This window comes from Ptychodera flava, chromosome 11 (assembly GCF_041260155.1).
Source record: "Ptychodera flava strain L36383 chromosome 11, AS_Pfla_20210202, whole genome shotgun sequence".
Lineage (NCBI taxonomy): Eukaryota > Metazoa > Hemichordata > Enteropneusta > Ptychoderidae > Ptychodera > Ptychodera flava.
In genome coordinates this window covers 15,711,845-15,856,023 of record NC_091938.1, presented here as the reverse complement: position 1 = coordinate 15,856,023, position 144,179 = coordinate 15,711,845, and the positions used below count along the sequence as shown (strand labels likewise).

At 38.8% G+C, this 144,179-nt stretch overlaps 6 protein-coding genes and 1 long non-coding RNA gene across 7 annotated transcripts; all 7 read right to left on the bottom strand.

Moving 5' to 3' along the window:
* Positions 1-2,978: 2,978 nt before the first annotated feature.
* LOC139143627 (3'-5' exoribonuclease HELZ2-like) lies at positions 2,979-19,444 on the bottom strand. The gene is made up of 15 exons (XM_070714117.1): positions 18,943-19,444; positions 17,550-18,218; positions 16,997-17,396; positions 16,582-16,875; positions 15,884-15,991; positions 15,177-15,252; positions 10,697-14,807; positions 10,306-10,391; positions 9,096-9,233; positions 8,781-8,912; positions 7,577-8,166; positions 6,547-6,768; positions 5,618-5,774; positions 4,865-5,032; positions 2,979-4,323 (listed from the first exon to the last, which is right to left on the bottom strand). Exons 1-15 carry the CDS (start codon positions 18,993-18,995, stop codon positions 4,211-4,213), a joined length of 7,317 nt encoding a protein of 2,438 aa, XP_070570218.1. The 5' UTR covers positions 18,996-19,444; the 3' UTR covers positions 2,979-4,210.
* On the bottom strand, positions 19,383-20,909 carry LOC139144380 (zinc finger CCCH domain-containing protein 7A-like). Its single transcript, XM_070715082.1, has 4 exons — positions 20,599-20,909; positions 20,051-20,243; positions 19,598-19,714; positions 19,383-19,406 (listed from the first exon to the last, which is right to left on the bottom strand). The coding sequence occupies exons 1-4, from the start codon at positions 20,907-20,909 to the stop codon at positions 19,383-19,385; spliced, it is 645 nt and encodes a 214-aa protein (XP_070571183.1).
* A 346-nt stretch (positions 20,910-21,255) lies between these two features.
* LOC139144379 (zinc finger CCCH domain-containing protein 7B-like) lies at positions 21,256-33,148 on the bottom strand. The gene is made up of 10 exons (XM_070715081.1): positions 33,080-33,148; positions 31,458-31,664; positions 30,949-30,991; positions 28,948-29,069; positions 28,627-28,731; positions 27,466-27,867; positions 26,773-26,860; positions 26,105-26,233; positions 23,504-23,607; positions 21,256-22,812 (listed from the first exon to the last, which is right to left on the bottom strand). Exons 1-10 carry the CDS (start codon positions 33,146-33,148, stop codon positions 21,256-21,258), a joined length of 2,826 nt encoding a protein of 941 aa, XP_070571182.1.
* A 2,355-nt stretch (positions 33,149-35,503) lies between these two features.
* Positions 35,504-36,887, bottom strand: LOC139143628 (uncharacterized). Its single transcript, XR_011554645.1, has 3 exons — positions 36,833-36,887; positions 35,715-35,748; positions 35,504-35,591 (listed from the first exon to the last, which is right to left on the bottom strand). It is a non-coding gene; the product is annotated as an uncharacterized lncRNA (long non-coding RNA).
* A 16,278-nt stretch (positions 36,888-53,165) lies between these two features.
* On the bottom strand, positions 53,166-61,207 carry LOC139143626 (3'-5' exoribonuclease HELZ2-like). The gene is made up of 9 exons (XM_070714116.1): positions 59,094-61,207; positions 58,749-58,834; positions 58,423-58,560; positions 57,500-57,631; positions 56,020-56,609; positions 55,548-55,769; positions 54,983-55,139; positions 53,937-54,104; positions 53,166-53,619 (listed from the first exon to the last, which is right to left on the bottom strand). Exons 1-9 carry the CDS (start codon positions 61,205-61,207, stop codon positions 53,507-53,509), a joined length of 3,720 nt encoding a protein of 1,239 aa, XP_070570217.1. The 3' UTR covers positions 53,166-53,506.
* Positions 61,208-63,026: 1,819 nt separating this feature from the next.
* LOC139143625 (3'-5' exoribonuclease HELZ2-like) lies at positions 63,027-94,968 on the bottom strand. Its single transcript, XM_070714115.1, has 26 exons — positions 94,847-94,968; positions 86,400-86,633; positions 84,028-84,239; positions 83,110-83,143; positions 79,135-79,341; positions 78,327-78,369; positions 78,031-78,152; positions 77,592-77,684; positions 76,605-77,015; positions 76,428-76,494; positions 75,690-75,809; positions 74,635-74,801; positions 74,415-74,493; positions 73,614-73,771; positions 73,386-73,464; positions 71,983-73,086; positions 71,390-71,708; positions 70,065-70,254; positions 68,928-69,050; positions 67,946-68,448; positions 66,825-67,493; positions 66,142-66,541; positions 65,100-65,393; positions 64,334-64,441; positions 63,852-63,927; positions 63,027-63,286 (listed from the first exon to the last, which is right to left on the bottom strand). Exons 3-26 carry the CDS (start codon positions 84,117-84,119, stop codon positions 63,027-63,029), a joined length of 5,718 nt encoding a protein of 1,905 aa, XP_070570216.1. The 5' UTR covers positions 84,120-84,239; positions 86,400-86,633; positions 94,847-94,968.
* Positions 94,969-96,803: 1,835 nt separating this feature from the next.
* On the bottom strand, positions 96,804-136,080 carry LOC139143624 (3'-5' exoribonuclease HELZ2-like). Its single transcript, XM_070714114.1, has 31 exons — positions 135,962-136,080; positions 131,611-131,752; positions 131,035-131,071; positions 129,135-129,341; positions 128,117-128,159; positions 127,454-127,578; positions 126,629-126,718; positions 124,077-124,490; positions 123,880-123,955; positions 123,380-123,502; positions 122,923-123,095; positions 122,468-122,534; positions 120,487-122,157; positions 119,050-119,365; positions 118,511-118,706; positions 117,991-118,113; positions 116,760-117,262; positions 115,886-116,551; positions 111,866-112,265; positions 110,654-110,947; positions 109,641-109,748; positions 108,808-108,883; positions 104,366-108,494; positions 103,274-103,359; positions 102,999-103,142; positions 101,214-101,348; positions 100,265-100,854; positions 99,828-100,049; positions 99,096-99,252; positions 98,670-98,837; positions 96,804-97,957 (listed from the first exon to the last, which is right to left on the bottom strand). Exons 2-31 carry the CDS (start codon positions 131,682-131,684, stop codon positions 97,830-97,832), a joined length of 11,541 nt encoding a protein of 3,846 aa, XP_070570215.1. The 5' UTR covers positions 131,685-131,752; positions 135,962-136,080; the 3' UTR covers positions 96,804-97,829.
* Positions 136,081-144,179: the final 8,099 nt, after the last annotated feature.

Sequence of the window (144,179 nt, the reverse complement as noted above, 5' to 3'; positions counted from 1 at the left end):
TTTCAGTCACAAAATACACTCACTCTTTCAATGTCATAATTGAAAACTCCCTGCCTTAACTCTACATGTTTGATGTCACTGTATAGGAAAGCTCATTGAATCTAAAGATTTCCCATTATTTGAAATTACATTGACAACTGTAACAAATTTAAACTGTTTTCCATGATAAGAAAATGATAAATACAATGTTTTCCCTTTGTTGCAAATTTTGAAGTTCTAACCATGCAGAATGGAGAAATTTGAGGCCTGCGTTTTTACAGTTTGTCCCTTCTATCATGATGCCTGAAGTCTCAAAGTGATTTTGTATAAAAGAAAAGTTTACATAACTTATGCGAAATTGCCTCAACATTGTCACGTAAGTAACATATCTGTTCTTTTGTTTACTACGATTTTTTTCATCTCTGCATTCGTTGAAAATACAGAGTTGAGGAAATATTTGTGTGCAGCTGGCCGGCGGGGCAATTGGAGACAGAAAACGTAAGAATAAATGTGTACGTCGTAAGTGGCGCTGTTCATTAAAAAATTGCACCAATGCGATGATCGTTCAACACTGCTTTTTTGAAAACAACCAACATTATTGCCATAGTATAAAGCGCACAATAGACAGTACAGAAGTCTGTGATGCTTGTTTTCGAATTCGCTCATGGAGGTAAAAAACACTGTTTGTCAGTAGAATTACTCGGTCTGCTGGTGGTTTGTAACGTAAAATCAGTATTTACTGAAGAATAAATGCAAACACAGGCGCTCATTAGCTGGGTAGTCTGCTATAAAGATCGATTTTCGGCTTGATATACCGATCCCGTAGTCGATATGCCCGCCACTGCAACCTAAATACTCAGTATTACGACAGATCGAGCCGAATATCAATCTATACCCGGCTAATGAGCGCCTGTGAATGCAAACCGTGACTAGGTACCGTAGGCCCAAAAGACACAAAGTTGCCACCAATAAGTATGTCGCTGATCTTTGAGACAAAGGTGATTTACATTTGATCAATTTTCCTTGAACTTCAAGCAAGATTTTATAGTAATTGCCTTTAAATTCGTAATTAGGCTTGTGCAGTACGATTGCTTGCTCTTTCGTTGCACACAATTTTCGAAGTTCGACTCTATACTAGTAACTGTACTTGTGGACGCATTGCGAGAAATGTCGGCGAGCGCGAGCAAGCGTTTTTACTTCAAAGTATGCAGATCGCCATACATAATTCAACGGATTCACTTGAGATGATTGTGAGGCTAATACAAATCAGTGTAAACCTTCTCATTTTTTATACTTTGAAATACTTTTTTTCACCGGCGGTTCGCACTGAAGTGAGAGTACCACAGTAGTAGTGTGCACTGTCACAAAAAAGTCCGCAATCATGCGTTTCCCTTTTCTACGAAAAAATGATGCATTTGTGTTCGTGATGTATGTTTTGAGAACTCACGAAATATAGATACCCTTTCAAAACCCTGCTCGTAAAAGATGGCAAAACAACATCGTGGCATCTTCTAAGGCTGGTAAAAGAGGACGTCTTTTTATGTCCGTCATGAGGATCTGGTCAGCCTCGCTTTCTTTCAGACGTTGGGAATAGGTGTTGTTACCTGGCCACCCAGGCAATGTCATCGCAACAAAATGAAATTTTAGGATGAAGGGAAAACAGGTTGATCCTCCGTCAGCTTTGAAATCACGTTCGTCTCTGGAGATGCCAGTATGTAGTTGGAAGGACTGCATCACTGCTATGGTGATTTCAGGACTTGTGAAAATATCATGATAGGTCGATTCTCAAGTACGCTTTTGCCCGTGAAATCACACGGGTTTGTATCTCATTCTCTTACCGTCATTCTGTGGCGTTTCTTTATATTATTTTCTATATTTGTGTTTTTTTTAGCCCACTTTTTAGCCCACAAGATCCAACTGTAGACATAGTAATAAAACCAGGTCCTGGAATTTTTCCCTGCAGCGGTAATTCTGACACATAGTAAGATGGCAATGATAAGTTCACTGTCCAAAACTGTACAGTACATACCACGTGATCCTAAATATATTGATGTTGTCTGTCGTGTTTTGCGCAATCTCATTTTTGTATTTAATTTCTCAACCGAGCGTAACATAACGTATGTTTTTTTTAAAGCAAGCGAGGATAGAGAAAAGCTTTTCGGCCCAATTTGCGAATTTTTTAATGATCCTTTCCGTGTCCAATGCGTTGCTACACTTTAGATCGCTTTTAGTTATTTAGCAGAAAGCCTCCATGCCGGTTGATATTTACGCTGATGTAACTCTGCTGCTATAAGGGAAAAATATATAGTTTGTGCTCTGTACTGTAGTTTCACCTGTTCAGGACACACTTGTACCAAAATCGGGACTTAACCCACATCTCCCCAATGCCGTAGTCTTTATTTGGCCGACCCACAGTTCATTGGAAGGACTTGCGCATCCGTTTAACAAATTCTTAGATAGGTCTGACAATCGCACAGAAACGAACCAAAATCAGACACAACCAACCTGGCGAGACAACTGCGGACAGCCCCTCACTATTACCAGGCTCAATCATTGCTGTTTCTTTGTCGCAGTGCAGTGTTGATCGCTGTGACGCACCTCGAAACTTATAAGCTTTTAAAGACTCACACCTCCTCAAACTTTTTTCGTGGCGACTCTAAACCTTGCAAAATCAAGAATCAAAGTCAGAAGTCATCGTGCAAAATTTGGAACCAGAGAAACAAACAACTAGTACCTTAACTTTGCTGACGCATGAAATTCAAAATGGCCGTCATCGCTGTGGTCGATGTGTTAACTTATCGGGGACATACATTTCGATTTTCACAAAAATACGCCGGTGAAAACTTCGTTTACTTCATGAGGTCCAAAATGAACCCACATGAGCGGAAAACCAGAAAAGTATTGTAAAAATTTGAAAGTCTGAACATGTCCCCGAGGCGCGCATTCTACCTTAACCATATGATAAGTTTCTCCATCAACAAACGACATAACACATCCCGTTTCAACTGACGCCTTAAAGTTGCTGTTTGTATTGCGTGTTTAAAGTGATCCATCAAACAAAGACAAAAGCGAGATAGTTTCATGCATCTGGGATACAATTGTATTTGATAATAACGATCGTCAAAATTTATAAATTTCTCACGATGTTAAAAAGGTATAAAGTTTCGATAACAGTATAAAGTTTTGCATGATTTCTGAGATTACATGGAACAATATGACAAAAATCTCGGTTAACATGGGATTTAAAATTGTAAGCTCATGGCCGTAAGTAAAAAAGTACATACATGAGACATAAAGAGACATTGATCCACAGTGTCAATATAACGTGTATGACATTTTCCTACAAATACAAAAATCGAAAATTTTCTTCTTATAATTTTCTAACTTTCTGGCGTGGTAATTCCACTTTGGTCATAATTACAATAAAAACATCAATGCGCACTTCTTCGTGTGTCGCTTCTGTGAGTTGAAAACTACGTTTTTTTCTGGCCCGCTATATTGTCAACTTGATCAACTACTCATCCCCTTTCCCGTAAGTAGTGTAATTATGGTCATAATCTCGGAGATCAAAATAGAATCGATATCTGAAATCTTGAAAGGTTCGCATTGTAAGACATCAAAATGATAGTAAAAATGTGGTGATGTTGTTGGAATGTTTACCCACAGTCCCTCCACAGTGTGTGGAGGTACTGTGGTTTACCATACTATATTTGATATGTGCATACTTGATATCGTGTTTTCATTGACCTTGTTATCAACTGCCTAGAACAAACATGTAGAAATATATGACGTACGCCTTCTGAACACTATTAAAATACTTAAAACGTACAAGGGTAAGCTGCCAATTCTATTGATGTGACAAAACTTCAAAAACTTGAGAAATCAGCAATTTCAAAATAGAAAATATCGCGAGAATAAGTTGTTAACGATAACAGAACCTCTATATTCTGAAAATTTATATCATGATTGTAATATAAAGTCGCTACAAACAGGTAAGCAAAGCAATTGCATTCTTTTCAAGTACATAGACTGTAATCTTCTAAACTCTACTACTTTTAGCTTTTGTTTCCTAGCAGAATGGTTTTGGCCCATGATATTGTTTGCGTAAATATGCCTTGACTCAATCGGGATAATATTAACATTGTAAGTCAGCCTGGGCGCCCGAAGGTGTATGGAAAAAACGTCGCCCGACAACGCCGTTGAGTGAACAGCTTTTTGTCATAGTGACACCCTATCGCATTGGCAACTGTAAAAAGTCCTTGGCTTGGACGAGGCAGCGGTCTTGCTCGTACTTTCGAAGCAGGTTTTTCCACATGCCATGCGTTCCCAGCAACTCCCTGTTTCCTGTAGGCAAAATTTGGACAATATTATTATGAAACTATTCACAACGAATCACACAAACAAAGAAATAACAAATAAACTCATTAATCGTCTATATCTAGTCAAGCTTATACCCAAGCGCTGAAAAATTAGAAGGAATGCTTTTTGGATATTTTCTAATCGTGTGTTAGCCTAATATAATCGGCTGATCAAGTCAAATGTAAGACGACTCAACGTACAGAATGTAGCAGGAAGGTCGAATTTCATTGTATCATACACAAACATGGGTACATCTTGTAGTCTACAGCTTGTGCAATGCATATGCTCCAATTAACAGGAGGTATTTGAAGGCATAAACTTCAACAGATTGTCAAGTTAGTGGTATATGCTGCTGCGTTGATATCGATCGTGGGCTGAACGCGATGGCCCACGGCTAGGCCGGCCAGTAAATGCTTCCGAGAAAAAGCCAAGCGACTGGGATCAGTCAGACTTTTCTATAAAGTTCCTCTAAAACCATGTACCACATCGTGACTGTTCGAACCTTGAACATTCACTGGTTGCTTACCTACTATGATCAAACCACGTTTAGCTCTGGTTATCGCTACGTTTATCTGATGTTCATCAGTGATGAACCCCAGGTTGCTACGCAACCATCCCTGTGACGGCTTCTCTTCGATCTCCACCTTCGGCAGTGACCTCACAGTTGAGAAGATGACGTAGTCCCACTCACTTCCTGATGTAGTCATCGCATTTGAAGAAACAGAGAAAAGAACATCCCATGAAGATAGTATGACAACATCGCTCACAATTTTCAGGCTTTGAAAGGATTACTGGATTCAAGGCATAAATCCTGTCAGGTCACAGCATATTTGTCAAACTTGAAGAGTTCGAACTCACTGCGTTAATGTGTACATGAACTTCGATTAATCCTGCTGTAAAAATTATTCAACGGCATATTTTTTATAATGGGATCATAAAAAGCAGAAAAATGTATGACTCTCTGCTGTCTGAGATAGAGATCGACTTTTTTGGGGATTAGATTACAGAGAGCTGGTTTTTTCTGTCTTGTGTTTCCTTTGAAACTGTCCACGCTTTACTAACAAAATTTGGTTTAGTACCGTTTTAAACATCTGTTGAACCAATTACTTTTAATGAAAAATCCAACGATAATAAGCCTTTACAACGGCGATGAAATCACCCCCCTCCCCCGAACCGAGTGACAGAAAGCGCCGATATCCGCCATGCCAGGCAAAGAGATCGTGTAATGTTCCATGCATATGTTGACAGATCAAACGGATCCAGTTTTATCCCGTCTTACCTTGACTTACGATGACAGTATTAACTGCTATATTTGCATGACCTTTGGCCTCCAACCTCTTGGTTATTTCTGAACACTGCGCTCTATACTGAGAGAGGATGATGATGGATGCTGGGTTCACAAAGTGACGGACCACTAATGTTATAGCCATTCGCACCTGGAAGAAATACGATTTTGTCTGATGAAGAGTGCTCAAAACATGGAAGTCGGATTTCTGAATAAAATTTCAAGTGATCGTGCAATATGAAGCTTTACAATTAAATTATGGTATCTTTCGAAGGTTCTTAAAATGTGTAGGAGCGATTCAAATGACGCTTTATAGTGGGATAATCGAAATGATTTCATGGGACAGACTATTTTCTGTAGATTTTAACCTTCTGAGAATATTTTTGAGACTTAACAAACGTTCGTGGTATAAATGTCTGTTATCATATTATATGACCATGGAGGAAGGAAACTACGACATTTTATGCTAGGAAATAAATAAAAACTTTTGCATGTCATTAAACCTTCAAAATTCAGATCTGTTGTAGCGAACTCATTCCAATCTTTTAATTCACCGTCTACTACTTTCTGTTGAGGACTTTGCGCTACAATACAAATGGGAGTGATTCTGGTGAGTGAGAAGGTGACGGATTCTCTCGTATTAAAACTGTATGTGATATCTAATATTGACACTCCCCTTTGGTAACCTCAATTGTGATCTTTCAAACTGACTGTCTCTTCACGACAAGCATTTGCTGTGAATCAAATCTATAAAACACAGTGACGCAAGTACTATCAACGTGTTCTAAAAATACGCATGGTGTTCTGTATTCAACCCTGTCTTCGCAAAAGTTTGGCGAAACCCTGCTGTATTGTATGGAACAGTTGGATCTCTACACAATGAAATAGGGTGGGAGGGTTAAAGCACACAGTCTTGAACTCACGACTTGCTCAACTTCATCCAAATTGCTCCTAGACTGTTCACTTCCTTCCGATGTCGACACTGTTAACCGTTCTTCAGTACCAACGATGTGGCAGAACACAGTAGGGTTCTGCTCTCCACCGGGCCAAATGTTGAGACCACGTGGTCGATGAAGCACTTGAGCGGCAGTCTCGAGCTTACCATCATAGAAATGCTCAGACGGGAACCGACAAATCCCCGGATGCTGTGGATGAAGGATGGAGGTGAATGAAAACATAACTAGTGTTTGAGTATCCTCCTAAGATAAGTTGAAGTGACGATTCAGAATTTCATAACACTGCCGACTTACTATTGTCTCTTGTTTACACAAAGATGATTACGAAGATCGAACTTGACAAAATTGGTACGTACATTTGCTCATCGCTCCATTAGGCCTACCAGTCAAATGTATATTGAATGAAAATTATCTCAAAACTGTAAGTTTTATGCCTTACTATCCTGGGTGCAACAGTTTACATCAGGCACTGACAGGAGAAAATCGCGAAAAATTCAATACTTTGGGTTAAAATTATGGTAGTCAGTTTCGAAGGCCAATCTTCACAAAGTTATACACGTTTGTTTTATCATTTTCATTGAGCCATTACCGCCTCTGTGTAAATGACGGGGTTTGCATATCGAACTCCTTGTTGGTTAGCAAGATTTGATATTTTCTTGCCGGAGTGCCACGATATCTTAGAACTCAGAGGAAACTCTGATGAATTAAACCTTTGTCTGTCCAATATGGTAACAATCTCATCTTTTTGCCCTCAGGAACGACAGAATTTCAACCCTTTGACTACTGTATTTTTCCCACCAAAATTTCAATGCAACATTTCATCAATTTTTATGAACTTTTCTGTAATTTTTTCTGATAATTTTGGACCACATGAACACAGCATTTCATTGGCCACAGTTTGTTATCAAAATTTTGGCAAAAACCCAACAAAAGTTGACTGAGGTACATTTTATAAAGGGGACAAAATTGACTTTAGTGCTCAAAGGCTTAATCTTACCATTCTGTATTGCATTGTTAGCATCATTGCTTTCTTCTCATATCTTTCCAGCACCGATATCTCCATGCCTAACTTTTTCGACATCTCTTCTGTCACTATTGGACGCAGCTGTTTGTGGTCGCCGATCAGGACAACTTGCTTCGGCTCGGTCGTCACCAGGGGCACGATCGTTTCTGGTTCGGTGCACATACCACACTCATCGATGATGCACTGTTGTATTCGAGTACCCTCGGCTATTCGTCGGGCACCAGCAGTAACACAGGTGCACAAGATGACATCGCTCTGTTGTAGTACGATCTTCTCTGCTTCCTTGACAAGGCCGCGGTAGTTCATTTCGTCTTCGCGATTATACGAATATCCTGGATCCCGGAAAATCTTGTCGAAATTCTTTATCTGTTGATGGAAGGGGTTGGTTGACTGCCGTATCAGGAAGTGCAGAGCTACATCTTTATGCTCCTCTGACATGGTGACTTCACCACCCCTGGATCTCAACGGATATTCCGGCATGCCTGGAACTGGGAAATACTGCCGTTCGATGCTCTCGCTGTAAACTCTTACAATCTTTATGTGAGCAATCTTCTTTAAATATGCTGAAACAACAAGACAAAAACTGTCACTATGTAAACAAACCGTCTGCAATATTCTTTCACCGGTCCACCCCTAATTCCCTGTAAATAGGTTCAAAATCATCATTGATAACGAGTGACTTGGGCCAAACCACAGTGGTGAAAGGCCAGCTTACCTCAGACTGCACCTCGGCAACTGTTAAAAGAATGATGGACAGCCCTGCCGGGCATGACGTTCGCCCGTTTTAAGGTAAATTGCGCCTCGAAAGTGAATGAATTAAACTTTTGCTCAAACTTTTTCCGAATGAAATTTTCAACCGTTTACTTGTCTATTCAACAAATAAACATCGGGGGTCACTGTGCAAAGTTGGGAACTAGAGAAACAAATAATTGAACATTTTGCAATATTTGACATTCAAAATGGCCGCCATTCCTGTGTTAACTGTATAGGGGAAATATATTTTGGATTTTCGAAAAACTAAGCCGGTAAAATTTTTTTTGCTCCAAGAGCTTTAAAATGAGCCCCCACAAGTGGTACATCAGAAACGAATTGCAGAAATTGAGAGTCAGACTATCTGTCCCCGAGGCGCGTTCTACCATAACAATTTATTAAACTCAACAACTTTGGCTGTACTTACCAGTAACCACGTCAACTGACTTGTTAGATGGACCACAATACATGACTTGTCTATGGTCGAATAGACGTACTTGTCCATTCAAATACACAAACCAATTTGCTATGTGTACGCCAGTGACTGTCTTGCCAGTACCTGAAAATTGAAAAGATAAAGAAATAACGATGCACATACAACTCACTTACTGACTTTGGCAAACAAATAAGAGAAATGGGACGGGAATGGGAGGTGAAGGGACAGACAGACAGACAGACAGACAGACAGACAGACAGACAGACAAAAAGAAAGAAAGAAAGAAAGAAAGACGACTTGAAATACCTGGTGGTCCTTGAATAAGTGTAAATGGTTTGAATAGCGCTGTTTTCACGGCTTGATCTTGGACGGGGTTCAGCTTGTAGAATGGTCGGCGAGGTGATTTAATCTCGGTATCACTGACTGTCAGGGCGATTTTGCTGTCTGAAAAACAATAAATATGCTGAATAATTAATCTAGGCTTAAATATGTAGGGTTTGAACGTCAATGACCGACATGTTTTAATAGCAGCACACATACAAGACATGAAAAAGGAAACAGACGAAATATGACGGAATGATATAGGAACCCCCGGATACCCTTATAACTAAGGAATCAAAACGCTTTGTAAAAGCAGGGACGATCTTGGGTCCAAGTACAATTTGTGGGCAAACGAACTTGCCTGAGCCAAAATCCCAATATGCAGACACTGTAAACAGGTTCTTTGAAGGCTATATGAGATTTGTCCTATGAGTTTATATACACATTTATTTGTCCATATGCAAACTGTTATGATCGAATGCCGCCTGGTTGAGAAGATTGCTTCACTCGAAAAACAAGGTATGTGGTATTACATTTATGTTCGTATCGTGAAATACAAAAGCTTATCATTCCTCTGCTTTGGTTATGTATCATACTAAAGGGCTGATGAAATGACCTTTCCACCCTATTATACCAATTATATTTGTATTGGAATAATATTTGTGGGAGGTATTCATAATGGCATTTGTGACGAAAACATCCGAGCAAAGCCATTTGTGATGATACTTCAGATCGATCGTCTTTGCCGCCAGAGCTAGCATCAGGTAAGACATCGCTGGTGGAAGTGGACCAAAACAGCAGGAGGTTGTGGATCTTATTCATATTCAAAGTAGCAAGAACGGATCATAAACAAGACTGAAATGGTTCCCATCAGAACAAGCTCATAATGCCATACAAATGTAACCCATGTTTCATTGTCATTATCAGGAGAGGTGTAACATGCATTATTTATATACATACTGAAGGGCCCATGAATTGGTCTTACACTAAAACATTAAGATCATTCCCAGTCACCCTTGAACACAATATCTTCATTTTAACAGTCATTAATAGCGCGTTTGCAGATTGTTCTTCTGTTTGCCCCGACACAATTTGTGTGGAGCCTACTTGGAAGAAGGGTTGTTTCTTTATGCTCCATTTTTATAAACAATACGTGCAAATACTGTCAATTTGTAAAACAGTAATGCTTCCTTACCATCCATACTTATCTTTCGCCCAAGGCAGATGTCTTGGATAAACTTCGATGCGTTTTTTAACCTTTCCATTGCCTCTTTCACTCGCCTGAAGGAAAGTAGATTAAGAATTGAATTTAGAAGTTTTACGTTAAATTATAATGGACTGAGTAAATAAAATGTATCATATATTTACCAACTTTCTAGAGATTATAAGCTCATTGGCGGCATTTGAGTCTTGGCGATATATATCCTTTGAATGAAAATAAAAGGCGTTGCTGTTTCACATCCATCAAGGTGATCCGTGTCTTAAATTCAGAAGAGAAAATGGCGTATTTTCCCGATCAAACGATGTGGATGATTGACCTGGAGTATTGGGAAAAGTAATCGCAATAAACGGAGCAGCTGACCTACCTGTCAGGCATAGTTTGTGGAATCCACTCAATTGTACATGGCAGCAGTTTGCTCGGTCTTTGATGAAGAAGTCGATCAGGAAACTGAGTTCTGGTCTGGTTTATTAGAATGTGAACTTCCACGAAATCGTCATATCTTTCTGCGGCAGTAGTAACGCAATGACTGACCCAGCAGAAACCATTTGGCCTATCGGACACTTCATCACTACTCTTTTTGTAGGTTTGGTCGCTGTCGGTCATCCTATACCTGACACATACAAAGTCATAGTGCTTGTTCATGCTTTTATTTTCAATTCTTGCACCATTGAATTTAATATGCCTGTTCATACAAAATTCAGTTGGCAAGCGGAATAATCCCTCATAGGTATCATCACGGTCATCACATTTTGACCACTGGATTCCCACTGTGTGAATTGTAACGTTTTCACCAGCTGTAACAGCACTGTGGGCAGCACTCATTGCGATCAGCTTTCTCCATATTCTCTGATATTCAGTGATACTACGCTTATTTCTCAAGATCGCAGTTCTTTCGTTTGCAACCTCTGCAAAGCAGTGAATAGGGTCACCGCGATGCTCAATACAGACATCCAGCTTGGGTGTTAGATTGAACAGTTGAACATAGGGAGTTAATGTTCCTTTCTTGATCTTGGTAGATAACTGCACTTCGACAACCTCACCACAAGCATAAGTACGTTCGTACTGACAGAAGTGCTTGCTATCACCAAGGTTATCTGGACCAATACCTTCTGAGGTGACTTCCGTACAGTAAGTAAGTTGGTTACCAAATCCAAGAGGGAACCCAGTCATTGGGTTGTTGAGTATAATACTGATCCTGTGCAATACTGTACGGAGGTTTGGTCGCTTATTGTTAATAAGGCATGCCATCATTTCCTGCCACAGACTGCCAGGAACATGTTTGACAAACCTATCTGGTGGAAGGACAGCTGTCGCAATACGCCTTACAGGAGGGAGACCCATTTGAACATCTTCATCTGCTCTTCGCTCATAGATTCGTGCCTTCCATTTCAATGTCACGGGAGTGTTTTCTTCATCAATATTTGGTTGCTCACATGGCTGGAGAGTATTGAACTTTACTACACGCTGGGAAGAAGGAATGTGTATGTTGTATTCTGGTACTTGTAGGTGAATGTCTCCATCTGATGTTGAATCAATGAAAGCTAGTGAGCGTACTGGTTTCTCTTTCAATGTCGTTGCAATATGCAATGCCATCATTGCTCTTTCAAACTCCTTTGCAAAGAGAGCCTGTTGGTTACAGTTTTTACAAATTTCTGTGATGTTGGTTTCACTGTACGGCGGAGCCTGTTCAGTCAAGTATGCGATCACAAGTCTGTGAACAACGATATCGATATAACGTCTTATTGGCGATGTAAAATGGGTATATTCGCTCACATTCAGCGAGAAATGTGACCTCTCTTCACTTATGTTCTTGGACGAAGTATAGATAGACCGTTCCTGGATTTTCCTGTAATCACTGGACATTACAGCCAACTGCGGATGATTCTGGTCATCAAGAATTATTTTCTTGAGTTCGGCTAAATCGTCAACCTGAACGGCACCCACCACCTGTTCCCATACTGTATTCAATACGTCCACATCAGCCCCAAGGCCAGGTTTGAAATACTCTTGCAACTGAAGTAAATCAGATTTTGTGGCTATGTCAAGGCTGTTTGAAATTTGATGGCCATGCTTTTTCTTCCATTCAGCCAACTTTTCATCTCGTGGGGGTTTCTGTCTTCGCAGAGGTGTACAGTGTGGAAAGACTTCAACCAGCAGACTGGCTACCTGCATATTGGCCTGCAACATTAGTTCTTCAACCATGGAATGTGCTTGTGGTGATGTCGCAACATCATGGTTTTCATAGTTGCAACAAAATCGTCCATCACCAAGACGTTGTGCTTGCAGTTTACATGTCAACCCGTGCAGGATATCTATACTTTCCTTAATGCTGTCGGTTATGGCCATTGTACCTTGGTCACCATTTATGGCTTTTTCTGCATCTTCATATGACAATTTCGACCTTGATCTAATGATCGAGCGGCAGATGTTTTGGTCACTTATTTCAGCATCTTCTGTCATTGTGAGGAAAAGAGTAAGGGCTAGTCTATCTTTTCCAGGAATCAGGCTACATAGCTTGGTACTCAGCTGTGGTGGAAGCATATGGATTGGGTTCTGTTTCCATGGATAATGAGACGTTGCTCTTCGGAAGGCCTCCTTGTCCAACTCACTGGAGGGGTGCACGAAGAATGAAACATCAGCTATGTGGATACCTACTCTGTATTTATTGTGACTTAGGCGCTCAACGCTTAATGCATCATCGAGATCTGTAGATTCTGCGGGGTCTACTGTAAACACATCCAAGTGCTGTAGGTTTTTTCGATTCTGATACTCAGATGAAGGAATTGACCACTTGTCAGGGTACATCCTTGCAAGCTCTCGTTTTGTTGCTGTCTTGTACGTTGCTTTGACACCATACTCTGATTTAAGTATTGCAGTACCAGTAGCTAGGGTATCTCCATATGGAAGGACATCAATTACAACACATATCGGATAACGATACTGAGGATGCCAACGAAGGAACCTGACGAGAAACACTTTATTTGGCCGATCTTTATTGGTAACTTTCTCATGGCGTTTAATCTTCAAATCCCCTCCCTTCGTCATTGTGCAGATTGGTATTATATTTGGGGATCGCGACTTTGTATCATCACGAGGCTGAATCCATATCATCTTTGGAAGATTTCTGTTAATGGGTGACATAAGATTAGGAGAGTGTTCGTCAATAATGCACGCAATTTTCTGTAGCCTTGGGTCAACAGCTCTTTCTAAAATACCTACTACAGTGCCATAGGTCTTTTCTTTCCTCTCATCACCATCTGGGAAGTCACTTGCGCAATTAAGAATTTCAACAACCACTTCATCATTATTAAGCGCCCTTCCTCGTTTTAGTTTGGTCGTAATTTCTATCTCTTGATCTTCAGTTTCATCTAAAGTGACTGCATAAGTTCTAGTTGGGTCTACATAGAGTTTACATCTCTTGTAGACCTGCGGCTCTGACGAGATCTTCTCCTTAAGGTCTTCTGGACTATATTCCTTGATCAGTGTAGTTTCATCTGTTTCAAGTGTTTCATTTTCATATGGATTCCACACATAATCATCAGAATCTGAGTCATAATCTTCGTCATGGTCAGCACCAATTCTTCTCTGTTGACGTGATGTTATTCTATTGCCTGATTTAAAATTGTGTCTGTAGGACATCCCTTCTCTGTTTCTAATGGTTGTGTTTCTTTCCGCAGGCGCCACTTCTTCATCACTATCAGCTACATCTTCAAAAGCTCGTCCCTCACTGTACTTTCTTCTAGTTTCATCCAACTGTCTAGCTAACTCTTGTAGTATTTCATCAATATCTAGGGACTCCAATACATCTTCTTCATCATCGGACTCCCATTCGTCATAACTTCCCTCGTTATCATTAAATAATCTCCTTTCTGCATCAGTGACTGTTGTTTGCTGTCTATTTTTAAGCTTATTATCTTCTGGGCCTTGGGTGGCTTTGGTTTCCCTTCGTTTTTCATCACTCCTCCAGGGTGAGGAACACCTGGAATGTCGTTCTTGGTTGTGTGAGACATGAGATGGTGGCAAAGAAACAGGGTCTGTAACTTTACTGACTTGAGAGTACAATGCTTTAACGGCACCGTTTTTTGTGGTTCCATTTTTTCCTTCAGAATGTTCTGCTGGCTGTGATTTAACCTTCTTCAAGGGAATAAACTCAGCAGCTTGTGGGTTTAGTTGTCTATGTTCTGAAAGTACCTGCTGTTCAATACTCTCGATAGTCAGTGTATCAGGATGAATGCTCTGGTTTTTTTCACACTCTGATATGAAGCTTCGCCAGTTATTTGAGCACTTCCCAATTGCACACAGGGCGATAGGATCCCCAACTACTGCAACCAATGACTGTGCACGGGTTAGAGCTGTATTCAGCAATTTCTTATCTGACAGAAATCCAAGATTTAAACTTTCTACATCAGACTCACCAGTGTCCACAGCTTTAGAAGTTCGAACAGTGCTAATGTATACAGCACGAAATTCCTTGCCTGTCATGAAAAATGAACCAAAGGAACAGACATATTGAATATTTAAAGTAAGTGCAGTATTTACTGATTTACCATTGAAAGTAAAATAGTATGCAGAACAATATATAATGAAAATTTAGATAAGGTCAATATCGCCTCTATAAATTTAGCCAACCTGAAGAAATGATGATATATCATTATCATGTTCATGTATTCAAATGAGTTAACTTTTTCTGAATTACTACGTTTAAACCAAGGGCATGATCAAGCTCATAAATCCATATCAGTCAATGAGATAACGTGAGTTAGTTCAAGGAAATGCACACTTTAACCAATACAAGACATAACTGAATCTAAGGATTTTGCTATTCATTGCATAGTTATATTTACCTTGAACATTCAAGACATGTTCAACAGATATTTTTCCGAGACCTCTTTGACGAAGACTACTTCGAATTTGCTGAACCTAAAGTAAAACATACAATATATTAAACCACTTTGACGCTTTTGAACTGGCATGTACCAACATGTCTGTAAGAATTAATTACCTTTAGAAACATCTGTAAAGGCAAATGACAATTTTATACCTTTTGAAGCCAAGCTGGAATCCGATGGCTACCATACCAAGGTAATACAACACATCCCGTTTCTTTATAACTTAAATTTTGCTCTCTAGGTTTCATTATACCACATTGCATTCTATGAATTTCCCCACAGGATCGTTTATTACAAAGAAAAATGAAGAATATACTTTCAGGATCTACATCTTTGTTTGCTGTTATTAATTTTGAATGTATTTGCAGTCTAAAGAAACCATTGCTCACTAGAAGGACACAAGTATTTCCTACGAAAAGCACAAGTTCAAAGCTTAACTTGAACAAAGACATTCCCAGTGTACATGATGTATTCATAGTGATATTAGTGACATGTACCAAAATATGTGATATTCATGTGTCCTAAACACTAAAGTTTACTTTTACTAGAGGTTAAATTTGAAGTAGCCCCCCTACTGTGAACATTAAATTAGGGGCAATGCTAATGCCACTATTTAATACCGATGACATGTGTTTGAAGACGATTTTGCTTTTTGTGCTTACCTGTGAGGAATATGGGGAAATTACACCTATAGTGCTAAGATCTTTTTTGCCCCACTCCTTTGGCCAATTACGACACAATGACTCAATTCTATGTGCAAGCTCCAGAACCTAAACAATTAAAAAGATACTGAATGTAAGAACACGAAACTTTGTTACAAAAATAAGACACAATAACATTTTACAATTGAATACTAAGTATGGTAGCTATGACAGATACATGCTTACAAAATGGTCATACACACGAATATCGACCTAAAGTCACTTTCATTGATGGTGATATCAGATGTTGTAGAGTGGTGAGTCAAGTTGTAATACTGAGCACACCCTCCTCTGAATATGATTAGTTACCACAGATACATATGTACAACAAGCAATACCTTTATTTTTAGATCGTTTCCTGTATAAAAACAAGAATCTGTTGACTAGTTACCTTTACCTTTACCTTCTAAGATCATTTCTTGGATGAGCAAGAGTCATCAGCGATATGTTTTTTCATTCAATATAATAGTCACAATTGCATTATAGTAAACCAAAAAATAGGTAAAATCTCTCCATTCATGATTTTTGACCCATTATATTATGGAGTTTTGACACATAAGACATTTCATTTTTTTCAATTTCTCAATGTCATCGACACACCCTATCTTATTCCTTGCGATGAAATACGGTCACAAATAATGAAGTATGTAGGCTATTACCTCTGCAGTGTTGTAATAAGATGTTCCAATGATCCGTTCCTCCCCACTGGCACTGTAAAATGCTAATGGGTAAATCTCTGGGTGGCGCTTCTGAGGTGGATCTGATGATGCAATCAATGCCTTGCCATAGAACAGCAGGGATATAAACTTCAAAATGTTTTCCTGACACCTGTAATTTTCATCCAGCATGATTCGGAATGGCTGACTCGATGAACCTTCTTTGATGTACGCCTTAAATAGTCGTGTGAGCAGTGACTGGTCAAACTTAAGTTTCCGGGCATGATCTGAATGCACCTATTTGAGTTAAGATGTGCAATAAGGCAATAATATGAGTTTGGTATTGCACCATTGGAAAGGACACATAAAGCATTGAAGCGAGTTGCCTGAGATCACCTGAACAAACTTTAATACTCACCTCTGGACTCATTTGCTGATGATCTCCTGCCAGAACGACCTTGGTATTCAGACGAGCCAGTGTTATTGGCATGATAGCCTCAGTTTCAAGTGCCTGGCCGGCCTCATCGATGAAAATGTGAGTGAAATGACCTTCCAATCCAATCCTCTGCAATACGACAGAGGTTGTCAGAGTGGTCACGATGACAGAATACTCCTTCACCTCCTGCACATCCTCTGCATTTGGCATGCGTACTTGTCGAATCCCAGCTTTAACCTCTTGATGGGGACAATACTTAGCAACCACTTCTTGTATTGTTTCGAAGCGACGATTTCCAGCATAGATACGGAGTGGTTTAATTTGCTCACATCCTTCTCTCACCATTCTGTCAAAGTATTCTGTTATATATAAATCTGCAGCACTGTGATTAAAACAGATAAATAATATCTTTATAATTTTTCTAGAAGTAGTTGGCGTCATTCATTGAAACAAAAAATAGCAACTTCCAGCGGGATGTACTATGTCTCAAAGTCTTTAATGACATATGGTATACCTAGGTGCAAGTTCTTCTTACCTATTTGATATGGTGCACAGTAATACCTTTGCATCAGGCTGTTTTGTAACCAGCTGTTTGATCGACATCGCCATAGTGTATGTTTTACCAGTTCCAAATGGTCCATAAATTATTAATGGTTTCTTTATATCTCCATTCTTTCCAGTTATAGATGTAACTGCCTTTAGTTGGTTGCTGTTCATCTTCAGTCCCGGGACCTTCTTCAGTTTTTGCTTTATTTCTTCCTCCATACGTCGAAAGTGAGGGAAAATGCACTGCAATTTCTCTTCAGTAAGCAGATCAACTGCATAGTGTTGACGACAGAATGGTAGACGATTTATGCGAAACTGGATCTCTACTTCAATCTCCTTCTGATCATGAAGCCCTAAGGCTTCACAGAACTGCTTGCTCAGTTGTATGAAGACGGTATGTTTGTCGATGCCAGTGAAATCCTCATTACTGACGACTTTAGCTTCGTACACGACCTCAGCTGCAGAGTTACACGGCTTTACAAGTACTGTATTGACACTTCTGAGGAGGATTCTACCAGCTGCATAGTCATCAGAGAGTTCTTGGTTAAGTTCGACCTCACCATACAGTTCACCATTTGGAGCATAAAGTGTGGTCGTTCCTTTTGTGGAATCCGGAGAGATCGATTTCAAACCTTTTATAACTGTTTTACAATTCATCCTACAATTATAAACAGAAGATATAGGTCATAGGAAGCAGTACGTCTGTGACTATATATTCATTGTTCTTCTGTGACTATATATTCATTGTTCTTCTGTGACTATATATTCATTGTTCTTCTGTGACTATATATTCATTGTTCTTCGTATTTAGTAATATGTTAGAGTATGCTTTTCCTAAATGGGTTGTTGGAAATGGTCCTGATAAGGATAAGCAGCATCCAAAAATACATCATTATACAAGATCCAAACCCTAACAACATACTTGTTTAACAGGCAAGCTTTTTTTTGGATTGGATATCCCTCAGTGATTCTGGCGCCGACATTCATACTTAGCGAGTTGCTGACATTGATCAAACATTCAAATTATATTATAATACCACCACATCTAGTCGTGTAAAAAGGTTTTATGCATCTTCGCTTCCCAGAGGATCACTGAAACACACACTTAAATTACTAAGTCAGCAAAAACCATCATGTTCAAATATGACTTTCCGAGAAAAGTCAGCAGGAAGTATGTCTATGTACCTATATGCGTTTGTGGGCTTTTGAGGCTTTTACAAATAAGTCATGCTGGAATGTGGTGCCAAAGTGCTTTTCGTCTGGTTGATAGGATAGCAGCTAATATATCTCATCGAGGAAATTAACCGTCACAACTTCATTCATCAGCTTATATTTAGCTATCCAAGACATAGTTTCAATGCAAACGCTAGCATGCAACTTACATCTCGAGGATTTTTAGTTGTGATAACTCCTCCATGTTTAACAGACGGTGCATCTGATGTTTATAGTTGTTTCTGTTGAGTTCATACTCTCGAACTTGTATAGTTTGTTCCTTAAATGTGGAAGGGTCCTTGTACTTTTCTAAGAGCTCGGTATCAAACTCAGGGCGCTCAGAAACATCAAAGGGTATGATAGTACTGTTTGTACGATTCCACGCCTTAACATCAGTTTGGTGTTGTAAGTGGCGGACTGCTTCTAAGGCCTCAGGACTGCCCACATGAACAGTCAACTTCTTCACCAGAACAGGTTCAGCTCCGAAATCGAACACCACCCATTGGTGGAAACTTCCAAATATCTGGGACTCGAATGTTATAGGTACTTCATACTTGTAATACTCTGTTACAATTTTACTACAGAGGCGATTTGGACCTTGTTCTTGCCATCAAGCAGATGAAAATGTTGACGGCTGAAATCATATAGCAGTCCCACACGAACAAGTTGCATCTGTATATATAAGAAATACAAAAGTCAGTTTACTTGTTTTATGTTCCCTATTATTTTAAACTTATTATCAAAATCGCAGGGATCGCAAAGGTAGGTTCACAAGCCACAGTTTGTGACATGTAATAAAAACAAGTAAAAGTTAGAGAAACTTACAGTGTCTGATGATAGCTTGAATCGCCACTGCTGGATAGTTTTGTTATCATCTTTCTCCAATGGTATTACCAAGTCTGAATCACATTGGATGTCCACATGTTCAAGATTTTCACTCAACTTCAAATAAAGGAAGAAGGTGGATGAGCAGAGTTGAGATATTACAAGGTATGAAACAGGTACCCACGATGTTTGCAATGCTCCCAATATTTTGGGAACATCTTCAGAATGTATTGATAAACATGACTACTAGCCCTTTGTTTAAACTGTTAGGCCTAGATAATGGGTTTTCACGGTAGATATTTAGTAACTGTTGGACTCACAAAATTTGCAAAGTCATTCATATTGCTATAACATTTAGATGTAATTTAATCGAAAACAATGTATCTCATAGGCAATTAGTAAAGTAGACTTAGAATAAATTGCTCAGCTGTTCCTAAGGACAGCCATACATACCACTCTCTCGCCCGATCTTTGGTTACTGTACTTTTCTATTAGTGTATCCATAAAGGAAAAGAGATGTCTTTCCTTTGCCAAGTTCCTTTTCAATCTACGATACTCTGCTCTCTCTTTCCACTCATCTAATTCATCCTGACTGTGAGCATCTGTACATTCACCGTATGGGCAGGCGTTTGGCTGCTTTGATTCTCTGATAATGAAACAGGCACCACAAATATATAGAATGGAAGGGTGGTTCATGATGTGTGGGCAAAGGGGTGTATGTTCTATCATATTACAATTTTTGTGTTAAACAGACTACGTTGGTACAGTGACACTCAAATATTGAAGTTTCATTGTTATGATTCATGCTGCCTATTGATGTGTTCTTTGTGTGGTTCGGGGGTTTGGTGGTTTGTCACACAGTGCTGAGCCATGATGGTGTTGATAGAGGGTTTGATTTCTAGCGATTGCTCTAGATTGGATGTTACTTCGTTTGTGGGTAAAGGTAGACTGTGATTCACAGATGTAACATCGAAAGTTGGTAACAGATATTTGCCACTCACCTTGCACACATTTTGAGATTGTCTTCATGTACATTCCATGGTGGTGGTCTGTGATTCCAATCATGCTCCCTATCCTTGTCTGACATCACCTTCATCTGATGGCTCATTGAAGTGAAGTGCTGCTGCAGCTGAATCCTTGAATTGCAACGCTTGTTGCAGTAGTCGCAGTAGAATTCATTGCGCTTGAAACGTGCCAAGTCTAGGGGAGTCGTAATTGGTGTGTCACCACTTTGAGGTGGCTTAGGTTTCGAAAGATCGATTGAATCCCTTCTAACAGGTTTCTGTTTCAGGATTTTAGCCAAGCCCTCCATAGTACATACTAAATAAAGAAAATGTTCTTGTTTAACTGTACGAAAGCATGCAGTATAAGTTTGCAATGATAAAACACCAACTACCTTTCACAAGTATATAAAAATAAAAAAAAATAAATTCAAACACTGTTCTTTAAAGCGAGCTTGTGGGGTACAGTAATCGTGTTTGAAGTGAGTGAATTTGTAAAGTGCATTTGAATTACACAGGATTGCTTTGCACAGATTGTTACTAAATTTCAATGACCTCAGGGTTTTCTTAGAGTGTTAAAGGTGTTCAACAAATATTATCAGTTTGGCGAGCTGCAATTGAAAGACATCAAGTTTGCCCTGAAAAGGTTGAGCAATATCACTGCGGGATGTCTATGGTGTCACAGGTAATTCTCATAAATGAAATTGTACCTTTGTTCTTCAATTGCCATTTCCAAAGTTCCATCTCTTCCTGGGAGTGTGGGTTTGCACAGTCTCTCCCCATCAGTTCCCTGTAATGGTCTTTCCCTCTTTGTGAGTGTTTGCAAATTTGAAACAAAGTCTGGTTTCTTTCGACGATGAATCGTGGAATGCTGTTGACGGGCACCCAGCGCTTTGTTCTCTCAGAAAAAATTATGATTTCTTGATTGTCTCCCTTCCATTCGTGTGAACCTCTGGCGCACTTTCCACTTTGCTGACGGTGTTCCTCAACGGGCTGTCTTGTTCGAGTCCAGCACGCTTTGCAGACTACCTGCAACTTAAATGGCAACTGAGGTGCCATCAGTTCTTGGGCTTTTGGTTTGAGTTCTTTGTCTGTTATGGTTATCTTCCGTGTAATGACTGGTTGAGAAGCATGATATGTTGAAGCGGCCACAATCTGGTTTCTTGTTGTGCTTGTGACGGCCTCAAATTCCCACACTGATTTTTCTGCTGCAGAGTGGGGAAAAGTGCATCTCTCACGAAACTGTGGTATGGTCCTGTGATATGAGTGAATGCACAATGCAAAACGTGTGCGAGTAGCAACTTGGGCAGGAACTTGTGCAATTCTGAAAAAAGTAAGATCATGGCCTTCTTGTCGTACATGCATCATCATTTCGTTAGATTTCCATGGGTGTTTATCATTGGCGCTGCAAAACTGTGATAAGTCACCCATGGATTTGATGCAAATCCTAGAAGACTTCATAAAGCAATCCTTACAGCACATGACGAACTGGCCCCCGCATTCTTCCAGAAGCCTTTTGAGCTGTTCAGGTGTTGCTGGTGGTTTGTTGTGTGAGGGCACTGGGGACTGAGAACGGTGCATTGTAGTAGCATGGATTTGCAAGTGAGGCGTTGCCGGTCTAGGTGTTGTCAGTTCTGGACCTGTCACTGGCTTTGGTGATGGAGCTCTGCGTGATGTATCGTGCAGCAACATCTGTGGCTGAACAGTAGGATGTGATGGCATTTGACTGACATTTTTGACGCCGTCTCCACCAACGCTCTGACGTGTTCTGTAGCCCGGTAGCTTCTTTAAGTATGCCATTAGGCTTTGTCTGTCAACTTTCTGTTTTCGCTCCAATGTCCAGAATTCAATTTCCTCTTCGCTATGGCAAAAGTAACAAAGGTCCTCTCGCACTCCACACTTTTCTTCATGTTCGAATTCGTTGCAAAGCCAATACTTGCCCTGGTATTTCTTATTTGTACGAGGTCTGATCTTCTTCCAACAGAACACCCTTGACGCTTTCCTTGTGCACAGTAATGTGTCGGCCCAACAGGTGTGTTCAAGATTTGAATTCAGTTTGTAACTTTCTTGGCCGAACTGACCAGGTGTCTGTGTGTAGCATTGTTGACATACAAGGGCAAAGTCATGGGTCTCCAGCATCTCACGAAGGTCAACTGTTGGTGGTACTGTAATGTTTGGTGGAACAGGGGGGTTTAAAGCTTCCGCTGCGGGTTTCTGCGACGATACAGAGTATTGTTGAACGGGTTTGGAATGGTTGTATAAAGTTACTGAGTTTTCAAACTTAGCTGTTGCAGTAACAGCTGTTGAGAGATAGCACAGAAAAATATTCAACCATGAGCTATGAGGAAAATAAGCACAACCACACCAACTGGAACAAAAGTCAAAGTGCTACTTAATAAACAGGGTTCGAAGTGTTAGCGTTCAGGGCAGTAGGAGAGGCTGCCGCTTTACCCAATAAATGTAAATACACGACAAATTCATGACATATGTTCCAAGCTTGTGCAGCATGTGATCAGAAAACATAGAAAAACATCAAAAGATGAGAATGAGTTAAACTTGTTTTCAGAAATGCCCGTGTAAAACCTAATTACCTTTACTTTGTACCATATGAAAGTTATCCAAACCTGTCTTCGATTCAATCTGTTTCTGGAGTGTCTTCTTTGATTGCTGAAAGAAGAATTAAAGTAAAAGTTCTAAATTGGCCCATCGAAACTTTCATAAGACATTGGTTCCTGTAAGACAGAGGTTGTTTTACTGACTGTTCTATTAATAACGGATCATTCAACAAAGGTAAATTACTTGTACGTTTTGTACTCCCTACGAAGTTTGATACTATTTGCGCGTTAAAATTATTTTAAGCAAGAGAAATGAAAATTTTGTGAAGTGATTTTATCAATAATGGTACCTTTAATCTGAGCTCATCTGGCTCTGAGAGTTGCACTGGCGTATGGAAACGCTTTTCACACTCTGCCCCAATGATATGTTGTTGTGATGAAGCAGATGAGGTAACTGCACTCAGACACAAGTATGTCACTCAATATAACAGCTTCTGTCTGACAAGAGCTATTGTAGTATTTTCATATACTATGCTGACAGGTTTATGAGCTGTGCATGAAATATTTGCGTTATCAAATCATTGTAACAAGCTCAGTACAGCCTAACCTTTTTCGCTTGAACAGTAGTCCATGGTAAAGAGTTAACCGGACTCTGAGGCACCTTGGACTTCTCAGGAAGATGGCAAGTTTGGTTGTCCGTTGAGACGTCCTCACGTTCGTCCTCATCATCGTCTGATAAACCATTTGCGATTGAATCTGTGCCAGAGAAATATTTTAATATCATTTGCAAGTCGGTCGAAAGTAAACGGAGTTCGAAGGGAATGAGCAAGTGAAATGTACGGTGGAAGTTGAATAATACTCCTTTAACACCAGCAAACGAAGTGTCACCAGTAATGATGAAGAATAACTGACAAGATATTTATGTGTCTATGGTAAGATAAGTATCGTTAAAAAGGTCTCTAAAGATTAACAGAATGAGATGGAATGTCGAAATTGAATTAAACAGATAAAATAAATGCAAAAGAATGAGGGAACAGTTTTATGAGAGAAGAAACGTTTTTGACTGAGATTCCGTCTTGTGTAGGGTTTGTACTCAACACGTTTGAAGACTGGAAGTGGGTACACATGACGAATCTTTCAGTCAAAGAAGCTTCCAAATTAGGGGGACTTACATATTTTGTTACTCTTTATAATGAAAAAGTATACAAGCCTGTAGCAGCGAGTATCATATGTGTGTGCCTACAACTCGACCTATATATATGTGTTCGGAATACCTTGAACAGGTAAAACCTCTGCTGACCCGACCTTTCAAATCAGTAACGTAGTGGCGTCATTGAAAGTCTGTCTTGGGACATGAAATCTAGAGTTCATAGACTCTTTATCGTAAGTCGATTGTAGCTGCTTGTGAGGATTTTTCTTTACCATAACCACTTTGGTTAACGTTTATTTTTTCTCTTTAATCAGTGTATGCATGAAATGTATTCTGAACCATTAGATATTAACTGGCTGAAGCGGTTACCCAGTACCACATTCACAAAGGATCCAAGTGTTACCGGTGTCTGTAAAGGGACAGGTGCTGCGTAACTGTTGATATACTGTAAACCACTGTATCTTTTTCTTTGCAAACTTGACCTACTGCATAGACAACATTGACAAGCGTGATTTACCTTTACAATGCTGCTTGAACGTTTGCTAGGTTTCGCTATTGCTCATGACTGAATTTACCATAATAATTAATGCACTAAGGGAGCATTCGGTTTTTACAGGAAGGGGGTCGGTGGAAATCAGGTGGGATTGACTTTTACGAAACCGTTTTTAGGGGAGTCAAATTTTACAATCAATGATTGGAAGGGGGAGTCAAATTTTACAAAGGTTTGTATGGAGTTATGGAAAAAAATGACTTTGGAATTTCACCGAAATGTTGCTTGGTCCTCCATACATAATCTATGAGTAGTCTATGAGAAGCTATGAATAATTTCTTTTAAATACAAAACTAGCTAAATCTGTGTATTTATGTACTCTTGATTATTGATATTAGTGTACTTGATTAGACTAGGGCGATTACAAGTTCATGTGTGTGCAAAAAATTTGATTTTGGAATTTCACCAAAAATGTTGATTCTCTATACATTGTGGTATGTTAGGAAACTTTGAATATTTTTTTAAAATACAAAACTAGCTATTAAAATCAGTGCTTTAAAAAGTTTGACAATTGATGTAAATATACGTGACGAGAATATTATATTTGAAAGAGCAGATCTGAAAAACCAATATGATATTGGAATTTCACCCAGTGATTATTTGTATTAAAGTTCGAAAAATATTCTTTGAAAGTTTGAAGGTCAAATGGGAAATTATAATTCAATTAAGATATTATTGATACGGACTGTGACATCTGGGGGAGGGTCGCTGTTTTTTGTGCATGAAAATTCAAGGGAAGGGTAACTCTTTTTCTTGCAAACACTTTTGAAGGGCTTAATTTTTCAGCCCAGGGCAATAGATGCGAAGGGTTATAAATGAATCAAATCTGATGATTTTTTTTTGCGGGGGTTGGGGGGGGGGGTCACATTTTACAATTGATGAATTTCGGGGGTCAAATTTTAGAAGTTTGATTTGGTGAGGGGGGTCGCTTTTTACATTTCATTTGTGGCTCAAATTCCACCGACCCCCCTTCCCCGTAAAAAACGAATGCTCCCTAATCGAACGTGTATTTGCATACAAACAGCAAACAAAGCGAGTGAAGCAATAATGTTTGACCTCGTGACATGTTTGTGAGTCAATTTCAGACAGAAAGTCCTTGCACTTTGTCACATGAGATATCAACATGCATATTCAGCTGCTGTCCCTTTGACACCTTGTAAATATTTAACCCCATGGTGTGATTGAAAAAAAGGTAACGTGCGTGGCAAGGGAAGAGATAGAAGAGTGATGGACATCATGGTGATATCTTGCCTTGAAGAGTGGCAGTGGTTGTGTCACTGTCGTAGTTACCGTCGGCAGTTGAGTCTCTTTCAATCACCACCTCTCCTTTCTCGGACTCATCCCGCGGCCCGGAAACCATACTCTGGTCATTTGGGTCACCTTAAAGGTTGTATTGTTAATTCTTTGTAAGCAAATGCATTGCATTGAAAAAAGTCAAGGAATATTTTAATTTTGACTTTTTTTAATTTTGTTACTCTCTGCGTTTCATTGCTCCTTGAGTACGCTACTGTTGTGGGACTAATTATTTTCGTGCAGTGGCTCCATTTGAAGCATATCGAAGACAGCCTTTTCTTTACACCATCGATTAAGGCAGGATGCGCCTCAGGGACAGCTATCCGGACTCACAAACCTTTACAACTCTTTTCTGATCTATAACTTGTGGGGATTCATTTTAATGAATTTTATTTTTATTTTGAAAGAGAATGGTTGAAATATTCTTTGAGGGAAGTGTGAGCAAAAGTTTAAGTCTTTCACTTTCGAGGAGCATACTACCTTAAACTCCGGATTTCTACCAGTTTTGGCCGAGAGAAGATATGAGTAGGTTAACAAACGCATTGCATAACAAGTCAAACAGACAAGTTGTTTGCTAGTTCAAGAAATAATGCAACCAAGAGAAATATCAATGTCACGAGACTTACGATCGTCGAAATCCGACGCTGCTTTTGACTTTTTCTTCTTCTTTTTCTTCTTTTTGGCCTTCTTCTTTTTCCCTTTCGTTTCCGTTTCCTTGAAAAAAATTGGTGAGGAGAATAGAAAACAAACCGTTGAGGAAACGTTTTACTATACTAATCACTATTAAGTAGCCGCAGCGCCTACGTGTCGAAATATCTTCCCTTGATTTCCATATTCTCTTAAGCATGTCCAGGCTTACCGCTATCGACATGTGGGGCAGTGTGTGCTTATAACCGTGTTCTTTTTTGCAGAAATGTTAGCCTGCCTCAAAATTAAAGTATTTCCATACCATGTGTCCTTATTACTGCACTTCTTACATAAGTGAACGTTCCTTTTCTTCGACATAACTCTGAAATCGTTGATAGTCGGTAAAGTCTCCTCATTTGTCAATTTATACCTTAAGTCATTTTAAAATGCCCTCCTCATAATTTCATAAGCAAAGAAATACGGATGAATGAATGGATGGATGTGATTATGTGGGTTGGGTTGGTGTTCACCTCTCGTGCGAAGATGGAAGGAATGTGGGTTCGGGTATGGAGGACTTGCGCCGAAGACTTCACGATGTCGGCCTGTGAACAAATTGACATCAAAGAACTCTGACTACTCTTTGTAACTCATTCATGTGCTTCATTTAGGCTGCCTTGTGAGGGTATGCTAACCTGTGTATCAGGACCGTTTGTTCCTGAAGCTAGCCACGTCTTGTTCTCTTCCTCTTCATAATCGCCTGGTCCCAATGTTGCCTCAGCAAACCCTGAGTCTCCCCTCGCTGAGTCGCTGATGTCGCTGTAGAACCTGTACCTCGGTTCCCCTAAACCCGGCCCGCTGTTTCGCAACGGCACGCCGCCGCTTGAGGTCTTTGCTGACCCCGACTCACTTCCCCTGGCATTTGGCGACCCCGTACGTTTTCCATGATGCATCGGGTCTTGCGCGGCAGGCGGTATAGGGGAGACCGCAGGAGGATGAGGTGGCAGTAATCCAAGGCGCATCATCATGTACAAATTCTTCATTAACTCAATGTCATCGTGATCATAAACTTCAGCATTCTCCTCCGGATTTTCAGGCTATGTATGAAAAGCAATACAGTCATGAAGAGCTGTATGTGTATTATGCAAATATGTAATAGTTCAACCAAAGTGAAATACTTATCCAATGAATTAACATAATAGATGTAATATGGGAGGTTATGAATGGTTATCATGCTATCTTCCCGTGAGACATTTCCAGTTAAACAATAGGACCAAGAAATTATCTTTCAGTTGATTCCTTATCTAAAACTAAAAAAATATAACGCATATAAGCATATAGACATGTATATTCCTATCTGTATTTTCCGAGATTCTGCATACAAAGTCTCTATATGTTATGTCATATGCCATTGGTCTTTATAATTTGATTTTACTGTGCCCTTGGAAAACCCTGTCGATGTTTATGTCAAAACTGTGTGATTTGGTGGAACGGTACTCTATCAGAGTTATCGGAGTTTGAATTTTACTTTTTCTTTATACCAGAATTTATTACAGTAGATTTTGTCCAGGAGCGACAAAATGTCAACTTGAAACAAGTACCGGGCAAGAGTCAAGTCATTGCGCATAAGCCGAGACTTTGTTGTCGCCATCCTAATATCAGCTGAACGATCAAATTCATCATTGTGATGATTTATACTCGCAGAGAGCAGAGCCTAGTAATAGATCATCGACTAGTACTAATTCTAACTTGTCATTTCATCGTGAATCCTTGCCTACGTTGACTTCTATCAAAGCAAAACTAGGCCATCTATCATATGTATGATGTATGCAAAGATATAAACATATTCTCCTCACCATTGGCGCCTCTACCAGAGCTCGAGTGCGATGCTCCAAATATTGCAGGGTTTGTTCATCGATAATGGCTCGAATTTCATTTTCCAACTGGATTACTTTAGAGTCCTGATGCAAACGAAACAAAAAGGCAAAGAAGTATACATGTGGTAATGCTAAATCCTTGACATGAATATAAACTATTTCTAGAACGACGCATCTCTTCCATTTGTCGTTTTATCATAGTCTAAATCTCTCTCATGGATTTTAGTATAATTTTTCTGGTGGATACCTGATAACGAAAAGGTCAACTAGTGACGTTTTCTGGTGGTTCACAATACTTACATTTCGAATTAATTTTAACTGCTGTATAGCTCTCCAAGCTTCATCGACTCGTCCCAGTTTCTTCAACGCCTTCACTTTTCTAAACATAGCCTTCTCATTTTTGGGGTTCATATTGTTGAGTACTGAAAAGATAACAACTTACTGTATGAATTTCAATCAGGATTTCGACCAGGGTACTCTACTGATACATGCTTGATTTACATCACTGATCACATTAAACACCAAATAGACCAGGGTAAACGAACAGGGATGGTGCTTATCGACCTTCAGAAGGCATTTGATACCGTGGATCATACGATCTTATTAGATAAGCTTAAAGCGTTAGGCCTGAGTCACAAAGCTGTTCGTTGGTCCAGTTCTTATCTGACTGGCAGACAGCAAGTGGTCAACGTAAATAATCATATGTCATCATTTAATCAGATTAATTGTGGGATGCCTCAAGGATCGATACTGGGTCAGATTCTGTTTTCAATATATGTTAATGACATGTGTTCTGCTGTAAATTGTAAACTTCTTTTGCATGCTGATGACTCAGCACTGATGGTCCCTGACAAGGATATTGGTAAAATACAAAACGAACTAAGCTTAGAATTGCAAAGTTTGAATGAATGGTTAGTGGATAACAAATTGACCTTACATCTTGGTAAAACTGAGTCAATTCTTTTGGCTCGAATCATTTCTTAAAAGAACAGTCTCAGCTGGAAATAGTCTGTAACGATACCAATGTCATTGCCAAGGACATCGTTAATTATTTGGGTGCCGATCTGGATCAAACACTATCAGGAGAGAGTATGACCACACAAATAATTCAGAAGGCAAACATTCGTCTTAAGTTTTTGTTTCGCAAACGTCACTTTTTGGACAGAAAAACACGTAATACTTCTTGCCAACAGTCTCATTAATTGTCTTTTTGATTATGCCTGTGCCTACTGGTATCAAGGTTTGAAGGTTGTCAGTAAACATAGACTACAAACAACACAAAATAAAATAATAAGGTTTGTTCTAAATATGCACCCCAGGGAACATATTGGGCCAGCTCACTTTGAAAAACTTGGGTGGCTTTGTGTAGAGCAAAGAGTGTCGTATCTGAAACTGAATCTCATGCATAAAATAATAAGGGGTCAAGCTCCATCCTACCTAGCGTCAAATTTTATTACCAGACAGAATGTACACAATTATAATACACGTTCTGGCAATAACTCAGTTTTATCCCAGGAGGAGCTAAATTATTTCAAACAAGTTTTCAGTACTCAGCTTCGCAGTTATGGAATTGCCTTCCACGTAGTATAAGGAATATTGATTCCAATTACAATTTTAAAAAAAAGTTAAAACGTCATTTGCAAGATTCTTATGTCGAACGTGTCAGGAGAGATTTCATTTAATCTTTGGTGTGATTTTCAGAGGGATTTAGTCCGTTTAACTTTGTTTTGGAAGAGCTTGTTTTACTCTTTGTTGTCGGATTTCTCACGTTGTACTTTTTCCATTTTTTTGTTAGTCTTTTGTTAATATGGACCACAGTGGAAGTAAGTCTTTCGACTTTTCTGTGTAATCCACGAACAATTTTGTTCATATTGTGGTGTTTTATGTATCATTTTGTGCAAATAAATAAAAAATAAAAATAAAAAAAAATAAAAAACATTGTTGAGGCGTTCACTTCACTGCCACGTGCACACACCCAACCAAACCACGGACTTACACCTAAATCCGATCAAAGCCTTACGATGACAGGGAGAGTGAATCATAATCATGCTCGCTTCGTGCTTCTGCTCGCATATCTATTATTTTGACTCTCTCTCTCTCTCTCTCTCTCTCTCTCTCTCTCTCTCTCTCTCTCTCTCTCTCTCAGATGTGACATCGTATGGTGATCACTCACGAAGGGGAGCAAAATGTCCTATAGAAATGTACAAATTTTGAGAATAATTCAGAGGACTTCTGGGTCACCGCTTTGGGTAATTAAAACACACATGAAATGCATTTTGTATTGTATTGTATTGTGCTTACTGTTCTCACAGTCGATTAGTGCCTGCTCGACGCCGTCTTCCTCCTTTGTGGAGAGAAAATGTTTAATAAAGATTATTTCTAACCCAGACCTATCGTAATGTGAGTCTGAAATGGAAGTTTGGACATATTCTCGATTGTAATGCAGCTTGTTCTACCATGGAATGTGGATATCATGACTGGCGCCAGGTAGATTTGTCCATTTACGACAGAGACACCCGAGTTAGGATCGATTCAAATCAAACAATATATAGGTAGCACCCGTGTTACAAGTCAATTAGAGTGTAGTTCAAGTGCGAGCTGACAACCTTAGTTTTAATAAATGGGGGCTATTGTCAAATGAAAATATTGTGAATTAGTGATTCATTTATCTTGACACAAATTGATCACACGAAATATTGTTAGAAATTAAATGGTTGTATTCCCTGCCACCAGTAGGGCATAAGCATAGAATATATTGGAAATTGACCGAGTAGCATTGTAAAAGTATCACGGTGGCAACTTCTGCTTACCCCAATGCGAAGAAGGCATTCAGCTCGGTTACACAGCACGATTTCTTCCAAGGCAACATCCTCGAACATCTTCTCCATTGTCACCAAGTTCATAATACTTAAAGCTTCGTTGTAGCACAGACATGCTTTCGTTATTTCCTTCTCCACGAATAGTTCATTACCCTCGGCCTTGAGGTCGAGTTGAAGTTTATGAAGAATTTCCTGGAGCTATATCGAAACAATGGAAAAGTGAAACTTAATTATTTAAAATGTGTAGGGTTTTCGTTGTCAGTGAAAACAGTTATGATAGGCTGCTACTGGACTGACACCGATTATGTCATCGGCTATCTGCGCAAGATCACTCCGGCTGGCCAGCAATCATGAATGCCGTGACATGTAATATGCGCTGCACGTCACAACAACGTTATCGCGTTACAAGACTGTGAGCAAGGCTTACATGCGCATTTAACAACCGACAAACTGTAATTTTCTGAGAAAGAAGTTTAAAATAAGAATTCTGTAAAACAAACCAACCGGAAAAAATGTCGAAGGGGGCTTTTTATTACAAAAATGTAGTGAGCAAGCTACGCGGTTTTCCCTTGGCCCTTGAGACAAACTCTGTATAAGTACCTGAAAACACTTGCGTGTGCAAACATCATAACTATTAGAATATGAAAAACGAAACCAGCTATACGGTTCCGTGGTTGCTTCACTTGTGTAGGATCGCTTGAAAAAAGTGCGTCACCTTACTGCGTTGCCATCGAACAGTCATCAAAATTGTTTTTGAAGCATGGAATAATACCCTTGGTGAGCAATTGTAATCTTTCGCCAGAAAAAAAACAAACAGAAAGAGACCCAACTTGCAATTTTTCTGGTCGTTGATTCCGACAAAAGCAGCAAAAATCATTATTGCAAAGATTACATTGCGTTAAATAAAGAAAGTATGTTTTGGTGAGGATCGTTGGAATAGTCCATCAGCGCTAGTCTATTGTCACGGTCATAGCACATCGTCCGCTCGCATACATCCGTTACTTTGACTACAGCCTCGCACTAATTCAGGGAGCATCCAGCTGTTCGGACAAGAGACCTTGGCAAGCGAAGATGGGCCATAGCCATAAACTCAAGGATATCAACCAAGACGGGACTTAAAAAGAAATAAAGAAAACAATAATGATCTCGAACTAATATGTTTTTGAAAGATCCTGATCCTGTATCCAAACTTTTCCAAATAAACTCCAGTTTGTGTATGTCGCACGGGAAAAGCGTGCACCTAAAATGAAGTTGGAAACATCATAATTTCTCGATTGATACATCGTGCCCTTCGACATAACAATATCGCAACTAGCTAAAATACAAACTTTATGTAAGTTAACAAACTGGATTCTTTTGGCTTGAATCGCGCTAAAGGTCAGAATTCTTCTTCTGTTTGTTCTCAGACAACTACAGTTGCAGGGTTGTCACTAGCCTACCGGCCGCGGGACACATCCGGCCACGTTGTCCGCGGAGGATTTGTGTCCTGAACTCACCCCGCGCACCATTTAACTAATAGAGGGGCTGCAAATTGTTGAAAATATGTTGCAATTTTATGTACTATTTGAAAATTATAAATCATGATCACAATTTTTAAAAAAAATGATAACTACCGAGCTCATATCACTGAAGAAGTGCTTTATACAGTGGTCTTTGATTTGTTTTTCAATGTTCACCGTCATCTTTGATCCGCATTGAATCATAGATGAAAGGATCTCATAAACGTATCAATAGGTACGTCGCTAGGAACCCAACGACGGAAGTAAACAAGGCTGCACGTTTATTACCCTGAATGTAATACGTATCCGGAAAATGAAAGTGTTAGGATTTTGCTCAAACTTTACTGGATGGAACTTTAACCTACTCTCTTTAATAATACCCAAGAAAAATATCAACGGTTATACTGCAAAATTCTCGGACAGGGAAATCAAACAACCTGATTAAGAGACACTTGAAAATCAAAATGGCGCCCTTTCTCGGTGTTAACACTGAGAGGAAACCGGTTTTTTTATTATCAAAACGAATCAATACAGGTTGTAGGTAAATGAAGAACTGTAAAACTATGGGACGGTCAGGACCATGGAGCTTGTTGCAAGACCCCCCATGTTAAAGTGAAGACAGTGGCTATTGTCCCATTATTGTGAAATTTAACTATCAACATTTCAAACTTTAGTATGCAGTCAGTACAGACAAGAACGATTTTTCCTTTCTTCAAACTGTTCAAAATGACCGTTACATTTCAGATTAATATTTTCACAATGAATTGTTGAAAGTTTCCAGAGAGAGTTACATGAAGAGCTTTTGAACTGGCTTTATCGCGTGGCTTGCATTACCTTAAAAAATGCATAAATGAAGCAGAACAACACAAGGAACTTCGTATCATTTCAGCAAAGTCATTTTTCACAGTATGTTCTCGCCCATTTTCTGCATTTTCTACCCGGATTCTCCACCGATGATGTAGAAATCATTGGTTGAAAGGAATTATAATATGCTTTTGGTGAAATACGCCAAGCGAGGTGATTATTTCCCGCCAAATATGCTAATTTCACCCCAGAGGTCTTATATCTGCAACCAAATACCCTCGCTTGCCGTTTATAACCTCTAATTCTCTAATTCACATGAAGTGAACTTATTTCATTTGTTTATGTCTTGTACAAAGTGCGTCTCTTCTTGCTACCCTTTTCCGAGAAAAGGAGAAGTTGACTCTTGATCTTGCAGTTCGACAAAGTCAGAGGGAAATTTCGCAACAAGGACAAAAAATGACATGTTTCTAGTCATCGTCAGTATCACTTTTAGACCGGGCGTCGCTCCCTTTCCTTACCATGATGTGTTCAACAAAATCGTTAGCTTAGTATTCCAACAGACAGATGAACTAAACGATCAGGCTATTAAGGCCGCCTCAGTAATATTAATAGGATATATGTGCGGAGATGGCTTCTCTTCATACCCACATATTGAATCTGATGCTAAGAGTGAAAAACAAATAATTATTGCGGTAATCTCACACCGAGGTGAATATAGCGAAAGAGAAAGAAGAAAGAAAATCGCATCGCTTTTGCCAAGCGTCATCGACCAGAAAAGTCTCCTCTTATCGCCTAAGAGCCTTGGTCTTCTCTGTTCTCATAAAGAAACCGGTTTAAACCCGATCCGGAAAGAACGAAGGGATGTCTCAATGGACGCAGTAAACCCGCGCCCTGTGGCGATGTTCGTGTTGATACTGTTGGATTGTATTCTTGCCAAGATAAGAGGCAGCAAAATGGCAAGGACGTAAACATAACACAATAGGTTTCGGTGACGTCAATATTGCGAACCAATAATCTGCCAGCTTTGAAATGGGCGGGGGCCTATTTCTCGCAATTCACTTGTGTGTTTGATCGTGCCAAGGTCCCTGCGAAGACGTCATGATTCCAAGTCGGTTGACCAGAGCTCTTCAGAACATACAATACACAATTAATTTTACGCAAATTTCCGAGAAATCTCGCACAAAGACAGAATGGACAGACTTGTCGGTAGAATATTTAAAAGTGTGCGATCACGATACTTTACAGAAATGCAATATACCGTATACGCAGTTTATATATAAGGATTAAATTACCTAAGCTTCACAGGCATGCGGAATTTAGTCACACTGCTAATCTGTTGCACTTTTGCTCATATTAACTTAGGTCAGTATTTCGATTTCAAGTCTTCTATATAAACCATGAACAGTTGTGTTGAGAAGAAGTTTCACAGATTTATATATCACTCAAGCTTTGTGAGTCTTAGATGGACGACTGTTGTTAAAGCAGACATCCAAAAATTCGGTCGATGTCGTGAACATTTTACGAGCTGGAGAATAACTAAGAACTGTTTGATTTATGCTGCTACTTGACATAAGTAAATAGGTTTCTCACGAAAGAGATTACGATGGTCTAGCCAGATGAACTGGTACATAAAATTTCCTGTCTACAGTGGTACATGTATGAGTTCGTCCAAAAACATCGGACTGGTCGCCTCTATATAACGCCATGAGACCGTAAGGGCTGTGTGTGGAGGGACTGTAGTTATGCATAATAATCGATAGCAGTACTTCGGGAGCAAGATGCAAGTCACTTTTGACCCCCTGATCTGTTACTGTGACATTCCCTACTATGTAATAAAAGAAAAAGGCTATTTGTGGCAGTAGCTATGTGATGTTCACATATGTGCAAAGTCGAAACAATGTAACCAGTTATGACATGAATTTTTGTCGTAATATCAGCCTCCTACCTGATCTTTTGGAACCGCCTTTCGTTTGGATGAGCTGAAATAAAAAAATCAATGATTTAATGAAGAAATAATGCTGTAAAGGAGGAATAGGGGTACTTTACTGTCAAGTTCAATCACAGTCGAGGAGTACTCCTTGCCGGTGGTTTTGCGTAATGAGCAGAGTCTTACACGACAATAAATTGTAAAGAAGTCGCAACACAGAAAATTTAATTTGCATATAGTGTATCCGGAATACACCATAAACATACTCTTTTAGCGTGTTAGCTCATTTGCATATAGAATGTCTGAAGACCCTAGAGGTCAAAGCACTTTTTTAGTACATAAACGTACTTGAATATTGTATATGTGCTAGACACCAGAAGTTAGACCACTCCAACGGCATTTTAGCATACTGATCTGTCTGGTAGCCACTACAAGTTAGAACACTCTGACAGCATTTTGACATTTGGCAAAATCAAAATGCTGACCAACGTTTTTGACATTTCAAAAAGCAAAAATTCACAAACATTTTTCTGTTTCCCAGTCAACTCGACTCAAAATATACTCGAATGCAATTCAAATCGCCCCAAATTTGACTGAGCCAAATGCCAAATCGCACCGATTTCAAGTTTTAATTCTAAACAAAGAGATTGACATCAAAGGTAGCCAAGTAACCACCGGGTGCATACCGACTAATCTACCTAGCTCTGAATCTCGTATAATTTCCTTGCAGTTATATTTTGCATCCTATAATTCGTGAATTTGAGAGATTGGCCTTACCAGATGGACCTGGTCAGAACTTCGGTGCCATACGTTCGTACATTCTAGACTATGTACAGGCCCTCAGCTCACCCAAAGCCTCGTACCCACCACACGCCACCATCGCAAAAAACAAATCAGCCATAGATTGCAATAAAGCGTATAATTTGAAGTTTTATTGAAATTGGTTGCATGAAACCCTATATCGCTGTTCGGCCGAATTGGCTTTGGTCGATTTATAATTAAAACCACAGTGTTGCCACCAAAATATGACCAAAACGACAGCGAATAGGTACTTTTGATATATTTCTCTATTGTACTGCTTTATATAGATCATCTGATACTTCTTGATTACCAGAGTAAATGAAATGAACACTCACTTTGCGAATTTCAACGTTTCGGTGATTCGTTTCTGTCGAGTATATCGAGTTTCCCCTGGTGGAGGCCATTTGACTGCTCCAGTCTTGGTGGCAGGAGGGGACGGGTACGTGTCCATTTCCGATCTTCTGTCTCATATACACTGGGGGAAAAGTGATATAGACATGTTAAGGAACAAAACGTATTGTGAAATTTCAATCTGGCAAATCGCATTGGAAACTCGCTAGGCTAAATAACAGACGCTGCATGTTTCCTGTCTTAAAACATACCCTTCAGGAAAAGGTGGGAAGCAAGACCTTACTCAACCATAACAGAGCGCGAATTTTTTTTCCCTGTAAGCTTAGTGCAATTCGCAGAGGTCACTTTGGATTGCATGTCATTTGTGATTGCATGTCTTCTATCTCATGGAGTTTGCGTTTGAGGACAGGGCCGGTTTGAACTAACGTAGGTTGGGTTCCTGAAAATACTGAATGCTTGGCTTCACCAACATTTTTGCATACCGGTGTAGCCGTTTCGAACACCTTCCTAATGTTCTCATCGCCGCATGTAGGAGTGTCAAACTTTTACATGCTATAGGCCCTCTATTCATGTGTGTTTAATTGAATACTAAATTGTTCGCACGTGGTCATTCTGATATATTGTGTCCTTGGGTCATTACAGGAAACAGGAAACAATCAGTTTCTCCTAGTTTACTAATTTACACTATTGCGTCATATTCTGGCTCTTTCAGTTTCAGCCATGAAGGTTTACTCACAAAAAGAGTGTTAAGGTAGTCCGCGCCTCGAAAGTGAAAGAGTTGTAAACTTTTGCTCAAACTTTCTTTAAGGGATCTTTCAACCATTCTCTTTCAAAATTAAGAATAAAAATCGGGGGTCACCGTGCAAATTTTGGTACTAGGGGAACAAATAACTCAAATTTACCGATATTTGAAATTCAAAATGGCCGCCATCCTTGTGTTAACTCTATGGAAAAAAAACAATTTTCGAATTTTGAAAAACTAAGCCCGTGAAAAGTTTTCTTACACCAAGAGCTTTAAAAATGAACCCCCAAATGGTATCTCAGAAAAGAATTTAAAAGTTTGAGAGACCAAATTTGTGTCCCCGAGGCGCGTTCTACCTTATTATAAAGTCACAGCATTACTCTCCCACGCTGACGTTCTAGTTTCACACAAACTCTGCTTATAGGGCAGAAGCAGTAACCTTCAATTATTGTTTTCAGTATTTTTGTTTTGTATATCAATAACAAGTTCTCGTTGTACTCGCCAAAGCATGTTGAAATATTCACTATTTTGTTTGCCAACACGGCGTCTATATGTGTAAAATGCACTTTTATTTGAATTCTAGTCCTGATCAGAATTCACTTTTTAATAGCATCAATGCAGTCTACACACGTACAGGTTGAGTTGACAAGCTGAATACTGTGTATCTCAACATGCTTTGGGGTATGGACATAAAAACGAACAAAATTAGATGAAAAACCACGGTGATCAAAAGCTACAGTGTTGGGCCTTTAACCTAAAGTTCAACATTCAATATCCCTAACAAAGGGTAACACCAGGGCCATAATGAAGTTCGCTGACTGTAACAAATGCGTCATTATTAATAATCCGATCATCGATAGAATAATTGGTCTGTATCAAACATTTCGATGGACAGCAAATTTTGCGTTGACAGTACGTGCGATTTTCTTCTTTACCTAGACCATCTACGTGGAAATTCAACAAAATAGTGTGCAAAAAATCCCAAGTCTTTTAAGATTATTACTGTATCATGATGTTCATAACTTTCACATTTCGGAAACTTTGCATTTGTGTTTCTTTAAATTGGCCACCGTTGTGGTTATTATACTCGCCATAGTAACGGATATTACAGTAGATATAAATTAGAATCCTTTTTCTATACCTTCGTTTCACTAACTGAAGACACCAACAATAAAACAATTTAAAATAGTCAGAAGACGAAAACGTATTTTGGGAAAAAAGCTCGTCCCTGATTAGTGCATTCGTGTATTGTCTTTATTCTTTCTACTCGTCACAGAATGACAAGAACGATACATCCAATCACGGTTCCTCCATGGTGGAGGGACTGTAATCCAACACACTTCTGTGCCATGAGGAGTAAAACTTCAGTTTCCGTGTTACGGACTAGAGTGCAGGCTTTGTACAAGGTCCATTATGCGGAACGACAGACCCTTGTGTCGATGGTGGAACAAAGGACAGCAGCTACAACACTAAGGGTACTTCACGAAAGAAACTTCCGTTTGATTTTTCGACGGTTCTTTGTGGTGGGACCGAGATTTTTCCCTATCTGCTCTGGGCGAAACAATGCTAGCTATCTGTAATGGAGGAATATTTTTTTGGATCAAGACAGGATCATCAATTTATGTGACATACTTGCGTAATCGCACACTTATCAACCTTATGCGTGTTCGGCGGGATAAAATCTTGCGGCGGCCCTTGGCATGATCTATAACGACAACATAAATAATGGCGGTAACGGAAAACATTTTCGAGTATTTCAGAGACAGTTGTCTGCAGACCTCACGAGATATTAAGAAAACTACTTCAAGAGTAAAAGAAATATATTACCGGTTTTGTTCTAGACCACGTTTCCGCATGTGTCTGTCAGTGCCACATGTTTAGCTTTAGGAGCTAAGTCAGCGGATGTATTCATTCGACTGCACGATTTATTTGCAGAAAGACATTTACGCACGAGTTGTGCATCTCAAAAGTACAGCTTGCCAATGACAAGGTTCGGTGCAAAAGGTCAACAACCAGCAATATGTCGACGACAACCGTGTCTCATGCCAATTATTCAACATATAAAAGCATACTCCATAAATTAATGAAGTGTCGGAACAGACAGCACTGTGCTGCTAGGAGTTTCAAGGTAAACGAAAGTCTCGCTTTATAGGGGTTTCCTTCTTGGGATACACAACGGTCGCTTGTGGTTCGATACCACTGTCATTACTTATTCATGTTATCCGGTTGAGTGTATTGGCTTTGAAGGTCAATGAATGGGTCAAATTTTCACTCATATTGTGTGTGACATATATATAACACGCATACGGGCGAGTACAATTGCAATACAAAACCGTATATTAAACCAGCATCGGGTCTATAGGTATGACATCATTGAGTGGAAACACATTTGAACTGTTGACTTGGCTGTGACAACGTAACTACCACAGGCATTCGACTGAATGCAAGCAAATCGTCACTGATGCAACCAGTGAGAATTTTTCTTACTGGTTGCATCAGTGACGGTTTGCTTGCATTGAGTCGAATGCCTGTGGTAACTACCGTGCTGAGTAAGTCTTTGCACTGTTGATAATATTCTGTCGACTTAACTTGTTCTGATATGTTAGCGATCGCTCCGTATCCGTAGACTACAATTGATTTGCATCTTTGTATATTAATCATTTCAAGATAGATTTTTCATCCAATCAGCAGTCCATGAACTCACTGTTGCAGTTTTCGAACGAGCCTATTATCCGAACTAAAGATGACATGACCATCGATTATAGGCTGTTTACCTCCGACAAACCACTTTTTAGAAATCATGGAACTGCATGAGAAATTACGTATACTACTGCCTCGTTCTGTGGTTTTCGTGTGGTTGACGCTGTGCAGGACGCTGCAGGTTCCAATAGCAAATTCTCGTCTATACCAACGCAATGCTGACGTTATCAACAAGTCACATAGGGAAGCAGATTTCGTGATTTTTTAGAAAACAAACCGTAATTTAAGGCCAAATAAAAATTATCGTGCATATCAAGCAACCCGACCCACCCAAGAAAACCCCAACGAGCCTTAGCCTTTTCTTTTCACATTTCAAAACAATCTGATTAAGTTTTCCAAATTGTACTTTATTTTATGGGCCTCAGCCAACAAAAATAAAAAGAATAAAAGAATTTTTTCCTCTAAGCCACCAACCTAATTTTCGGAGTCATGTTACAGGAAACACACATGACCATCCAGTTAAATTGCAAAAGTATTCTACCACTTAGTCTTCGATCGTCGTGCGAGTAGGATACCAGAGATCAATCAGAGTAGTTGTTTGTGGATGACATAAGAATCTTTATTTCTTTTACAACGATACTTACAGAAAAGCCCGCTCATGATAAAAGACTGCTATACTCTCTCAGCTGACGAAACAAAACTCAAGATTTACCGATATTTAAAATTGTATTTGTTTCTTATACTTATGTATTCGATTTAACCATTATCATAACTGAAGGTGAAACTTAAACCATACAACTCTAAAAATAATTAGCGGGAAATAATTTAAATATCTTAATAAATTATAGTATTCTTTAAGGTAGAACGCGCCTCGGGGACACAAATTTGAACTGTCAGACTTTTACAATTACTTTCTGATATACAACTTGTGGGGGTTCATTTTAAAGCTCTTGGTGTAAGAAAACTTTTCACTCGCTTTTTTTTCGAAATTAGAAAATTTCGAAAAATTGGACTTGAAATACAAAGATTGGCGGCAAAATCTCTTACGCGACTACTGCAGTCACTAATAACACTGGCGAACTGGCGAGACTGTCATATCTCCGGAGTAAAACGACGACCCCCTTCGTGGAAATTATAGAGGTAGTATAATAGGATTTCATTGGGAAAAGTGAAAGTAAAAAGACCTGACTTATGACCAAAACGTGGACACAGATGAAGCCAGAAAAATAGAAATTCCGTTAACATACCGTAAAGCAGCAGTCTTCAATCCCTAGTTCTCGCACTAGTGGTCGTTGACACTGACTGTTTATGTGATTTTAGTCCTTTGTTCTCGTTAGAAAATTGTGTACATTTTGTCAATTTGCTAGCTGATAAAAAACCCTGCCCCTTTAAGGAAATAGGGTAAGTCTGTCGGGATGTCCTTACAATTATTGGGATACAAATACAAATCGGCAACATTTGGCGAGATCATTCGTGAATTGTGGCAATGCGGGTTGGATTTTCACTAGGGTAGGTCAGGTTACAGGAAATGCGTATTTTTTTTTTCATTTTGCCTGAATCAATAACAGAAAGGTTCATCTGAACTGACCTTTTAACCATTAAAATGAAAACTCAAAAAGGCGCGAGAGTTTCAAGTATATATCTTATAGCAACAGAACGGAAACGGAAAAAACCCACAAACCATAGCGTGGAAAACTTGGCAACACTGTTCAAATGGAAACGTTTGAAAACATTTACGTCACGGCCATGATTTGCCGAGACTACAAGGATCGTAGTTCACGAGATTGCAAAATTTGGCTCATTTTAGTGTGACCAAGGTCAATGTAGCAGTTCTTTTCGTCTTTCAAACATTTCAAGCACAATTGCTGCCTTTGCGGAACGTGGGACACTGTCACGGTGGAGAGCCGTTGAGTTTACCGGGAAGAGCTGAAATACTTCATTCTCGGAATTTACTAAACATTACTTGGTTTTCTCGGAAGATGAGCACTATTTCTTAAGAATCTCAAAACGGTCAGTGAGCGAGTAAGTCACACAATAACTGAGTGTTCGAAAGAATAGATAAATATGTGGAAAACGAGAAAGTAGGACCAGTATTAGCGGCAAAAAAACAAGTGTCCGCCAACTTCACTTTCACTTTGTAGATGTTACCATGTTCATGTTACGCAATAGAATACATTTGTCATGAAAAATATTTAACGACTGTTTCGATTCAACAACGTACGCTTCCAGTCGCTTGATGTCGTACAGTTATGGAAACAATTGTTGTTGTGATTCCCAGATACCCGTCCACGTGTGTTGCTGTATTTGCAACCTTTGATGGAGAAGAGAAAATATCGATTTCTTAATTTTGTACCAAATATTTTGTCGAAGATGAATTTGGCTGGCACAATACTGTCTTCGTGATGAGAAATAAATGCATTCCTTTTTTGAAGAACGCACTAGCAATTTTAAATGTGACGTCATAAAACTCATCCTCCGTGACAACAGAAAAATGTGCAAATACAGACAACAGTTTGTATTTGTATTGCCACCGTAATCGACCTCATCTGGCAATATTCTCATTATTATTTTGACATGGTCGTCATTTAGGCCCTGACTCTAGGCGGCTAATTACGTCTAAAGAAAAACAGTCCCACACGTGTTGATATAGCGCAATGACAAGTTTTTGTTAATTTTCATGGACACCTCCCACACAAGGTGAACAGCCTCTGGTAACATACATGTCACCCATAAATAATGGATGCTATACGTTTAAAACTTTAGATAAAACTCTGATAATTTAGAATTTCGCTGATATAGCTACAACGAAATAAAACATTCGATGATTGAAAGTTGTCATATATCTTGCATGTGCATGTGTATACAAACTGGTATTTGCACAACATAAAATAAACGTTGAAAGCAGTCACGCTCCACCCGCATTTTATTTCAGTGGAAAATACGGAGGTTTCTCCTGTCGATAGAGTTACGGAACGGAAACATGACAACCTACATGATGAAATAACCGTGAAAATAAAATAAGACGACATTGCAGATTTACAAATGATGTGTGACTGATACCGAAGAGAACAAACTAGACGAGTCAGTCGAGGCAATGGCATTTTGGTTCTATATAACACAGGTATATGATTTCGTAATTACTTCCTACGCAAAGCCCGTTAATCAGCATATACACAGTCTGCCTATGACTGTCGTTTGTTGTTTCGGCCAGTGAAGCATGGCAAACGGTTGATTCGAAAACAGCACTGATGGGCTCAGAAACTAGATTTCACTTCTTGTCATCGCCGGCATCACCGTCGAGAACAGCTCGCCATTTCTGTACTTTCCTTTCTATTTGTGTTCAACAAAATCTTCACCATAGTATCACAGATGAACTGATGATACACAATTCAAGCGATTTATCATAATCATATAAACAAAACGAAAGATTCTAGATTGTAGAATGCGCCTCGAGGACATATTTTGAATCTCAAGCTTTTACAATACTTTTGTTTTTGTCCTACCACTTAATAACGATTAATCTTGAAACTCGTGGACTAAAGAAAGTTTTCATCAGCCTGTTTTTGTGAAGATCGAAAATCCAGTTTTTGCCCGTAGAGTTAACATAGGAATGGCGGCCATTTTGATTTTCAGGAGTTGGTAAATATTGGGTAATTTTTTCTCTAGAAAAAACTTTGCAGGGTGCCCTCCGACTGTTGTTCTTGATTTTGACGGGGAATGAGGTGTTTCCTTACTGAAAGTCTAAGCACAGGGCGTTGTCTACATGTCCGTCCCCAGGGGTGGGTAGGTGTTTCGTTGTATCGCTAATAAAGATATATTCTACCAACCTTTGGTGTTTCGGTCTTAACTTAGCACTGCCCTTGACAATCTTGCGTATACGTTTTATCAACATGCTGCGTCTATTATCTGATGAGTTTGAGTGCCTAATTAGCCAAGTAATCAAGGGTAAATTACTAATCTGTGGACGCTCTCACAGATTATCACCGGATTAAATTTGACAAAGTCAACAACGAACCCACCAGCAAGGGTCAGTTATACCTTGCTGGTGCGTTCGTTGTTGACTTTGTCAAATTTAATCCGGTGATAATCTGGTGAGAGCGTCCACAGATTAGTAATTTACCCTTGATTACTTTGGCTAATTAGGCACTCAAATCATCAGATAATAGACGCAGCATGTTGATAAAACGTATACGCAAGATTGTCAAGGGCAGTGCTAAGTTAAGACTGAAACACCAAGGTTGGTAGAATATATCTTTATTAGCGATACAACGAAACACCTACCCACCCCTGGGGACGGACATGTAGACAACGCCCTGTGTCTAAGCAAAGTTCAAGTCTTGAAATTTAACGGCGCGTTGGGCTGCTTTCTGAATTCTTTTCACGTCAATAAGATGTTGAAATGCAAACCAAAATAATTTTCAATCAGTGAAACAAAAACATGTTTGTAACCCCATACCGCGAGGTGGTCAGAAAAACAAGAACATTATTTTATAAAACAGGAAATCTCATCACCGTATTTCATTTGCATAGTATCAATGACCAGATCCGAAACACTGCATCCTTTGTTTCTTGGCCAAGCTTACTCGGTCAATAAATACACTGAACATGAGACATTTCACAATATCCTGCATATCGACCAAGAAATACACTTATAAGTTTCTACTTGTATTACATGTAAAGATGCCAGAGAAAAAAATATCAAAAGGTGACTTGTATTAGCCCATTTATTGTATTTTGATCGATAAACTTCCCACTACTTTCATTTTGTAACTTCACTGTGACCCCATAGTTCGCGCCTTGCATTTGAAAAACAATCTAATGCTGAAGCTTTCCTCGGGCAAACTTTAAACCATTCTCCTTCACAATAAAAAAGTGGGGGTCAAGGTGCAAGTTTAGGTACGATATTTACCTATATTTGAAATTCAAAATGGCCACCACTCCTGTGTTATCTCAATTATGGGGGGGGGGGGGAACACAATTCCCAATTTTCACAAAACTAAGCCGGCAAAAAACTTCATTTACTCCATAAGCTTCAAAATGAAGTACGCCATTGCCAAAAATATTGTAAATGTTTGAGAGTCCAAACATATGCCAACGAGTTGCATTCTACTTGAATAGACAGCCAACCATGCGTTATGTTGTTCCTTTTTAAGATGTTAAATTGGGATTAGGTATGATGTGCAAATGTGCAATGTATGAATTAGTAATATTTTGGTTCTTTCAAATACAAGTTTTTTTATTCTTGTGACATTCACTCTGCCAATCTACGGCACCAGTTCATTGACCAAAAATGTTGATATAGAAAATTGCAAAAAAGCTCAGTATAAATTTTCTTATCGTGTGTATGGTTAAGAACATATACAATTTCCATTTTTTCTCTCTCAAGACTAGTAAAATTTAGTCTATTGTATTAAGACATTTTCTGGTCAACTTCGCTAGCTTCAATCTAGAAGTAAATGGGACGAATGGAGACTCAAGGCCTATAGTTCTTATGCAAATCTGGCTTGATATATTCACGTCTCATAATTTGGGTGTACACATAAAGAAACAACATCAGTAGACGATGTCATTAAATTCTTCAAATATCTTCGGTATCTAAAAAGTGCAATGTTGGTGACTTTGTGAAGGTAAACCACAGTCCCTCCGAGGACAGACTGTGCGCAGCATCTTCAGCTGTATGTTTACTATGAAGTTCTGCATCTAGTAGTATGGGTATCCATGGCGAAGAATCGATCAAACTACAAGGACACGTGGTTTTTAGCTTTAAACATCTTTATCCGATTTCATTTATATCAGAATGACATGCCACAATGTTTTGGTATTACATGATTCGGGTCACAATACATTTTAGTCATTTTCTCCCAGGACTGTGCCAATCTTAACACTGTTATGTGTTAAAAAGCTCATTAATGAGTTTTCCGTTTGTTTTCATAATCAAGAGGTTTCAACAAGAACAAAACGCATGAACACAAGGTTGCTGTCATGGTAACCGTTACATCTACAGTACGCGTGCGCAATCAATAGTGAAAGGATATACCGTATAGCTCACTTAAAATCAACAGTTAACACACAACTATATCGCCTCTTCGATCGACTTCAAGTCATAAAATGAAAGAAATAAACATCTTGCTGTGTCAACATTTCAGTTTGGCCCATTTCTCTGACATACTATCAGCTTTGTTGTCTTCGCTTTTTAATTTTGTTATCTCAAATGTCCGACACTGTTGTCTGTCCTACTTCCTTATTTAAAGGTCACGTGGTAATGGACTTGTTTCCAGCGCCCAATTTCCCCTTTCCCCTCAGCCCTTATCCTTAGCCTTAGGACCGTTTGCTCATAAAGCTGTACAGCTGGAATTGAGGTATCTTTCTCCACACGGTTTGCACAACATGACTTGCCGCACCATTGTTCGAATGACGACATTTCTAATAACGCACATTGCAAACCGTTGTTGTGACGTGGCCGGCTTTGTGGACGTGATGTTTGTGTTGCCAAATTGAATTGGGGAATAAATAACTCGTGGAGCATTGAAGTCAGCTAAAGTTAGCGATGATCTCCATGTACAAGTATCGTAAAGTTTACACAGCTGATAAGCCCGACATGCCATATAAGGACAGCAGGGGAAGCCCCTTCCGCGCCATAGAAATCGACAACAGTCAGTTCACAGTGTTGAAGTGGCTGTTTTTTGTGCAATTGGAACGCGCTTGAGAATATTTTGAGCGATTATAACAATCAAGTACTTCTCTTGGGACATTATTTTTTCAGTGAGACAAGTAAGATGGCTGTCAGTGCGTGTTAATAGAATATTTGTTTACATTACGGAAAATGGGACGCCTCCACGTTTGACATCAGCATTGCTGCCAATAGGTTGGCTGATATGTGAATATATATCCTTATTACGGTGAACAATCATGATAGACCTTGTACTGTGCATACATCTGATATACTTACCTTTTACATTGTCCAATTCCAGAATTTGTCAGTTTCGTTTTTAACGGCACACAGGGCATCACAGGAAGCCCGGCCCGAGTTGTGTTGACTGCGCAAGTGTGTGACTCATCAGCAGGCAGACTAGACTGAATAAAGAGTGACCTTGTTGTGACATTATATTCATGAGGCCACGTGACGTTCAAACGGGGCAATCCCCTGTTCCAAGGTACACCATGCAGCAAATCGAGCGCTTACACGACTACGGTCCGCCATGAAGTGCGCGATTATTCTGCGAATTTCTTACTAGTCTGTCCAAGGTCGCCAGAATACATTAAAATCGGGCACCGGATTGGGGTCTGTATATTGAGTAACGTGTTTGTGTCGCTGCTTCAACCTGCAGGTGAATACCACAGTCACCTGTGGTTTATTCCGCTCTATGTCTATGCGCCCCATAGACGTGTGTACATATGCCTCTTCCCAGGCATATGTGCACACGTCTATGGGGCGCATAGACGCAACGCGGAATAGACCACAGGTGACTGTGGTGAATACCCCGGGCGAATACACTTAAAGGGATATAATCGTCAGAACTGCGCCTGTGCGAGTTTCTTGTTTACAAACAATGTATTCCGTGCACGATATCAAGATGCACCTCATCATCATAGCTGCAACATTTAAATTATACGATGATAGATTATGACAGACATGTTTTAACTGTCATCAATCACCATTGTGCCTTGGATACATTGTTGCCATGGGTCGTATGGGTCCCATACGACCTTTGAGCGCAGTTCCGACGACTATATCCCTTTATATTTTTTCAGGCTATCCAATGATGCGATGTTGAAAAGTTGTGATCTCAAAAGTGTTTTTACCCGTGAATGTGCCGTTCTTTCGTTTATGATTAAAATTTGCAGGGGAAGTAGGAGCTTTTCGAAAATGTCCTACAATCTGTGCTCTACAAGTGGATAAAAACATTCCCTATCTCCCACTAGGTTTCTCTCTCCCAGTTCCACACCAGAAAACCGCTCTGTTTCGAATTCCATGCCTCTGGCAAGGGAGTATAATCATTATACCTGCTCGACAGGAGATGACATGCGAACATTCTATTATATAAACAGTTCTACCGGCTGGCCCAGATAAAGGTCGTTATGACATCATTTATGTACTTTACTAATAAGCAATTACGTTATCATGTTTCATTATTATATACTGTTTAAGGTCATAAGTGTATTGTTATAATTTGTCCGTTGTCGTAAACTGTACATTTTGTAACGGGTTATATTGGTGAAACCTGGTTGCTTCTATCGTTTACATGTAATACTTTTAGGACACCTATGGCTTTGTTGACAAACAGAACATGTTACGTTATTACGATTTTTGATCGACTAGGTTACTATGTTCAAAATGACAATGAGGAGCTTCTAAATGCCATTAGATACAAGGAATGTAATTAAAAATTTTACCTGGTACTGTACAATACTATCAGTGCAGAATATGGCGACCGGCTGTATTTGCCTTGCAAAATAATACGAATTACAATATATGGTCAAGGGCAATATTCTACAACTACTGTCCTTCACCCGAGCCAATTATGAAAATGCTACAGTCCCACATCTTATCCTGCACTGCAAATGTTGTGCTTGACCTAATTACGTACAGTGCATGTTCCGCCACCCGAATAAGTTTTCTGTTCGTCTGTCTCAGTCTGTCCTTCGCTTTCATTCTTTGTCCTCCCGTTTAGTTTTCGCTAATTTTATCACATTGCAGAATTGTGTTGTACATTGGAAGAAACCGTCAGGGAACCAGTATACTGGACTGAACATTGAACAACCACAGACTTGGGAATATTACTTAGTGGCCTATTTTCATTAACGAGGTTTGTGCAGCATATGGTTTCATCAGCACTGATGCAGCTGGGCGCAACTTGCCTTGGAGGGTGCGAAGGTCGGTATCCATACGCCACGTTCGGCTCTCAAACTAGCAGGTGTTGAGTCAAAATCAACATGACGTTTTATCGTAAGCATAATTAATCAGCACAAGGATGGTCTTGGTGAACGCAAGGCCGTTTCCCGGCCAGATGTTTTTCGGTAACTGCCTCGCTGTAACACATCCACGTTGTTACAGATGTTGCGGACAGCAATTACGTCATTTATAAACACCTGTGAAGGTGTAATCTCATAATTGCTCACCCCTGATCTTGTGTGCAGCAACGACAGCGATGCTTGTCTCGCCTGTAGAAAGCTAAATGAAATCAATAATTACTAATAGTTTTATCTCTATGGACAGTCGTAAATAAACTTTAACTTTGGGTTAAAATTTCTAATTCTGCAGAAACAAAAAAATCACCGGCTCTGGTATAGAAGGTTATGATCGGCTTCATTAAAGGGGTAGACAACCGATTTGCGTAATTGAAACAAGTCTGATATTTTATACATGCAAATATGCTATTCGCACAAAATTAAAATCTGGAGGGGAAATACCCGTTCGTAACTGCCTTTACCCTGAAATTTCAAAACAGTTCCCCTCCCGCCCATTAGTTTCCTCCTCTCTTAACTAGGAAATCTCCCCTCCTCCACTTCTGACCGTACACATCTCTACTTCAATCCCAGCCCATCACAACCTTTTCCCTTCCCAATTCATTGCAACCTCTTCAAAGTGACCGAATAGTAATCTAAGTTGTCATGTTTTCTGCTAAGCGAAAGAAGAGTATTTTCTCGCCCGCTTTTAAGGGGAAAACTGCCAGCCCGCCGCTCGCCACCCACTGATACGGAAAAATTGCCGATCCGACTATTGTTAAATCGATTGCAAAATAGCTTTGTTTTGCTCAAAAGCATTTTTTGGCTGTCCCTGTCGCCATATCTTATTAGATATTTACTGATATTTGTTATCATCTTTCAGGCTATTTACACTTTATATGGGAGCGAAAAGTCACCAATACTTCAAATTCATATATAGGTGGTACACTACGTTTGATTTGTATTTGCAGTGACCTTTACCCCTTATCTTATCACACCGAGAGGGTGAGATACAAAGTACTCAAACAGAGTTAGATTGGACTGATGACATCACGAACAAACTTTGGATCAAACTCTGGCACGTCCATTATAGTGTTCATAGATTTCAATCCTGATTTTTCAACAAGAGGCCAAGTACGCCCAGCGGCAGTCGACACAGAATGTTGATGCGGTCAAGAAATAACGCCCTCAGTGTTTACTGGACATCATGTTTTCGTGACACCAAGAACACGATGAAAGATGAACTTAGTCATACACGACAAATACAGGAAATAAGGAAACTCTTGTAAGGTTAGTTATTTGCAAACTAATTCTTTTAAAGGTTAAAGGTAAGAAAATCATCAATGGAGTGACTTTGAAGATAGAATTCGACGACAGATATTCGAACTGTAACATTTTATATAAATCGATTATTTTATGCCAGTGTGTCAAAAAGTTTTGAATGTCTACTTTTTGCGGGAAACCCGAAAGGTTCGTTACGAAAACTTTAATGTCCTTTTTAGAACTAAAGCAGGGTTGAGAGCCTATTTTAAAGGGAAAGAGCCGTCGGTACTGCGCCTGAGCAAGTTTCTTGTTCACAACAGTGTACTTTGTGCCCGATATCTAGATGCACCTCATCATCATAGCTGCAACATTTAAACTATACTATGTAGATTATGACAGACATGTTTTGACTTTCATCAATCACCACCGTACCTTGGATACAGTGTCTACATTAGTTGTATGGGTCCCATACGACCTTTGGCCGCAGTTCCGACGACTATATCCCTTTAAATTTCAAATGTAATTTCTTCCGAAAATCTCAAACTTTTTCCAGTAACGTAACGCTTGAATGTTATTCTGCTAATGGCAAAGTTTGACATTTTCTTGCGGACATTTGAGCAAAAGTGTAAACTTTCTGTTTCGGGTGCGTATTGTTTGAGAATGACCCTGCTTGAGTTATTTAAAGTCAACACATGGTGTGATCTATCATGTGCAACTGTCCGTCACCTGTTAGAAATGACACACTCACAAATTAATTAATTATAATGAAATTTAATGAACAAAATATAAATTCCGATATCCCTTACAATATGTAATTATTGACAATAATTATCATGCCATATACACTTCGTAAATAACCTGGAATAAAATGAATCATATAAAAAAACACCTGTCAAAGGTGTGGAATATTGCAAAGCCAAGTAGGGCAGTTTAGAACTTGCCTTTGGCATGATAGATCTAGATAGAGGGATGACCTTCAAATTTCACCGTCAGCATTTAAGAATGATAATCTAAGGTCAGGGGCGATTTGAAACCAAGAACCATAGAGGGAAGGCGGTAAACTTTTATCCAATAACACCTTTATGATTCACAATTCCGTGGTACTGGAAGCAAAACGTTTTTGTTCAAATTGAGAACAAACCATGAGATCTTGAAAGAGCCCATCTTTAAATATGGTTTCTTAGTTTCCTTTTATTTGTGCACTAAAAAGTTTCTAAATTTTTTATTTCTTTAAGAACGTAATCTGAGTTTTTGAATCGTCTTTTTATCATTCTGATTGAAGAGAGGGGCGAAAAAACTTTGGCGATAGATATCTCAGGTTACTATAGGCCTATATATGCAAATTAAAGCGTTTTTGTCCATTCTCCACGTAGTTAGTGGGGTGTCAATAACACTTGCAGACGCTTGCTTCGCTTAAGTGCCACTTCTTTGAGATAGCTGAACAATTGCAACATATTCATATAAATGTTTTATTCGACTTTGTAACTAAAACTGAAATACATGTTCTACTTCTTCACGCCCTTCCAGCGTAAGTCGTTTGCATATCAAAATGGCTAGGGTAATGATAATTTGCAATACTCCCAAAACAACCGTAGACAGTAGCTTTCATTGGTACCCATAACACCACAAAGTCGAGCGTTTTCCAGTTTACTTTTCTTGGCTAGTAACAAAGTATTTTAGGTGCGCCAATGATTAATGTAATCGGCATGTACTAGACTTTGTCTCTTCATTAGGCCAAAAAAAATAATAGGTTTGTTTCTGGTCATTGATATGTGGCAAAAATGATGCGGCGGCGCGATTTTTTTTCATTTTTTTTTAAAATTTTGGTGGAATTTGATACATTTTCCCCTTTTTCATAGGGGCAAATGAAAACAGGAAAAAAAACAGTTGACGCGCACACTTCGAAGTGATGCGGGCGGTGACCAGAAACAAATAAGTTTTTTGGCCTTCCATTTGTTATCTTTGGAAAAGGTGATAGTCAACCTTGGATAAATACACTGGACAATTTAATTGGAAGATCTGATTTTAAACAACTTTTATACATGGTAATTTCTATCGTAATTTCTACATGTGTAAATATTCCATTATTCATGAAAAAGACAGTACAAAAAGTTCGGTGCTGGAATGACAAAATATTATTCCCCAAGTTTTTTCTTTCAATACCATCCGTGCTACTCTCTTCTGAAGTAATGGCCAAGCTACTAGGAATACAACTGACAAATCCTAAAGCAATCCCTACATCTCCCTGAAATCAGTTTGCGTGTAAGATTCACTCTGGCGTCATCTTTCCGTATATGAAACGTTTATTTATCTATTCTAAAGGAGATTAAGGAACGTTCAATGTAGATTCAAAACCAGATTTCTCACAATTATTCTTCCCATCCGATACGCCCTTTTGAATTAGTACTGAACAGAGTTTGTTGTCAAGAAATTTCGATTGCACTAAAAAGTCCTTTTGTCAGACAGTTTTTGTCACCCCTCCCCTTACATACAACATTTAAATTTTGTATCAAACATCTATCTTTTAGAACGTTTCTGATTAAGAGATTTCTTTTATTGATATGATAATCATGTGTGTTATGCATATGTTATGACGTAAATAGACTTCAATAGACGTCAAGTATTCGAAAGAAATGCACCAGGAAATTTATACAATTTACAATCTGTCTTTGTAAAATACGATTTGTACAGAATAAGGCAAATATAGCAATATAAATTTCGTTGTGAATGATACCGTTTCCTTGATATCGAAAAGTAAAATTGTGGATTTAAAAACTTTGCAGGAAAGTTCTAAAATATGTTAGTGAAGGTCGTTTCATTTCGGAGACTGAAACTTTAGTTATTGCATTGAATAATGAATCAAATGTAAGCAAGAAAATATTTCACACCATTTTGTAGATTTTTTGTAAATCCTATAAGTTTTGTTAAATCTTTCTCGCAAAGTCCGGCATCTAAAATTATCAGTTGACATGGTGATTTTTCCGCATTTCCCTTGGTCTGCCTTTACTTATCGAACGGGCAGCTGTAAAAACTCTCTCGCATATACCAGGCAGCCATCCTGTTCGTATTTTTGCAGCAGTTGTTTCCACATACCATGGGTTATTAAGAGTTCCTTGTTACCTGAAGGGAAAAATAATCGAATTTGAAGTCGTCTAAATAACGTTGTCGATGTCATATAAAAGTGTGTAGCTTCGAATACAGAAATCAGTTATTCAGTATATGGAGGTTGATATTGTCATTTTATTTCCAGCTCATTCTTTGTTATTTACTCATTGGGCCTACATGACGTTTGTGGTGAAAATAGTTTGAATATCATTGAAGTATATCATTTTTGAAGGATGATATAAATATTATCACTTAGGTCCTAACAAGTGAACAAAACTTTTCCTATGAGATACACATACCTGCTTTTCAAGTTTAAAATATACGTGACTTACCGACAATGATTAAACCAAGCTTGGCTCTTGTTATTGCCACGTTGATTTGGTGTTCGTCGGTGATAAACCCAAGGTTGCTAAGTAGCCATCCCTGCGATGGCTTCTCTTCGATCTCTACTCTCGGAAGTGATCTCACAGTTGAGAAGAGGACGTAATCCCACTCACTTCCTGTAAGAATGTATGGATATGATATTGCTGAGACACACAAATGACTTCATTACCAATTTGGATTCATTACAGACTATATGGTTTCAAGTTAAGTTTGACCCGTGACAATCTGACATAGACAAACTTTTCATGAGGTACGATCCTCTCCGTGACAAACATTGTGATGTTTGTGTTGATTTATTGCTATTTTCAAAGTCAAAGGAACATTTCTTTATAGCTATTAATGATATCTATTGAAAAGTAACGTTTTGCATGTTAGTTTGCCTTTCTTTCTATATCTATCTGCATTCCTGTCTTTACCACATTGTGAGTTCTGTGTCGAGATTGTACCAATATCTAGAGTAGTCCTAGCACCAGCAGTGAGGGTTAGTGCATATATATATATATATATATATATATATATATATATATATATATATATATATATATATATATATATATATATATATATATACGATTGATATTGTATATATATAAATATATATATAAATATATATATATATATATATATCTATATATATATATATATATATATACATTTTACGATTGATATTGTATCTGTGAGAGAGCCATGCATCATGTTAAAGTTTTCGATATATAGTAAATCATCCACGGTGTGTACGATCAATGATGGAGGAACGCTAACAGGCGTGTGAGAGAAATGAACATAGGAAAATTCACGTAACTGCTGGAAAGCGTCAGAGATATATGGGAGCGACTGTGAGGCAGTCGTTCCGTTCATGTGACCTCTGACTTCTTGTTATATGCCATAGAAAACCTCAACAGAGTATTTCACTCATTTTGAGCCTGCATCAACTTACCGTCAACATAGTGCCATGGCAGAATCTTGAAACAAAAGGTCAAGCTACTATTCTTACCTTGACTTACTATAACTGTACTGACAGTTATATTTGGATGACCTTTGTCCTTTAACCTCTTGGTTATTTCTGAACATTGTGCCCTATACTGAGAAATGATGAGGATGGACGCTGGGTTCACAAGGTGTCGGACCACTAACGTTATAGCCATTCGCACCTGGAGGAAATACAAAATCTCGCATTGAGTGCTCAGAATATCCATTTCAGGTTTCTGAATAAATTCTAAAGGGATCATGCAATACTGAGAGAGGGTAATGATGGAAGGTCATTGACACGGTAACGAACAACCAAAGGTAGGGTCATACGCATATTTGATAAACAATGAAACACCTGCCTTCTTTTAGTGCATTATAAAGACACAGGCTCTTCGAGGTGTTTTACAAACTGTCATCATAAAAACCCTGTTTCGAAAGATAAAACTCTCGATGGCGTCGAATGGCTGTGGCCACCCATTTTTTGTGGTCTGCTTCATTGAGTCATGCAGTGAAATCCTACCGAATGTTAACTTCATGAAAGAAGTTCAATGTTCAAATAAGAAAAGTTATGAACAATAGGCATGACTCACGACTTGTTCAACTTCCTCCATGTTGCTCCTAGACTGTTCACCACCTTCCGCTGTCGACACCGTTTGCCGTTCCTCCGTACCCACAATGTGGCAGAACACAACTGGTTTCTCGTGACCACCCGGCCAAATATTCAGACCCTCAGGTCGCTCCAAGACATTTTGAGCCGTTTCAAGCCTCTTCTGATAGAATTGGTCAGATGGAAATTGACAAATGCCCGGGTGCTGTATATGGATCAAGTAATATCAACTCATAAGAATCTCACATCTTAACACAGCCACTGTGTAGTCGGCCATGAATGATATAGTTGGATCGAAGTCAAAAGTTTATTAAAAGCGTCCACATAGCAGTTCAGTCAGGTATATATGGGTCACAAAAGGAAAACGCATTTGTCAAATAACGTTGAAAGGGCTGAAAGCGTCATTTTGGCAATGGGACTGTGGGTAGAGGGTCTATGCACTAACGTCATCTTACCATTCTGTACTGTAATGTCAGCATCATAGCTTTCTCCTCGTATCGTTCTAGAAGTGATATCTCCATACCCAATTTCTTTGCCATATCTTCTGTGACGATTGGGCGCAGTTGTTTATGGTCACCGACAAGGACAACTTGCTGTGGCTGGTTCGTTACGAGTGGCAGTACAGTCTCTGGCTCAGTGCACATGCCACACTCGTCCACGATGCACTGCCTGATTCGGGTTCCAGCTATGCGATCGGTTCCACTGTGAGCGCATGTGCATAAAATGACATCACTTCGATCAAGTTCGATTTTCTCTGCTTCACTAATAAGACGCAGATACTTTGATTTGTCCTCGCGGTTATACGAGTGCCTTGATTCTCTGAATATGCTATCGAAATGTTTTATCTCTGCGTGGTATTTGTTTGATGGTTGTCGTATCAAAAAGTGTAGAGCTACATCTCTGTGCTCCTCTGACATGGTAATTCTGTTACCTCCAGCCCTCAATGGATAAACCACCATCCACGGAACTGGGAAACTCTGGTGTTCGATACTCTCACCATATACTCTCAGAATTTTTATTGCAGGAACGATCTTTTTCAAGTACGCTGCAAGAAGGAAACATCCAATATTAGCAACAGTGATTTCCCAGTGATGATGATGATTTTCTTCAAGTGCTGAAAGTCCATCTTCTTTGCATGGCCATGGCTACCGGCACTGTCATTTTATTGTGATCGCCATTAAGGTAGTACACCCCTCAAAACTGAAAGACTTATAGTTTGCTCAAACTTTCTCAAGGAAATTTTAAGAATACGAATTGGGGTCACCGTGCAAACTTTGGTGCAAGAAGAATCTACATTTATTTACAGACATTTGAAATTCAAAATGGCCGCCATCCCAGCATGAACTCTGTTGGGCAAAATTAAAACTTCGATTTAAAAGTTCATTGATCCCAAGTGCCCAAAAGGAGCCCACGAAACTTGTAGACAGGGCAATTTATGTAAAACGTTTAGAGTTCAAATATCTTTCTCAGAGAAGGGTCTTTAAACTGGTTTTAGAATGATGTATACATCCTGAATATTATGCGGGAAACCATACTTACCAGTGACAACAGTTTATTGTGATCGCCATTAAGGTAGTACACCCCTCAAAACTGAAAGACCTATAGTTTGCTCAAACTTTCTCAAGGAAATTTTAAGAATAAAAATTTGAGGTCACCGTGCAAACTTTAATGCAAGAAGAATGTAATATTTATTACAGACATTTGAAATTCAAAATGGCCGCCATCCCAGCATGAACGACAAATGGGCAAAATTAAATCTTCGATTAAAAGTTCATTTATCCTAAGTGCCCAAAAGGAGCCCAAGAAAAAATGTAGACAGGGCAATGTATGTAAAACTTTGAGAGTCCAAATATCTTTCCCAGAGAAGGATCCGACTTAAACTGGTTTTAGAATGATGTATACTTCGTGAATATTATGCGGGAAAACCATACTTACCAGTGACAACATCAACTGCTTTGTTTGAAGGACCACAGTATAGAACTTGATCTTTATCAGACAATCTAGATTGCTGATTCATTTTTACAAACCAATACGCTATATGTACACCAGTGACTGTTTTACCAGTACCTAAAACAAAGAAATTGATAGGCAAGTATATAGATTAGTAACTTTCTGCATTGAAATGTGGACAGTAAATGCAACAAAAACAAATGGACGAATTGTAGAAGCATATGTCTATAGTTCGGTATGGACTTGTGTATAGTCTTTAGAAAAGCAGAGAGAAAGCCATCGACTCACTTTCGATTAAACATCTGATGGTTTCCTTCTTTTAAAACTATAGTTTGACCCAGCACAATATATCAAAATGTAGTGATGTTTTGCCAAAATCTGGAACTTTAAACTTTATAAAGACTATCTATCTATCTGTATGTCTGTCCGTCCGTCCGTCTGTCTGTCTATCTATCTATCTATCTATCTATCGAATCTATCTATCCATCTGTCTATCAAACAAACGGACAAATTAAAAGGCACTTAACACCCAAGGTTAATGCTCAGTTGAACTTTGAGTTATGAGGAGAATGACTGTGAAGGATATGTTTTAAAGGTATGGGAGTCGATCGCAGGTATCAAGTTTGTTCTAGTCCGTAAGAGGATTATGGAGGTTCATAGCCTTTTTGCCATTGAATTTGTAATCTAGAATGTAAATTTCCTGGAAAGACAATCTGACGTCTGACACAGGCCTTAAGCGTCTTTGGAAAGTGTTGACATTTGGAGACGTTTTTACGTTCAAGGGTTGAGAGTTCCAAATTACAGAAGCTGCTGAAGAGAATGAACGGCGATGGTGGGAAGTCCAATTCTTGAGACAATCGGTATATATATGGGGCCAAGACATGACAAGTGCGGCAGATTTTAATTACCTGGTGGTCCTTGGATAAGAGTAAATGGTTTGCACAATGCAGTTTTCACTGCTTGATCCTGGACAGGGTTCAGTTTGTAGAATGGCCGGCGAGGTAATCGTATCTCCGTATCTGCAACTGCAAGGGCGGCTCTATTGTCTGTCAAACAAGAACAAAACATTTTTGAACCTCATAAAACATAATATGCACAAGATATTGGACATTTCCATTCAAATCATTGTTTCCGATTTACGGGGTAGTCTGAGGGTGTCTCAAAATGTGACAATGGATTTCAAATGTACACTCAGGTATCAATCTACTTTGAAACAACGTCACATATTTCTTACCTGCTGCCGTTATCTTTTGTCCTAGGCAAATGTCTTGTACTAAGACAGATACCTTTGGCAACTTTTCTATTCCTGTTGCAATATGTCTGTAAGAGAAAAGCATGATTTTTTTCTCACTTACATATTATACAAACTGAAATTTGACCGGTTGAAGACACGGAACTGTGTCCATATACGTTGTCTTTTGTTGGTTATGATACCTTTTAATAACTGTTAAAAATGAACTGAGGTTTTGACATCGTATACCATTTGATCTTTTATCAGTACTCTTATACAGATGCAGTATCATGAGATAAAGAATATTTTCAAGTATATACCCCTAAACGAAAGTGCAGCGTAACATACCTATCTGTCGATCCTATGGGAATCCACTCTATGGTACACAGCGGTAATTTCCTGACATTCTGCTTTAGCAGCTTCTCAGGCATTGGGGTTTTGCTTTGATGTAGTATAACATGAATCTTTGTGCAATTTTCATCTCTGTCGACTTCATTGATTGCTCTCTTCTTGTCACTCTTCAAGTTTTCCACCTCAGTACAAACACAATGTGCCGTCCAACACGATACACCCTCTTGGTGAGTGGACTCTCGAGTGTTAACTCTTGATGGCTTTGCTGTTTCATCATCATCACAGTTAGTATGGTATCTTATGCATGCCAAGTCATTGGTATGGAAGCGTATGTGTCTATTTATGCAAAATGTAGCTGGCAAACTGAAAATTCCCTCGTAGGTATTGCTGCAGTCGTCACGTTTCGACCATTTGACTTTGACATCATGAATTGTCACAGTTTCACCAGCTGCAACTCCACCATTAGCTGACACCATGCCAAGCAGATTTCGCCAAACTCTTTGATAGTCCACTATATTTCGTCTACTTCTCAAGATGGCCGTTCTTTCATTCGCAACTTTTGCAAAAGAATGAATAGGGTCATTGCGATGTTCAAGACAAATATCTAGTTTAGGTGTCATGTTAAATAGTTGAACAACTGGAGATAATGTGCCTTTCTTCATGCTCGTAGATAATTGGATCTGCACGACATCGCCACAAGAATAAGTACGTTTAAATCGACAGAATTGTTTGCGATCTTCTGGCTCATCTGAAGACATTCCTTCTGACGTCACTTCAGTGCAGTAATTAGCTTGTTGTCTAGGCCTCTGCTGTGCCCTTATTGAAGGATTGTTAAGAATTACACTTATCCCATGAAGGACTGTGCGTAGGGTCGATCGTCTCTCCCTGACAATGCATGCCATCATTTCTCGCCACATACTACCGGGGATGTGTTTAACATATCGTTCTGGTGACAAAGTAGGAGTACTATCTCGTCTAGCAAGAAGATCATTTCGCCTGGCATTAAGAACATCATATTGTATATCTTCTCCATTGGTATATATCCGTTGTTTCCACTCTAATGTTACAGGGGTATTTTCATCCTGGATAACTGGTTTCTGACAAGGTTGCAGTGCACTGAAATTAATAGTACGCTCTGAAGCAGGAATTTGCATGTTGTACTCGGGAACATGCAATTCAACACTTCCATCAGTTGTTGATGAAATGAATGCCAATGTTTGAGTTGGGTTCTCTCCCAATGTCGTCGCAACATGCAACGCCATGGTAGCTCGTTCAAATTCTTTGGCAAAAGCAGCCTGTTGATTGCAGTTGTCACAGATCTCTTTTATGTTTACCTCACTGTATGGTGAATCCTGTGAGGTCAGATATGCAATCACTAGTCTATGAACGATGATATCAATATATCTTCTTATTGGTGAAGTAAAGTGGGTGTATTCTGTCACATTCAGTGAGAAATGCGATCTTTCATCACTTGTATTATTGGAAGCTATGTAGATAGCCCTTTCCTGTATTTGCCGGTAATGGGTCGACATTATAGCCAGCTGTGGGTGATTCAGGTCATTGAGAAGCAGTTTTCTGAGCTCAACCGTATCATCAACCTGAATAGCCACCACTATCTTCCCCCATGTAGTGTTTAATACATCAACATCGCCCGCTTGTTCAGATTGAAGGAATTCCTGCAATTGCAACAACTCTGATTTCGCCACAATGTCCAAACTGTTAGGAATCTGGCTTCTGTGCTTCGTCTTCCAATCAGTCAATTTGTCTTCCCTCGGCGATTTCTGTCTCCGAAGTGGTGTACAATTAGGAAAGACTGAAACTAGCAGACTTGCCACCTGCATGTTCGCAAGCAACATTAGTTCTTCTACCATGGAATGTGCTTGTGGTGATATTGCCACATCATTGCTTTCATATCTGCAACAAAACTGTCCATCACCAAGACGGTTTGCTTGAAGTTTACATGTCAACCTGTGTAAGATGTCTATACTTTCCTGAACGCTATGAGGTATGGCAATTGTACCTTGGACACCATTGATGACATTTTCTGCATCTTCGTATGATAGCTTTGCCCTCGATTGATGATCGAACGGCACATGCGTGGTGGCTCGCATATTTCAGCATCTTCTGACATAGTCAAGAAAAGAGTCAGTGCTAGTCTATCTTTGTCAGGAATCAAGCTACATAGTTTGGTGCTCAGCTGTGATGGTAGCATATGAATTGGATTCTGCTTCCAGGGATAGTGAGAAGTTGCCCTCCGGAAGGCTTCTTTATCCAACTCACTGTCACGATGCACAAAGAATGAAACATCAGCTATGTGGATACCTACTCTGTATCTGTTCTCACCCAGAGGCTCAATGCTTAGGGCATCATCAAGATCTGTAGATTCTACTGGGTCTACTGTAAACACATCTAAGTGCTGTAGGTTTTCACGATGACGGTATTCAAGTGGAGGAATGGACCACTTGTCAGGATAAAGCCGTGCCAGCTCTTGTTTTGCTGCTGTCTTGTAAGATGCTTTGACACCATAAGCCATCTTGAGTATTTCAGTTCCAGTCGCTAAAGTGTCCCCATATGGAAGAACATCTATAACTACACATACGGGAAACCGATATCGTGGATGCCATCGAAGATATCTCACCAGGAACACTTTATTTGGCCGATCCCTGTTACTCACTTTCTCATAGCGTTTTACTTTTAACTTCCTTGCCTTTGTTAAGGTGCATATTGGAATGCTATTTTTGGGTTTCGCGCGTTTATCAGTGCGAGGCGTGACCCAAATCATTTTGGGAAGGCTTCTGTTTAGAGGTGCCATGAGCCTGGGTGAATGTTCATCAATAATGCAGGCTATCTTTTGTAATTTAGGATCCATGGCTCGCTCTAAAATGCCAACAACTTTGCCATAAATCTTTGACTTTCTTTCATCGCCGTCTTTAAAGTCATTTTGGCAATTTAGAATTTCAACGGCAACTTCGTCATTGTTCAGGGCCCGTCCTCGTTTCAACCGGGTTGTGATTTCAATCTCCATGTGTTCTGATTCGTTGAGAGTGACAGCAAACGTTCTAGAAGGTTCAACATACAGTCTGCATCGTTTATATGTGCATGACTCCAGTGACAATTTGTCCTCAAGTTCGTCTTTGCTAAATTCTTCTATGAGTGTAGCTTTATCTGTTTCAAGAGATTCATTTTCGTATGGATCCCATAGAGGATCATCAGAATCAGAGTCATAATCATCATCGTAATCAGCACCAAGTAATTGTCGTTGTGTTCTGTTTCGTGTTGTACTTGACTGAAAACCATCCTCAGATGGCCCATTCTCTCGACCAGCAAACACTTCTCGTGACTCTCCACTGACTTCTTCTTCGTCACTATCAATGACATTTTCAAATGCTCTTCCTTCACTGTACCGTTGTCTGGTTTCCTCTAACTGCTTAGCCAACTCTTTCAATATCTCATCGATATCCGATGGCTCAAGAAAGTCTTCTTCATCATCAGATGCCCACTCATCGTCTTCTAAAACACTGTCTGTGAAGAAGCTGATATCATCAGCAACATTGCTGGTGTCAGGATTTGCTGCTTGGTTCGAATTATCATTCAAGACGATAGTGTCTAGGTTGGGTTTTGTTTTGTTGGTCGTAAAGATGCTTGGATCACCTCCAGTAGCTTCTGCCGTGTTGGATAGGCTCGTACTTCTTGGGATGGGCAACGGAGCTTTGCATGGTGGTTTCTCTTCAGCAACGATTCTTACACCAGACATATGAGAATTTGACGTTCGATGATTGGTGCCAAGGTGTCCAGATTTCTTTGTGTCGTTGGTTGCTCTCTGCTGTTGTGATACTTGCTTGTCATTTTTGTTTCTGGGAATAAATTCTACAGCTTTGGGGTTCATTTTGATGCGATTGGACATCACCTGATGCTCGATGCTTTGAAGAGTTACTGTGTCAGGATGTATGCTCTGGTTCTTCTCACACCCGAAATGAACTTTCTCCAGTAATTTGAACATTTACCAATAGAACACAATGCCACAGGATCACCGACTACTGCAACCAATGACTGAGCACGGGTGAAGGCGGTGTTGAGCAGTTTACGATCAGATAAAAATCCCAGGTTTAAACTTTTGACATCAACTTCATCAGTCTGGGTGACTTTACGGGTCCGAACTGTACTTATGAACAATGCACGGTATTCTTTACCTGTCAAAATACATCCAAGAACGTGAAAATGTGGTGCATAGGTGTAATTATTGAAAAAATTGTCTGGTAAGACTGGGGAATGCATACTGGGCCCAAGCTAGAATGTAGTAGAATGCAACATTTTCCTGGGGAATATATCGATATTCATTTACGCTGAAAAGCACCTTCACACAAGCATGATAATAACTAATTGCCATTAGGAGGATGTGGTCCAAAGTTCCTCAAGTGTGTTGGTGTGAATTGAAGCCTGAATTTGTTCGCATATAGCTTTCATGATATAAACTAACTGAAATATGTTCATAATCCATTACATGTCATAACAGAAGACTAAGGTTACACAGCATCTCATGGAAAACATTTTAAGGAAGATTGATTATTCATTGCTACTGTAGCTTCAACAATCGACAACACTAATTCGTGAACACATAATTCTAACATGAAGCTTGTCCAATGTCTTGAGGGTGATGTAAAAAGGTGACTAGGTCTAATGAGCATTTACAATGTATTAGACAGGGCATCAAAGGAAAGAAATAGAGACAGCTTAAATATAGATAAGAGAAAGTACCTTGAATGTTGTTGATACTTTCGACTGTCACTTCCTGTAGGCCTAAAGTTCGGAGGCTCTTTCGAACTTGTTGCACCTGCAATGATTATTCAGTACATTGAGAGGTACTCGTCAATATTATTTTTATTTATTTCTCCTTTTTTGCAACTGTCTTGCAACCTTTACGACCCTGTCAGTAACTGTGTATTGCATCCCGGTATTAGAATATATTAAATCAGTAGAACTCAACTTATAGACTTTGTGAATACTGACTGCCAAAATTGTAGGGTTTGTATAGCAACTGTATTTGCTACAGAGTGACTTGTCTGCTCCCTTCTCGAAGATACGTTTGTGGATAGATTTCATGATTCACTGAAGAAGTAACATTGCACAGACGTTTTAGAAGGGAATGAGATGCCGAGACTTGTGCACCATAACATCGATTATTGTGACACAACTGATATCGACTAGACGTAGATACAAGGTATCAAGACTTTAGGTACCTGAGCTGGATATGGTGACACAACACCTATGCGGTTCAGTTCTGCGGGACCCCATTCTTTTGGCCAATTCTGACACAGCCATTTGACTCTTTCTACGAGCTCTTGTGCCTGGAAGAAAGTGACAAAATAGGTGCAACGAAAATGACACAGATACAATCTATTACTAATTTAGGCAAAAAAGACAGTTTAGGTTTATTACACTGGACTACTCAAATGTTAGCATTTAGTTTTTTTGAAAGAATTATTATGGAAAACCATTTTACAATGTTATAACACCTATTTTGTCCCTGCTTGGTGATTTGGTACTTTGTCATCTGGACCAATCCACTAAGATTACAATAAAATTTCTAAATCCTTGTGGCTGGTTCTACTTATTGACAACACATTTACAGCAGCTATAAAACAACAAATGTGTGCAGCTGTAACATTCCATTGCCTGACTGTGATCTTTGGTAATGTTTCGTATGTGCTAACTTGGATGGTGTTATTGCAAAAGATTTTGGTAAATTATAAACACGATGCTAAAAGTGCGAGTACGAAATGTGTAGACTAAAACTGTTTTTTGAAAAGTTACACTTTTATGTAACTCGCTATAGTATTTCACCATGTGGTGGACATCCAGGCGGAACTGAGTAGGCTAGTATTGTCGAGTAAACTGATATTATTTCTGTATTGCTTTTGACAGCTATGCACTCTGTAGTTAGAGCTGTTTGAAGATAACTATTGCATATGTGACTCATCGACTTCACAATCCATTTCCGCTTACCTCAGCAACATTATGATATGATGTCCCTACCAACATCTCTTCACCATAGGCACTATAAAACACCAATGGGTAAATCTCTGGGTGGCGTTTCTGGGGTGGATTTGACGATGCAATCAACTCTTTCCCATAGAAAAGTCGAGATATAAATGCAAGGATGTTTTCATGGCACCTGTAATTTTCATCCAACATAACACGGCAGGTTTCACCCCATTTGCCCTCTCCGAGGTATATGCCATAAAGCCGCTTGAGTAAGGAATGGTGGAATTTGTTTTCCCTGGCATATTCTGAATACACCTGTTATATATTTAGAAGGAAAACATAAACATGAACATATGGAATATTAATAATACAGCAATTGTTGCTTAGGCCAGTTCTGGTTAGATTTCATTGATATTTTAGGACATTATCATTGTCTTTTATGCACAGTGTTTTGCCATAACTCAAGTTGACTTCTACTACGGTGAGAACATTCAAAGAAGTACTCTTAGTTTATAACAGTTTAGTGTTCACTTGATAAATCGATAGCAGAGAAGTACTACACAGGAACAAAGTGTTTTCAAAGTTTCTTTGCCGAAAATTGCCAAAGAACATTCACATTTTCGTATTTTATATTTGGAACTGATGTATAAAGTAATGAAAATATTGAACCATGAGCGCAATTTTTAAACAAAATGATGTAAGACAATATAATCAGGTCAATGCGTCAAATCAAGATTCGATTAGACCACGGTACAAAGAAACCCACGTGCAAAAATCGCGCATAGAGGTACGTTTATTTCCGTATATGTACATGTGGGTTTTGTACCACCATTACGGGATCTCTTGGGCGACCTGGGTCGGTGGAACAAAGCGCGTCCATTTTATTCCAGAGCAGAACTGTTGGACAACAGTCATCTGCAGTTTCAAGCAAGTGAGGTGTGTGATGATTTGGCACTGCTATCATGATATAATATCACAATAAATGTATTAGAATATGTCACGATTGTGTGTGATCGAAAATTGGCATACACGAAACGATAAACTCTGTAGATTCGATACCAACCTCTGGGCTCATCTGCCTGTGATCTCCCGCGAGTATTATCTTTGTGTTTTCACCTGCCAGAGTTAAAGGTATAATAGCCTCGGTCTCAAGTGCTTGGCCAGCCTCATCGATAAATATGTGCGTGAAATGACCTTCTAACCCAATCCTTTTCAATATCATAGAATTCGATAGTGTAGTGACAACGACGGAGTAATCCTTTATTTGGTTGACGTCGTCTGTAGTTGGCATGCGTACTTCCTGATATCCTCCAGTCACCTCTTGTAATTGGCAGTACTTGGCAACAACAGGTGGAATTGTTTGTACACGACGATGTCTAGCATAAATTCGTAGCAGCCGTACAAGTGTATACCCATCACTGATCATTTTGTCGAGGTATTGTGTTATGTACAAGTCAGCAGCACTGTAGAAGATAAAGTAGTGGTAAAGAAAAGAAGCGTTATTGAACCACTGATTTCAAATGATGGGAATTTGGCCGGGCGGTGACTGGGTGCCATACATTGTGAGTTCGAAGACAACTGAAAATTTTCTGAATTATTCCCATTCAGAAAACATGACCCCTATAAAGTCCAATTTATGGGACATTCATGGGATAAATTTAACGTTAACTTTAGTCTCTATTGCCACTACAAACATCATATATTGATGTTTTACTTGTGGCTGGCAGTGTGTTATATCCTATTTACCTGTTTGACATAGTGCAGACCAAAATTCTTGCATCGGGTCGTTCTTTCACCAGTTGCTGTATTGACATGGCTATGGTGAATGTTTTACCAGTTCCAAATGGTCCATAGATGATCAATGGATTCGAGATACCTGGAGTTCTTTCAATGACCAACCTCGCAGCCAGCAATTGATGTCTGTTCATGTCAAGACCTTTTATCTTCTTAAGTTTTCGTTGCGTGACTTCTGGTTTAGGATGAAACTGAGGGAAGATAACATTCAACTGATGTGAAATTATAGCATCGATCGCATAGTGTTGACGACAGAATGGTAGACGATTTATGCGAAACTGAATTTCAACTTCAATCTTCTGGTTATGTTTGAGCCCCATGGCCTTGCAGGATTGCTCGCTTAGTTGTATGAACACACTTTGTTTGTCGATGCCGCTGAAATCCTGATCGCTGACGACAATCGCCTCGTATACGACTCTAGACTCGGTGTTACATGGTTTTATGAGCACTGCATTTACACTTCGTAGCAGGATTCTACCAGCCTCGTAGTCATCAGACAATTCTTGGCCGACTTGTATTTTACTAAAGAGTTGGCCGCCTTGTGCATAACGCGTTGTGGTTCCAAACTTGGTCTCTTGCGTAATGGAACGGCTTGCTGTTATAAATGTTTTGCAACTGAACCTAAAAACAGAAGGGATAGTAAAATGCTACTGGATATTTTCCACTTTTAATATCCTAATATGATATCTAAACTGGTAAAAATGGTCAAATCTTTTAAAGGCAAAACAATACTAGATCCGTAACGTCGGGCATTTAGTATATACAATGTATAGTTTGACCATCTTGAACAACTAATAGTAAGTGGTTCAATGTATGCAAGGACACATTTGTATTTCCGTATATTCTACATTTCTGTAACATATATGTATCCATACCATATGTAACATGTTCTGACTATAACGATCACTGAGCAGGTTTCACTCATCTATATGCGTGCAAAAGCTTGCAAAGATATTTGGTATTTGTAGTTACCTATGTAGCTGATTGAATATTAAAGGAAGGAAATATATTATTAGAATTAGCGAAAGAAGCAAGGGACAAGCACCTCAAGTGTGTGACCTTCTCAAACGTACCTCTCGATCATTTTCATTTGAGATAATTCCTCGACATTAAGGAGCCGATGCATCTGGTGTCCGTAATTCTTCCTTGTGAGTTCAAACTTTGTCAACTGTACACTTTGCTCCTTGAACGATGAAGGATCTTTGTACTTCTTCAAAAGTCCATTATCAAAGTCATTGGAATCAGGATCATCATATTTTACAATGTCACTGTTCATGAAATTCCACGCAGTCACATCTGTCTGATGATGCATGTCGTGGACTTCTTCCAGTGCAACGGAACTGCCAACATGAGCTGTCAGCTGCTTCAATAAGACAGGCTCGGATCCAAAGGAGAATACCACCCCCTGGTGAAAGCTGCCAAATACTTGAGATTCAAAACCTACACAAACTTCATAATCACCCTCTTCGGATGCAAATTTGCTCCCAGAAGCGATCTGAAGCTTTTCCTTGCCATCTTTTAGATAGAAATACTGACGATGAACATCAAATAGCAAACCCACCTGTAGCAGTTGCACCTGAAAAGACAACCAGAATGATTCTTATGATGAGTTATTCTATTCTGCTTGAAATTGAGCCTTCTGGCAAAAATATGTAAATGATACGACATGAAAGAGAAGAATGACAGCTCAGGGATTACCAATATTTGTACCAAGAGCTGTTCGTCCCTCAGAATGACAGCAATATGCACATATTGGCATGAAATTCGGGTATTAGCATATGCTCGTTTAACCGACAGTAGGCTGAGGGAGCCAGACTAATAAGGACGACTCTAAAGCCCTAAAGATAGTCAATATGTGCATAAAGTTCAAGTACGCCATATCATTGGGTGAGAAACAGCAGTATCATCACGGACGACAGACAAGGAGCATTCGAGTTATATACTATCGCTTTTAATCAATGTAATTTGACTGAAGCTTAACCAATCACAAGATGCTTGGACAAGTGATGCGCAATGAAATACACTATGGCATCTGATATTTGAAGTTGCACTTACTGTGTCTGATGACAATTTGAACTTCCAGTCATGTGTTGTTTTCTGACGAATTTCTGTTTTCATCAGTGATGTGCTCAGTTCGGACTTACACTCAATATTAACGTCTTCAATGTCTTCGCTGAACTAAAAGTATAATTTAATGCAACAAACATGCTTAGAAAGGAAGGATGATCAGTATCATAAAATCAAACAACACACTTCAATAATTTGTGTTACACGACTTTTCTCAGAGGCAGACTAAGTTTAAAGGTGCTTAAACTATAACTTATAACAACTTTTTTTCAGTATTTTGCTCAATATATCAACTTCAGTTTCTTGCTCTTGTTCCAACATCATGTTGGTATACCAAGTGCTAGGCTTGTAAATGCAGATTGCACATCATGAAATGCCATTTTTGACAAGTTCATCATTCAGGTACGGATTGGAATTCTGTTGGCAACAATCATAGCAAAGGGCAAGAAACTGTAGCTGGTGTATTGGAAAAATGTAAAACAGGAAAAATTCACAAAGATACATTAGTTAAAGTTGTTGGGCTTTTAACTCACAAGACTGTATAGTAAACTAATCATGTGTATACAATGATTACATTGATAAAGGGTTGTATTGTATTGTAGTCATTATATATAAGCAAAATTAAAATCATAAAAGCGACAATCTAAGTTATTCGATACGTAATGCGATTTTATTCTTCACTTTAAGGTAGTATGCACCTCGAAAGTGAAAGACTTAAACTTTTGCTCTAACTTTCCTCAAGGAATCTTTCAATCATTCTCTTTCAAAATCAAGAATAAAAATAGGGGGTCACCGTGCAAATTTTGGTACTAGAGAAACAAATTACCCAAGATTAACCGATATTAGAAATTCAAAATGGCCGCCATCCCTGTGTTAACTCTATGGAGAAAAATAAAAATTTTCGAATTTCGAAAAACTAAGCCGGTGAAAAGTTTTCTTTCACCAAGAGCTTTAAAATGAACCCCCACATGTGGTATATCAGAAGAGAATTGTAAAAGTTTGAGAGTTCGAATGTCTGTCCCCGAGGTGCGTTCTACCTTAAGATGCTTTGGATAGGCACATGACAAGACCTGTAGTCTTTTCATAAGGCAATAATTAAGTGATATAAATAATATCCATATATACCACGTTATGTGCCTGCTCATCGTTGTACTTTTCTACTAAAGCGTCCACAAAGGAGTAGACATCCTGTTCCTTGGCCCTCTTTATTTTCATGCGACGATAAGCGGCTCTTTCCTTCCACTCATGCAATTCTTCTTTGCTATGTGCGTATGTACACTCACCATATGGACACGACTTAGATTGTTTTAATTCCCTGTAGATCATTAAGATTAACAATATTATTGGTAGTTCCTGTTGTGTGAATCGACAAATTCGGTGGTCAGAGTGGAAAAGTCATGTTCATGTTAACAGGCACTGCGGAAATGAGCAAATGACGTGTCACATAAGTCACATCTCGGAAAACCACAGTCCTACCCTGAGCGGAGGGGATGTGGGAAACATGTCTACAATTGCTTTGCCTGATAAATCAGCGATCGCGATTTTGCACTGTAAAACAAGCTATAGTAATAAAACTAAATCACATCTTGATACTACTTGGATGTTTCAAAGTCCCAAAACAGCGGACAAAGCAACGTCATTAATTGAGAAGAAGGCTGGGTAATTTTTCATTCGTTCATACCAGTTTCAAAATAATGAACGAGCCGCAATAACAAAGTAGAGAAAGGATACAACTCTCTACACTAATGGATGTAGTTAGCTTGATCTCACGCTCAAGATGTGGTGGGCAAATATCGACAAAATTAGCGTAACCCTACACTAGGCCATTACATGCAATGTCACATCAACAAAAGCTGTGGTTATAGGTTCTTTTATTGTTTTCGAAAACAGAACATGTATGACAGACAACATGCTCATACTTTTACTGTTTGTGACATGTTTCATGTGCACGTTAAAGAATAATGATAATTTCCTGGAGTTCTTAAGAGATTCAGAATTCCGTCACAACTGAAGCTTGAAGAACACTTACATAACAAAGCATCATGTATAACAAAGGACTACATTGGATGTTCTCAGAGTATGTTGGCTTCCGTTTTCTAGAAAGAAACGGTGATCAATACGATTAACGTGGAGAACTTGCCCTTTTAATCTTTCGTGATGCATTGATTCCAGTGAATTCACTTAAGCATGTCAAAATTGTGACACCTTGAGCATGTGATGTGTTATAAACTCACATTGCACAGCCTGTTATTCGAGCTGTTGCACCTGTCTTATAACCAGATGCCTGTTGATGAAAAGAACCCACAGGTATTTTCCTGTGCGGGGGACTTTGAGGAGTAGCATTGTATTTAGTCACAGCCTGTTGGGGTACAAAGTGAACAGTATTTCCCTCAAGATTGAGTTGTATAGAAACCTTACACAGTATACGTGTTATCAAATTCAAACCTTACCTGGCACATAGTTTGAGATAGTCTTCGTGTACGTTCCATGGTGGTGGTCTATGTTTCCATTCATGCTCTCTGTCTTTGTCTGTCATTACTCTATATTTATGACTTGATGACGTGAAGTGCTGCTGCAGCTGAAAGTGTGAGTTGCACTGTTTGTTGCAGTATGCACAGTTGTATGACTTCGGTCTCCCATGAGTTAAGTCGATTGGAACAAAGTCGTCATCCCGAATCTGCCATGTTTTCGATTTCGAATTTTCAAATCGCTGTTTACGAGCTCGTTCGTTTTGCTGTAGTATTGTTGTCAAGTCTTCGAAAGATAACACTGCAATGGAGATGTGTGTGTGTGTGATGTTATTACGAATCATACACTGCAAGGATTTTTCTGATGACGGTTTCTCGAAATAGGTTGTCATTTAGCAAAGTTACAAATGACTGCAATTTGACGATCGATGTACTTTGGTGTCACTTGTTATAAAATTATTTCCTTCTACAGTACATATTTGGCGAATTCTATTCAAAATTTTATTTTGATGTGCTTGACTTTGATAAATCTGCTATGTTGATACCAACATTATCTGGTAACATTGTTGCCCTACCTTTGTTCTGCCACTGCCAAGTCCAAAGCGCCATCTCCTCCAGTGAATGTGGATTTGCGCAGTCTCTCCCAGTCATTATTTTATAATGGTCTTTACCTCTCTTTGCATGGACGCACATTCGCAATGCACTGGGGTTTTTGTTAATTACGACTTTAGGAATAGAGTTTACAGCTATCCAACGTCCTTGTTTAGATCTTATTAGAATTTCCTTTAACAGTTTATTTGCGCATACGACGCACGTCTCGCGTCCATTGGTAGCTTCAACGGTATTAGGCAGTGGAGATTCCCAGCATGTTTTGCAGACTACCTTCATCTGGAAGGGTAGTCTAGTCTCTTCCATTTTATATTTAGTTTTCTTGGGTTGCACGATTGGTGTGTGAATTGTGGGGGTGCTAGCCGGCTTGTTCCCGGGCAATCTGCCTCCAGTATCACTAGACATGGGAATGGGTTTTTGCAATGGAGGAGCTGTAATAGTATTCAACACTGGTGCATTGCCTAGCCATGGTGTTGATGCTGCTTTAGATCTCAATGTCTCATCGCCAGCATGAGGCTCGACATTTGCATCAATGTTCGAATTTAGTGTTCGATAACTTGGCAAGTGTTTCAGATATGTCTCTAGTTCCGACCTCTTCAATTTGTACTGTCTCTCCTTTGTCCAGAAGTCAATTTCTTCCTGACTGTGAGCATAATGGCACCTGTCTTCTCGAACCGCGCACTTTTCTTCATTTTCAAATTCACTGCAAAGCCAGTATTTTCCAGTGTATTTCTTATTTAAGCGCGGCCTGATCTTCTTCCAGCGGAAAACCCTGGCCCCTTTCGCACACGAGAGGAGTATGTCTCCCCAACAAGTGTGGTCAAGAGCTTGGTTGAAGGAGTAGCTTCCTTGACCAAACTGACCTGGTGTTTGCGTGAAACACTGTTTACATGCAAGGGCGAACTCATTGGTCTCCAGGAGCTGACGAAATGCCATCGGAAGACTGTCAGCACTTGGCGGGTTGGCCATATCTGACACGGCTGTACGTAATAGTGGTGTCTTAGAAGATACCGACCGTGTTTGTTGAAATGTGTATGATGACTGTGGTGATCCCGTCTTCTTCGGTGTGCCTGCGTATGCGATATCAGGTGCCAATGGTTAGGAGTAGCCGATTAATTTATAGTATTTACATGAGCATAAGAAATGAATCTGTAAAAACTTGCAGGACAAGTTATGTCGGAATCAAAACCAATCTTTATTCGATCGGTAATGTGTAATTTCAGCCAACTTTTCAGTCACATACAAAAGAAAAACTGGGTCAACAACAATATTAGCAGTTCTTGTATAAAACGCAAAACGTCATCATCGTAATCGCTCGTTGAGACAACCTGATAACTTTTTACAGACGAATACAAATATAAACACTTACTTTGGTTTCCTTGACTTGTAGGCCTTAATTTCATGCTCGGCATTGCAGACTGTGAGTTTGGTATTTTCTTGGTAGACGACTGAAAATAAACACATTTTTAAAATAAGCTATGACTGTAGTGTTGGAACTATATAAGGCTGTGTCAATTTATGTTATTTTGAAGATGGCTCATAAAACAAATTCTGTCGTCGCCCGCACCTTCTTGGAAAAGAAACTTTCCTGTCTTACCTTTTTTGATGTTACAAGTGTCCAGCCACTATCTTCTTCTGTTTCGGAAGCCTCTACCGTCGGTTGTTCTTGAGAATGGGATTGAGGCTGAAGAGGTGTTGTCTGTTCAGAGCTGGTACCACCACCACCTTGATTATACGATTGAATAGAGAGACAATCTAATGGAATGAAAATGTTAACTCGTTTCCAGCGGAAGAAATTTTCTTCTTACTTTGATGATATTTTTATCGATTGTTGACGACAACGGACAAAAGCGACGCTTCATTGCACGACAGGCATGGTGACGACAATGAAGTTCCTAATTTCAAAATCACCCGCAGATAGCGTGAGCACTGTCAAGCGTGTTTTGTCATGCAAGAACACGAGTTATTTATGACCAGCTTGTGAAATAATTACCTCCTCTCTCTGAAGGTGAATTGCACGTGAAGGAAAAGCTATTTTCCTTAATAGGTGAATGGCAATGATATCTTTAAATGCTTTATGGAAGACAGTATCAGGAATCTAATTTACGACTATCGCGTCACTGTTCATCATAGCCAGGATTAAACACCAAACATTAGCCTTAAATCCCCCTCAAATTTATGTATTACCTGTATTTTATACAATGTTATTCCTAAGGAAATGACCACAACTCTGGTTTCTTATTTATTATTATGTTTGTAAATAGCTGTTTATGTGAAGTTAATATGTGAACATGTGATTTTCACGATGGTTTTGACTCTACGATTGCTTCCCTTATTTAACTAGTAAAGAGATGCACTATTGATAAGCGGTGACAAATTTGTCGATAGATCAATTTACCTGGAGTTGGTTTGATATTTAGCCTCTCTGTGACAACTGTAGTTATAGGTGTTTGCCCCATCGTGTTCTTTGCTGTACCCTGTCGATGAATACATGAGGAGAAACAAACAGTGATGGCAAAGAAGTATGTTTCAATTTAAAATGTAAATTCATACATGCAATGGATAGCACGTTTTGTAATCTGGCTTCCCTACAGTATATTGCTTTACACTGGTCTTACCTTTTTCGAAGTAACAGTAATCCATTGACTTTCTTGTACTTTGTCAGATACTTCCGGAGTCGACTGCTTAGAGGGTCTCGCCTCACATTGAACAGTTTGGGATTGGTCTTTTCGATGTTGTCTAAAATTATTAACTTCATTATTTGGTACTGGGTTTGTCGACAGGTCTGAGGAAAAAACACGCGACATGTAAAATTTAGAATTCATACTATGGTGACCCAAGTCTGTTTGTTAATCATGGTCACAAAATGTAACGTTCTTCGGTAATCATGGTGTATTTCAGACGAATCTGTAAGCTTAAGTCTTGCGCATAAGAACGATATTGCGCCGTACATGAAAATTAAAACATGTCGTGCACATAATTTCACAGAAATATTGACATTGCTTAATTATATGGGCTCTTAAAGTATGCCATATCACAGTTTTTTCCATGTGTGGAGGGACTGTGGCCATACCAACAATATATGAGCACATATATGTATGCATGACATGATATTAAAATGAAACGAAGTAGATATGACAAGCTTAATGTGGCTTTCCTATTTGTTTCAGTTTAATGAAATGAATCTTTCCTTCATTTTCATTAATTCCTAGTATTGTGATAACGCAGGGGACAATAAATTTTATTCGGCTTTATAATTTTAAAACAAAAACGTTGACGAACGTTTGTAGTTAAGGGAGACGATCGTCCCCATGACCTACTAAGGCCAGCTCTATTGCTGCTGCTTTCCTTGGCTTTTCGATAATTAAATGCTTGTTTTGTACCTTCCCCTTTTCTTAAGTGCTTTAAAGTTGAAGAATAAGGAGATTCACAAGTTTGCTTCAAATGATGACACTAATGTGTTTTAGGCTCTGATGGTTTGCAACTGACACGCTGATCTTGCCACTTGATGTTCTTCCGCTACAATTGAGTTTGTACATTTAGTTCATTGTTTTATTTTTATCTGTTTATTCAATGATGAACACAAATTATATTTTTAGCTAAATTAGCCCGTCTTTTGCACATTCATATACTGATGACAGAAGAAGAAATCAAATGCAAGAAAAAAAATTACCTGAATTTACATGTATGGCACTACTATCACGTTTTGCGTCCTGTCTTGATTTCTGTTTTGTTCCAATTTTCTCTTCTGAATTTCTTCTCGCTTGTTGTTTGTTGTTTGAAATCCCTTGCCCTTTAAACATTGATGAATAAAAGAACAATTTCTAGTTATCAACGTATTCCTTTAATTGATTTCCTCACTGAGGCTCGTTGGATTTAACATTATCATGCTACATATCTTTGACCTCTCAAATAGCCTTAAATACTCAGAGCTACACTGAAGACATACATATCTTATGGACAATTTTTACGACTTTTCAATGGTTTTATGGTTGAAATAAATTCATTTGTGCGTTTTACATTAACCCATGAGCCTAAATTATGGAAATATTGTATACTTGACTTAACTAAATACTCATAGCAGGAAAGAGACTGTGTAATCTCTGTATTCTCCGAATTAGGTTAAAAACCATAGACACAGAACCAGACATCCATTGTCCAGGATTTGGTTATCATTGACAAATATTCCAAAAAGAGATATTGTCTAAATATTTAGTCATGTAACATCTGTCGCCAATGATTAGCTCAAATGTAACAAGTAACAATTGAACTGGATATCCTATTTATATTCCTTGCTAGGCAAGCATTCTATCAGTGCAGATTGATAAATGCCAAAGGATTATGTTCCTCTGTAGGCTTTGTGCGAACATTTGGTGTTTCAAAGTATTGCAGTGCGACATATGATACTTACGGCTACTCGATGCAGACCTGGACCGCGAACCTTTCATACCGGCCGTCTTCTTGTTCTTGTCGCTCTTCTAGTGAAAGATAATAATGAAGAGAACAGAGAGTGTAAGTCAAAAATGAAACACAGTTGGATTTTTAAATATTGCAAACAAGCATAAATGAAAATTAATCAGGGTCCCACCTTTTTCATGATTTGCTTGACTGTTTCCGGAAGCCATGATTCGTCCACTTCTCTATCATTCTTTGTAGATTCTGGTGATTCTGTTGTTATAGTTTCACCATTCCTTGATTCATTAACACTGCTGTAGTGACTGTACGGCGGAGGCGACCCTAGAATGCCATCTTGGCGTATCCCAGCTGTTGCATGACCATAAAATGGTGATTGCAGTCCTACATGAGGATATGACGTTGTTCGAGTTCCTGGCACGTGATTTCTGATGTCTTCCACTCTTGGTTGAAAATATGGCATTGCAGTCGGACCCAACAAGGGAAACCTTGGATAGGAAAATGTTGGTTGCCCATAGGGAATATGTGGCCTCACATGTCCGTTGAATGCTCTTTGCTGTGCACCAAGGCCACCATTTAAATACCACTAACCAAGAAAAATAAAAATAATATCCATAACCCATCTTAATATGCGTTTCAGAACTGTTTCCTTGCCTCAATTTATATACCTAACGTTTTATATGATACTATAATTGAATTCATGCTGAAACTGGAAGTTTGCAATCAAGCACAGGCGCTGTCAACCGTTTATGTGTTACATATCCCCTATCACATACATTTATGCATTTCTCGGCGAAACCCCCAAATCTGCATGGCAACATTCGATTTTAATGAAAGGGACTTGGTCGGTACCTTCTCGTCCTGTACTTTGTATCTGTGAAAAGCGATAACATATTCAATGATGGTTTCTCACACTCATTTTTCGCCAAAACTACAGGTACAGTGATAATACCAAACTTTCAAGGCTAGCTGTGTAATTACTTTGGCAGCTCGTAGGGCTTGACCAGGCTTTCAATAGCATGTCACTCATTTTGCACTTACCAAACTGTCGAACACCAGGAAACACCGTGTCAACAAACTGTGATGTCTGTACCTTTGGAAGATTTTACACTATGTATCGATAAAACTTTACCACTCATGATCCCAAGGCACTCTCACTTACCTGGTTCATAAGGCCTGCTGAATTTCTCGAGTGTTGATGTTGCTGTTCTTGAATTTCTCGTTCTATCTGAATCCGTAGTTCAGAAACCTGTGCCTATTATGTTAAACAGTGATACTAGAGTTGTTGAAATCCCTATGCTTTGATGCCCCAATCAAATTTACTGTCGGTTGGCTTTTTAAAAACACCGGTATGTTATGACCCTTCCCATCTTGCTTTACGGGTCCAATAATACGGATGAGGGCATAATATAACACCTATGCTACCGGTTACTAGCCTGATCGCATTGACTTGCACTATGATATATCTGTTTAAAGGTACTATGTGCAAAAGTTAAAGAACCTAAGAAGAATCCCGTTCAAAACGAAATGGAGAGTCCCCTTGTTACACTTCTTTTTGAAGACTGTCCAAGCTGGAAAGAACGTAGGTTTAACTGACATACCTTTTTGCAAAACTGACCAAGGTCAATGACTGTCTGATGAGCTTCAGGCAGTTTTCCCAATTTCTTCAGAGCCTTTGCTTTCCTGAACATGGCTCTTTCATCTCGGGGAGTGATACCTAACACTGCAAAATGGTATACAGAGATTTTCTTATATTCGGATTACGATGCATTATAATTACGATTTTTAAATTGGCCCCACAATATACGATTATGTATGATTATAAATGACGTCCAATAATATGAAGAATAACACTGTTGGTCAGTCTCACCATGAAAGATGAATGTATTACTCTTACCAACATTACAGTCGCCAAGTGCCTGCTTAACACTGTCTTCATCCTGATAAAAAATAAGATGCAGTTTTTGGAATGTTATCATTTCCTGTAAGGATATCTGTTATGTCACTCCCCTTGTGTATCTATCTTCATCTTATTTATCTATCTACCTATATGGAATAATGTACTCCCGGACCATAATGGACGAAAGGAAAGGCGAGTGCATTATGGAGAGTAAAGTTTGCTTGAGTCCATTGTGGGCTGGTAGGGTACATTATTGCTTTTATTTTATAGTTTTGGCAACGCAAGAAATGCCACGGAATTTGTAGATGTAGGAAACTTCTGGTCCACAATATCAGTAATATCAGTAATTATCTGAAGGATGACGTTACAAAAAATATTGATGTTGACAAAGCTCATATATATATATATATATATATATATATATATATATATATATATATATATATATATATATATATATATATATAATATATGTGTGTGTGTGTGTGTGTGTGTGTGTGGTGTGCGTATATATATTTCACGTGTATACTGCCTAAAGTACATGTTTGTTTTCAAGTTCCACATATCAACGCGTTGTTCACGACAGCCCCTATAAAGTTCTAGTCATATCGCTTCTTTAACAGTCTTATTTATTGACCTTCGACGCACCAAGTCGAGTCAACTCGTACAGTATGTGAACCATTCAGAACCATGAAAAACCAGCACATCCTTGTGTTTTTTTATCGCTGTACGGGATGAGTTGAGTAACTATTCAACATTACGCCGTTGACTGCACTTCAGAGAGCTATCAATGTGACAGACTCACCCCGATACGAAGCAGGCATTCAGCTCGGTTGCACCGGACGTTCACTGCTACCAAAGAATTCACCTCAAGTTCTTCCGATATCAGGAGATTTTGTATGTTCACTACGTCATCGTAACAACTCCGAGCTTCGATATACTTGGTTTCCTCGAAGAGTTGATTGCCTTCGGTTTTAAGGTCAAGCTGTAGTCTATGTAGAAGTTCCTGAAGCTGAAATGATGAACAACTTTATTTTAGGAATCAATCGTTGGACCAATTGTTGGATTTTCGGAAGGAGGTGATTGACAAAAATATGCAGGCGAAAATAGCTTAAAATCTTGCAGCTTGAATGATTTTGCAAATTTAAAATAGTGCAATATATCTGAGAGAAGAAAGCATGCATGGTGTGTTAACTTGGAAAACGCTTCTTGAAAACTTTTCAGTATGGAACCTTTGATAAAACGTAGACTTTTGACGTCTGTTTTTCACTCAAGCATTATTTTAATTCCGCATTGTAGTAGTTTTTACCCTAAACTAGTGTAACAGCTTAAGGGTATACTGTCACCTGTTCCAATTTTGCCACAGTTACCATGGAAAGAGAAAATCTAACCAATCACAGATTTTAAGCGGGGGACCGCTTTTTAAAAACAGCGCCCTCACATGGACATATTGAATACCAAGGAACGCCCCTTTGACCATATATGGACATATTTAGATTACAGGTGATTGTATACCTTTAATGCGAATTTTGAGTGCATTTAGATAATATAAAAAAGTAGCCGTTATAACTAATTATACGATGACATACATCCAGCTAATTATGAGAGTAGTATAGACGTTTAAAATGTTGTTACGAGAACTGCCGTCGCCTCACTGCCATGGACACAAGTACACTTACGTTACGTCACTATATAACCACGATTAAAGAAAGATAATCGGATTTATATACATGCAGTTGTAGTTTTCATATTTTCAAGGGTAGACTGCCCTCTACGGCAAATAGAGTTCCATTCATTAGTGCCTTAGAGGGGGGTCACAAGATGACCTGCCTCTTTTCGATCACACCGCCAAACAAGCAGCTTGCAGTTTGGTTTTTCAACAATTTTATCCTCCGACCTCCACCCCTCCAACCGCCATTGCTAGTCATAGGTTGGTGTTGGCGTTTTTGAGGCCCACACCTTTGTGGTAGATTAATATGTGCCTTTTCTCCAGTGTTTTACTGTTGTGTAAATTTTTCCTCGCCAGTTGACCTTTTACCTGTGACCTCCATTGTCTGGGGTTGTTCTGTAGTTTTCTCTGAAATCTAGGAAACTGGCGAGGAATTTTCTTGCTTTCTCATTTTTCATATTTCATTAAAACGTCAAGGATACTTGGCCTTTCGCTCCATCTCATCATTGTTTTGGTGATTATTTATCTCCCACAAACAGAGCAAAATGACAGAAGTGGTTTAGTTTAAATGCAGGGATATAAATAATATTATTCACAAAATACCGGAATTTATGTCCGAGTACTTTGTGCAGCGGAGGTATTGTCTGAGACACGTAGCGTCGAGGACAATACCGAAACGTACGATGTACTCGGAGATAAATTCGAATATATTGCGCTCGTCGCAGCATACAGGAACTTGTTCATTGCGTCCGCCAAATGCACAGAATGAAATCTCAACCGCGCAGCGCAGTGCTAGAAATTCAGGAGTTCAACAGCATAATGTCACTGAAATTCACATGATTTTGACCGACCATTATTCACTGCGTAAAGAACTGAATGTTGAGATGTAAAATTTTTGTAAAAATGTAAAATCTTCTCTTGTTTTCCACATATTGAAGTAAAGGTGTTATGGGGTCAAAGGTCAGATAGCGTCCAATAATACATATTTTATCATACCAGGATATTGATAGCGCAAATGCAGCGATCTGACTGGTGTTCGAGACGTGAAAAAGAACCGTGGTATATTCGCGATATACCACGGTTGGCACACGCGCGAACTCTCGGCAAGAGCAAAAATCCCTTTTTGACGTTTCATCCCAGAATTTCAATATACTGTTATGATATAATAGTAATGAAGCACACCCAGCGACGGTATACCACTCAATTTTGAACAGTCCACACTCGTGAACTGGTCAAAATCTCGTTGTATACCGTTTCTGGGGGTGCTTTATTGCTTAAACAAAGTTCTTGTACTCCACGGTCAAAGTTATTAGACTCCACGCTCTCTTATACAGAATCCTACTGTGCGACGAAACTCCATAGGTTACAGACGCAGGTGTATAATAGTAATGCTCAGTCCTGGATGCTAACTTTCTGTTCGACGACGACAAATATCTAATTTTGTTTTTCCGTTGTTTTCTTGCTGAAGCTGCAGAGGAAACAACGCTTAACGCCTTAAACACAAACATTACGATAGCAGTAACCCCCGCCGCGGCAGGCCGGCGCACTCTCGATTTGCGTACAATTCGCTCCGTATAGTACTCATCTAGCGGCCGGTGCTATTTGTCGCGAATTGTACCCAAATGGCGAGTCTAACCGCTTACGAAGGGGATTATTGCTTAATTCAGGACAGACAGACGGAATCCTGACTACATTCTATGTACATTCTATGTAGTTTGGAATTGTATAATTTGTCTTGCAAAGATAAAAATCTGAATGGCTGCAAATGGATATTGAAATCTGGGACACATTTCTCGCTATTTCCGAATCACACTTAGGTCATAGTTCTCGGAAGATAAGCTTAGGTATCGGTGACGTCATGTCTGAAATAGGTGTTGAAAATTATGACCGACGCATGCTCACATAGAGCGTGTGTGTGACATCTGTCAAAATGAATGTTAGCAGCGGTGTTAAGCTTCTATTCGGTTTTTGTTTCAATAATAATATACTAAAATTTTTTAACATTCTATGATGATGATGAGCTTGATGATGTTGACTCTCATCATCAATAAATACAGAAAATGATGTTTTGTAAAAATATTCAGTAAGATTACTTATTCGCTCTGCTTGTAAAGATCCTTTTTAAATGTGACAATATTTTGCCTGGCCGAATTTGATACGAAAATAACTACTTTCATTTTGTTGTCGGTAATTTTTCCATTTTGAATTCAATAACAATACACACTCTAGTGTGTAGGTCATTGAAGTACCAGGAAAAGATATCTCTTAAGATTTTTCAGTTTCCGAGAAATTTTGTCGAAAATAAATGAAAAACCTATTTTTAGCCACTACGCTTTATACGTTGGCAAGGCAGAGGACTGCGCATGCGCTTTGTTTGTGAATCTTCGACCGTTTTCATTTTTATTCAAATCATAACTTTGGAAATGGAGTTACTGCAGCTGTTGGAAACAATGTTATGACAGCCTTGGAGAGACGTTGTTCAGAGCTCCAATGGACCAGTGTCTGTGCAACAATGGTTGATCTACGTTGCTATTTTTTCCAAACTCTAGCCCCGGCATTTGTTAATAACTGGATAGATCAATAAATTACAGAAGTATATCAATAAACCAGGCTTCACCTAAGCTACAGGTCACGGAGAGTGGATTCTGCGGCAGTTCGGCTAAATTGAAAAAAAAATTCTCCTCATCCTTGCGTCCTCTATCGCTTGCGTGCAGCAGCACCAGATTATTCCACGAGTAAAGTGGCCACTGTGAATATGTACCATACAACTGAACTGAACACTTTTGTAGCATATTCTTTTGTGTTGCTTTTGCTTGTATCCACTCCGCCCGGTATCTCCACTTCTTCTATTGACTAATAGAGCTTTCAAGGTAGCAGGAAATTACTGCAGGTTTCTTAGGGTGGCTTCTCAAAATTATCCGAACTATTAACATCATCAGCTTACCATTACAATTTACCAGAAAAAATGATCTAGGTGTCTGAGTTAGTTTATTAAATAACCGACTGCTACACATACTGCAAGAACACACTGTAGTGTAATCGATACACTATCAGCTATGTATGAATTGTGAACTCGCTAGATAAAAACTTGAAGAGCACGTGCTGCCTTACCTGTTGTTTTGGAATGCTTTTTCTTTTTGAAGAACTGAAAGAGATAAAAAAATGTGACAGTCGTTTGGATTTTGCTTCAATTTACCGACATTTACAGCTTTTATTGTGTTACGTAAACCAGGCATTTTAACACAAATCTCCTGTTCTGCTTATAGCCATGACTTATTTCTATAAGACCTCGACCGATGCCAGAAAATTGCAAACACCGATTTACACGACTGTGTATGCAAGCATATTAGAACATTTGTCCTTTGACCTAGAAGATGTCTCGTGACCTGACAGGGTAACCGGAAGTTATTAACTAATCAATCCTGATAAAACGACCGCTAGAATAAAGACTTATTGTTTCTTCATCTTATTTTGCAGTATTTTTAATACTAAGGTTGTCATGTTTATTTTCATTTTGATTTCGATTTCGAAACGTGTGCGCACAAACCATTTTAAACAAACGTGTTCATTTCTCATCCTCGCAACGGCGCGTCTATCTTAACCAACCGTCAAGTGTTCGCCCAAATCCAACATAAGAAGGCGACAACGCGCTGTGCACGACAGAAACTGTCAAAATGATCGTAAATCACATGTAAGCGGTGTATATTTCTGAATATTAACTTATTATGTCGTCATATTGCCGAATGCCAGAATACTGCGCGCTGCATGTTACATTAACACTCCTGTATTGTCACTGCTTTAATGGATCTTGTAAACCATGAAATAAAATATTAATTAATAACATCAAATGAAATTTTAGAACATTTTTAAAAATGGCGTCGTCGCATCAGTATTTTAAGAGACTCTAAGGTAGAAATAAACCTTTCATTTTTTCAGCCTAGGTAATCAAAGGGCGTAAAAACCAAAACGAAAGCACCACCGAAAGGATTGCAGATTCTTACAAAAAACGGACTCTGCGTTTATACATACCTTGCAAACGGCAATGTGTCTTGAATTCTTTTCTGTCGCGTTGCACGACTCTCCGCGGGTGGTGGCCATACTTCTTTTTCCTTACTAGCCATGTTGTCACTGTACCGAGTCCCTCTCTCGCTCTCTAGAAATCCCTTCGCAAAATTACGCCATCACCGACCTCACAAGGATGATGTTAACGTTCGGATGATACTCGTTGAACTGATTGAAACCTGTTAAATTGATAAGAAACTATTGTGCTCGTTTCGATATTGTATGACAAGAGATAAGTTTTGAGTCCAGTGCAGATTTTGCATTGTATGGTCCTTTTTAATAAAATTCCTGCATTCTATTCTGTAAGTACTAAGGCCTCGGTATTTTTCACCGGGTTTTCACTGAAAAATGTAATCTTCTGTATTAAAGGACTGTCTTTCAGGCGGATTCTAAAGATGGGAGCTTCAAAACAGTAACATTATTACCCATTTAAAAAAAAATCATCATGTTTTAGGTAACAGTAGGAGAGAAAATAAATAGACATCGGGTGAAAATAGGTACTATCTTTTGATTTAATGCAGCTTAGAGTGTTTAAGACAAAATTCAGCTTTCAAAGAACAAGGGAGGTGATTGAGACCGAAGCAACATCGCTCATTTTCATCGCAGTCATTTGAACATTTCTCTGATGGCTAAACGGTTTGCAAATGTGCGAAGAAACAAGATAAGTACTAACCACTATACACAATGATGCAGTAATCAACAGTATCAAGAAGATCTTTTGAGTGAGTTTGTCCATGTAACACGATTGGAACTAATTTGGGAAAATTGGATGAGAGTAATTATTAGGAAAATGTAACGAAATCGAAATTTTTACAGCTGAAATTTTACAAAATGATAAAATAGTGTAAATTTGAAATATTGTTCTCATCGGACAAAACAACGAAAACAACGATTATTGCATACCTCTTTCATCGGATTCATTTTTATGAAAATAAGTTCATTTTTGTGTAAATGTACTGAAGAAACGAGACAAAATGCTTAAAATTTCTCTAATTGACGAATTTTGAGTCAGGGCACTTTTGAAATGCCCCTGACTTTTTCATGAATTTAAGGCTTCATAAACATAAATTTGAGTCAGGCGCACATTTTAAAAGACCTGACTGACTTAACTGTAAATCAATCGAAAAGCTTCATTTTGGTCGAGGAAAAATGACAAACTGACATTATTACTAGTGTTTCAGTAATGAAGAAACTACAGACAAACTCTCATATTTTCACTCAAATGTGAATATTGTTCACATGTTTTGAACAATTTGCATTAGATACTATCATGCACTGATTCTTACTCATAAGATTTCCAACAGCATCGTAAATTGTGTATAAAATTTTAAAGATGGTAAGCAAATATGGTGTAAAATTAGAGAAATTTCTAAAATTCTTGAGAAATTCTGCCAATCCAATTATCCCAATTTAGTTCCAATCGTGTTATGTGTAAAGAAAAACATAATATTGCCATGGCATTCTGAAATTTAGCATAGAGCTGCCAGCTTTGAATGATTTTTTCCCCAAAATGGCTTGTCTTACGAAGTCTTCTAGAATAATGAAAACGTAGAGCATAATTTTCTGGCATCTCTACATGAAATTCAATGAAATTGATCCATACTTTATGATCGACTTGAAGTCTTCTACGTCAAGTCACAAAATATTTCCTCGTGGGCAATATTTAGAAGTGGAATGATCAGTTTGAATACAAAAAGTAATATGTTTTCTCATAAATCTCTTGCAGCTTACATGGTTACAGCTTTACAGGGACAGTCGCTGTAATTTTTGAAAATTTTTTTTCACGATTTTTGTTTTGTATATCCACAACAGTATCTTTTTCTTCTACCTAAATCATGTTGCGATACACAATGTTCAGCTTGTCATCACAGCCTGTACATGTGTAAACTGAATTGTTATTGTTGACAGGTGAATTCAGGTCCGGACTAGAATTCAAAGGTAAACAAAACAGTGCATATTACACGTAGAGACGCTGTGTTGTCAAGCCAAATGGTAGGTGCTTTAAGATGCTTTACGGAGTAGAACAAGAACATGCCATTAAACAGCAAAACAGAAATAGTTTCAGAAAGGCGAAACAATATATTTAACGCATGGGTTTCGAAATACTGCTTCGTTCACATATATGAACGATTTCCAGGAAACGGCAATGAAACAGAATATGAATCACCTGAGCTTAAAATTCTTGATTTTATGATAAAGGGAATTCTTGCCAAATTCCGTTTCTCGGTTCTCGCCACATTATTATGGACAAAATACAGGTGTTTCTGTTTGGGGTAAGTCATAGCATGCTGACGAAATCTAGTAGAAAGACACAAATGATTGTTGACTCACTCACTTACTCCAAAAGAGTTGAAGGCTGGTGTTCTGATGTGTAGAGCACGGTGCCGATAGGAGTAGGTCGCCAAAGGTTGCGAATGGTTCCTCGTTCCGATGGCAAGTATTGCTACTGACATAATCGGCACACTAAATTTATCTCACTGCGGCACGTCAGTCTCATGTGATGTGTACAAACAGACAACAGGTCATAGGTTATTGCTTGCTTTAATAATGTTTCGATGAAATAATTCAGCTTCCTGGAGAAAAATACGAAATGCATAAAGTTCACGCAATTTGCCCTCCACGATACAAGCACCTTGAAATATAAATTTTAATCTGAAATTTACAAAGAAATTAAAATTTTACAGAGAAATTAACACTTTTTGTTTACAGAGAAATATACAGTCCAGACCCGAAATTTGCAGACAAATCGGAGCTTTCATTTCAAGCATGTATAGGAGGTGATATCATTAATGGTACTTGTCAGTCGAAGAGCGTAGGTACATATACTACATGTATTCAAGGTGAGAGGTCGAATTCAGGACAATGCCCATTGTGTGTTTATAAATAGCTAGCTGTTCCGATAAAAGGATACGTGCACTTAACAAGCTGATTCGTTAGACTGATTTCCACGGAAGGCGAATCGAAAATGATTTCGCGTCAGGGGTTTTGCATTTTTTAAAAAAATTATGACCATTTTTACATAATGCCAAATAGCTAGGTCACATTTGTCTTCTGTTAGCTTGAGAGATATAATTGGTGAGGGGCACTTTTTCTTCGGGAAATCATGTACTTTGTGCATTCAAGGCTATGAATTCAACACAACGCCCACTGATACCTTTGTATTCAGCCGCAAATGAGCTTATATCTGTGTATGCATGCTCTTCTTCGTTGGGCTGATTTCCATGGAAGTCAAATCGAAAATGATTTCGTATCAGGTGTATTGTGACTTTTGAAGAATTAGACAATGTTTAACGCCGAACAATATGTTGTACTAGCCTTCAGGAAAAATAACGTCACCCACCGTTTGTCTATATGCCACGAATATATACATAAGCTTACAGCTAGTACAGTCCGCACCTTTGGGAGCATGTGTACCGTATGTGTTTATACACTTTTGTACAGGTCTATAGTTTGTATTAGCTCACGTTGAAACCTGCGAAACAAATGTGTTTCACCGTGTTATTTTGATTGAATGCATAAATGTGGTTTTCCCCTCTTTCAAATCGAAATAATGGCGACCATTTGGAATTTTAAATACTGTGTAGGATTGTCAGTAAATTTGAGTTCAAAGAGAAGGTGCCTCGAGGAGAGAGATTGGACACTCAAAATTTTCATTGATCGTTCGATTAACTTTCGCAAGGGCTCATTTTGAAGCTCAAGGTGCTAAGTAAAGTTTTCACTGGCTTATTTTTGTGAAAATTGTAAATTACTTTCCCTATACAGTTAACCCTAGGTTAGCAGCCATTTTGAAATTCAGGTGTCTCTGAAAATTGGGTCATTTGTTTCTTTAGTACCAAATTTTGCACGGTGACCCTAGATTTTATTTCTAAAAGGAATGGTTTATATTTTATTGCGAAAAAAATTGAGCACTGTTGTACAGTCTTTCAATTTCAAGTTGCGCACTACCTGAACTTGCTTCTCTGATATAAAAAATGTTCATAAAAATCCTTGATTTTAATTTTAGAATAATCTTCGGTTTGTTTAAAAGAAAAGTAGTTGTGGAGCTTACGGCGGAAGTGCATTTTTAACCTATTTGACAGAACCTTGGTAGCTATTTGTCTCTGAACTTTTCTTTGTGTTATTTTAGCAAATTTCCGGGCGACTTGTGCTGCAGTTTGATGTTAGTAAGCATGGTTTGAGGAAGGGATACTTTGCTGTTTGAATGCCTCTAACATTAGGCTTTTAACGTTTTAGTTCTTCACCTTTGAACTCATGTGTACTTTAGAAATCGGTCGTGGTCTTCGTATATTTTTGTATTTCTCAACATGCTCCAAAAAATGCTCAGAGTGACAAACCTGACGAGTGATTATTTCGTGTATCAGCATACTCGGCGCTGTAACTCCATGGATTAGTGCATCTTTAACCTTGACATAAATATTTGTGTAACTTCAAAAATAAAGTATAAGGAAGTCTCGTCAGCTTCGTCATGGTTGTGGACTTCTTGTTTTACCGTCCTAGTATGTTGGCAAAGTGAACTTTTTATTTAGCGAGTCATTTCATATAAAAATAGTATTTTCCGTAATAAGAGATCAGAGGATATTCATAAAACCTTATTAGAAATATACAGCTGAAAATACGGTGACAGTGATCAACATAGTGGAACGAAGTGAAGTGCTGGGTTACCTTTCCTCTGAAGAGTACTCAGTGAAATGTAACTTGGATACGTCGCTATTTGAGGCGAAAGCACACAAAAGACACAAAGCTGTAAACTCACACGGCTTAAGTGTACATTCTCTTTCGCATTTTCATAGTCTCTCTGCAACATTTCGTAGGAATCTGTCGACTTCACTACACGAATTTGGGTTTATAATCTGCCGCTGTGTTGTTTGATATACCCCTTTTGAATCTACTGCACAGCATAACATAAATGGTCACTCATGTATGTGTCATTGTACTGATTGATTTATATGCTTCCTGGTTTATCACAGCACGTATTGTAAAGATCAATTGCAAGACTGGTTAATCAGACCTGCCTTACGTTACCACCTATTAGGGTGGGAAGACACAGAAAATTTACAGGCGGGGTGTTTCGCTGAAAACTGTCAGGCCCGACAAGTTCCTTTGTACAGATGCGTCTACCACAGGATGGGGTGCGCATCTGGACGACCTGTATGTGTTAATGTCTCCCTGTAATAGACAAGATTACAAATAAAATGCATGGGTAGATATCATTCGCAACACATTTATCATGGTTCAATCAACATCTTGGTGTCAATTTAATTATGGCACTTAATTTGTGTCAATTTCACTTTCTGTTTAAAAAATGTAATATCGATTTTTGAGACTGTCAGCTGTCTTTTACAGCTCTGAGTGAACAGCAGTACATCATTTTATCATGTTCCCGCACACGTCATTGAGAGCCTTTATCTGACACTTACGTCATGCTTCATTATAATTGCTTTTGAGTTCAGAGTTCAAAGTTGATTTGGAAACAGGAAGGTCATGACCAAGGAAAACAGATGACTTTGTCCCTCTGTAGGACTCACACGGGTTCCAACATGGCCATTTTGTCTGCTCTGTTAGTGATTCACCCGCTCATCGGGGAAATATGCTTTTTCCCTACCGGCAAGCGGCAGCATTGACGATATTTTATCAATAATAAATGTCGGTAGCTTCGCTTTTAAATTTCAATAATCACAGCATTACCAATTGGGGGTCTTTGCGACCACTACATGTAGGAGGGCATTTTGAATTCAAAATATAAGTAAATTTCAGCTCATGTGCTTTTCCAAAATGTTTCTACGTTTACTTTTAGTTTTGTGCTTCACCTTAAGCTAAAATTTAATGATATTTGAAATTAAAAATGGCTATTTTAAAACTATTATTATATTTTGCTAAGCGAAGTGCGGGTAAAAGATTTAAGTTTGATTATCGAGATGTGCCTAACTTCATAGCACAGTAGATGCACAAGGGAATACTACTCTTTCCGTGATCGTACAGGAACGAAAACAACCAAGCGAGAGAAGACAAAATTGTACATTCAATAACATTGCGTACAGCGCGCGATAACGGCGCGTGCTGATAAAATTTTACCACATGTACATCTCAGGGCTCGAAATTAGCGGTAGTCCCGCGTCCACAGACTACAGACTTTTCTCTTGGGCTACCAAAATCCATGAAATGATAGCCCACGCGGACTACCAAAGCCTTGGACCTGAAATTCAGTCAGTACTTCTCTGGTCAGCCATGGTCAGCCATGCTATAACTTTGTTATGTAAATTACGAAGACGACCGGCCGTGCGATGGAACTTTGCAACAAAGTTTCAATATCTGAACTGACGTATTTGAATGACAGGCACAGGAAATGATGGCCAATGAAGATAAATTTTCGTAGCATTTTGATCATAATGTACCAATCACAATTACACGGAAATTATGCCTCCTCTCTACAGAAGGGCCACGCTCTGTTTTTAGCCCTGCTACAGTATGTGTCAGTGCTGAGAAGGTCGTGTTGTTGTTATGACGACTATCAAAATTTGCACACAACTCTGAGAGTGAAATGGGTTGTCAATAGGTCACCAAACTTTTGAGTTTCACTATCGTCCATTATACCTGTTTGCTTGTGTATTTAAGGTGTGCAAGTATTCACATCAAAGGACTAAAAAATTCACTTCATTGGCAGAATCTTGAAAAATAGACTTTTCTTGCCTTGTTAACGAAGAAAAAGATACCCCTGAACCAAAAATATGCATGGGCTACCAGCTATTATCAACGGGCTATCGACTTCAGAAAATGGTAGCCCAAGTGGACTATTAGGCAAAAAGTTAATTTCGAGCCCTGCCATCTTAAGGTAAAGTGAATTGGAATGTTTCACGTGTACCACTGTTTTACTGTGGCTCAGTTCACTCTGTGATGACGTTGACCGCCATTTTTTGAGCTGATAGACAGACAGAAAATCAGTGCCATGAAAGAACATCACATCTCAACTTCCGGTGAAATCGGCACCGTTTTGGTTTTTCAGTGTCAATGTATTTCAACACTGAATGCCAAGTTTACTTCGTGGATTAAAATAGTGTGATTGATATTGGAATTTGGCCCGGAGACATTATTTTATCAAAACATTCGATGAAGTCAGATGGAACTCTGTATTACCTGAACTGAGTTCGACTTATTGCTTACCGTATACCCTCTAATGGTCTGCGCGAATCTAAAATTGCAGTACGTTAAATTTGATCAAGATCTTGGCAATGGTATCAATCAACCAGACGATCCCTATCGTAATTCTGTACGTCTGACCGTTTGTCCATTTATGGTTCTATCAGTGTTTTGCCCAGGAATTGTAAAGGTGGGACACAGTGTCTCATGATTGTTAAAATAGGAGGACACTGAGTTACAATAGGGGTCAATGTGTGAGAGAAGAACGCAAAGCAAAGTCAAGTCACCAAGGCAGAAAGGTATTGTAAACATGTAGGGCTGTTGTTTTCCATCGAAAATTTGATATCATGAATACATACATTCATTTTAAAATTAAGATTGCTGGACGTCTCCTATAATGGTTTGTGACAAAGTCATATTAACTGGTTGTATTTACAGTTTTGAATTTTAAAAAAAGACATCATGATGATAAAATCAATTTCATGCGCATTTTTCTTTATGGGGATTCTTGCCAGTGACTGCATTACATGTGTTTAACAGAAATAAAGAAGATGTTTCATTACACTTCTGACTCCAGAACTAGAAGTGGTTGAAGACAATAGTTTGATGCACATTGTAATCTGGGTTTTTCATGACTGCTGTAAAGTTCTCTTCGTTTTTATAGACCTAATTGCTCCAATGACTGACAATTTTCCCTGAAAATTGCAAAAAATATAGTTTGAAAACATAAATATCTGAGAGAACTCCTTGATCCTCATGATAGCACATTGCCATAAAGCTGTTTTGACAAGCTAGGTGGTTCTTGTTAAGATCAGCTACAATCGAGCTAAGGTGTCTTTACTATAAAAGGAATTCAGCATGGTGACCTCGATCTCTCTGGCTTGCAGACGATCGGAGAGTTGTATGAGATTCCTTCTCGGGAATTTTAAGGCAAATTACTACTTTGAAAGTCAGGGATATAGTGTTTCAACAAAATTGTGGGGTTGATGATATTTTAGGTGAAGTCACGAGCTTCCAGTACACAAAATACACGTACAGTCAATTCCGTTTGATGCCATATGCCTGGGCTAGTGTAGTGACTGAAAATTTGGTTCTCAGTACTTCACTGTACTAGCATATATTTACATGTAAGCGTTTCATTCAAAGTTGGTGATCAATAAAATTTGCTTTGTGAAAAGTTTGTTGTTCTTTTTACAAGCCTTCCGCTTCCGAAATCATTGTCTGGTTATCGGGATCGTACGTGGCCTGGTATTTGAGTCTGTCCCCAAGGCTTCAGGGCCCAGTGGACGCACATCGCCTTGCTCACATTCAATGAATCGTAGACTGTAACAGACTAACTGATTTTCCAATAGTGTTTACATTGTGACAAAAAAAATAGACTAAATTTTAAATGTTTCATTGTCTCAATAGAGAAGCAATAACTGTACTGGCTACTAAGTATGTATTTAGGGATGGACCATTAGATCTTGGGGGGGTGGTCACAATGAAATTTTGAAAAATTTTTTTTTAATATTGTAAATTTCTAAAAAAAATTTTTTTCCAATTGAGATTAGCTGTGCTTATTTTTTTTTCAGAGTAAATTTTCAGATTTGTAATTTTTTTTTAGTTCGTCGCTGTCTTAGAATAAAGAGGGCAAAGATGTGGTGCCAAGCACCACAAGCGGCCACGCAAGCGGTCACGGGGGGAGGTCAGGAGGGGGGTGTTCCCCCCCTGCCGTTGGAGTTTTTGAAAAATAGAGATTAAAATGGTGTTATTTGGTGGAACTTGGGGAGTACTTTTGCGGGGGGAGGTCAGGAGGGGGGTGTCCCCCTCCTGCCGTTGGAGTTTTTGAAAAATAGAGATGAAAATGGTGTTATTTGGTGGCACTTGGGGAGTATTTTTGCGGGGGGAGATCAGCAGGGGGGTGTCCCCACTCCTGCCGTTGGAGCTTTTGATAAATAGAGATTAAAATAGTGTTATTTGGTGGCACTTTGGGAGCATATTTTTTCAGATTACACATCTTCCTCTGAAACATGGTCTTCTTGCTCCTCAGTAGCTTCCTATAGTTTTGAATATTGACTATTTTGGTTTCCTGGCTTCCCTTTCTACTGCGTGATGAAATGCCTACATTCACCCCACCAAATATCATGCATATCTCATGATTTACAATTGATTTTGACAAGCTGAGAAGCTGTTTGCAAAATATGGTGAAATTTGCATATTTGTGTTTTTAGAGCAATTGTTGCCCTTTTTTGATCAAAACATCTATTTCTCTGTAGCAGCATGTCCAAACTGATTGGATGTGTATAGATGTGGTGAAATTTTAATATTTGTCTTTTTAGGGCAATTTATGCCATTCATGGTCAAAAAATCTGTATTCTCTGAAAGGGCTTGTCCAATTTCTTTGAAATTTGCTACATAAGTCCCTTAAGATTTGTTTAAATCATGCTCTTTTTTGTGGTGGAAAAATTCTTCAGATAATTGTCATTCAGCTTTTGCTACACACAAACGATTATTCATGCAGATTTATTCAGTATTTGCTATCGAGAAACTTTCAAAGTTCAACCCTTTTGTGTGTTTTTGTGTTGGGATTTGTTGGATAGATGGCACTCTAAAAAAAATGAACCTGATGTGGCCTGCATCTGTTTACCTTGATCTTAAAAGGCAAATATAACTTTCTGTCTTGACAACCATACCATAGTTTCAATGTTTTACCTAGTGTACCTGCTTGGTTTGTACGCAGGAAACAAGTAGAAAACAGGCTCTATAACTTTATAATTTTCAAGTGATCAGAATACAAAAGTCCTGAAAAGATAAGATAATCACAACTTCCAGTATAAGGGATACAGTCACTCTAAATGTATAAATTAAAATTAAAAATGTGCCTGGAGGATCTATTAAAAATACAGAAAGTTGCTTCCTGTCGGTAAAATCTAAAAAAAATTCAAGATTTTAAAGAGTTTTGCAGATTTTTTTTTACGCATTTGTCTTCGTATTTATTTTTTTTTTATTTTGCAAACTAGTTTGAAGATTTTTTTTTTCCAAACTTTCTGCTCTGAAAAATTTTTTTTCTGTTTTTGACCACCCCCTCCCAAGGTCTAATGGTCCGTCCCTTACAATTCTAGCCCTGATTTTAGTGCGTCCCTGTGACCCATGTCCGCTATTTTTTGCAGGACATTGTTGCTAATTTTGCGTCAAAAGACGCAAGAACGCACTCTGGGCAAAACACTGGTTCGATGTAATACTTTTGCTAATTTTATGCAAATTATCAGCTCTGAAATGGGAGTGTGGCGATAATATCCTGGTAAACAGTAATATAATGTCTATATGGGCGTAAGTAAAGACGCCCATTTCAAAGATATTTATTATGAAGATCTCATATCAAATGGCCGTTCCTTTCCTACGGTCACACTGTACACAAACGCATGGGCAAAGGTCATGCCACTCACCCACAGGAGTATAAGTTTACGAGTCGCCAAGCTTACCAGCAATAGGGAACAAACGGTGATGAAATTGTGTCGTCATTTCGTGTAAGTGAAGTGGCGCGTTCCTTTTTAATGGCGTCTCTCAGTTGTTCTTTCATCGGCAAATCGAAGAATCATATACCTGCGGTGATATGCGTATTTTATCGTCAAAAATATAACAGACATTCCATGGATTGTGAAAAGCTTACCTTGAAAATATCCTGACGCCAAAAAATCGTCCTGTCTCTCTTTACGGGCCCATTGTCCACTGCCTTCAGCAGCAAATGAAGTATTTTGCATAGAAAAGGGATTCCATATGGCTTTCGTTATTGATACTTTGTCACGTGACACACTTCCAGGAAGTTCTCTCTTCTAGGGTAAGTCCCAGCGATTAATTCGCAGAAGCGACTTATTTTTGATAAACGAATGAATTACTCGGGTCAATAATTAAACGGTACAAATTGAGACCAGCCAATTCACCTGTCAACAATAACATTGCGTATAGTGGGCAATGTATTGTGTTGTCGAGGCCAACAAAATACATTTGTATCTCATCTCAGTTTAAACGGCCGGTATGTAGCCGTAAATTTTGTTGACTTTAACTACAGTTGTTTCAAATGTCTAATTCAGTCGCTACCGCTATATTCAGAGCGCTGTATTTCGGAAAGTAGTGTCGTGCGCCCTCTATAATGGAATTTGATAACTCCTCGAATCGAAAAAGCCAGTGATTTCCAAGCAATCACGAACTGTTTTCTATGCCGCCTGTACATCTTCCAAGTTTAGTGAATCCCTTTCCGGTCATTTCTTGTTCTTATTCTTGTGTAGACTGGACAATGCTAGGCTTAACCTTGTCAATACGGTTCTCCGTTACTCGCTGTGTGTTCGCGTTGGCATTTAACATCATTGCGTGTTCACTATCATCGCCCGTGCGGATCATAATTGTTCTACTCGTTAAAGGATGTTGAGGTACACAGTATTAGCTTGTTTACTCATCCTGTATGTGTGTAAAATGCGATGGCATTGTTTACAAAGTGAATTCTGGCCCGGGACACAATTCAAATGTATAAACTGTATCAACAAGCTTCATAGAATAGTGCATGTGTAACATGCTTCGCAAAAATATGGTTCACCTGGATTTCAAAATAGGGAATATTGTCACATAGCGGCGTTAACATTAGCTTACGGTTCTCTTAAACCAATGAAAAGACAACTTAAATATAAAGAGCGCCCTCATACCGCTATAAAAATTGACGACTTGCATAAATTTTCAAATGCTTCTTTCCTTCTGCGCCATGCACAAACCGTAAGACTTCTTCACAACTCCGTAACCATTATAATTTACTGAGCTTGGAAAATCCCTTGTACATTTGTCATAGATTAACATTAGTCTTATTTTGTTTTGCTTTCTGTCTGTATCTCCTTTTGTGGACATCTTTTCACTCCAGTATAAAGTCCAACTTTTAGGACGAAAAGTTGTGATAACATTATCAGGGCAATAAACAGAAAATTTACAACCATATATATATATATATATATATATATATATATATATATATATATATATATATATATATATATATATATATATATATATATATATATATATATATTATAGTTTATTATAATTATATAAACGAATGTATCATAACCACGCCACCGATAACACTGGGGACAACCTGAAAAACCACAGTCGAACAAATATATATATATATATTATATATATATATATATATATATATATATATATATATATATATATATATATATATATATATATATATATATTATAGTTTATTATAATTATATAAACGAATGTATCATAACCACGCCACCGATAACACTGGGGACAACCTGAAAAACCACAGTCGAACAAATATATATATATATATATATATATATATATATATATATATATATATATATATATATATATATATATATATATATATATATATATATATATATATATATGCGTTCTAATCAGCGCGACACTCGTTTCTAAAGGCACGTCTTTTGCATGTGTCATTCGTCACCCACATGTGACCGATACAAATAACAGTTTTAATGTGTTGTTTTTCTATAGTTAAGCGTCAGCTGTGATTGGCGATATTTTTAAGGTCATGGTACGGTGATTATTACAACAAACGTGCGTTGGAGCCAGTACAGTAAATTTATTGTATTTATTAACGACTATGGAAGGTACATTCAGGAAGATATTTAAAGTCACATACCGCTACCGGCTGTTGATATAGTTCTGGAATATATACATTTTTAACAACATTTTAAAATGTCGTGACACTCAAACCTTTATTCTGAAAATCAAGAGCTTCTTTCGTCCATTGTATGGCAATATATGGAACCATGTTTCAATATAAACTAAGATTTTTTGGCAAAATTGGTAAAATCTTCGTTATTTAAAAACATCATTGTAAATGTACAAAGACACCGAATCTCTACTAAACCATGAATACTTTACGAGGTTTGAAAAAATGTGTAAATTTTTGGTCGTTTGATATCTGCCCTCTTAGGCTGCATAGATTTAAAAATGATGTGTAAGTCAAGTGAACTGTCGATTTTTAAAGCTTATCATGAATCAAGTTATCACAAAAACTGGGAAAAATCTGTTGAAAAATCAATCAATCTAACCTGAGATTATCATACCAAAATATGAAAGTACTAATGGTTCGTACATGTATGTGTAAAGATATGATTTGCGAAATAAACGTAGCTGTTACGGACTGCGAGGCTTCATGGTGCAAATTGACATGTAAATAATTTTCCCGTCATTCAAGGGTAAACATCTGTGCATTAATTGGCTATCGTCCGAAGCAATTTCGTAGCTTGACAAGTGCTTGAATAGATCTGAAAAATAGTCTTCTGACAAAATTAATAAACTCATATTAAATTTGACTGATCAGTTTGATAAAGTGCTGTCAGTGACAGTTACACACTGACTCAATCCTGCCTCTGTTTGTTACCAACACTAAGCTATTTTTATTCGCGTTGCAATAATCAAAACTTGATATAAAGAAACTCTCTAATACATATTGCACATTGAGTAAACACGCATAACAAAGGTAATATGTAACCAAATTAGACTTGAAAAAACCAGTTCTGGAAAATGATAAAATGGTTCCGCGGATGTTGTGATATAGGTAATGGTCTGGCGAAAGTAACGGTTTTCACATCAAATCACACTGCGTATTGTTGCTGCACCGGCAACTGTAAAAAAGCCCTCGCCGATACAAGACAGCCATCTGCCTCATAGGTTCGCAGTAAGTGATTCCACATATCATGAGTTTGGAGTAGTTCTCTGTTTCCTGTAGGATAATATTCAAAAACAAAAATCACAAAGAACGTTAGGCGCATGTCAAGTAATGTGCAATTTTATAATTTCGTAAAAACAAACTGACTGGAAAACGCTCTTTATCTTTCCTGTTTTGCGTTACAACGTGGACTAAATATTCGTAGACAGGAGTCAGAATGGAAATTATAATGATCAAAAGAGAAAACAAATACTGCGGCTAATGGACGTACATTTATAGATATTGTACAGTTACAGTGAAAAGTGGCTTAATGGACAGTTTTCTCAAATCAAAACTACGGTACATTGCGTCATTCACCGTTGTGGCAGCTCTTTTGCTTTGATATCAATTAACGAAAAGTGCTTTTGAAGCTGCAATAAGTGGAGCCAAGGAGGGGTGGTGAGAGAATCAAACCTTCAGCCACTGTCAGTGGCAAGGGGTGACATTGGGCTGTCCTGTATAGCTCCTCAGAAGTTACAATACCATTAATAATATGACTCGCGCATTCCTAAACAAAGTCACACATTGGTCTGACAATAAAAATAAGGAAACCGACAAATGACGGACACCCTTGCCAGAGAGATGTCGACAGATCCAAATATCCGCTTTAGCTGTAGGTACGCTGGTGATACCACGTTCTATACTCAGGTGTGTTACTAAAGCTGATCCGAACAATAATACTATATGGCAAACTTTTAAGATTATTCCTCATGCTTTACTTACTTACCGACAATAATCAATCCACGTTTAGCTCTGGTTATCGCTACGTTTATTTGATGTTCATCTATGATAAACCCAAGGTTGCTACGCAACCAACCTTGAGAAGGTTTCTCTTCGATCTCTACCTTCGGCAGTGACCTCACAGTTGAGAAGATGACGTAATCCCACTCACTTCCTGTAAGCATTTACATCATACTGTGTCACGATCTTAACTGACGTCATTGAAAATATGCTCGTTTTTAAAATTACACTAGGACCAGGCACTTGAAATTAAAACGTGTCTTCAAATTCTATACAGGCAGCTGTGAATACCACGATATAATGGGTGCTTTTATTTCGTCAAATATCCGACCATTATATCATCTCAGGGCATCTGAGTAAATTCATGGTAATATTATTTCCCTTCGACTGAAATTATCTGCGTCAGACTCACCTTGACTTACGATGACAGTATTAACTGCTATATTTGGATGACGTTTGGCCTCTAACCTCTTGGTTATTTCTGAACATTGTGCCCTATACTGAGAAAGGATGATGATGGATGCTGGGTTTACATTGTAGCGGACCACCAACGTGATAGCCATACGCACCTGGAAGAAATACACCAGCATCAGAAATGCGGTTTCGTTAAGGTCAGTACACTATAGGTTTACGGCGTTATTTATGCTATTTAGGGATAGGATTACATCCTCGGAAGGGATCAGAATTATGTACACGTTCTTCAACACATGCATGTGTCTGTTTGTCCCTGTTCGTGACATATTATCGATGATCACCGGTTCACTTTAATGTAGTTCGCGCCTCGAAAGTGAAAGACAAAGTTTTGCTCAAAATTCCCTGAGAAATCTTTCGACCATTCACTTTGAAAATCGAGAATAAAAATTGGGGGTCACCGTGCAAATTTTGGTACTAGGGAAACAAATAATTCAAGATTACCGATATTTAAAATTCAAAATGGCAGCCATCCCTGTGTTAACTCTATGGAGAAAAATAAAATTTCCCAATTTCGAAAAACTTAGCTGGTTAAACGTTTTCTTACACCACGCGAGCTTTAAATGAACCCCCACAAGTGGTATATCAGAAAAGAATTGTAAAAGTTTGAGAGTCCAAATTTGTGTCCCCGAGGCGCGTTCTACCTTAATGTATGAAAGGGCGCTTTACTCACGACTTCTTCAACTTCCTCAAGGTTGCTTTTAGACTGTTCACCGCCTTCCGATGTGGACACTGTTTGCCGTTCCTCCGTGCCCACAATGTGGCAGAACACAACTGGTTTCTCTTGACCACCAGGCCAAATGACCAGACCAGGTGGTCGTCGTAATACTGACTGGTCCGTTTCAAGTCTTCCTCCATAGAATTGCTCAGATGGAAATCCACAGATCCCCGGATGCTGTGAAGCAATAACACATACGAAGACGTTTCAACAAATGCACTCACTGAGCTGTCAATCGTATAAGAATACGCTGTATTCCTGTATTCTTGCATCATAGGTTAGTTTTGAGACAAATAGCACAAGCCTTGCCTACTCTGCATCTTGATATTTTGAAATTTTCCTGATGCTCCTTGCTTATATCTGTAGGTCTTTCAAGTATATGGATATCTTACCATTCTGTACTGCAATGTCAGCATCATAGCTTCATGCTGGTACCTTTCAAGAATCGATATCTCCATGCCTAGTTTCTTCGATATGTCTTCTGTGACGATTGGACGCAGCTGTTTGTGGTCGCCGATCAGGACAACTTGCTTCGGCTCGGTCGTCACCAGGGGCACTATTGTTTCTGGTTCGGTGCACATACCACATTCATCAATGATGCACTGTTGTATTTGGGTACCCTCGGCTATTTGTTGGGCGCCGGCTGAAATACAAGTGCACAAGATGATGTCGCTCTGTTGTAGCACAATCTTCTTTGCTTCCTTAACAAGGCTGCTGTAAGTCGCCATATCTTTGCCGTCATAGGAATATCCTGGATCTCGGAACATCTTGTCATAATCTTTCAACTGTTGATGGAATGGGTTTGTTGGCTGTCGTATCAGGCAATGCAGAGAAACATCTTTGTGCTCCTCTGGCATGACATATTCACTCCCTTTGGTTCTCAATAGGTATTCTGGTGTGCCTGGGAGCGGGAAGGCCTTACGTTCTATGCTCTCACTGTACACTCTGACAATATTTTGGGTGGTAATGTTCTTCAAGTAAGCTGTAAAAGTAAAAAAATCACTTTCACATTAAAATACCGTACGTGAACACATGCTTCCGTCTGCGGCATGTGTACGCGCATTAGCCACTATGGATTTAAAATGTACGGTCAGATCTTATCTACAGATCCCCTCCGGTCTGGGTTTGAGTGGAGTCGGTTCGAAACTTAGAGAAAAAATAAGTTTCTAATAATTTATTTATGATGATCAAATATAATTTGTTCAACACTGTGGTGGCAGTTTTGATTTGAAATACACATTTACCTGGGGCTTTTTCCCTCTGCCGACGACCCTGATTGTCATTTTCATTGTTAAGCAGAATAATTTAAAGTATTCATATTGCCTTGATCGAAGTGCTTACCAGTGACAACATCGATGGATTTGTTTGATGGCCCACAATATAAAACTTGCTTGTGGCCAACAAATCTTCTTAACTGCTGATTTAAGTGGACAAACCAGTAGGCGATGTGCACACCAGTTACTGACTTTCCAGTCCCTGAAAAAATCGGTCGATTAAAATAGCCATGTAGTACAGTTGTAAACTCCGGAAAACTTCTCAGGGATTTCATTAGGGATTGGGATGGATTCTTTTGCATGGCGTTACTATTATTTGAATTGTTTCAAAAGAGAAATCATCAACATATCCGCTACATTTGTATGACATGAAAATTTTAACATGAGTTTATCACAGCTGGTGACTGAAATGCCTCAACACGATAAGCTTAGAATTTGCCCTTCATTATGTCTGATGTATTGGTATGTTTTTTATAGAACCTTGCGAATTTGTGACACTTATCAAATTGTTTAAAGTCTTTTGTACATCCGGAGTCGTTTCACAGAAGTTCACAGACTACCGAGAATATGTTCAATTGGCTACAAACGCATAACGAATTGTTCGACATAAACGATGAAGTATACGATCTTTTTTCAAGTACAAAGTCATAATATAGCTGCAAAGCAGCAATGACCGGGTTTCGAGACATTTTGATGCAAAGGGGCAATAAGAGAAATAGATATGAAAAAAAGGCTATGGGTAAATTGGTGAAATCGTGGTCAATGGTCATCTAGGACACCAGACATTTTATAAAAAAATTGCATCCCATAGTTATCCCCATATAACAAAAATCACACTTCCTGCTATGTGCATATTTAATGAGGATGTGGATGCGGCGTCATAAGGTGTCCAATCATACCAAATATTTGGGTATAGCACTTGTGATTACTGAGTTATGGACAATATGTATATTTTGTCAAAAAAATTCTATACCATACTTATGCCTATAAACCAAAAATCAGACCTCTAGCTTTACTGGCTTGCCCAGAATTAGATATGTGCATAATAAATGAGTTGCAGGAAAATGCCAAGTCAAAGGTCAAGTAGCATCCCCAAAATTGCGATATGCAATTTGGTCCAATACTGGTCATTGGCCAACAGACAGCAGCATTCTCGGGCTCTTACTAGGCCAGAATATGCAAATGAGGTCAATTTTAAAGTTTAAATTCAAAATGGCCGCCAGGTCATGTGACCAATTGTTATGGTCATGTGATCAAAAAATTACTTGCGTGGAGTTTTACCTATATGTCAAATTTGAAGTCTCTAGGTGCAACAGTGTTCGCAGTTGCATTAAGGTAATATGCACCTCGAAAGTGAAAGACTCAAAACTTTTCCTCAAACTTTCCTCAGTGAAACCTTCAACCATTCTCTTACCAAAGCAAGAATAAAAATCAGGGGTCACCGTGCAAATTTTGGTACTAGAGAGACAATAACTTGCGATTTCTCAATATTTGACATCCAAAATGGCCGCCATCCCTTCCGCAGACATGTCTTCAAAGAGTTTATTTGAACAAGGAAATCGAAGTGACGTACATATGACACATATCAACATGTTTTGCGGTGCGATCAAAAGGGGCGTCAGGAAGTTATAATTTAGGCAAAGTTCTATCATTTACATACATTACATACCCCAAGCAATTTGTACATCATTGGCACGTGAATAATATTCGTTAACATATTCAAAGACCTTTGTATGCTAATCTTATACAAAAGATGCATATGGCCTGCGAACAACTTTAGTGATCGGGAGATATTTCGCCCTGAAACATTTCTGTCGCACTGGTACTGTTGAGTAAAAGAGAGAGAGATTACCTGGGGGTCCTTGAATAAGTGTAAATGGTTTTTGCAGAGCAGTCTTTGCAGCTCGATCTTGGACATCATTCAATTTGTTGAATGGCCGTCCACGTCCGAATAATTTGATCTCAGTGTCCTGAATGACATTTGCATAGGAATTGTCTGCAAAAAAAGATGATGAAAGATTAATTTCGTCCTGTACTTGGTTGCTATGATGCATATAGAAATTTGTAAAGCTAAATTGAATCGTTTACTAATCGCAGTATGCTTCTGCAGTTAAAAACGTTTCATACCACTCATTGTGATCTTTCGACCCAGACATATGTCCTTGATAAACTTTGAAGCTTCCTCCAGTTGCTCTATTGCCTCCTTTACTCGTCTGAAAACCAAAACCCAAAGAAATACAAAGTTAGAGTACAAAACAAGACACATTCAACATTGTCCGATTCTACAAAGCCCTTACGATGTCAAGTCATATGCTCGTTCTATTTGGAAATTGTGAACTTGCGTAAGAGAGAACTCCAGCTTTGACGCCATGTTAGTGATAAGAGTAATAAATATCGTAATATGGTGTTATGAATATTAACCAAGGACTTCTGAAACATATTCAACCAATCACGACCATGTAAAGATTTGGAATTGATTTCATGTGTAGTACAAAGTTTGTGTACCACACAACGGTATCTCAGTTGGCATACGTCTTATCTAAATTAAAGGCCCTGTAGCTGTAACTCGTGAAATTTGTTGACCTGAAAAAGGCTTTCTATATTCTGTGGTTTTATTCAAATGTTTACAAATTTACAGGATACAGCCTTTTACAACTGAAAATTTGACAAATAAATTTATATTTTAACCGTTATTTTGATTTCCCGCCATTTTTAAAAATTGGTAATACTACAAAGAAAACAAAGCACTTGATGTCCCAGTGGAAAACATTCAGCACTATGAATTATATTGGACTACTCTGTTGTTTCTGTGGAGATTCCAATGCATATATGCACACCGTACAGTGTTTTTTGCTTTATTTGCATGAGGGCGCCATTTTTTGTTTGGGCAAACATTTATTATTTATCTTGCTCAAAATTGCACATGCAGTCCCAGTGGACAGTTTCTTATACTTGTATATACACCCCTCAATGAGTACATTCCCACGGACTTGTTTTAGTTTGGAAATAAAATCACCAAAAATAATGCTAAAAGATACAGCTATTGTGCCTTTAACATTTCTTTTCATGTTTATAAAACAAAAGCACAAAGGTAGATAGCCTTTTGGGTTTGCAGGGCCACAAAATAACCAGATACATTCTAATGTGCTTTGAGCAGATTGTCATAACGTACCTTAATAAATATCAATTGTTAAGGATGAGACACTAGCAGGAACATACCTGTCAGGCATGGTTTTGGGAATCCATTCTAATGTACACGGCAGGTCTGTTTGATTTTGCTGCAGAAGTCTGTCTGGTATCTTGGTGCTGGAATGGTGTAATTTCATATGGACTTCAGTGAATTCTTTCATTGTCTCGACCGCGGTACTAACACAATGGCCAACCCAACAGTAACCACGTGGTCTATCAGAAACTTCGGCACTTTTCTTCTTGTTGGCTGCCATTTCATCATCTTCTGGTATTTGATACCTTATACATATGAAGTCGTAGTGCCTGTTGTTCTCTTTGTCTTTAAGTTTGGGCCCATGAAAGTCGATGTGCTTGTTAATACAGAAAACGGCTGGCAGACGAAATACTCCTTCATATGTGTCTCCATCGTCTCCTGATTGAGACCACCAGATTGTAACATCGTGAATCGACACAGCTTCACCATCTGTAATTGCACCATAGGCTGCACCCATTTCGACCAGATTTCGCCAAACTCTCTGATAAGTTGCAACATTTCTCCTGTTTCTTAAAATAGCAGTTCTTTCATTTGCAACTTCGGCAAAGCAAATGATAGGGTCTTCCCGATGTTGGACACAGAAATCCAGCTTTGGAGTCATATTAAAGAGTTGAATTGAGGGAACCAATGTCCCTTTCTTCATATTGGTTGACAATTGGACTTCTATGACATCACCACAAGAATAGGTACGTTCAAATTTACAGAAGTGCTTGCTACCACTAATATCTTGTGGCATGATTCCTTCTGATGTAACTTCTGTAGTGAAGTTTGCCTGGTCAAGTTTGCCTGACGCCATTGTCGATGGATTGTTAAGAATCATACTTATTCTGTTTAGAACCGTCAAGAGTACATATCGGTTTGGTTGGTTGTCTGTAAGGAGATTACGAATCATTTGATTCCATAGACCACCAGGGACATGCTTAACATATCTATTGGGTGATAAGATGGCTGTTTCCAAACGTTTGACAGGTGGTAATGCAATCTCTTCATCTTCGTATTGTCTATGTTCATATATTCTTTCTTTCCATTTCAGTGTAACTGGATTATTTTTGTCTTCTATTGTTGGTTTTTCACATGGTTGAAGTGCACTGAATGTTATTGTACGCTGTCTAGAAGGAATTTGTCTGTTGTATTCGGAGACATGCATTTCAATGTCTCCATCAGTTGTTGATTCAACGAAGGCCAATGTCCGTGCTGGCTTATCTTTCAGTTTGGTAGCTACATGCAAAGCCATGGTGGCCCGTTCGAATTCATTGGCAAATGCAGTCTGTTGATTGCAGTGGTTGCATATATCAATAACATCAGTCTCACTGTATGGCGAATTCTGTGAAGTCAGATGTGCGATCACCAGTCTGTGAACAACAAGGTCAATATATCGTCTTATGGGCGAGGTGAAATGGGTATATGCAGGAACATTCAGAGAGAAATGTAATGTATCTTCATGAAGGTTATTTGAACTTATGTAGATAGCACGTTCCTGGATTTGCCGATAATTGCTAGACATCACAGCCAACCGAGGATGATTCTGGTCATTGAGAAGCAGTTTTCGTAGCTCGACCATGTCATCAACGTTTATGGCCTTTACTATCTGCTCCCAAACTTCATTCAAAACGTTGACATCTTCTCCCACTCCTGGTTTGAGATATTCTTGCAACTGAAGTAGTTCCGATTTTGCAGCAATGTCGATGCTATTTGAAATCTGATTTCCATGCTTATCTTTCCAGTCGATCAGTTTCTCATCTCTTGGGCGCTTCTGTCTCCTGAGTGGTGTACAATGAGGAAATACCTCTACAAGCAGATGCGCTACTTGCATATTGGCCACTAACATCATTTCTTCAACCATTGAATGTGCTTGTGGTGATCTTGCTACATCATCAGTGTCATATCTGCAACAAAATCGTCCATCAGCAAGACGGCCTTCTTGTAGTTTACAAGCCAATTTGTGCAAGACATTTATACTTTCCTTGATGCTGTCGGGGATGATATCTGTTTCCTTGCTACCATTAATTACATTTTCTGCATCTTCGTATGAGAGTTTTGCCTTTGATCGAATAACTGATCGACAGATCCTAGAGTCAACCAGCTCTGCATCTTCTTTGAATGTCACAAAGAGAGTTAAGGCTAGCCTTTTATGATTTGGTAATAAGCTACAGAGTTTCGTACTCAGCTGTGTTGGAAGCATGTGTATTGGATTCTGTTTCCATGGATAATGAGAGGTTGCTCTTTGGAAGGCCTCTTTGTCCAAATCACCGGAAGGACGCACAAAGAATGAAACATCAGCTATGTGGATACCTACTCTATAGAGGTTATCACTCAGACACTCCACGCTTAAGGCATCATCGAGATCAGTAGATTCTTCAGGGTCTACAGTAAACACGTCCAGGTGTTGTAAGTTTTCCCGATGACGAAATTCAGACTCAGGAATGGACCAGTGGTCGGGATAAAGTCGTGCTAATTCTCGTTTTGCTGCTGCTTTATAACTTGCTTTGACGCCGTACACTGATTTCAGTATTGCAGTGCCAGTAGCTAGGGTATCTCCGTGCTTAAGAACATCAATTACGACACATATCGGATAACGATACTGAGGATGCCAACGAAGGAACCGGACCAGGAACACTGTATTTGGACGATCTTTATTGGTCACCTTTTCATGGTGTTTAATCTTCAAATCCCCTCCCTTTGTCATTGTGCAGATTGGTATAGCATTAGGTGATCGTGACTTTATATCATCATGAGGCTGAATCCATATCATCTTTGGAAGATTTCTGTTAATGGGTGCCATAAGATTAGGAGAGTGTTCGTCAATAATGCACGCAATCTTTTGTAGCCTTGGGTCAACGGCTCTTTCTAAAATGCCGACTACAGTGCCATAAGTCTTTTCCGTCCTATCATCACCATCTGTAAAATCTTCTGTGCATTTAAGGATCTCAACGACCACTTCATCATTGTTCAGAGCCCTTCCTCGCTTCAGTCGGGTCGTTATTTCTATCTCTTGGTCTTCTGATTGATCCAAGCTGATGGCATAAGTTCTGGATGGCTCTATGAACAGTTTACATCTCTTGTAGACATTTGGTTCTGATATTAATTTTTCTTCAAGATCTTCTTTGCTAAATTCCTTAATCAACGTAGTGTCATCTGTTTCCAGGGTTTCATTTTCATACGGATTCCACACATATTCATCGGAGTCGGAGTCATAATCTTCATCATGATCAGCACCAATGAATCTCTGACGTCTCCTCTGTTTGTTTGATCGCGATGTGCCATTGCTCCGATGCATATCTCTCTTTGCATCAGCAACACCCATTTCTTCATTGCTTTCTTCATCACTTTCTGCAACATCTTCAAATGCCCTTCCTTCATCATGTCTCGTTCTGGTTTCATCCAACTGTCTAGCTAACTCTTGCAATATCTCATCCATATCCAGTGACTCTGGGATTGCCTCTTCATCATCGGATTCCCATTCATCGTATCCAACATTGTTGTCATCAAAAAAAGGCATATCATCTTTGACGACTTTCTTGTCCTTCATATCTGTATCAAATGTAAACTGTGTTGTCTTCTCTTTCGAGTAATGCCTAGCCATTCCTGCAGGATGCTGAGCATCACTTATTTGGCAAGGCAGTGCTTCTTTTGCGCTGTGCTTGTGACAAGGCTCTTCATTGTGTGCCAAAAATGAATTGGTACCAGTAAGAGCTGATGATGTTCTCTGCGTAATGTTTTCACCTGTGACATTGCTTCCAGCGTACGTTCTACTTTGTGCTGCCTGGAGATCAAGCTCTTCTTCAGTCCCCATTTTTGGTGTGAAGACTGGAGCTCTCGGGTTTAAAGTGACTGATATCACCTGTTGCTCTATGCTTTGGAGAGTAAGTGTGTCAGGATAAATGCTCTGATTTTTCTCGCACACAGATATAAATCTTTTCCAGATACCCGAACATTTACCCATCGAACACAAAGCCAATGGATCTCCAACCACAGCAACTAAAGACTGTGCTCGTGTCAAGGCCGTGTTGAGTAGTTTCTGGTCTGACAGGAATCCAAGATTTAAACTATCAATATCCGGTCCATCAGTTCCGTCTAGATTGCGAGTACGGACAGTGCTGATAAATAGGGCACGGAATTCCTTACCTGTGAAAAGACACAAGTCCAATCTTTGAAAATGTAGTGTCTTATAAAGGAATTTGTCACACGTCCGGAAGACGTGTGACAAATTTCTGTGGAACGTAGGAAAATCATCGCGAAACTATACTGCTACACATGCCGTAATATATAGCTTGAAGCGAAAGCAAATGAATCTGTCCATAGAATGATGTTAAAGACAGACCTAGGATATCTTCCAAAGTGAACCATTTATGTATCAGCTCTACTGAAGTCTCTACAATGACTGAATTTCCCTATAAGCTTATCTAAGTTCATTGCAATGTTAAATTAAAAGATTTACCTTGAAAGTTTACAATGTTTTCAACTGTCACCTTCTGTAAACCAACAACACGAAGGCGGTTTCGTATTTGTTGGACCTGCAATAAAAGCAGACGATCTGATAACTCCTACAAACATGAAACCATAAGGTGACACATTTAGTCCCATTAATTAATGCAATTTTTTGTTGAATCCGTTAGAAATTGACTTTCATCAAAAATTTCACGACTTGTACTTTGCGTCAAAAATAAATTATATATGAATCATTTTAAATCAATGAGGATATGTAAAAGTGCATGGAAACAGACAAGCTGTAATAACAAACATCACGCATGCAATAGGGTAGTCAATATTGATTTGTTAAGTTTTTCTGCCTCATTCAAACGTTATCTTGGCTCTTCGCAAGTAGTATTGCACAGGTGAATAGAAATGGCTTATTTTTCGCAGTGGATCATACATCTATAAGTGATTTCAGTAAACAGCGCCAAGAAAAAGTCATTTAAAAAGAAATGATTGCATTTTAAAATTTGCATTTTAAAATGGCCATCATTTGCATTTTCTATATGACCTGTTTTGAAACTACAGTTTTCAAGTCACTCAAAATCCCATATGTTACTGATGAAATTTGGATTACTTTCTTTTTCTTAAATATATCTGCCATCGAGCTTTTATGCAATATTGATTATTACGAATCTTCCGATATATAGGTGTATAATGATGACACCTGGAAACCACTTACAAAGACGAAAAAAGTTAAGATATGCACATTTAAAGTCAGTACAGAGGAAATGTATTTATGTACTTCACAACTGACATGTTCAACCTACATTCGCCGTATGAAGACAACATCTTTACCTGTGAAAGGTATGCTGCGACCACACCAACACGACTGAGATCCTTTGGACCCCATTCTTCCGGCCAGTTTTTGCTCAACCAGTTGACCCTTTTCAGAAGCTCTAATACCTATCCAAAAAGATATGTAACATTACCCATTATGCATTGTAACAAGCGTTGAATTAGGTAATTACAGGTATTCGTTCTCTTCTAATGTTTGCTAAACATTTGCCAGTCTAGCCTGACCTAGAAGAACGTCACTCTCTCTCTCTCTCTCTCCTCTCTCTCTCTCTTCTCTCTCTCTCTCTCCTCTCTCTCTCTCTCTCTCTCTCTCTCTCTCTCTCTATATATATATATATATATATATATATATATATATATATATACACACACACACAAATTACTTCGAGTACAAAGTGATGAAATCTGTTATTTAAGTCATGCATCCTGCAATCCTCAGACAAATGCATACTTCGATATATTATAACCATTTTCAGTAATAGAGCGCGAAGCCACTGCAGTGAACTGCAATAAAACTGATCACACTAATTAGTTTCAGCTGTAGCCAGCTGGTAAAGTCGACAACATTGTATGCCCCATGCAGACAGTTTGTCTGGGGAAGTTGAAATAAAAAAGATTTGTACATGGACCAGTGCATGGTAATGTTACATTGTATCTTAATCTTGAACACAGGGTGACAATCGTTAACTCTCATTTACATCTCGAGCCTCAGACAGAGCTAGTTTTGCCTTTGTACAAGCAGACTTTTTAGTGTTTATCAAGTAGCCTTGTTCAACACCAAAGTGGCCACGGCTACAGCTGAAACTAATTGGTGTAAGCAGTTTTATTGCAGTTCACTGCAGTGGCTTCGCGCTCTATTACTGAAAATGGTTGTATCATATATAGATATAGATATAGATATAGATATATGGATATAGAATACAATATGGCAAACATATTTGTAGAATTATTTGGCAATGACAGCATAGTATCCTATAGGATTTTGGGAGACTGGATGGCATAAAACCATTTACCTCAGCAGAATTGCTGTAAGATTTTCCACTGAGTTCCTCTTTTCCTTTGGCACTGTAAAATACCAGTGGATAGACGAGTGGATGTGCTTTTTGGGGTGGGTCTGAAGATGCAATCAGCTCCTTTCCGTAATACATTCGAGATATAAACCTGAGAATATCTTCATGGCATCTGTAGTTTTCACCGAACATTATACGGAAGGGTTCACTTTTTAATCCTTCATTGAGATAAAGTTTGAAGAGTCGTTTCAGCAGCGATTCGTTGAATTCATGCTTCTTCGCGTATTCTGAATACACCTGTGAAGATTTCAAAACAAAATAGTGAACAGTGATTACAATCTTTGACCGTTTCCTGCGATAACAAGTACATCCTCTTGACATTTTGAGCTATTGCATTAAACATCTCAAAAAGCCATACACTATATAGGGTTGGTAAGCATGATGTTCAAATGAAATCTTTCAATGGCTTTAATGTGTGCAATATAAAGTATTTGTTGCCGTCTGCTTTATTTAGAAAAGAGATGGCCACATCCTGTTGCTGATTGATATAGATATGACGCCATTTTTTCAGTTGTGGAGCTTATAACGCAATATAGGAGTGCCAACGGAAGGAAAGTGGGGTCAAATTCTCAGTGGGTAGAGGAATGACAACAGCGTAATGCAAATTATACGTTATTTTAATAGGCAGGGAGATTCGATTGGCGGTGAATGTGTTATGCTACATGATAAAATGTGGTTATCGCAGGGCAATGAAGTCGTTGTGCACTTGATGCTGAGTCACTTGTGACAATTTTAATTAAGTTCCTTTAATCTGATTATGCTCATTTAGTTCATATTCTCGACATTCGAAACATGAAGAGATCATCAGGATGAGAAAAATCAATTTAACCAAATTCATTACTATATAGATTCTAGAATCAGAACGGAAAGACAGGGCTTGAATGTTACACTAAGTTTTTTTGTTTATGAATGGAACCTTTGGTGTATAGCAACAGAAATGAAAGCAGTTAAGATGTACACGTAAATGCCTGCATTTAGACAAATTGAGAAAGCATTTTCGTGTAACCATAAACCAAAAACACAACTAGCAGTGTATGGTAATATGTATTTCAGTACTATCTGTACTGCGTTTTAATTACTATGTCTGCCTTTGTAACCCGACTAGTTTTATCAGCACTGGTTACGAATAGGCCATATATTCCTGCATATACTAACCTCAGGACTCATTTGTTTGTGGTCTCCAGCGAGAATGACCTTCGTGGTTTTGCCTGCTAGGGTTACTGGTGTGATAACGTCAACTTCTAGAGCTTGACCAGCTTCATCAACAAATATGTGCGTGAAGTGACCTTCTAAACCGATGTTGTGCAGGAGAAGAGATGTCGATAGTGTTGTCACGACGACTGAGTATTTCTTTATTTCTGCTGCATCATCGGTTGTTGGCATGCGCACACTTTGTATCCCTGGTTTGCTCTCCTTCAGAGAGCTGTATTTAGCAGCTGCCGTGGATATAGCTTCTCGTCGACGATATTCAGCGTAGATTCGAAATGGTCGTACCTTGGTAAATCCCTGTGTGACCATTTTGTCAAAGTATTCCGTAATGTACAAGTCGGCCGCACTAAAAAACAAGAAAGAAGCATCAACATTACGTTTGTCATTATTCAACGGAAACGTGACACCAACACGGTCATACCAATGATCTATCGTGATTTGCGATATTAATTTGCCAAGCTTACTCGTCAAACACACCAAACCAATGACTGTAGCCAGCAAGTGTGACTAAACGAAACAAATTTATACATACATACATACATACATACATACATACATACATACATACATACATATATGCGGCATACATATATACATGCGGCATACATACATACATACATACATACATACATACATACATACATACATACATACATACATACATACATACATACACTCAGACAGACAAGGGGACAGAGACAGAGACAGACAGACAGACAGACAGACACACGCACGCACACACACACACACACACACACACACACACACACAATATAATATATATATATATATATATATATATAATATATATATATATATTATATATATATATATCGAAACTAATGTAGGACATGAAACCACGTCGCCCAAATTCAGTTCGGATATATATATATATATATAATATATATATATATATATATAATATATATATATCAGGGTTTTACATCACTTTTACTTTTGAGAGTCCCTGGGACTCCTGGTGTTAGAAAATGGGAGTCCTACATCAAAATATGGGGTCCCAATTTATTTCACAAAAATGTTTTATAGTTTATCAATGCCATGGTCTTCACTGTGTTCAATTAGTATTAAAACACACAGCAAATGTTGCATATTTCTTAAAATAATTCCTACATGAAAATTCTAGTTCATACTGAGGGCCCTCATTGATCAATTCAAAGAACATTATTCATGATATTATCTCATAACTTTAATGACAAGTTCACAACGTTGTGAAATTTGAACAAGTATTCAAATTTGGCAAATTGACAAGAAGGTAAGTAATTTCATACTCTGAAATGGCATTCACCTAGCAAGTCCAGTAGGTTTGAGTTCACACTCTGCCAGCAGCTCCTTCAGCAAATAACCTAGCAGTGTTCATGAAGTCAAAATCATCTATGATGGGGCCAACCAGTTTGATGAACATTAGTCTATTAGGCCTTTGAGGATTGAGTCTATTTCGTGCCCTCTGTTTGATGGCATTTTGTACTGAAAAGCCCCTTCACATGGGGCAGAGGACACTGGTATGACAAGAGCAATTTTAGCAAGAATGGCAAAATCAGGATACTCCTCTGTAAAATCAGTTAGCAACAGCTTGATATACATATCAAAATTCAGTGCGTCCCTATGAGATCTTGTGAAGTGTTTGTAAACAAGAAAGTGTGCCCTAGCTCTATCAGCATCAATACCTGGTGTATTGTTATAATGAATCAACAGTTGATCAAGCTGGTTGACCCCATAGTCAGGTAGGTTGGCCACATTTTCAGGATATCTGTGTGGGTTGAGAATCACATCAAAACACTCCAGAATATTCATCTCATCATCTGGAAATCTGCTATCTAAATTCTGCAGCAGTTTGTTGATATAATTTTCTCTTGCATCACAGAACCTCTGTCTGAGTGGCTGATTGTCAGTATTTTGAATGTTTTGTATGTGTTTTTCTGACCATGCCAGGAACATCACCCAAATCATTAAAGACTTCTCTGACAGTGTGTGAATCATTAGTCATTCTATTCAATGTGTCCCTAGTAGACTGAACACTTTTTTTGATATGAGAGGTGACAGAATCTTTCTGAAATGTAAGGCTCAAAATTCCAATGACAGTAAGGACATCAATCAATAAGGCAGTGAATAGCAGAAACAATGAATTGGAGACAAATTTCAACAGCTCATCAGCCTTTCCCCTTTTTTGTCACTTGCAAGTGCCAAGGCAATTGGCTCAAAACTGATGAAAACCATCTTGACAGCTGATTCGACCGACAGCCAGCGAACAGATGTAGCCTCAGTAATTTGTTTTGTTTTCCCATTCAACAGAGTTTGAATTTCTCTAAGTTTGTCATATCTCACACTAGAGTCATTAAAGTATTTATACAATGAATGGATTATATTATGATATTCTTTGCAATATTCAATATCTCTGCCTGCTTGGGCAGCAGCAAGATTCAATCGATGTGCAACACAATGCACTTGAACAAGGTTGGGATTTCTGGCTTTTAATTTTGCACCCAACCCGTTCAAACGCCGGTCATTACGGCCGCCCCGTCTGTTCCTAGTCCATATATTTTGTCCACGGCTGCGTCACAGATTTCTTTCCTAGTCAAAAATTCAATCAAGGCGTTTTCAATCTCTGCAGCAGTGGCATCTGTAATTTGCTGGTTACAGAGGAAAGAAAAATTCGCCTCGCCATTCTGAATATATCGAACATATATTGCAAGTTTCTTATGAATGAAATGTCACAACACAAGTCTCATCCAACATTATACCGATGACGTCACTTGCATGTATGCTATCAATCAGGGACTTCTCGATCGCACGTTGAATACACTCTTCAAACTCCATAACTATCTGAGGACGTTTGTAATATTCAATGTCTAAGCCGTTCAGATTCTGTAGATGAATGATGTCAGTGAATACATCGCATGGAAGGTCACGTTTAGCGATCAGGTAAACAGTACGTAATTGTGCAGCGTACGCCTCGAGTTTCGTTACTTACCGCTACGTATCACTCCACTCGAAACTGTGCTCTTACCCTGCAACTGCCGGTCCTCATGCTTAGGATTTTAATGCTTGTGAGATGACTTTTCCGAGTCCTGATGACGAGTGAGAGTTGAATGTTGAAAATTACAAAAACCTTCCATGAACGGGCATGTAACATTCGCTTTCAAACATACACCGCATTCCATGACGTTTCGCTCTTCAGAATATCGAAGCCATTTATAGTAATCTATTGAGTCAACTTCTGTTGAATGTTCGTAATTTTGCTGACTTGGTCGGGGGACCTGATGTATCAGTATCGCATGGCGTAGCTGCCGTTTCGGCCTCGACCAAACCTGCATGTTGCTGGTTGCTGCGGCGCCGAAAAACCTTCGCAGATCGGCCTGTTTGACACGACCCGCCATGATGCATAAAAATGTGTTAATCAACACAAACAAGAATCGACCAATTAAGAATCAGTTTACATTTTGAAAGTAACTTTTTACAGCAGTAGAATTTGTTTCCGCGGTTACCATTGGTTATGAAACAGTGGAGGCCAATGCACTATGGAGCATTCCATTAAAGTACGGGGTCGGTAAGGTTTACTGGGATGTGTTTTACGTGTTCAGCAGCTTCGCAAGGTGTACACCAGCAACAGATATTGCTGCGTCCAAGGGACGCGTGGTTTAGTTTTGAGGGGTCCTGCGTCCGGTTTTATGCGTAAAGGACGCAGAAATGCGCGTCATGTAAAACCCTGTATATATATATATATATATATATATATATATATATATATATATATATATATATATATATATATATATATATATATATATATATATATAATATGAGAGAGAGAGAGAGAGAGAGAGAGAGAGAGAGAGAGAGAGAGAGAGAGAGAGAGAGAGAAGAGAGAGAGAGAGAGAGAGAGAGAGAGAGACGGTGAACATAAAGTATATAAAATTAATTCATAATGGATATATTTCTTCAGCTTACCTGTTTGACATTGTGCACACCAATACTCGTGCTTCAGGTTGATTGGTTACCAACTGTTTGATGGACATCGCGATGGTGTACGTCTTTCCAGTTCCGAATGGTCCATAGATGATAAGAGGATTCACGTTTTTGCTTTTTTCGGTGATTGACTCTACAGCCTGAAGTTGGCGTCTGTTCATCTTTACACCAGGGACCTTTTTCAGTTTGGACTTTGTGTCATCTGGTATTCCGCTAAACTCGGGAAAAACGTAATTCAACTTGTCTCCAGTAAGCTTGTCTATTGCGTAATGTTGACGACAGAATGGTAGACGATTTATACGGAACTGAATTTCTACTTCCGTCTTTCTGTCTGCTCGCAAACTCATCCCTTCACAGCACTTTCTGCTCAGATGAACGGAGACCGTCTGTTTTTCGATTCCGTTGAAATCACGATCGTTCACGATCTTTGTCTCGTACACAACATTTGACTTAGACCCTTGGGGTTTTATTAACAAAGTGTCAACGCTTCGTAGCAGGATCCTTCCAGCTTCGTAGTCGTCGCAGAGTTCTTTGTCAAGGTGAACTTGTCCGAACAGTTCGTCATCTTGGGCATAGCGTGCTGATGTTCCAAAGATGGATTCTTGTGATATAGATTTAGTTACTGTCATCGATGTTTCGCAACAGAATCTGACGGGAAAGATTGGTGGATAACATTTTAAGACATTCTGTAAACATGTCTTTCATTGTAATTTACCAACACTTTTAAGGATAATTATAATCTCAAACTAGGAGGTTTTCGGTAAAAGGTTCGGTAAAATATTTTAATAATGCGTAAAGACTAATAAAGACTACCCTACGTTACTTTAAAAGCTACTGACTGTTGAACATAACTTACCCCTCAAGTATTTTCATTTGGGCCAATTCTTCCATATTCAAAAGGCGATGCATTTGATAAGTGTAGCTCTTCTTTGAAAGTTCAACCTCCCGCACCATTTGGGTCTGCTTTTCGAACGTGGAAGGGATTTTGTACGTCTTCAAAAGACGGTTGTCAAATTCGCTTCGTACAGGATCAGGGTACGGTACGATGATACTGTTGGTAGAATCCCAAGCGGTTACTTCGGTTTGACGTTGTATCTGGCCGATAGTTTCCAAATCTTGAGGACTTCCCACGTGAGCTGTCAACTTCCTCATCAGCACCGGTTCAAAGCCAAAGTCAAACACAACCCACTGGTGAAAACTCCCAAACATTTCAGATTCAAAGGCTATGGGGACCAAATAGTTACTGCTTCCTTTTGAAAGTTTGCTGCCAGATGTCACTTGAAGCCTTTCGTCTCCACTTTTGATGTAAAAGTGTTGCCGATGGATATCAAAGAGCAATCCAACTTGAACCAATTGTACCTTAAAATATGAAAATTTTTCTTGTTTAAACTACTGTAACTTTATTGTAATTCTGGCCTCAAAAATGAAAGACTTAAACTTTTGCTCAAAGTTTCCTCAAGCAAACTTTCACCTATGCTCTTTCAAAATCAAGAATAAAACCCAAATTTGCTATTAAAAGAAAAAACGAATTACTCAGTGTTTACCGATGTTTGAAATTCAAAATAGCTGCGATCCCTACATTATCTCTAGGGGCATTATATTTCGACTGTCACAAAACTAGACTAGTGAAAACTTTATTTACTCCATAAGCTTCAAAAAATAAGCCTTCTTAAGTGGTAGGCCAAAAGAATACTGCAAAAGTTTGAGTGTATCATAAGCATCCAAAACATTTTTCTCCTGCTATGACTCATAGATGAATACATAGCGTATGCTTTGTATTTGGCGGGATATGTTCATTAAGTTTGAAAAATATGGCAGCACTTCTTCCTTTTATGACCAGCAGTCCATGTCTCCATCTGTCTTTCTTGGTATAATTGTTCTGCTTTTGATGCTTATTTGTGTTTGTCAGTATTTGAATATACTGTGAGGGTACGGCTAGATAACATTTTCGGACATTGGATGGCGTTAGTATATTCGCGTCTTATCCTAAATTCTTTTGCTGTTTCTGAATGGTTTGATCCCTCGATAAAAAGAAATTCATGTATTCACAAACAACAGACCTAGTGAATTCTGCATTATACACTTACTTTGTCGGACGACAACTGGAACTGCCATTCATGTGTTATTGCTTTGCTGTCATCGAGTCTTTTCAGTGGAATCGTCAGTTCTGATTGGCAGGTGATGCTCACGTGATCGATGTGTTCTTTCAGCTACAAATCAATGAGATGTTTAAAACAAATGCGTCGGTATTATGAAGTCCTCAGTTGTGTTTGTCATTTTAATTGCAAGGGCAATGAATTGATATATAGATATATGAATATAAGTCTTGGAAGAGTGTTAAAAATTGTTTACACCATAATTAATATCAAATTAAACTATAATATGATGGTCCTCTATTATGAGAAACATATCGATATATTAACATGACCTTCATCAATTTTAGACCAGTTTTTAAAACAAGTGTGGGAAAACTACAAATAAACACATCCTGGTAGTAAATGTCAGTCTCTTTACACATTTTGACTTAATCGTTTTCAATCACCGGTCAATTCAGTTTACACCGATACTATATATGTCTTTCAGTCAATAATGGAAACAATTACATACCACACTCTCGTTGTCTTGTTGCTCATTGTATTTTTCGATTAGCATATCCATAAACGAATATAGATGCCTCTCTTTGGCCACCTCTGACCTCATTCGGCGATAAGCTGACCTCTCTTTCCATTCTGCTAATTCATCTTGGCTGTGGGCGTCAGTACAATAATCACTCCATGTACACGAGTTAGTTTGTTTGGACTCCCTGTAACAAGTCAAATAGAATATTGATAGTTAAACTTTAATGGGTCTTCATCACATGCGCCTGTACACTTAGCCATGCGGAAGATCATTCTACATAAAATCCAAAATGCCAAACAGGGAACCTTGTGATTAAGATTTTACTTAAAACAATTAGCCAGCAAAGATTATTCTCTTTTACCAGCTCTGAAAATATTTTGGGGTATTTTGGATACCCCAGCCTGTGATGCAATATGTAAAATATACCAAACGAACTACAAAATTATTGTACCAATACAGTATCTAATACAATCAATTCTTCGCACAAAAAAGATTATCGGCCTGTACAATTTTCTCGGAACACATACTTTGCACATAGTTTTAGATTGTCTTCATGTACATTCCATGGTGGTGGCCTGTGTTTCCACTCATGCTCTCGGTCTTTGTCCGAAAGAACTCTCATCTTATGATTAGACGAAGCACAGTGTTGTTCGAGTTGAATCTTCGAGTTACAGTGTCTACTGCAGTATTCACAGTAGTATGATTTCTGTCTTGCATAAGCCAAGTCCAGGGGTGTAGTCACATGTTTATCATTCCACGGGTTTGATGGAGGATTTTCCACTGGTGCTGTATATTCCCTCCTCGTCGGCTTCAGCTGCTCTTCCAAGCCCTGGAGTGACAGCACTATACAAAAAACAATAATGAAAAAAGTAGACATCGCACCATGGTGAGGAAAGATTGGCTCAGAATGTCCAACCCATCTTTATAAAACTGTTAATCCCTCAGTAAAAGCCTGTTCTCATATAGACAATTTACCATTTAAAAGCAAATAGGGAATGCAAATTAACTGTGTGCACGAGTTTAAATGTTTCTGATCATCTGCATAGCCAATATAAAACTGCGTCTGCACCATTCAGATGGAACGTAGCAAGGCTTTTAGGAGGCATCATGACCAAATGGCTAGAGCAGTGGACGCATGATCACAGGATGGCGAGTTCGAGCCTCGGCATGGTTATGGTGTTGTGTCCTTGAGCAAGGTACTTTATTCCTCATTGCTTCTCCCCACCCAGGAGTGATGGATACCTGGTAGGACAGTGATTGTAATGTGTGCGTTTAGCTCTGCTGCGCTTATTGGATGCACATGTGAGGTGTTGTTTGCTCCCCAGGGAGTTGAGTGGTATCATATTAGGTCCAGTGACCAGGGGTAATAATAATTGTAAAGCGCCTTGAGAACATGAACTTATGGATATGTGCGCTATATAAGAACCCATTATTATAATTATCATTATTATTATTTGATTAATGCTAATAGTTTGAATAACTCATGTCTCGTGGGTCTTTTTTCCAGTTGCACACGGCAGACCCATTTTCCGAAGGTCACATGTCACTATATATAAAACATATTTTGTTTCTTCGCTCTTTATGGAGGCCTCCTTGCCACATCATTCACAAATATGGTACTTGATAATCTTATATAGAGGACAAAATGCGTCGAGTTTCCACACTCAGTGCATATCAACTTACAAATTATGGTGAGACTTTTAGGTGTGTAAACATCTGTATAACTACTGCATTACCAGTTTAAGTTTCCCTATTACTATAAATTCTTTTACAGAGCAAAACGTAATGTACTGACCATATGCCATAGCCTGCTGTAGCTTCAAAATGGGATACCAAGTATTGTCTTGGGAATCAAATTATGTACTTTAGCGGGTCCTTGAAGAATTTGAAATATTTCAAGATCATATCAGCGACAAATTTATTTGATTTGAGAAACAGGGAGACGCACTTTCGCTGACCCTTACCTTGATTTATTGACTGCCATGTCCACAGTGCCTTTTCTTCATCGGAGTGGGGATACCGACATTCTTGCTGTGCAAGTTCTCTGTAATGGTCCTTCCCTCGCTGTGCGTGAACGCATATTTTGAAGGTTCTCCTGTCGGCAAGAGATCGGGGAATGCTGTTAACTTCCACCCAGCGCGCATTTTCTCTGATGCTGACCAGGATTACCTTATTTGTTTCTTTCCATTGGTGGATGCCTTTCGCACACTTTCCAGGGTTTTGAGAATGTTGCATGATAGGTTGTTTTGTACGGGTCCAACAGTTTTTGCAGACTATCGCCATCTTGAAAGGGATTTTGATATGGGTTTGATTTTGGATTGCTTGTAAACCAGGAGTGGATGTTGATGGCGTCTGTACTGGTTGCTGATTGTTATAGTTTGAAGCGGCAACGATTTGATGACGTGTGACACTGGAGATGGCTTCCAATTCCCAGACTGCCTTCTCAGCATCAGAGTGAGCGAAAGTGCAGTTGGCACGGAGTATCGGCACGTTGGCATGATGTTTGAATCTGCATGTTTCAAATCGTGTGCGATTAGCAACTTTTGGATTGACGTCTGCAATTCTGAAAAATGACGTGCCCTTGCCTTCCTGTTGTTGAATGTGCATCGTCATTTCGTTGGACTTCCAAGGGTGCTTGTCGTTGGCGCTGCAAAACTGTGACATGCCACCTATGGTTTTGACGCATATGCTAGAAGACTTCATGAAGCACTCCTTGCAGCACATGACGAACTGACCGCCACATTCTTCAAGGAGCATTTTCAGCTGTTCAGGCGTTGCTGGTGGTTTGTTTTGTCGAATTACTGGAGACTGTGAGCGATGTGGGTCTTCTGTCTGAACGGATGGAGTAATTTGTTTGTTCACGGAAGTGGGTTTTGGTGATGAGGTTCTGGCTCGAACATCTTTTGAAACACTCCCTTTTCTTCTGACAGAAGTAGCTGATGTGATACCGGTTTGGTTCGTGTTGTTATCCCCAACAGCAGCATTGCGTGTTTTGAAGCCAGGTAACCGCTTCAGGTATAACATCAACTCCTGCCTGTCTACGTTATACTTTCGCTCCAATGTCCAAAACTCCATCTCTTCTTCACTGTGACCGAAACTACACCCATCTTTAGGACCCTTACACCTTTCTTCATTTATAAAGTCGTTGCAAAGCACATACTTGCCGTAGAATTTCTTGTTTGTACGATGCCTTATTTCCTTCCAGCGGGACACCCTCGCCACTTTTCGACAGGAAAGAAGTATGTCTCCCCAACAAGTGTGTTCCAATTGGGGACTATGGTTGTAGCTGCCTTCACCAAACTGACCCGGAGTCTTGGTGTAGCACTGTTGACATGCGAGGGCAAAGTCATGCGTCTTCAACAGTTCGAGAAAGGCCGCCGGCGGACCGTTAAGATCAGATACGACGCTAGCATCGGAAACATTTTCAGTTGTTACCATGCCATCTTTCCTGGGCAATGTTGGAGGTGTCATAGGAAGCTTGCGAGAACTTGTTGGTGTCCCTTTGCTTCGTGGCCTCTTAAAGGCAGTTGGTGGACCGTTAATATCAATTACAGAGGTGACATTAGGCTTAATTTTGGGAGGCTGATGAGTGATTGAGGGAGTCTGTGTTTTGCCTGGCACCCGATTCCCATTACCTATAATTTAAAAATCAGAATGTGCTCAGATACTTTAATGATAAACATGTAACCACATGCACGGTATAAAATCTATCAAGGTTAGACGAGTTGAATTATACCGAATTCTATTCGACAGGTGTAGGGACGGTCTAAAAATCATCGGTTTCTTTACTTGTGCACCAATGAAATGCTAGCACAATGATCAACAGTCACACTAACAACTAAGTCACAGATTAGCGCGCCTCTACAGCATGTTTGTTAGAAAGTGAATCATTACTTGGTTTACCATTCAACAAATTAACAAAAAATGGAAAATCAAATTGAATACCTTTGCTGTTATCGAAGTTGTGTTTCTTGGAGTGTGCTCCTGTATCTGTAGGCTTTCCTGATGATGTCTTTTGAAGGAAATATATAAAAAGTCGAAACTATTTTCTTCTGTCATTAACAGGCAATTTGTAGCGTTTGCACATTAAATAATATATAACTTGCATGAGTAGTAAATTGATGTTGAATTCAATATTCGTTTACGTTCGACGCGGTGACTGCTCTCTTAAATAGGTGAATTTTGTAAAATACAAGAAAATCTGTTTTGTAAACCTACTATTTTTCATCTGAGAAAACAACACACATGCACAACGAGTGTTAGATTCCATAGTTTTCTTCTTCAAAGAATTTTCCCATGCACAAAATATTAACGAAACTCACATTACCCTAAGTTATACTTATGTACTGTTAAATGTATATGTCGATGTTTGGATTAGGGCTTTTAAATTCTGTGTGTACCTTTTTCGACTTGACGGCCGTCCACCCTTCGCTATCCTCTGTCTCGGACAGCCCTCTCGCTTGAGGTATTTCTTTTTGAGCGTATGTTTGCATAATGGGAAGATCTTGAAGCAAATTCCTTTTCACCGCCTCAAATAGCTCACTATCATCGTCTGAAAGCTGTAGGCTTGAGCCTAATTTCAAAAAAGCGAGTACACAACAATGAGAGGAATTCTTCTGTTAGAGTGAACGAACGATACTTCCGTTTTGGTTTCATATTTTATGACTCATTTTAATTTTTTCGGAATGGGACCATCATAACATTTGTTGATGCAGATATATTTAGCTGAAAGTTTAACTGTAAAATTGAAGGTCTCATAAAGCAATCTTCAAATATGTAAAACTTGTCGTATACAAACCAAAGATAACCGAATGCACATTTAATAATTTCGTCTAAATTCGAATAGATGTGACGTACCTTCATCGCTATTCATTGTGTAATCGCTGTCATATTTGTCGCCACCAACAGACATTTTACGTGTTTCTAGTCGTTTCTTGCTTCGTTCTGGCTGTTTCTGTGTCATATCGACACTCGCTCTTCCTGAAAAAGAGGACATAAAAACACATTGAGTACTTTGCTATTGCAGGTAAAATTATGATAGAGCCTACTTCGTGGCAAATTCAAAACGAATCGTGATACATATACAAAAAGTCTGAACATATTCTTATGTGTTCTTAACATGATCAACTGTTCCTTCAGATTTGACCTCAGCTCTTCATTTCTTACAAATGAGATTAGGGTGTCTTTTAAAATGGCTTAGGTAAAACAGAGTATATGATATGCTGCAGCATAAATAATGTTGCACAAATGGGTACATTTGATCGCCATTAATCAAATCGACTTCAATCGAACTTAAGAGAGAACGGTGCCAATGGTGTTATTACAACAATTTTAAGGAACTACATTCAAATACTTACGACTGTTCGAAGCTGATCTCGAACGCGACTTCTTCTTTCTCTGCTTAACAACTGGTTTCTTCTTCTTTTCTTTCTCCTTGAAGACAGTGAATTGGTGAAAGCAAAATTTAAGTGGGTTTGGTAATGAAGACCAGGGTAACTAGACGTTTTAAAGAGAAAATATTCCAGAAGATCTCTTGAGCTGTGAAAACGCTTACCTTTTTGACAAATGGTTTCATTGTTTCAGGAAGCCATGATTCATCAACTGTTCTGTCACACTTTGCAGGTTCCAAAGTGGCTGGTTCGTTTTCTTTTGTTGATTTATTGATATCACTGTAGTGTCTATATCTTGGTTCAGGTTTGGGAATGCTACCACCCATCATTTCAAAATTGTTGCGAGTTTCAAATGACGGTTGTTGATACGAAGGGCGGGGCGTGTTTCCTGTGTGCGGTCGCCTACGAGGACATCCAGAACCCAACGTATCGTGATCGTAGTGATCACCTTCAGGGTCAACGAAGGGAGGCGTGCGGTGTGGGTGTGGGGGCGAAAATCCATACCGAGTTCTCATCAAGAATTCGTCAACTTCTTCCATGAACGGATTTCTTCTTCCCGGCAGAATATCATCATAAGGCTGCATACAAAATCAGAATGACCATAGTGAGTCTAGAACGCTTCTCGTAATGGTTTTATTTGGAATTTGAATTTCATTAGCGTTAAGTCGACAGTTGAATATCAATAACCATGATATATATCAAGCGATCTATCTTTCGTTATATAGCCATTAACAAAAGAACAGAGAGACAGACACATTCGTCTACTTCCTCCATGACCGAATGAATATATATATATATATATATATATATATATATATATATATATATATATATAATATTATTATATATATATATATATATATATATATATATATATAATCCTTAAGGTATTTTTTCTCTGTTTGACGTCATCGTATACGAGTGTTTCACCGAGAAGTTGTGCGGCTCCGCGAAAAACACGAGTATACGATGACGTCAAACAGAGAAAAATTCCATGGGATTATATATTTATCACATGAACAGTCTTCTTATTTTTCTTTGATGTGGATGGATCAAAGTTATTGTAACAAATTGCATGATTTTTATCGCGATTTTGTGTTTTATTTACGCGGATTACTTACATTTAATGAGTAAAGCGGTCCGTCACCCAGGAGATGTGCAAATGTTTACAGGTATACTTTCATTCATAAATCCCATTAAGCTAAAAATTTGATACATGGAATGGTATCTCCACCAATCAGACATACGGATTCGGTCACGTGCGCGTGTCAATCATTGTCTCGCGCTGGAGCGATGCCAAGGCAAGTCTGCCATCGGCGGACATAGCTTTCACCGCGCTGGCGACGGATAACGATAGTATTTTGAGTTATTTAGAATATTTAGAATTATATTTATAAAGCGAATGCAACGGCACGATCGAAACAGTAGTTATCATTCTTAGAGATGCTGTGACTTTTAAAATATCACAAGTTTACGGCCTTGGCGAGCCCGAAAGTTTCAGATCGATGACACACACAGTGTACGCTTGTAGTGGGCACTGCCGTCACCGGTCTCCGCCGGCGTGGCCATTCTCAGTCGTCAATGTTTTCGTCATACCATGGAGGTAGTACTACCTTACTACCTCATGGTCATACGGACTTTGATATTTGCTGTGACACATATATCGCCCGTAGGTACTTCCCAATTTTGTTACTTGACGGGAACTCTGTTCTGTTGTGAGTGTTGTCCGAGTCAACTTTCGAAATGCATCAGATTCTATAGCGCTGCACTGCAGAGTTTACGCTATGTTCCACAGCTTAGGCTTGATTCCGATCGAGAAACAACGGAATAGTACTTGTGTGATGAAGGAAATTTATCGTTGTCCGTCGATATTTGTGCCTTCTATGTCGCTTTCCCGAAGTTTATTCAGTATTCATTTATTAAGTTGAACTTTCGTTGAGGTGTATCTTTCGGGTTTATCGCCAACCGGGATCGCCAGATACGACGTCGCTTGGCGATCGCCAGGTACGACGATATCCACATTGAGCCTTGCGACTGGAGCCGTGACGTTACTGAGTCAAACATCCTCATTCGATTCTTGGGAATAGTAAAGCTTTAGCGACTCGAAATTTCGTTGGGCATGCCTTCTATGTTTCCGTATCTGGATTTATCGGGTCACCTTTTGTCAAAATGCCATGAGAGCACGGCATCGGTCACGACAAATCGGTCTGTGTCGCGATGTGCACGTACGAAACGGTACCATTGCAGGAAAAAAGTTCCGGTTGATGACGTACAACAGCGGTAATATGGATTTCTTATCTGTGCTGGTGTACGTCACACAGGTGGAGATACGGGCCAGTTCATGTGATATATATATATATATATATATATATATATATATATATATATATATATATATATATATATATATATATATATATATATATATATATATATACACACACACAGTGTCTTCATTCAGGTTTCGAACCCACAACATACGGCACCCAGTCACCTAGCGCAGAGGCAACAGACGGAACCGCTCGGCCAAACCCCCACTCTCATAACGATTTTCTCCATGAGCTTCAAAATGAATCCCCGAAAGCGATCGACCTAACAATTATTGAAAGAGTTTGAGAGTCCAAATATCTGTCCCGAGGCGCAATCTACTTTACTCTTGTCAACCTGTAACCCGTATTTTTAAAAGTTCCCATCAAACACAGTTAGATTTACCCACCTGGTATATATCTGCGTACTGGAAGGATCTTTGCTGTCGTGCGTTAGTTAATGCATCTATCTCTCTGCCAAGTCCTAACACCTGTTGGTTCTGTTGTAAAATGAATACAGACTTTTGTCATGCATGTGGAAAACAATATCGCTAATTCCACCCCCCCCAAAAAAAAGTACACGTGCCCTTGCCGATCCATCAATGAGTCACAGCTTTCAAATCCAACCATCCTCTACTACATGTAGTGTCTACGTCTCTGCAGGGCGTTACTCGGCAGTTTGAGTTGATATTTTCAAATCAATATTTGTATTTGATTTCTTATTTTATTCGCGTGCAATCATATTCAATCCGCTTTTAAATATTGGTCTTATTTTGTGGTTAACATTTTAAATCAAACGAAAATCAGAGGAAAAGAACCTTATACTTTCGTCGTCCCGTTTTTCAATCAATACAAAACAAGGCTGAAATAACATTTGCTTGCTTGAGGGTTGTCGAGATTAACGATCGGGAACATGTGCCTGCTACATGATCCTTTAATAGAGAACAAGGGTTACTGCATGCATTAATATTGGTCCGAAATTTCTGATAACCTCCCCGAAGTTCAGGTGGTCAATTTCTGTCCTGTTTTCCTTTCGATTAACGCAAGAAAGCTGCTTTGACAAAAGTCTTCCCGACCTTAAATTGGGATTTATAAATTCCAAGAATTTTGTTCAGGGGTGAAATTCACAACTACACCAGCACGCTACTATAGTATATGTTGGGCTGACACCCCAAACATACACATTTTTCCATGTAGTAGTCTACGGTAGTCTACGCAATAGAAACCACACTTACATTCGGACAAAGGCGTTCCAGCTGAGTGACAACATCGCGAGCTTCGTAGAACCTTCCCAATTTCTTCAGAGCTTTTGCCTTTCTAAATAAGGCTTTTCTGTTATCAGGGTTGATATCTTCCAGCACTGCAGAAACACAACATCAACATTGAAAGTCGAAGTCTTTGCCCTTATTGCCGATGAGCTTAATTTAACTACAGTTAGGTCTACTTAATCGTAAACGACATGATTGTACAAAAGATGCATGTGTCAAATACGAGCATATAAAACGCGGTCAAGAAATACATTAGTAACTTCGTGCAAATAAAAGCAGTACCTTAGACAAATCACACCGACGGAACGAAAATCTGAAATTCGATTGATTTGAACGAAGCCCGTATACACGAGAAAATGGATATGTAGAGAGAGCATAAAATCATTTTACTGGCTTCCCATTCTGAACCTTTAGGAAGCTCTTATAATGCTAACAAGGTGGGAAAAGGTACAAACAAGTTTAAAGAACGTAGTCGAAAGAACAACGAGCGTTGAGACGACATCGCTCGTTTCGTCCCTAGACCCTGGCTTCGGGGTCTATGTTTCTTCTTAACTATTACGACATTGTGACACTAAGTAACCACTGTAAAATGATTTCAAATGCGAGCTGCAGGATAATTGTTGTCCTCACCAGCATTGCAATCATCGATAGCTTGTTTGATATTGTCTTCATCCTAAAAAGAAAAAAATATCAAATTAGTTTGTGCAATGCCCCGACTCGTTTTCAAAATGACTTCGAAATTCTGTCGAATATCTTATAAGAATTCATAAGAATTGGGAAAGATGCTCATTTTCATTGACAACAGTTCCTGCTACTCTTATCCACAGGAATAAATTAATACTTCACTGTGTATTATTATAGACAGGAGAGACCCCCAGTGTCTATGGTATTATACAACCGTTAAATTGATCTAGGCCATGAAAATGTTTTAAAACCTGAGGTGTTTCAAAGTTTCATTTTCAAAGGTCATGTGTTGTTGAAAATATTTCAGAAGTCAAATTTTGGGTGGCCATTACATACTTGCATATTTAATTTCGACGGGGGCAACGTTTCCCTATATACATTGAATATTTTGGATAGATACGGGTCAATAACTTCTGCATTTAGAGTCGCTCATTTCTAGTTGGGATACAGTTTCGTTCGTCCATCAAGTATGTACCTGCATTATCTTTAGGCTTGTGTCTTTAATCATAGGTCAAGTAAAAAGATCATATAAAATGTCAAATATTTTCTACACTGCATGCAGTATTCCGAAAATATGTTCATTTTCAGTTTATTTTGTTTCGTCCATCTTTTATTTACATTTTGATGATGTTTACCATTTCGTATCTAGTCCTGGACCATTAAAATCTGTAGGTAATGTCCATACTCATACATGACAGACAATCCGGATAGATTTTATGTTACGTAATCTTCCAAAAAAGACATTCGGTATTTTACTACTAGAAAGGAGTATTGTTTCCCTTGAAGTTAATGATAGTACCAATGCCGTTCAGAATGCAGCTAATATGGTCGGCTGTTCAGAGTTTCCAATGGAACTTGGGGTTCATATCGACCAAACTATCCTGATTTAATGTCATGTAAAGGGCTATATATCTTCCCATTGTTCAACATCTACATGCCGGCGTTCTTATCATGAATTACGTACCCCAATACGAAGAAGGCATTCAGCTCGATTACACAGCACGACTTCTTCCAATTTGAGGTCCCGTTTCAAGCCCTCCATAACCAGTAGCTTTGTGACGTCAATAATCTCGTTGTAACATGTGCAAGCTAAGCTAATCTCTTTGTCTTCGAATAACTGATTACCTTCATCTTTGAGGTCAATTTGAAGTCTTGTGATTAGTTTCTGAAGCTGGAAAAGAAAGTTTTGTCAAGGTTACGTGACTGTATGCAAACTATTTATCAAATTGAGTTATTTCGTAACAAGACATGTGCCAATATGCAGTCAAACAGTAGCCCATATCTGTTGTTTTAAATAACTGATTTAACTAATGCAGGAGGTTAAAAGGTTCCCCATGGTTCCAAGATTGCGTAACGCATTTCGGATAAACAACTCGCAACCAAATTGTAGGGAGAGTTTTATCCTGTTGCACTGACCTACTGATACAAAATAACAAGGAATTTATTGCCATAAACGTGACGGCATACCTAGATACCGAGTTTCGAAAATCCTGTGGTAAACGAATGAGTTTCCTTGAACTAGAAATTTAAATCATTTTCTGGCTGTTTCATTCCTATGTATTTCACGGGACTATCTACCACTATCTTGCAATCAAGATGACTGGATATGATGCAGTGGCTCCAGATATAAAATATGACGGTACACTACGGTGTTTATCTTGAGAAAAATACTGCATTAAGTTTTGAGCTCATTGTATTGTAATGTCACGAGTGAATAAATGTAAGGAATGCACCACAAAGAGTGTTATCTCGGTCATTACAGCAAACCGAAATATTGTTTTGAAGACCTAGTGACCCCAAAAATGGGCCACAATTTGGCCAAAATCCTTAAATTGTGACATGGAAATTCGCATATCTTATCATTTATATAGGCTTAATGTGAAACGCTCAGAAAACGGCCTGAATGTTTAGCAAGCAGTTTAATTTGATTTCGTTTTGGTGCCTGTCGGTGCCACCTTCTTCACTGCTTTGCACCAGAAGCCGAGAGTCGAAAAGTGGAGTGGATACCCGAGGTGCACGAGACGACATTGTTCAATCTAAAACATTTAACTTGTTGCATTATGCTACCGATGGTTCAACGACATGGTGGTACCCGATCACCAGTCGTTCAAGCTGTTCCCCCACAACCATGCTACTTCGTTTTGTTGAGCGCAAAGATCCGTCATAATAAATATTCCCAAGGAAAGAACGGCCATGCTGCACTTTTCGGAAAACTGAATTATCAAATAAATCAATTTTCTCGACCCAGTTAACTTTCTTCGATCATGTCTTACATGAACTGCACTATTCGGGTGGATTCGACAAGTATTGGCCGGTTTCTCAATTCGGCGCCACACCTTAATAGTCAAAGAATATTGCGAGAAACATAAAATCATGAAATTCAATGGGGAATGAACGCTTCACACAAGAATCTGTCTAAGCCCAGTCCAAATTATAGTCGGCAATTTCTTAAGCACAACGGTCCAACTTTGAACAGTTCCGAATATACTTTGAATGATGATACTTCTAAATGTACACACATATACTTATTACCGTCGTACTTTGTTTTGTTCGGAACATGACAACGGAAGTAATTTTTTCAACAAACTTTAATCTGGAAATTTAGTACACATCCCTACATGCTCATTAGAATTGGCTCAACATTTGTCTCTTTTCTAAGCCACACTACGTGCTGGGAATCAACCACTTCTCAAGACAGTGCTTTATACAGGTTATTCAAGAACTCATGAAGTATATCTTGTAAAGGCTTTCAGAAATTTTTCGCTTATTTGATTAGGCATCCTGCAATCATTTGGCAACGCTGGCAATGACATTTTCACTAGTTTTGGGGTCAAAAGCAAGGACAATACTCGCTATCTCCATACCTCATTCTTTTCCATAGCTTTCCTTCTATTAGTTGATCTGAAAAAAAAATCAACGGAGTAATATGCACAATGTGACAATGTTATTTGCATTGTTGTAGATTTCAAGTAATCCAGGACAGTATGAAATAGTTGTCACGATGAAAACAAACTTGCTCAACCTTGTGGCATCGTCACATTGAAAACGACATATTCAACAATATAGTAAATGCATGAAACCTTCGAACGCGCAGGGCACATCTCATGACCCTTAACCCGGTGAACATATTGAACCCAATCTGACAAATAATCAGAAAGAACAGTGTCGTTTGTTTCAGACAGATGAAAACAAATTTCATTACAGTTTTTGGGGAGGTACCTCAAAGTTACAACCCAAAGCGAGAGGCTGACTCTCAAATAAGACTTTAATATTCATCAGTTCAGTAAAATTTAGTAAAAAATTGTTTTGTTTAAAGCGAAAGACGGACGTGTAAGATTCTTAACGCATCTGCGAGGACGATCCTGACTATACCGTAACATAAATATGCTGACCGTTAATTCTTTGCAGGTGAGGCGACCAACAAAGCCTACCACGCTTACCGGAGAAACTGTAATTTATCTGTGATCCTCCTTTGTCGCGTGGCGCGACTTTCCCCCGGCGGTGGCCAATCCATTGTTCCCGTTGCAGACTATTTCACTTCCGTCTTCTCTCTCTCTTTTCGGGCCTACGTCACAACCCTCACTACAAAAATGAAGAAGTGACAAACCAAGAAATGAAACAGGAAGTGTTAGCCTCAGACAAAGACTCACAGTAAAGTGAGCGGTTCCTTTGGTCAACGTGACAGTGACAGACAAGGGCGCCATTAATAAAATAAACTGAACAAGCATAACGAATGAGAAATGTTAAAAGTCTGAGGAGAATGGCCCAGAAGTGTTTGAATCGCAAAAATAATCACAGCATTGAATTGATAAGCTTAATCCCTCTTGGTTGTCAGGCCAAGGTTGTCAGAGAATGTAAACTCATGAGCATGCAGAAAGTCACTGTTTGGCAGACAGAGAGTAACAGAAGATTGCCAAGCGGGTGAGAAATATTATTAGATCTCACATGAAGTGACGAAAAACACAACACTAATCAGTAAAGTGACAACGTTCTGGTTAAATACCTGCCCTTCAAATATTAGCCTTGGTCTACAAAAAAGTATGATGACAGAATTTACATCATTATGCAATATTATTAAGTTAGATCTTTCCAGAAAGATGTGCTAAATTTGTTTTTGATCTCGCAATGCCGACGAGTTTCTTAAACACGTGCTTGGAGACATGGTGCTAGGGGAGGAAACGATATTATCCTTTATTCGCGTTGTTTATATGATCCATTTATCTGTCTTTTAATCTGTAATGAGGGTATATTAAGTGTTTAAATTGCTCTCACAGGATTTTCATTTGTCATCTGACTTGTACGATGTAAACACTTCAGCATCGTGTGAGCCAGTAGCTATGCCGTCAGAGAGGAGAGCGACAGTGAAGAAATTAACGTCGGATTAACAAGTTCCATTACTTTTGACTTTCAACACAAGAAAATCTGCGGTCTGTCAGTTTTTTAATTTGTTCATCAACAAGGCCGATTAATTCGTTGTTCATTTTGTCAGTGCGAAGCGAAGAGTCTAAATCAAACGGGTTTTTCAACCCGATCGCAATTGAAAGTTTCTTTAAAATGTGTCGTGCGTTTCCTTCAAAGTTGTAGCTATCTCTTCAAATGTCAATGAAATCAAAGTGATTTGTCATCTGAAGTCATATGACCTTTCTAAATACGGAGTTTGGTGACTTACACAGAGCCATACTATTTTTGACATGCGTAGAATTAAACCATGACCTCATATAGAAGGATGTGTTCGTCAGGTGTGCGCATGTGTAACTATTTTGTTTGCAACATTGTTTGACTTGGTTCATGTCGGTGACTAGAAAGAGAAGTCGGCTGAAACAGCCTGCCTGTCATGTGTTTTGGTCGTTTCATTAAACGCAACTTGACCCCGGTCAGGTCACGTAAGTACCCATTAATCGTCAGATCATGACGAATGATATTGAGTTGAGTCTGCGCAGTAAACCAACCGCAATCTGGACAGTTACTCTGGCATTCAGTGTAACTCCCCTGTATCGTGCCGTCACCTACGTATTTTCACGTGAACGTGTGTAAACGTTTACGAGAAATTAACAAAATCGCACACTTTGACTAACTCTCAGGTGAACTATTTCTTCTCATCATAATTATACAGAATCAAAAAATCAAAATAGTTGATACGATCATGTTTACTCGACAACACACGGAAACTGTCCTCCCATGATCTTAGGTGCCGTGCGTGTTGACCTTGTGGGTGTCACATGACCTTTAAGTTTAAAACTGTGATTGCGCACCATAAATACTATTGTTATAAAATGATAACAATACTTCGCCCTTAAAACGATGCAACATTGCTCTTAAGAGTTTGGCCTGGCGAAATTCAATAATGGCACTTTCTATAATACCGTGTTCCACTGTTCAGAAATTAGCAATCACGCAGAGTGACACTTTCAGTTTGACAGTTAAAAAGGCTTGTCGACGTCTATAATTCTACAATTGCATGGCAAATCTGTGGCACATTTCCAACGACCTATGAACCAATTTGCACTTTTAAAAAGGGTATTCGAGTCAGAGAGCGTTTATTTTCAATTTTTGGACGACCAAAAAATGAATGTCACAGAGAAAATATGCGAACTCTAAGGGTACATGCCAAAGATTTATACAGGAAATATGATTTTAGTTAAGCGTCACTTCCGCAGCGTGGTATACCGACAATGCCAGTCATATTGATCGCGTGCTAAAACGTCGATCTCCCAATCAAACAAATTTTAAATATTAATAGAAGATTGTTCTTGTACTTTTGTTCACCAAATATTGGAATTGATTGATGTTTCACACTCAAACTAACCAAAATTGTGATTTCACAACCACATGAAACGTGTTACAATTTCAACTACACCAGTGTTTACACTTTGATAACTGTAGCATGTCTCAATGTCACACTTTCCTTTTTGTTCATTAGTTCTCGGAATCATGGAACAAAGACCGTGTAACCTGTTCCTGGAATTGAGAGAAGCTTTCAGAGAATACAGACGTCTCCTAAAAAATGAAGCGATCGCCGAACAAAAAGCCTCCAGCGGACACTCAGTTAGTTTTGACGATTGCAAAGCAATACACACCGGTACGGCGGTCACATCCCGAGCTTACACGAAGTCGTCGAACCGCGGATATATTGCAGGGTTTCACGCATAGGCAAAAGCGTATAAAATTCGGCCTTTCAATCATGCATGTCGGGTCATGAAACCATAATACACGTTGAATGAAGGCAGAATACAAAAATAAGTGTCCGGCGACCCGACCTACCCTTAGCTGTAATTTAAGACTCTTCAATCATTTATTTTTACGAATTAAAAAATCACGCATGATCTTGCCAATTTTGCTATTTTTCATAGGTCATATAACTCATCAAAACTAAATATGAAAAAGTTCCCACCGATCTACCCTATTTCCAGATGGTATGTCAACGGAAAGACACGGCCTAAGATTTAATCTGCGCTCTATCCCGTTAATGCATAAGGTACTAGTCAACTCGCACCTTTTCCAACTCGCCCCGATTCCAACTCGCCCAATGCCAACTCGCCCGATACTATTTGCAATTTTTAAGAATACCTGGTACGTATAAAACAGCCTGTAACAAATATTCTAACATTGAGAACCACAGGTGCAGGCTTGAAATATGTGCCCGGAAAAGTTTTTATTTGCGAATTTTATGTTTTGCAAATCTCTTGAAAGAATAAATTTCGTTCGGTTTCTCGTAAACGTATAGGTAAAGTTTCTTTACGTATAGGGAAAGTCACTGCAGTTACTGGCTCACGTCTTTAGGAACAGCAGGACCGGCTTTCACGAGTTACTGGCCCGGCATGAAAATAGCTGGCCTCGGGCCATCGGGTTTGCGTACATGGAATCTACATCTCAAACAACGGGCGAGTTGGCATCGGGCGAGTTGGTATCGGGCGAGTTGGTTCTGGGCGGGTTGGAAAAGGTGCGAGTTGACTTTAATTCAATGCATAAAGCTGATTTCCGTTATGCGTGTTTTGGTCTTGCAATCGCCGCCGCCCAGACTTTCTGTACAAAAGCAGCTCAGTTCAAAAAAGAACATAGGACTCTTCAATGCAACCGTCACTGAGTGAGTAGTCGAAAATTTATCACAAATACTATATGACGGTCGCCATTGTATGTGAGTGACCGAATATAATACTGTTATACACTTCAATGTAAGTTAATATTACCATGCAGTTATTGACCCACTGAGCCACCCATATACGACTCATCTCTCAACAGTATCCGCTCAATATATCCTAATCACCTCCCTGCCTGGTGTATGATGTTTTCACATGTATTGGTCTGTTTGCCTCCAAGCCCAGAAAAGAATCTTGTCAATATTGTCTCTACAGTTTGCTATATGGGTACGGCCAACCGAATGGCGAGACACTTTATCGGGGATGGTACGTAGATTAATTTAGTTACACAATCATAAATAAAACAGCAGTGCGCCTAAATATAGCACTTATCAGACTTCGTAATGTGTCAGCTGGGGACACAAACACGGAAGTGTGAGTTCCTACGTAGCGACTATCGCATGTATTAGCGCCTTGTACAGATATTATTAGCTGTAAATTCACGCTGTACTCATATTAAAACGTTAGGTTGCCACACATGATAAATATAAATTTTCGTACACTTCCATGGCAATTTCTCGTAAGTCATGTAACGCTGCGCCACTGGTACGCAGTCAATGTCAACGGTTCGAAAGAATTGTCGATTGATTAACCGTTGCCGTCAATTATTATGTCATGTCGCTAAAACGATTCTATTCACCTTGGACTTGCTCACCTTGTAGGTACGAGGACGCTGAAATCCGTCTCTTTCACTTTGAGCGCCGACGGCCATAGCCCTATATACCTGTCGACAGTCGATGACGCACTCAAAACAATGAACAGTGCAATGTACTGTATGTTTACCTGGCTGGTGTTGAAAACACTGTTCACGTGACCTGTTTCTGCGAAGCGCGGCCATTCTTGGTTTATCAGGCTGTTCGCAGAACTTTTCTTCCCTCGTGAGACTCATTGTCTCTGTATAAAGCTGAAAATTCGATCTTTCCTGCATTTTATTCAGGAGAACCGTGTGCTAGCAAGCAAAAGTAATTTTGATTTCGGCTTTAAGGGACTGGACATAAATTACAGGGGGGGGGTTGGGCCGGTGTTTTTCGAAAAACCGCTGCGCAAAAAATAGTGACCCTTCAAAAGTTCATGCACAAAAATTAGTGACCCTCCCCCTTATCCGTGCATGAAAATAAGTGACCCTCCCCTGTTACTCAATACCCCCCAAAAAAAACCGCAATGTGTTAAAGACCCCCTTCTGATTGCTATACTTTTAAGTCGCCCTCCCGAAAGGAAGGCAAAATGTGGCCGATATAACGCGTTGTCCAAGAAATATCAAATCATATGTGTTAATTCATGTAAATGTACTTTGCTTGAAGTGGCAGGTAAAAAGTGCATGCCTGTACAAAAAATGTAATTTTTAGATTTTATCGATAATGTTGATTCACTATACATGTAGTCGACTATAAGAAAACTACGAACGTGTATTTTCCAGTATAAAACTAGCTATATCTGTTCATATACAGATGTTTAATAACTGATATAGATATACTTGATTAGCATGGGTTGTTTACAAGTGCACATGTGAACAAGATATTTGATTTTGGAATTTCTGTCAAAATGTTGATCCACTATACATGGGAGTCTATGACAAAACTATACATGGGAGTCTATGACAACACTGTCAAAAAATTTTCAGAATTAAAAATTTGCACTATTTGTGCATATATGGACCCTCAATAATTGACATAATTGTGCTTGATTAGAAGAGGGTGGTAAAATGTGTATCTGTGTACAATAACTTTGTTTTTGGAATTTCGCATAAAATGTTGATCCACTATACATGGGAGTCTATGACAAAACTGTAAAAAAAAATTTTCAGAATTAAAAATATGCACTATTTGTGTATATATGACCCTGAATAATTGACATAATTGTGCTTGATTAGAAGAGGGTGGTAACACGTGCATCTGTGTACAATAACTTTGTTTTTGGAATTTCGCATGAAATGTGGATCCATTATACATTGTAGTCTATGAAGAAACTATGAATAATTTTTTTTAAATACAAAACTTGGCAAATCTGTGTATTTATGTATGCTTGATTATTGATATTTATGTTCTTGATTAGACTAGAGTGGGTACAAGTCCATGTGTGTGCAAGAAATTTGATTTTGGAATTTCACCGAAATGTTGATTCACTATACATGGCAGTCTATGGTGAAACCCTATGAATAATTTTTTCCAATACAAAAATAGGTAAATCTGTGCATTTATGTACACTGAATTATTGTACTAATGTTCATGATAGACTAGAGTGGTTTCAAGTCAATGGTTGTGCAAGAAATTTGATTTTGGAATTTCACTGAAATGTCCATTCACTATACATGGCAGTCTATGATGAAACTATGAATAATTTTTTTCCAATACAAAACTTGGTAAACCTGTGCATTTATGTACACCTAATTATTAGTATTAATATTCATGATTAGACTAGAGTGGTTTCAAGTCAATGGTTGTGCAAGAAATTTGATTTTGGAATTTCACCAAAATGTTGATTCACTATACATTGTAGGCTATGAGGAAACTACAAATAACTCATAGGTTATCTGATCCTAAATTGTTATTCAAAAGTTGTTCGACCTGAAGCTTCCAGTTGTTATTGATGACACTATGCACTATTCTGAACAGTTTGTATTCTGTCAATGTCCTCAAAAAATTAAAAAATGTACATACAGCGACATGAACGTTTGACACCGACCTATACCCAATGTATTGTCAATGGGAGAATGATGTCAAATAAGTAATCTCCCAAACTGTTATTGAAAGAGTTATTATAGGGGACAGTTATGCACAATAGTGTTGAATAAGTAGAAATCATGACAACTTAAATCAATGTGGCTGCTTGGATCATCAATACATTGTTTATTATACCTGAAATTTGCGCCCGAAGGGCGCGCCGAAAATGGTAATGGCAGAAAATGAAAGTGCCAGGAGGTATTTTTTCTTTTTTCAGTATTCCATAACGTGCACATGCAATTTCAGCTTTGATGCATGAAAAAAGGTGACCCTCCCCCATAGGCTTGCACAAAATTTTATGACCCTTCAAAAATGCTTGCGCAAAAATGGCGACCCACCCCCAAAAAACACCGGCCCACCCCCCCCCCTGTAATTTGTGTCCAGTCCCTAATGTTTCCGTGAATATATAGTGCAGACAGAAGTCGAGCAGCTTTTCACGATCATAGTTAGGGGGCGCTTCAGTGATACGTGGTTGCCAGACTTGTGGAAAAACAATTCATGAAACACTCTTCACAATTGTAATCTAGCACCAGATTTTCTACGTAGGAGAACCGCAATAAACAGAAAAACACTATGAGTGAAATCTATCAGAAGTGATAAAATCCATCCTTAAATACATTTTTGTTCAAATGCCGTATATAGCGCCACACCTTTTGATATTGCAACGCTAAGCTAGCGGTAATATCGGGGAAGATCTTTGGCTGTGGTTGCAGTTGCTGTGCTGTAGGAACAGTCGAGAGTGATTAATTACTTAAGCAACAAAGCACACCCAGCGACGGTATACCACGAGATGTTGACCAGTTCACGACATATATGCACTCGCTATCGCTCGTGCATATATGAAGTGAACGGGTCAAAATATCGTGGTATACCGTCGCTGGTGTGATTTATTGCGATTATATCGTAACAGTATATTGAAATTCTGTCGTGGAACGTCTAAAAGGGAATTTTGCTCTGACCAAGAGCATGTTATACGCTGTGTATCGCGAATATACCACAGCCCTTTTCACGTCTCGACCAATCAGATCGCTGTCTTTGCGCCATCAATATACTTGAGATCTCCGTATTGATTTTCGCCGCCAGTAGGCGTCATTGTTTAGCTGTTCTTAGCATTTTTGATGTACTCCGATTTGTCCATTACTATTACTACTTGTCCATTACTATTAATTTTCCCAAGTGCAGTAGAGAAAGATATACTCAACGAGTCAAATTGGAAAAGAACCAGGCCGAACCTTACAACGCCGGAACAGAGAGCCCTCAACGACCTTAAAAGCAATAGTAACATTATCATCAAACCTGCCGATAAAGGAGGGGGAGTGGTAGTAATGGACAAATCGGAGTACATCAGAAATGCGAAGAACAGCTAAACAACGACGCCTACTACACAACAGAGCTAGCCAGAAAAATACATGACAGAATTAGAACGGGCAGTACAACGATGGAAGAGAAAAAAGTGGATAAGCCACAGCATAGCCAAAGAACTCATTCCAAAAGAACCAAAACCAGGCCATTTCTACGGACTTCCCAAAATACACAACGACGGGATACCACTCAGACCGATAATACCACAATGCCAAGCCCTCACAAGCCAGCTCTCCAGATATGTCGACTATCACTTACAACCCATCGTAAATCTCTACCATCTTACATAAAAGATACAAACCACCACCTAGAAGATCTGCAAAACAACGAAATATCACCTAACACAATCATGGTATCCATGGATGTAGTATCTCTGTACGTACAGTAATATCCCTAACGAATTTGGTATATAGGCAGTCAAGAAACATATGATAGACAGAAACATCACAACCCACCACCAGAACTGATAGGCGAGATGCTAACTTTCATACTCTAACAGGAACTACTTCGAATTCAACGGGAAGTTCTTTCTACAAAAAATGGGTACAGCAATGGGGACAATGACGGCACCATCATACGCCAACATCGCAATGGGCAAATAGAAGACACAATACTGAAACACGCAGAACACAAACCAGAAAAGTGGAAACGCTTCATCGATGATGTCCGATTTCTCTGGAACCACGGTCTCGACAACTACTTCTCTTTCACGAATATAGCAACACCGTACATCCAACCATCAAATTTACAATAAACTACAGTACAGAGAAACTGCCATTCCTGGACACCACAATGATCAACGAGAACGGCTAAAATAGCGACCACAATATACACCAAGGGAAGCCACCGACAAATATTCATATTTATAACACGCCACATGCTCATTCCGTGTCGCAATTGGCCAGAATACGTCACGTGACGAGAAAATAGATACGTCTAGTCCCCTCCGGATCGACAAAAGTGACGTCAGAGGGTATCTTTTGAAAAGCTATTTCCCTAGGGAAATAGTTCTGACCAAATTTGGAAAAATTGTCCGGTCACGTGACCATAGTGTCGTCTGCAGCTTTGCAACAATGGCGGGTGACTAGAACGTGATGTGCGTCCGGGATAGGTGACGACACATTCTCTAAAACAGATTTTCCAACATTTTCCAACATTCCAACAGCGTAGGAACTTGAACAGCTCATCGAGGGAAAAGATTAAAGTGCAACTAAGGATGTCGCTAGGTATGCTTAGAATATTTTTTGAAAGAAAGTGGTACCACGTACAACATGAAAACGCTGTAGGAACATCGCCCAGTGAACTTGTCACAATGGATTGTTGCGGTACAAAATATCAAAACACATTAAAAACTATATAACAATACAACATGAGCATGTGTGGGTGTTATAAAACCCCTATAGCCTGGTCTTTATTCGGGCTATAGCGCCCGTCTATTACCCTTCGTTGCCGTGTGTTACCAGAAACACATCGCTATACCCCGAGGCCGTAGGCCTCGGGGAATAGCGATGTGTTTCTGGTACAACACGGCCCTCAGGGTAATAGACGGGCGCTATAGCCCTCATGACCAGGCAATAGGTGTTTACTATGGTTGACTTCCTGCCATCAAAACACATTTTCAAATCAATACCATGGAGCCAATCCCTTAGATACCGACGCATATACAGTGACACCAATAAATACGATACAGCAAGCGATGCCCTTCACAACCATTTAGGTTCCAAGACAAGAAATTTGACCTTTTTAATCTAACAATTCTCTAACGGTTAATAAGCTCAGAACCCCTGTAAAGTATACATTTTCTGAAAGCCTAGATATACGGGAACAATTTGGTTACCACAGTGTCACCATTGTTTACATAACTATCACGTGACACGGTAATTTGCATAACCTTTCAAAAAACGGTTTTCCCTATGTTTTGTCTCAATACTTCAAAATATCTGACTCAAACTTGCTGAATGCAAGCTGTGACAACGCTCTTGCAAAGTGTGTCTCAGATTTTTTATATCTTGCTTAGTTTTTTTGCAGCACAATTTTTTTAAAGAAATCAACTACGGTTAAATTCACTGCTCTGGAAGTTTTTCTGGCATAAAAACTGTTGTAGAAGGTTTAAAAAAATTCTGAGACACCCTTTTGAAGATCCTTAGGACAGCTTGCACTCACGCAAATTTCAGCCACATATCTCAAAGCATTGAAACAAAACATAGGGAAAACAGATTTTTGAAAGGTTATGCAAATTACCTCTCACGTGATAGTTAGTAAACAATCGTGACACTATGGTCTTCAAAATGTTCCCCTATATCCAGGCTTTCCGAAAATATACAATTTACGAGGGTTCTGACCTTATTAAACACTAGAGAATTGTTGGTTTAAAATGGTCAATTTCTTGTCTTGGAACCTTAACACATCGCGGGTACAATCATGACGTCATAGAGAATGCTATAGAGGCGCTAAACTCAAATCAAGCTCACGATGCTAATAGCAAACGTAATGCATGCACACCAAAACTACAGAGGACAGAATACCACTTGTAATTACTTTCAACCCCAAACTACCAAACATACCTGCAATGATCAACAAATACTGGGACATACTCAAGACACAAGAGACATTTCTGCAAACCACCATAGTTTCATACAGACAACATAGCAATCTCTCCAAATTTCTCGTCAGAGCCAGAGTTAAAACAAGAAGAACACAAAACTCACCCCAGGATCATGCAATACATCATGCAACCAGAGTAAATTCATCCTTAACACGACAGAGTCAAAGACAATAAAACTGGTTCAACTTCACCCTATCAATACATATACGGCATCAACTGTTCACAATGTGATAAGCTTGTATACATCGGAGAAACTGGCAGGAAACTAAAAACACGGACATACGAACATGTATATAATATCAAAACCAAAAAAAGACACACTCGTAAGCGAACACTTCAACATGACAAAGGACCATAATATTAACAATTTCACAATATTTGGAATCTGCAAAATATCATCAACACAAACAAAAATCAGAAAACAAATGGAAATAAAATATATTTATGATTTGGGCACCATCCATTCTATAAGAATTAACAAAATAGACAGGTATTTAACAATTACCTCACCTGTTAAGGGGCCTCACTATTCATCTAGGGAGCCCATTTTTCTGTTTTCTTTGTTCACTGTCACAGCTCAAACCGAACAGACGTGTTCCACAAAAATTGTAAGTTCATTTCTGGTTCTTTTAGGAATTACAGTATCCACCTTTCAATCCATTGCATTGTTAATTTTCCCACTCAACTTCATCGCCGTTTTCAGCTATGTCATTTTTGTTTGTTCCTTCTTCTGCTATAGACTTACATTCTACCAAACCTTAGCTGCATTGTCTAATATACGCTAAATATCTGCGTAATTTGTTCTCATATTCCTTGACCGTGTAGAACAAAATATAATTTTCGTCCCTCTTTTTTCCATTGTGTCTGTATAGCTTCTGATGAAGGTCGTCCGCGTACGTCCGAAACGTTAGGAAGAATAAACATCTACTTTATAGTAGCAGATGGGTCTTGTCAACTATTTTTCACACCTCAAAAATCCTTTGTCTTGAAGGCTTTCGTTAAAGATGGTATGCCTTTTTGATGACAGCAACGTTGAATACGATGGATTGGAATCTGATCATGAAGAGGCAATCCCAGAGTCACTGGATATGGATGAGATATTGCAAGAGTTAGCTAGACAATTGGATTTCATTAATTTTATTCTCAGACCAATTCTATTGTTAATATAATTGTATCTTCCGGCGAGATGCTGGATATCCCAATGTCGTCTCTTGCCGCTGATAGTGGCTGAAGGTTTGATTCTCGCACGACCCCTTCCTTGTTCCATTAATCGCAGCTAGAAAGAATTTTATTAAATGGGATAAACAAATTAAAATAACTGCCACAACGGTGGATGATACAATGAACCACAGTTTTGACTTGAGAAACGCGTCAATTAAGTCAGTTTTCATTGTTTATAAATGTACGTCCATTAGCCTCTGTAATTTGAGTTTATTTTTGATCACTACATTTTCATTCTGACTCCTTTTTCTACGAATATTTAGTCTACGTACATCAGTGCAAAATAGAAAAGATAAGGAGCGTTGTCTATCCAGTCTGTTTTTTACGAAAGTATTAATTGCACCTTACTTGACATACGCCTATGTTCTATGTTGTTCTGTTTTTGAATTACCCTGCAGGAAACAAGGAACTGTTTCAAACCCATGAAATATGGAATCACTTACTGCGAACCTATTAGGAAGATGGATGTCTTGTATTAGCACGGGAGTTCTTAAAGTGGCTATACTGGTAAAATAGCTTAGTGTTGGTAACAAACAGAGGCAGGGCTGAGACAGTGTGTAACTTTCGCTGACTGCTTTTTCTCAAACTGAACAGCTGGCCTTAAACAGTCAAATTTGATATGACATATTTTGATTTTGTCAAAAGATAGACAACAATTTAGCTGATCAATTTGAGCACTGTCATGCTACGGAATTGCTTTGAGGATAGTTGGCCCATTAATGCAAAGATATTTATCCTTGAATGACGGGAAAAATAGTTTACATGTCAATTAGCATCATGAAGCCTCGCAGTCTATAACAGCTACGTTATTTCACAAATAATGTCTCTACACATCATATCTCTGCCACATACATTTATGTGAGCTTCTGTACTTTTCATATTTTTATATGGTAATCACAGGTCAAACTGATTGATTTTTTTCAGCAAATTTTCTCACCTTTTTGGTGACTTGATTCGTGATAAGC

Bases quoted from the DNA above. Each gene is read 5' to 3' on its own strand.
- LOC139143627 (XM_070714117.1), bottom strand. From the start codon at position 18,995: ATGCACCGTCTGTTAAACATGGAGGAGTTATCACAACTAAAAATCCTC. The intron at 9,234-10,305 runs GTAAGGAAGCAT...ATTGTTTTTCAG, and splicing joins GCGAAAGATAAGTATGGATG to ACAGCAAAATCGCCCTGACA. The intron at 5,775-6,546 runs GTGAGTTCAAGA...TATTTCTTCCAG, and splicing joins TGGATGAAGTTGAGCAAGTC to GTGCGAATGGCTATAACATT.
- LOC139144380 (XM_070715082.1), bottom strand. From the start codon at position 20,909: ATGGAGGGCTTGGCTAAAATCCTGAAACAGAAACCTGTTAGAAGGGAT. The intron at 20,244-20,598 runs GTGAGTGGCAAA...TTTCATTATCAG, and splicing joins AATCTCAAAATGTGTGCAAG to AGAATCAAAGCAGCCAAACG. The intron at 19,715-20,050 runs GTATGTATGGCT...CTTTATTTGAAG, and splicing joins AAAGATCGGGCGAGAGAGTG to TTGAGTGAAAATCTTGAACA.
- LOC139144379 (XM_070715081.1), bottom strand. From the start codon at position 33,148: ATGACGGTGAACATTGAAAAACAAATCAAAGACCACTGTATAAAGCAC. The intron at 30,992-31,457 runs GTAAGCAGAAGT...CTCTCCACAAAG, and splicing joins AATGCCTTCTTCGCATTGGG to GAGGAAGACGGCGTCGAGCA. The intron at 28,732-28,947 runs GTAAGTATTGTG...CGTTTGCATCAG, and splicing joins AGTTAAAATTAATTCGAAAT to GACTCTAAAGTAATCCAGTT.
- LOC139143626 (XM_070714116.1), bottom strand. From the start codon at position 61,207: ATGCGAGCCACCACGCATGTGCCGTTCGATCATCAATCGAGGGCAAAG. The intron at 58,835-59,093 runs GTATGTTACGCT...TTTCTCTTACAG, and splicing joins CCCATAGGATCGACAGATAG to ACATATTGCAACAGGAATAG. The intron at 56,610-57,499 runs GTAAGTATGGTT...TCCTTCTTGCAG, and splicing joins AGCAGTTGATGTTGTCACTG to CGTACTTGAAAAAGATCGTT.
- LOC139143625 (XM_070714115.1), bottom strand. From the start codon at position 84,119: ATGGCTAGTAAGGAAAAAGAAGTATGGCCACCACCCGCGGAGAGTCGT. The intron at 79,342-83,109 runs GTAAGGCAGCAC...TCATCATTTCAG, and splicing joins AAAGCATTCCAAAACAACAG to CTTCAGGAACTTCTACATAG. The intron at 69,051-70,064 runs GTATATATGGAT...TTATACTTTTAG, and splicing joins ATGAGCAGGCACATAACGTG to TTCAGCGAAGACATTGAAGA.
- LOC139143624 (XM_070714114.1), bottom strand. From the start codon at position 131,684: ATGGATTGGCCACCGCCGGGGGAAAGTCGCGCCACGCGACAAAGGAGG. The intron at 123,503-123,879 runs GTAAGTATTTGA...CCTCTTTTTCAG, and splicing joins GAGATCAGCTTCGAACAGTC to GAAGAGCGAGTGTCGATATG. The intron at 118,114-118,510 runs GTATGTAATTGT...ATTGATTTGTAG, and splicing joins AACAAGACAACGAGAGTGTG to CTGAAAGAACACATCGATCA.